A 141,527-nucleotide genomic window follows, 5' to 3' on the forward strand; every position below is an offset into this window, starting at 1 on the left:
GTATGGGACACATCCAGCCACTGAATTGACCTATTTAACATGGGTCCTACAATGGACAACGACTCTTGGGTATTGTTATTTCCACTCCCAGTAACTTGAGGAAGTGGGTTTTGCCCACGAAAGCTCATGATCCCCTTTCTGTATTTTGGTTAATCTCTGAAGTGCCACGGAACTGCTGGTTGCCTGTTAGTACGTGTCTGTTCGGTGTCCCATTCACAGCATGTGTGTGTGTAGCCAGCAGCAGAGTGGAACAAAGGAGAAGAGGCTAAAGTAAGAGATGTCGATTCTAAACCCACCGATTTCCACGGTGTCTGTGGGCCGGGCTAAAAGAGATCCCATTCACTCTTCTCCTATCTATCTATCTATCTGCCTTAGTCTCTCTGGTGCCACAGAAATACTCGTTGTTTTAAAACACAAAATGTGCCTTGGAAAATTCGGAACATTTTTTTCCTCAATTCAAACAACGTTCTTCAGGTTTCCACAATTAATCTGCTGTGGGGTGGTTTTCCCTGAACTAAAACTGGGGAGAAGGGGGACATGGAGATGTTCCCAAATCACACAATTGCTGTAAAAAGGCCCCTTGTTCTCTGCTGGGGGCAAAAAAATGTAAAGCCCCCTGCGAAACTCTACATGGTCGAGTGAGTGCTGTGAACAGTCCCACAGCGTTCCCTTCGTAACTCGCGTCTAGTATGAAATCGACCCCAGCTAGCCGCCCCTAAGTACATTGAATTGGAGTAACACACTCACCGTGCTGGGCTTCCTAGCCTGGGATCTATTTCACCGCCAGGATTCTCAGTCACTGTCTAGCCATGGACCGGCCAACGATGCCCCATTGTGGTCACTTTGCCCCTCCAGCATGTCTTGTGAGCTGCTGCGTCCACTCCCGGCTCCTCCTCAGGCCCAGCGTTGATGGAGTAAAGAGGAGAAATCCCCTCCCTGCTCTGAAACTGCTCCCGGCTGGCTGCAAACATGGCCCCAACTTCCGGGGCTAAATAGCCGATTCCGGTTTCCAGGGTGGGGAGATCTCACCCCCGCAGCAAACCGCCCTGACAGACTGCTCCTGCCACCTCTCAACCCCCGAGGGGAGCAGCCCCGCGTCCTCCGCAATGGCAGCAGCCCTGGAAGGACCCTGGCTCCAAACAGAGAATCCCAAAGGGGAGGGGAGGAGATTGCCGAATGAACTCCGGGTGGGGTTCAAAAGCAACGCCCCAGGGATGCTCCAGAGGGGAATCGTTTGGTCTCTCTCCAGGCTAGAGCTGGACTTGGGCCTGGGGGCTCTGCACGGGAGGGGGAAGGAGCTGTGGGCACAGGTGGGGCTGTCGTCCATAATCCCAGTCACGGGTAGGGTCCAGGCAGAGACTGACACAATCCGGAGGGGAATGCCTGGCTCTGTGGCCAGGAGGGATTCCTTTCCTCAGCCGGGGGATGCTGCTCGAAGAAAATAAGAGCAGCCATAATGGGTCAGACCAATGGTCCATCCAGCCCAGTGTCCTGTCTGCCCACCGTGGCCAATGCCAGGTGCCCCAGAGGGAGGGAACACAACAGGGAATTCTCACGTGATCCCTCCCCTGTCATTCACCTTCAGAGAAACAGAGGCCAGGGACACCATTCCTACCCATCCTGGCTACTAGCCATTGATGGACCCAACCTCCATGACTATCTAGCCCTTTTTTGAGCCCTGTTAGAATCCTGGTCTTCACCACATCCTCTGGCGAGGAGTTCCACAGGTTGACTGTGCGCTACATGAAGAAAAACTTCCTTGTGTTTGTTTTAAACTTCCCTATTAATTTCATTTGGTGACCCCCTAGTTCTTATGTTATGGGAACAAGTAAATAACTTTTCTGTATTCATTTTTTCCACACCAGTCATGATTTTACAGACCTCTCTCATATCGCCCCTTAGCGTCCTCTTTTCTAAGCTGAAATACCCAGTCTTTTTCATCTCTTTGGGACCCAAATACCCACACAAGCTGAAACGTCCCAGTCTTTTTCATCTCTTTCCATATGGGATCTGTTCCAGACCTCCAGTCATTTCTGTTGCTCTTTTCTGAATCTTTTGGTGACCTCTAGTTCTTGTACTGTGGGAATAAGCAAATCACTTTACCGTATTCACGTTTTCCACACCAGAAGAAGAAGGGCTGCTGAGCAGAAATAGGGTCCAACTATCCAGGCAGGGGACAGTATCTTTGGTACAGACTAGCTAAGCTAATGAGGCTGCCTTCAATGGAGGCCGGGAGATATTCCCACCATTTGTCTAGAACACAGAGACCTGGGTGCAGGGCCAGAATGTGGGGAGGTTTCCACATGGACAAAGAGGAGAGAAGAGGGAGCACAGAAGGGAAAAAGAAGGTTTGCTCTGAGCACTGGGTGCTGAGTGGATGTTGTCAGGTGCACCCGTCCTTCTCTTGTGGCGGTACCATATGATTCTCCCCCTCAGACTGGATCCTGGACCACAACACTTCCCCTTCCAACCATGATGTCTCCTGCCCTGGTTTTCACCTGTGGGTCTTTCCGCGAGAGCTGTGACCAGTAGTAAGTTGAGTGATTAGCCACCATGGGCCTCCCCCAAACGGCCATTGGCAGGTGCCGTTGCCCCCTGATGCCAGGCTGAAACCGGCATTTATCACCCCTGTGGGACTCTATGAGTTCCTGGTCCTGCCTTTTAGCCTGAGCCGGCCAAGGAGGAGGCCATCAGAGACTGGCTGGTTCCCCAGACCAAGAAGACTCATAGAATCATAGAGCTGGAATAGACCTAAGGAGGTCCAGAAGAAGACCTCATGAGATCAAAAGAAGGCCCAGGTCTGCATTGGGATGGAGGGTTTTACCCCTTTACTGAGGGAGGCCCTGGTCAGAGCCCCATTGCTGGTCCACCCCGGATTTGAGAAGCCTTTTCTGGTGTTCATGGACACTGCAGACATGGGGCTGTGAAGGGGGGCGCGACACCCCGTCGTGTACTTGAGCCAGAAATTGCTTCCTCAGGAGCAGAACTAGGCAGCCCTAGAGAAGGACGCCTGGCGCTCGTGTGGGCCCTTAGAAAGCTGACCCTAGTGGTCACTGTGAGTATCATGTCCTTCCTGTCTCTGCCCCTCCCTTTCCACATTCTGGAAACCAGTCCCATTCCTGGCACTTCCCATTGGAGCGATTACAGTGCATGTCTTAGTGAGTTATTGCTGAGTAGCAGCAGTTGGAAAAGGAATTTCCTATTTTGTGAAACTTTTCATGATATTGAAATATTTTCCCATCCAGGCTCAGGGAAAATATTCAAGCAAGCAAATTTTATTTATTTATTTTTTTAACAGAGTCAATTGTGGTTGGCCACTAAGATTGACCAAAGGAGACTCAGTCCGACCAGGGTCCAAGACCGCAAATGAGAGGAGATTGACCAGCCAGGACATGTCCAGCTGATCCTAGCAGGCCACCTGAGTTCCCCGCCGCAGAGCTAAGATGCCTTTTGATTTTGATCTTGCTGTGTTCCTACGTTTTCTTTAATGGCAATTAACTGACATTTCAAAGGCACAGACAGTATTGTTTTTCAAATGATCAATGTCAAGTGGGTATCTGTTAAGGAATTTGATCCTGCTAAAAATATCCAATCGTGATCAAAACCGACCCTGTCCCGCACACGCTCCAGGCTTCCATGGATCTGCAATTTCTGAGGGATAAAACAAAATTATGAGAAGATGTCAAGATCTGAAATGTCCTTCAGTGCTGTGATTGCAGCCTCAGCTTCTTTACAAAATGTGGACTAGCGCCGCTGAACTTAAATGGGTTAATCTAGCATTATACGCGTGTAAATAAGAGCAGAATTTACTCCTCACTCCCCTCATTCTCGATACACACCTGCCCCTCTCTCGCAGGGATTTCATAGCACAGTGGCACAACATTTTGCACAGATCACCAGCCAAAGTGAAGTCACTAGTGGTCTTTGTGAAGTCTCTGACTCTCCTTTTTTGGCATGCTAGGGGGTGGTGCCCCTGTGCTATCTTTGGGGGCAAACAAGCCCAGCTCTCCTGCCAGTAACTGGGGGCTACACCAGACCCAGCATCTCAGCCCCTTGAAACCACTGGGGAGTGGAGGGCCATGGGTAACACCAGACCCTGGGGATGCCAGTCCTAGCCTCTTGCCTTCCCCCCACAGCCACAGCCTGGACCTCTCAGTCCTCCCCCATTCTCCTCCCCAGCCTCTTGGGCGTTCCCTCTTCTTTGGCTGCAACCAGCCCTAGCTGCCCCTGGCCTCTGGGCCTCCCTCCAGTTGCTGGAGGAGGGCCAGGGATGAGGTAGAGGGTGGCAGGGTTTGCAGCAGCAGCTCCTCACGGTGCTGGGGGCCTTGACACTCCGTCCTGAACCGGGGCCTGGGCTCACTGCCTGGCATTTGTGAATTGCTTGTTTGTCGGCCCACCCTGAGCGAGGGCTGCTCCCATAGCTCCTGTTAACTATTTGTGCCTTGAGCATGGCCCAGCACCCAGTGACCATTGGCCCAGCCTGATCATCGGCCTGTTAATTGTGACCCAGAAGGGGCGGAGTCTCTTTTAGATCCCTTCTGGGCTACATCTGTACATTGCTTCGGGCATTCAGGTGCTTATATCATTTTGTGTTCTTCTGTTTAAACGAATGAAGGAACAAACAAAGGTAGAAACACTCTGTTGGTCTGACGGTTTTGTGGACGATAAAGCTGTTGCAATATTTCCTAAGGACAAAGCGAGTTTTCTTTTTTGCAGCAAAACTCCTGCAGTCGTTTCATTGCCGGTATTTTCTCTTCTGCGATGCCCTGGTCCCACGCTGGTCAGTAAATTGTCCCCCATTTTTTTTTCACGGCTGGCTAGTCACTCAACTTACTACTGGTCACAGCTCCTATGGAAGGACCCATAGGTGGAAACCAGGGCAGGAGACATCACGATTGCAAGGCGAAGTGGTGTGACCCCGGACCCAGTTTGAGGGGGAGAGGTCCCACCCCAAGAGAGGGACGGGAGCACAAGACAACGTCCACTCAGAGCCCAGAGTGCTCCCTCTTCTCTCTTCTTTGTCCACGTGGCAACTTCCACCCATTCCGCCCCTTCACCTGGGTCTCTGTGTTTGGAAGAGATGGTGGGATATTGGACCAGCCCCCCTCGAAGCCAGCTTCACAAGCTTATGAAATGAAATGAATAGGGAGCAGGTTTAAAACAAACACAAGGAAGTTTGTCTTCACTCAGTGCCCAGTCAACCTGTGGAACTCCTTGCCAGAGGATGTGGTGAAGCCCAGGACTTTAAGAGGGTTCAAAAAAGAACCAGACCTTTGGTCTGACCCAGTCTGGCCGCTCTGATGTTCTTATGTTCTTGGAGCAGCATCCCCAGCTGAGGAAAGGAATCCCTCCTGGCCACAGAGCCAGGCATTCCCCTCCGGATTGTGTCAGTCTCTGCCTGGGGCCCTACCCTTGACTGGGATTATGGACGACAGCCCCACCTGACCCACAGCTCCTTCCCCCTCCCATCCAGAGCCCCCAGGCCCAAGTCCAGCTCTAGCCTGGAGAGAGGCCAAACGATTCCCCTCTGGAGCATCCCTGGGGCGTTGCTTTTGAACCCCACCCAGAGTTCATTCGGCGATCTCCTTCCCTCCCCTTTGGGCTTCAGCCCGGCTCTGTTTGGAGCCAGGGTCCTTCCAAGGCTGCTGCCATAGCGGGGCACATGCGTCTGTTCCCCCGGAGGTTGAGGGGCAACAGGAGCAGCCTGGCAGGTGGTTTGCTACTGGGTGAAATCTCCCCGCCCTGGAGACCAGAGTCGGCTATTTAGCCCCAGGACAAGCTGGGCCCCTGTTTGCAGCGAGCGCCGGCCGGGAGCAGTTTCAGAGCAGGGAGGGGATTTCTCTTCTTTACTCCCTTGCCGCTGGGCCTAAGGAGGAGCCGGGAGCAGCCCTCTGTGGGGCAGGTCCCTGCCTGCCAGGAACTGGAGATATCCAGCAGCTCTAAGATATGCTGGAGGAGCAAGGCAAAAGCAACACACATAGGGCACTGCTGGCCGTTCCATGGCTGGGCAGCGACTGAGAATCCTGGTCCCAGGCTAGGAAGCCCAGCACGGTGAGTGTGTTATTCCAATTCAATGTACTTGGGGCGGCTAGCTGGGGGCCATTTCATACTAGACTCGAGTTACGAAGGGAACGCTGCAGGACTGGTCACATCACTCACTCCACCTTTTAGAGCTTCATGGGGGGGGGGGGATTTTTCTTCCCCCAGCAGAGAACAAGGGGCCTTGAAAGAAGAATTGTGTCAAAAGCAAACTTTTTATTTGGGAACATCCCCATGTCACCCTTCCACCAGTCCAGAGATACCAGCCAGTTTTAGTTCAGTGAGAACCTGCCCAGGGCAGATACATTGGAGAAATCTGAAAAATATTAATTGAACTGAGTAAAAAAATGTTTTGAATTTTTCGAGGCACATAACGTGTTTCAAAACAATGAGTAGTCCTGTGGCACCTTAGAGAGATAGATAGAGGGGGTGTGTGGGGATTAGATAGATAGAGAGATAGATAGGGGGGGGTGGGGATAGATAGGGGGGGGTGTGGGGATAGATGGGGGGGGTGTGGGGGGAGAGAGAGAGAGAGAGAGATAGATATCATCATGATGGAGCTAGCTTTCTAGACAGATGGAATGGACTCAGGACTGGTAATTTCTCACTTTGCTTTTCACATTTGAGCTCCCTTCATCTATTTGCGCCCCCCCGACACAGAGGGGGTTAAGGCCGGGGCACCTCGGGGGGCAAAGATTCCTTGTGCCCCCACATCTGCATTGGGCTTGGAACCCCTGAGCCCAGCTGGGTCCAGCCATGACCCACCAGCCCAGCCTGACCTCGTCCGAGCGGAGCCCGTCCATCCCCGGCGGGTACCGACGCTGCTCTGGGTTTCGCCGCTCGGGTCTCTCACTCAGGACCCTCATCACCTTTGGTAACATTTTAATTCACGGCTGGGTGTGGGCCCTGCATCAGGGCAGGGGAGACGAGACGTGGGGGGTCAGCACTGGGGGTTGACCCACAAGCAGTTGAGCGCGGTTTTCCTTGAGTTCCCTTCTTGTGGCTTTGCCGGAGCCGGGCTCCCTGCCTGGAGGCTCAGGGGTTCGCCGCTACCTGAGCACAGAGACATGGCTGGGGTGGGGGAGCCTCAGTCGCCCCACGTCTGGGCCAAGACAAAACACCGAAGTGGTGCAATCCGGCAACGTCTGGCGGGGCTCAGAGCTCCACTTTGTCCATCGTCTCCGGAATCCAGGGCCTGAAAGGGGAGACTCTCGTGTACACGGCAGCGGGGGTGCCATCCTTGGATCCCCAGGAGACGATGCCCTGGGCTTCTTTGCCGCACACCAGAGACCCCCCAGAGTCACCCTGCGACAGGGGAAAAAAGACAAATTACAGGAGTGAACCCAGCTCCTCCTTTGCACAGCCCCAAGCGCCGAGTGACCCCACCTCTGCCCTCTCTCTGAGGCCCAACAGAAGCCTAACACAAACCACCACTTTCTCAGGGGGGTTTGAAGGCAGGGGGAGGGGGGATTTACCTGGAAAGGGGATCTGCCTTCCTCTGGGTCCCCCACACACATCATGGTGGTGGCGTTATAGTAGCGCCATGGCCCCCCACGCTTCCTCCGACAGTCGGCATCACCACCACGTCGGCCTCCTGCAGCGTCTCCGAGATCTGCTCCTTGGTTGCACTCGTCTGACCCCAGCCGGCCACGCTGCACCTGCTCTTTGGATCCACACGCTGCTGGGCCGGGGGCAGGGCGATCAGGCCGACGTACTTGGTACGACGGCCCTTGTCCTGAAGCTGCACACAGGCAAGGACATAAGGACAAGAGAGAAGATGAGGGTCAGAGATGGAAGAGGCCAATTAGAAAGAACCGACAGAACATGTACAGACATGACCTCACTGGGGGTGGGGGATGGGAGGGGGGTGGTACCTGCAGCAGTGTGAGGTCACTGGGGGTGGGGGATGGGAGGGGGGCGGTGCCATTGGGAGATCGTGGGAAGAACAGACCCCCCCCCCCCCCCGGTCCCCGCCGCCTTGGGTTTAGTGGTCAGGCCCCCATCACCTTCAGTGATGGGCAAAGATCATATTGTGTAGACCCGCATGGTCATTGCCAGACTTCCTGTTTCCAAAGCTGGGGGTCTCACAGGCTGGGGGCCTGTGCTCTCTAGGGGCTCCAGCCTCAGGGTGGGGGATGAGTTGGCTCTGGGATGAGGAGTGGGACAAGGGGACTTTTTCCCTTTAGGGCGGCTCGGAGCTGCTGTCCCTGATCCAACGGGTGAGTTTTGCTCTTCCCTGGCTCTTCTTTGCACAGTGGGGGTGACACTGACCGGTGCTGGCGCTGGGGGAGACTCCCCGTGACACTCTGAACCCCTCTGCTCACCCCTTTACTGGACAGTGATAGGTTTTGTAGAAACTTCTCCTTGTGATTCCTTCTCTCTGCCGTCGGACTGGCCAAATTGCCTTCGGTCAGGGTCCCACCACCGTCCGATGTCTGTCTGCCCACGGCGCTCAGTGCAAGGATAGATCATTTGGGGGAATCCATGCCCCTTTAAAGAATCATACAACCCTAGAACTGGAAGGGGTCTCCAGAGTCATCGAATCCAGTCCGCTGCCCTCCTGGCAGGACGCAGCACCGTCTAGACCATCCCTGACAGATGTCTATCTAATCTACCCTAAAATATCTCCAGAGATGGAGATTCCACACACCCCCTAAGCAATTTATTCCAGTGTTTGACCACCCTGACAGGTGGGGAGTTTTTCCTAATGTCCAACCTAAACCCCCCTGGGCAATTGATTCCAGTGTTTCACCACCCTGACAGTTAGGAACTTTTTCCTAATGTCCAACCTAAACCTCCCTTGCTGCAGTTGAAGCCCATTGCTTCTTGTTCTATCCTCAGAGGCCAAGGAGAACAATTTTTCTCCCTCCTCCTTGTGACACCCTTTTAGATACTTGAAAACTGCTCTCATGGCCCCTCTCAGTCTTCTCCTTTCCAAACTAAACAAGCCCAATTCTTTCTGTCTTCCCTCATCACTCACGTTCTCTAGACCTTCCATCATTCTTGTTGTTCTTCTCTGGATCTTCTCCAATTTCTCCACCTCTCTCTTGAAATGTGGTGCCCAGCACTGGACACAATCCTCCAACTAAGGCCTAATCAGCACAGAGTCAAGCAGAAAAATGACATCTCCTGTTCTGCTCTCCACACTCCTGTTCATGCAGCCCAGAATCATGTTTGCTTTTTTTGCAACAGCATCACACTGTTGACTCCTATTTAGCTTGTGCTCCACGATAACCCCTAGATCCCTTTCTGCAGGACTCCTTCCTAGACAGCCGCTTCCCGTTCTGTGTGTGTGACACGGATTGGTCCTTCCTAAGGGGAGCACTTTGCATTTGTCCTTATTCAACGTCATCCTGTTTCCCTCAGACCATTTCTCCAATTTGTCCAGATCGTTTTGAATGATGACCCTTTCCTCCAGAGCACTCGCAACCCCTCTCAGCTTCAAATCATCTGCAAACTTAACAATCGTCCTCTCTATGCAATCATCTAAATCGTTGATGAAGACATTGAACAGAACCGGTCCGAAAACAGACCCCTGCAGAATCCCACTTGTTATACCTTTCCAGCAGGATTATTAACCATTAATAACTACTCTCTGGGAATGGTCATCCAGCCAATTATGCACCCACCTTATAGAAGCCCCATTTAAGTTCTATTTGCCTAGTTTATTGATAAGAAAATCATATGAGACTGTATCAAGTGCCTTACTAAAGTCTAGGTATACCACGTCTACCGCTTCTCCCTCATCCACAAGACTCGTTATCCTTTACTAACGACTCTCTGAGAACGCTTATCCAACCAGCTATCCAATGACCAGATGCCATTTGTGACATGTGGTCTCGGAGAGTTGGCAAACTTACATGAGCCAAACCGTGGACTCTTCTCAGGGGAGGGAGATATTGGTGGGGCTGGAGCACATGACCTATGAGGAGAGGCTGAGGGATTTGGGCTTGTTTGGTCTGCAGGAGAGAAGAGCGAGGGGGGATTTGGGAGCAGCCTTCAACTCCCTGAAGGGGGGTTCCCAAGAGGCTGGAGAGAGGCTGTTCTCAGTGGGGGCAGATGGCAGAACGAGGAGCAATGGGCTCACGTTGCAGTGGGGGAGGTCTAGGTTGGATCTTAGGACAAACTTTTTCCCTAGTAGGGTGGGGAAGCCCTGGGATGGGGTCCCTAGAGAGGGGCTGGAATCTCCATCCCTAGAGGTGTTTAAGTCCCGGCCTGAACAAGCCCTGGCTGGGATGATTGAGTTGTGGGAGGGGGCTGGACTCGATGACTCCTGAGGCTCTTTCAGACCTGGGATTCTGTGATTCTAGCAGCTCCGATTCTATCCTCAGTCACAGACATCGCCGCTGAACGGGACAGCGACACGTTTTCATCTCTGCCTGGGGAGATCTTTCCCAGCACCTCCTTGCAAACCTTCCAGGCTCAATTTGCCTCCCCACAAGACCCCTCCCTCAATCCCCTGCTCCTGCCTTTGTGCATCCAGTGTTGTGAATGCCGGGGGTAGAGAGAAAGAGGGACATCATTTGGGGAGTTCTGCTCCCCCCTTTTTGTAGTTGCTTCTCTTCTTTGAGAATTATCTCCCATCAGGCTTTCGGAGACAGAAGGTCAGTGTAGACAAGTTTCCCAAGCTTTGTGTTTACCACAATGCACGTTTTCCATCCAGGTCCTACTTCCTACCCCAGAATGGCCAATTTAACCAGGTGAAGGGGCATTTTATTTCATTGACACCTGGCAGAGGCATCAGCTTGTCTTTTGTCTCTGGGGAACTGGTTTGTGGTGGCTCCACACAAGTGAAACATGTCTAATAAACACCCTGCAGTATAATCTTATCACTTTATCTGCCACAGCTATTTAATCGGGATAATAATGGTCAGCAAATTATGAGTTTTCGGGTGATAGTCACAAGGCACACTTGGAATAAAATGTATCGTAATCCTGTATAAGTGGGGAATAAAAGGGTACAATGTCACAGGCCCTGATGTAACACTGAAAGAACCCAATCCCTGAGAATTCCCAATCATCCCAAAGCCCCAGATAACCCAAGTCCAGCTGTACTCACCAGCCCAAGTCCTAGGGGGCAGGAGAAAGGCCGTGGGGAGCAGAAACAAGGTGAGAACCTGCATGTTTGCAGTCAGTGCAGTGCCTCTGCTACAGGGCTGCAGAGTTTATAAACTCATCTTGTGGGGAGGGATTCAAGGTCACGTGCACACTCACCAAAATACAGGCTTAAGTGGGTCTGTTTCTAACCATAGCCGACCACACAGGCTTGGGGGAAGGATAGAGCATGCATCGGCCCACTAGCTTGGTCCCTGCACAGCCAGTTGGATGATGCCCTACTGGACGGAGAAGACCCCAGTGGGGATGTGTCCAGCAGGATCCAGGGCTACTCTGGGTGCTGGTTCACAGCTGGGCACATCTGGGGCTTGTACTCACCTGGCCCTGGCCCTGCTCAGCTCCCTGCAGGTGTGTCTGTGGTGGGGGCTGTGGGGCGTGGCAGCAACAGAACTTGGTGGCGGGTGGGATCCGGGGGTGGAGGCAGGCGTGAGCCACCTGGGACTGGGCAGAGCTGGCATCAGCCCCTATCACAGCAACTTCTGGGGGGGGTGTCTCAGAAGCCCCCCGGAGTGTCGGTGATCACGTGCAGGGGATGTGGCTTTTTCTGTGACATCCGGCCCCTGTGAGCTGGGACTGTGCAGAGGGGAAATGACACAGCCGAGAGACACATAGACCCTGGGAGACTCGGCTTGTAGCTCCCCTCTGTTTCGCCATGCTCCAGCTCTAACCATTAGACACCGCTCCCTTCCCAGAGCTGGGGAGACAGCTCAGGAGTCCTGGCTCCCCGACAACTCACGGTTTCCCTCCCTGTGCCAGGGACAGTCTGTGCCAACTGGTGAGATACTCCCCATCCTTCCCAAGCCCCTCTGGTCTCAGCCGCAACAAACTCACTGCACTCAAGGCCCTGCTGCCCTGGGGTTCAGCCCTGCCGGGTGGGGGGCTCTACTGAAAGCTGGGATCTCCTCCAGCTGTGTGCTCCCTGTAAGACGTGTGTGTGGGGGGCTGGTTCAGGGAGAACGACTCAAACACGATCTAAAGCATCTGTGCCTGGAATTGCTGCCCAGGGAATCTCTCGGCTCGGGGCCGGCCCATTCCCAGAGGGGGGATCTCTCTGTGCTCCCTGGCCAGCTGGGGACGGAAGAGGAGGAGGGTCCCTGACAGGCCCCGACCGCTGGCGTTGGGTAAGAACTGAGAAACTCCTCACTGGAGACCAGGCTTCCCCAAGGTGCCTGAAAGTCGCCCCCTTGTGCTCACATCCCACGCCAGGTCTCTGTGCTGAGCCGGGCAGGAATGGGAGCGTTTGGATTTCTGCCGAGCGGCTGTGTTGGCTCAGAACAGGAGACCCCCTCCAGATTCCCAGTGTGACTGTCAAACGTCACCCGATGCCTCTTCCAGCTCTGCCTCGGCACAAGCTGGTTGTCACAGTCTGGGAGTGGCCGTGATGGAGGCCGCGTCTGGGAAGCACAGATGCACTTCAACACCCGCCCGGAAACACCCCCCTGGGTGGCCAGGAGCAAAGACACCGGGGGGAAGCCGCTGGCCACACCTGCACCATGTGTGGGTGGGGTGTTGCAGTTTGCACACCACGCTCAGCGCGGAATTTGACTAACACCGCTCAGCCCTGCCACAGATGCAAGCAACACCCCCCCGAGCTTTCTGCAGAGGGAGGGGACCCCCGAGGGGGCTCACAGACGAGACAAGTGTGCTAAAGGTCCTGAGAGGCACCACCCTGGAGGCAGAGGGGCAGACCCCCCAGGTGAGAGGGGGCCCCCCAAGAGAGGGTCGCCGCACTGGAGAGGGGGGATCCATCCAGGAGCCAGGCATGGGCACAACAGGTGCAGCTGTGACAGGTGCAGTTGCCTGGGGCAATGATTTTGGGGAACCACCAGTGGCCACTGGACACCCCCCCCCACGACCCTACCTTCCTTGAGGGGAGCCATCTAGCTCCAAAGGTCCATCTAGCCCAGTATCCTGTCTGTCGACAGCGGCCAGCACCAAGTGCCCCAGAGAGGGTGGACCGAAGACAACGATCAAGCGATTTGTCTCCTGTCATCTCGCTCCAGCTGTTGACGAACAGAGGCCAGAAGTATCATTCCTACCCCCTGGCTAGTAGCCTTTTATGGACCTAACCTCCATGAAATTATTTAGCTTCTCTATAAATTATCTAGCTTCTCCTATTTCTGTTCCAGACGTAGCTGCCTCAGGAGTCAGGACAAGTGATGGCACCGGCATCTTTTCCCATGTGAGTCGCCTTTGTGTCCATCCCAGCCTGCCTCAAGGGGTTCTGTTCCCACCCACGCCCCCAGATCCTCACTGTGCCTGAAATCACCCAACCCAGGTGTCCTGGGGCCCCGCCAAGAGCATGAATGATCATCCTGGCCTCCCCGTAAGGTCCGTTCCCTCCTGGCATGGGCAGGTCCGGCAGCTGCTCTGGATGGTGGGTGACTCAGTAAGGAGCCATTTTTAGTAACTTGGCTTTATTACTGGCTGGCTGTGGAGCAGGCAGTGGGACAGGGCAGCTGAGCAAAATGTAGCCGGGCAGGGGAACTGGGCTGCAGAGGATCAAGGCCAAATTTAGATCTGCAGTAGATCCGTGCACCATCCCAGAGTTCCCTCCCACCCGCCTGGCTGTCTCCTGGCTGTGTTTGGAAGGGGCAGTCAATGCTCCAGGGGGCCAGCCCGTGGGGAAGGCCCAGAGAGGACAGGGCAGGGGGTGGTTCCAGCAGGACGTTATGGGAAGGAGCTCCCACAAGCCGGCATTTCCCCGTCTCACACTGGGGAGAGCAACAACCCGCTGGGTCTGCCCCAGGGTTTGGCTCGTAACTGACACTAAACAGCTGTTCCCTAGCCAAAGGGCATCCGGCCCTGAGTCCGGCTCCTAACTCTCCTGCCTTGGTGCTGATGGGTTGGGCACAACCGGAGCAGAAGCGCAGCTGGGAGAGGGAACAGCGCCATGAAGGGGGGAGGAGCCTCAGGATGGCAGGTGGGGGGCTGAGCCCCTCTGTGAAGCTGGCCCCACATCTGGGCCTCTCCCAAGGACGGAAGTGAGGCAGTGCCGGTCTATGCTGTAAGTCCTGGCGGGCCGCAGAGCGGTGTTCCTTCCATTGTCTCCTGGATCCAGCCGATGAAAGTGGAGAGTCTCGTGTACACGCCAGGGAGGTTGTCAGGCCCCCAGGAGACGATGCCCTGGGCCTTACCCCCGCACACCAAGGGGCCACCGGAGTCGCCCTGCAGAACAGAGCAGGCCACGGATGCAGAACGGCCAACACCCGGCCCAGTATCACCCCGGGGGTCTCTGGGTCACCCCTGATCTCTCCTTGCCCTCTGTCCCCACAACCCAGATTTCTCAGCCAGTCTCAGAACAAGAACTGAGCCACTCCCTCGTCACGGGGATTTCCCAAGGGAGCTCCAAGCCAGGAGCAGGTTTACCTGGGTAGCACTATCGCCCTTCCCTGCCTTCCCCGCACACAGCATGGTCTGGTGGTTGTAGCGCCAATCCTTGCACTCAGCATCCTCCAGCACCTTCACCTGCACCTCCCGCAGCGTGTTGGCTGATGATGAGCTGTTGTGGGCAATAGTGAGGCCCCAGCCGGCACCACGGCACTTCTTCCCCGGCTTCACCATCTTCCCGGCCGTGGCCAGGACGATGGGTTTCACACGCTTACTCAGCTTCGCCAGTGTAGACAGCTGAGGGGTAGGAATGACACAGAGCAAGAGCAGGCAAAGAGTCATACCCCATCCCCAGTAAAAGCTCCAAAAACCCCTGGCAAATGGGGTGTGGTATTGGGCTGAAGACAGTACCTGCACCAGCATGAGATCACTGGGGGTGGGGGATGGGATGGGGGCGGTACCTGCAGCAGCGTGAGATCACTGGGGGTGGGGGATGGGATGGGGGCGGTACCTGCAGCAGCGTGAGATCACTGGGGGTGGGGGATGGGATGGGGGCGGTACCTGCAGCAGTGTGAGGTCACTGGGGGTGGGGGATGGGATGGGATGGGGGCGGTACCTGCAGCAGCGTGAGGTCACTGGGGGTGGGGGATGGGATGGGGCGGTACCTGCAGCAGCGTGAGGTCACTGGGGGTGGGGGATGGGATGGGATGGGGGTGGTACCTGCAGCAGCATGATGTCATTGTTTAAAGTCTCCCTATTGTACTGGGGGTGGGGGATGGGATGGGGGCGGTACCTGCAGCAGTGTGAGGTCACTGGGGGTGGGCGATGGGATGGGGGTGGTACCTGCAGCAGTGTGAGGTCACTGGGGCTGGGGGATGGGATAGGGGCGGTACCTGCAGCAGTGTGAGGTCACTGGGGGTGGGGGATGGGATGGGGGCGGTACCTGCAGCAGTGTGAGGTCACTGGGAGTGGAGGATGGGATGGGGGCGGTACCTGCAGCAGTGTGAGGTCACTGGGGGTGGGGGATGGGATGGGGGCGGTACCTGTAGCAGTGTGAGGTCACTGGGGGTGGGGGATGGGATGGGGGCGGTACCTGCAGCAGTGTGAGGTCACTGGGGGTGGGGGATGGGATGGGGGCGGTACCTGCAGCAGTGTGAGGTCACTGGGGCTGGGGGATGGGATGGGGCGGTACCTGCAGCAGCATGATGTCATTGTTTAAAGTCTCCCTGTTGTACTGGGGGTGGGGGATCTGCCGGCAGACTTGGATCCGTTGTCGGTGCTGTTCCCGAAGCTTGACGTTATGGGCTCCCAGGAGCACAGTGATGTTGCTGCGAAAGGCAAGAGCAACCTGTTAACGTTGGTCTGGCTCACTAATTCTTCTCTTGCTGGGACGGGGCAACCTGGGACTCTCTGAATGGGTCTCAAGTTGCTTCCCTTCCCCTTGAGTGTCTGCTCCTCCCCAGCTCCCCAGCCCAGCACCCTGCAGAGCTGCCCTGGGGCTATGACCCCTCTCTGTCCTGTGCTTTAGCCTCATTGATTTGCCAAGTGCTGGGTTTCGTCCGTGGGTCACAGAGGCCCCTAGAGACTTTCCGACGCCCCCTGAGCAGGTCAGACCCTTGGGCTCTGCTCCCCCAGCCTGGCCTCCCTCTGCTCCTTCCCTGCCCCCCTCATGCTGACACCAGAGCTCCCGGATCCCCATCCTCCACTGACCCCACCCACCCCCACATCCCAGCCCAGAGGCACTTACTCTCCCTGGCAACGAGCAGCCGTCAGCACAAAGTTCTGCGCCACCAGGAACCCACCACATCTAATCCTCTCATCTCTGCGTTGTATTTCCAGATACGCCACGTAGGGCCTGGAGTGGGGCCGGGCTTCCTTTCCCCCGATGATCTCACCTGGGGGGAGGCCAGGTCCATACAGAGAGCCCCCTCAACTCGCTGGGCTGGGATCCAACTCCCCATCCACACTGATAGCCTCAAAGGGTCTTCCCTCCCTCTCTGATCCTCCCTCAGAGCATCCGTGTCTCTGGATCTCTGCCCCCTGCCCAGCTCTGCCCCACACCGGGCCCGCATTGGCTGGAAGGGAAATCTGCAACTCTAACCTCACTGAGTGGGCAAATCGGGAGTGGGGCACTATTCACCCTGCTTCGCCTTGTGCTCACCGCACTGTGGGCCAAAGTCACCCCAGGCTGGTCCAGCCACTCCCCAGCAGGGCACGGACGGAGCTTCTCTGCATGTTTCTCCACCCGACCACAGAGATGAGGCCGACTCCACGCCTGACTCACCGAAATACCGGTGCCAGGGGAAGTGGCTTTTATTGAACGAACCCTACGCCAGGGAACTCTCTCTCCCCTCCATCCTGGGTATTTTTTTTCTTCTGCTCCTAGTTCTTTCCTTCCAGTCCTGAGATATTTCTAAGGACAATTTTCAGGCTTTGGTGGCTGAAAAATGTTAGTGTTGGGATTGAAAAATGCCAAGTGAGAATGTCTCTGGGGAAAACAAGGATCTGCTCGGGAGATCTACTAGGAGAAGGCGCCAGGCCGGAGTGTTGGAAAATCTCCTCTATAAGAAATCACACCGATTGGCTTTATGGTGGGACCTAGACCCAGGTCAGGGACCTCTTACTGGGATAGTCACTGGGCCGACCCACAACCCCTTCCCTGAACAGCGTCGAGTTCAGAAACAGAATCATTTTCATCTTTCAATGGGGAACTGTATTCCCCGGGAGTGTATTCCTAAGGGGTTTAGGTGCCAAATCTCCACCAGCAACCCATGGTAACAAAAGCCCCAGAGACAGGTTTAATTTCCCCCCCCCCCCCCGAGATCTTGGGCTGAGCTGGGAAAGGATCCCAAGTTTCTCGGGTCCGAGCCCTTCCCCTTAGCTCCCTGCCCCTCTCCACCATCTGCTTCTTGCAACTCCCCAGCTGCCCTGCCGGTGGCTCATTCCATCTCCAAGTAGGGTGCACATCTTCAAAGTGGGGTCTCAGAGAAGCCCTCTGGGGGCTGATCCACCCACCCCCACAGGCCGAGAGCCCCAGAGGTACTCAGGGGAGGCTACAGGGGTCCCAAGAACCTCTTGGACCCAGGCGGGTCAGGGGAAGACCCTCACTCACCCCACAGCCCCCTACCCTGCATGGGCCCCTCTCCACACACCCCCAGTGCCCTTGCCCCACTCACCAGCCCAGCCCCCAGGGGGCAGGAGGAAGGTCCAGGGGAGCAGCCCTACCACCAAGCGCTGCATCGTCAGAGACATCCTGGGCCGGGCACGGAGCCGCTCCCTCCGGCCCGATGCTTATATGGACCAGGCAGGAGAGGAGGGGGGGCTGAGTCTGCTAACCACAGGCCACATACACTCCAGGAACATCCATTTGAGATGTGCCATGGGTCAAGGTGACCTCCAGGTCACAGCCGCACCCACCTAGCAGGGGGTTTCCTCTGCCCCAGTCCCTAGCCTGGCACCATGGCCAACAGGGCCCCTGCCCTTCTGTCTGCCTGAGGATGTGGCTAACACGGCCACTCACCGCCTGGCCCTGGTGGAGGATGTGAGTAACAGTGCCCCTCCCCAACCACCAGAATCAGAAACAGGGCTGTAAACATCCGCATGGAGCATTATCTGCTGGATGAGCAATCACACCCTGTGCTCTGTGTGCCGGGGGTTCTGATCCCCTTGAGACCAGCCTCGCACCTCGGGTCTGGTGTACCTGACACCCAAAGGATCTCTTCGCCCCTGACACACACAGATGTCCAGTGACAGACACGTCTGCCCCATTCAGTTTATGAGCCCCATCCCCTGTCGAGGTGGTCCCTGGCCAGTGGGGGAGGTGTCATTTCCCAACAGAGCCGGGAGCATCTCTGGTCCAGCCATGTCTGTGTGGATGGTCCCAGCCAATCCCCCTGCTGCCTCTGGGTCAGGCCAGTGACCCCTACTGGAGCAAAGAGCCGGGTCTAAGTGGCAGGTGGTCCAATACTGGAAGGGTGGGGAGATGGTTCTCGAATAAAAGTATGGAGCTCTAGGTCTGTGTACAATGGACTCTCTGATGCCCAGGGATTTGCATTGATCTCAAAACCATCTACAGGTCAATGGAGTAATCAGGAATGGAACAGCCTCCACTGGAATGAATTGAGTAAGAACTGAGATGCAGATGGTTGGGTGTTCATTGACCTCAAAAGGCTACAGAGCTCCTCCAGAGTGTCTCTTGATGGTGACAGATCTACTCCCATTGGTGTACAGAGATATACACCTATCTCACAGAGCTGGAAGGGACCTTGAGAGGTCATCAAGTCCAGTCCCCTGCCCTCATGGCAGGGCCAAGAACCATTCCTGATGGATTTGCCCCCGATACCAAAATGACCCCCTCAAGGTTTGAGCTCACAACCCTTGGTTTAGCAGGTTACTGCTCAAACCACTGAGCTCTCTCTCCTCTGTTAGACCATCACAGTCTAACAGAGGGATCCAGAAATGAAAACCAGAGATGCCAAGACTGGGTGCACAAAGAGATGGCTACCGCGTTTCTACCAGGTAGCATAGGGTCATGGAAAACCGGCCAAGTTTACCGATGTTTCTGTGCAACGTTAACCGTCATAATGGTGTCAGGGATAAGGTGAGGTATGCACGGATTCTCAGAGGGAATTTCCTTAAGTAGCATATGACATTTGAATAAAGGAATTAGCGCACTCTTTTAAAAAAAAAAATGAGGATGCCCCCTCCCCCCGCTACAGACTTGGATACGGTAGAGACTAACAAATATAGATTTTTCTTCATGTATCTATGATCATGAAGTTTTGTGGGTGAAACCCACTTCATTGGTGTGTTGGAGCGGAAACAACAGACTGTATGGTAAATAGTACAGCAAAAGTTGTTTCCTGTCAATTGTAGGACCTGTGTTCATGAAGTGCCGTAACGAGGCTGAATGTGTCCCTTTCATTGCTTTTGATGTGAAAATGCAAATATCAAAGGCAGGGGAAATGAGCTTTGTACTGCGTTAACCAGTTAATGTTTTTGTTCAAGCCCAGGGTAACCGTATCAAATCTGTCGATTTGAGATTCTACAGACTGTCTCTGCAATTGGCTAGTGAAATCCTTTTGTAGAAGAATGGCTACCTTTAAACCTATGATCGAGGGGCCAGAACGGCTAAAATGCTCTCCTACAGGTTCATGTTCTGATTTCTGATTCATGGGAAAGCACCCAGGAGTCCTGGCTCCCATTAGCTGCCCATTAGCTGGCTCGGGAGTGGTTGTGAGATATTTCCTGGAACTCAGAGGAGGGTGCTCCTGTCTGCGGTTGATGGTGTACTTGTCAGGCCTGTCATAGAATTATAGAACCATAGAGCTGGGAGAGACCTCAGCAGGTCATCAAGTCCAGCCCCCTGCCCAAGGCAGGACCAATCCTAATTAAATCAACCCAGCCAGGGCTTTGTTAAGCTGGGACTTAAAAATCTCTAGGGATGGAGGTTCCACCACCTCCCTAGGGAACCCATCCCAAAAGCGGCAGATTTAAGGCAGGGCAAGCGGGGCGGCTGTCCTGGGTCCCATGCTACCAAAGGCCCCACGCATGCGCCATGTCAAAGGGGGGGGGGGAACCGCAAAATTGTGCTGCCCTGGGCCTCTGCATCCCAGTGCTTCACAACCCTCCTAGAAAATAGAGTTTTTCCTTATACCCAATCTAGACACCCCCCTCCACTATAACTTTAGACCATTGCTCCTTGTTCTGCCATCTGTCACTACTGAGAACAGCCTCTCTCCAGCCTCTTTGGAACCTCCCTTCAGGGAGTTGAAGGTGTGACGTAGTGGGAGGGAACTTGCTGGTTTCTATGGGTCTGTGGTAACCCCACTGGCTGCCCAGAAGGACAGGGATGGGTACCACAGCCCAGAAGGACAGGGATGCGTCATTATGCCAAGGGAGCCCTCAACCGGTCCGACCAGCTAACCCCCATGGAGAGGAATTAAGGAAGGTGAATGCTGCCCTGGCTGGGGGGGAAGGCCGGAGGAGATTGAGTTAGTTCTTGTCTGGAAAGCAAGGGAGAAGGAGCTGGGGAGGGGGGCTGGGACTCCCCCCATCTCAAGGGGGGGCACTGAGGCCTCCTAGCCCCAGTTCCTGTAACCAGATTACATCTGTGCTGTGCTATATCCTGGAGAAGCAATAACCTATCTCCATTCTACTGGCTGGTGGAGTCTGTTCGTGCCATTTCGGGGTGCAGGAGACAGGGGACCCCAACGCGTCGTCACAGAAGGCTGCTACCAAATCCCCCCTCACTCTTCTCTTCTGCAGACTACACAAACCCACATCCCTCAGCCTCTGCTCGTAGGTCCTGTGCCCCAGCCCCGGAATCATTTTCGTCTCCCTCTCCAATGCGTCCACATCCTTTCTGTAGTGGGGGGCCCAGAACTGGACACAATCCTCCAGATGTGGCCTCACCAGAGCTGAATAAAGGAGAATAATCACTTCTCTGGATCTGCTGGCCACGCTCCTCCTAATGCACCTAAATAACCATTGACCTAAATGAACAACTGAAAGGTCTAATTTCTGCTGCCCTGCAGTACAAAGGCTGAAGCAGCACAGAGGAAATGTAATTGCTATAGAAGAATTGCTGCTTTTTGAAATTGTATTGTGCTTTTATGAAATTTACGGCCACCTACATTTTTTATGGACTTTATGGACATGTCCAATTGAGGCTAATTTTGTATGGACTGATGGTTGGTAAGCCCACTGAGACGGCTTCTGTTTGGTGGAGCAGTAGAGTTAAGGCAGCTTGTGCAGTGGAAGCTGCAAGAGAGGTGTGTTCCAGCAAAGATTGCATGGAAGCACTCCCTTCTCTGCCTTTTTCAGGGACATGTCAGCCCCGTCCAGGAGCACCACTTACCATGGGGATCACAACCCCAACCTTGGCAGGTTCCCCAAGTAGTACAAGGGCCCTACCATCAATCAAATGTTAGCTCCGCCCCCTACCCCAGCAGTCCCGTCTCCCCTGTCACCAGAAGTCTCGCCCTTGGTGGTAATACATCTGGGGACAAGAGGGACAGGTGACTGGAAATAAGGGGTGTCATGTGACCCCTCTGAGGACTCGCCCTGCCTCCCTCTACCAATCAGGAAGGGTTTCCCCCCCCCCCCAATGTGGGACCACCCCATGAGCCGCTTTGACCAATCGGGGGGCAGTTCCAGGATCGGATGACCCGCCCAGAAGTGGGTCATGTGACCCTGCTAAGAGCTTCCCATGACACCCTCATGGGCAAGAAGTTTAACGAGTCTATAAAACAAATGCCCATGGCCTTAACTTTCACACACATTAGTTTACTACCCTGAGTGATCAGTTCTAGGCACATCTTTTCCTTCAGTAGCTGTCTCACGACTAAGTACGCATCGTAACCTTTGGAATTGTGTGCTATGAATGTGTTGTCAAGGAACTCTTTGCCAATAAATGTCTTAACGAACATAGAGAGACACTCCCTACCCTTAAATTCCCAGGATTTTTCTGGTTTTACGGCCATAGCAAAAGTGTAATTGGGGGTGTGCAACCCCGTCTCCTGCGTGCATTCGAAATCATAAAAAATATACTTTCCGAGGATTCGGGCTAAGGCTGTCCAGAAAACATAAATGACTGTCAATGTTGCCAACAAGAAAGCCCTTATACTGCTTACAGCACCGTCACTTGTCCACATAAGACTGACACACATCACACAAAGTTTTAGACAGGCATTCGACTTGTTTTTTCGATGCGCACTCTGTGTGTCTGACTAAGAACTCTTTGGATCAACAAAATGGTCTACAGCTAGGACACCCACGCTGTCTGAGCACGTTCTGCTCAATCAGAGGCAGCAAGAATACCTGCAAGAGTGGTCGTGACTGTACACTGTGTGGTAAAACTCAATTTTTCGCTCCGAACAACTTTTTCACATCCAGAACCCCATAATCATGCTCATCGTGCAACAGGATAAAATGGTCTTGGGGTACACCAGGCCCCTCATTTTAAAAAAGCCCCAGCCGCCTTTCGCCGTATACAGCACCACCTGTATGTTAACTCCTAAATGCTGTTCCAACTTTGCTACGCCGCTGAGCATAACCTGTTTTGGATCTGACCACCCCAGTTTCCCGGGAAGCTCTCTCACCCCCTCTAACAATTTGGCGTCCGTAGGTTTACGATCGGACATGACGGCCAAGAGCCCGCACGCAAAACACAGACTGGTACCGGTGTAAGCCAGGTCTACTAAACATGGTCTCTTTTATGAATAATTGAAATACCAAGGATAGAGTTTTAAATTCTACGAGCACCGCCACCCGTTTTTTACAACTGTCACAAGGAGGCGCATTGTTCCATTGAGGTGCAACTCTCTATTACTCTGGAACACCTTTGAGGTCTGGTTTAAAAAACCCTCAGCAGTCAGCTCATTCCTAGACCTTCTGACTGAAAACAAAGGGTTAGTTAAATTACGGCTCTCTAAACGTAACTGAACATAATCATCAGGGCCTACCCTACCACTAACGTCATCTAGAACTAACTGTATTCCCCTACGCATGGCTTCAATAACCTGTTCAGCTGAATTTATTTGCTCAAGATTGACAAAACGAAACGCCTCACAATACACTTACCCCACAAATCTAGGTACTTCACGTTGCCAACTTCTCGCTCTCTCCATATACAACTCTGGATTTTCAGGGGCACTTGAGGGTTCCTCTACGGGCCCATCAGGGGCATCTTCTCCCTCAGATGCTATTTCAGAGTCAGAGCGGTCTCAGTGAAATTCATCAGGACTAGCCAGGGACCAGTCTACAGATTCACCACCCCACAGGTCAGATAAGCCATTTTGTGAGCCTCCAGCAGGGGGCATTTCTTTTTGGTATTTTTTCCTCATCACCTCTTTAGCCTTTTTTAAAAAATTTGCAGTGATCTTGGCCTGGCACTTATTGGAGGCCACCAGTTTATCCGCCAAATCATGTCCCCCTCTCTTTCTTTTAGGCCCCCTGAGGATACAGAGTTCACCAGTTTTCTGAATGAAGCATCAAACTCTTCCCCCATACTAGAATATGGGGGAGCTATGATGAGCTTATAGTTTTGGGAGAATGGTTTGTCAGTCCTTGGTTTTTATTCACAACCCCTAGAGCGCATGCTCCGGGTTTGGGAATGTGGGCATTTTCCCTCACAGTTTCCTCAGGACTTGGTGTGGCAGTAGCCGCTGAGGAACTGGGGTTGTGTTTGTGTGGCTGCAATACCTCGGCATTGCAGGAGTTTTCAGTCCTTGGTTTTTTATTCACAACCCCTAGAGCGCGTGCTCCGGGTTTGTGAATGTGTGTGGTTTTGCGCACGTTCAGAACCCCTAGAGCGCCTGCTCCGGGTTTGTGAATGTGGGCGGTTTTGCTCACAGTTCTCAAGGCTTGGTGTGGCAGTGGCCGCTGAGGAACTGGAGTTGTGTTTGTGTGGCTGCAACACCTCGGCATTGCAGGAGTTTTCACTCCTTGGTTTTTTATTCACAACCCCTAGAGCGCGTGCTCCGGGTTTGTGAATGTGTGTGGTTTTGCGCACGTTCAGAACCCCTAGAGCGCATGCTCCGGGTTTGTGAATGTGGGCGTTTTCCCTCACAGTTTCCTCAGGGCATGGTGTGGTGGTGACCGCTGAGGAACTGGAGTTGTGTTTGTGTGGCTGCAACACCTCGGCATTGCAGGAGTTTTCAGTCCTTGGTTTTTTATTCACAACCCCTAGAGCGCGTGCTCCGGGTTTGTGAATGTGTGTGGTTTTGCACACGTTCAGAACCCCTAGAGCGCATGCTCCGGGTTTGTGAATGTGGGCGTTTTCCCTCACAGTTTCCTCAGGGCATGGTGTGGTGGTGACCGCTGAGGAACTGGAGTTGTGTTTGTGTGGCTGCAATGCCTCGGCATTGCAGGAGTTTTCAGTCCTTGGTTTTTTATTCACAACCCCTAGAGCGCGTGCTCCGGGTTTGTGAATGTGGGCATTTTCGCTCACAGTTTCCTCAGGGCATGGTGTGGCTGTGACCGCTGAGGAACTGGAGTTGTGGTTGCATGGTTGTTTCTTACCAGAGTCTTTTGTTTTGTCCTTGGGTTTGACGTATGAGGTTCGGACCGCCCGGATGCTTCATCTGCATTCTTGTGGTGTTTTGCGTTGTTAAGGGTCTCAAAGCAGATTCCTGGTTCTTTGGCGGTTCTGGAGGAGGTGTCCTTGTAGCTCTGACTACAGCATTGTCAGAAAAGTTGTCCATGCCTGTGAGGTGGGGGAAAAACATTTTTTTTGTAAAAACACAACACCACCACACCTACACTTAACATCTCTCTCACCCACACCTGTGTATTTACTTAAAACCTCATAGAGCCACCAAACCGACAAGCAAAATATATTTACTGGGCTTCATCGATCCATCGGTCACTGATGCTGGGGAATTTTCCTTTTCCGCTGTCTCTTTCCTTTTTCTTTTGAGCTCCTTTTCCCTCTGGTCGAATGACCTCTCATGTTTTGACCGTGCTGTGGAGCAAACAACATTATTATAAAACACATGAAACCCTCTTGTAAACTTTAAAATCATTAGGGGTTTTTCTATTTAAAAAGTTATAGCTTTAAAAACAAAATAATCCATTTCAGGCTGTACAACAAACACCAGTTTTGAGTTTATTTCTACCACTTAAAAAAACAAACAACAAAAACCCACACAATTTTTTTAAATACATCTCATTTTGCAGAATAAAAGCCAAAACTGCTTTTAAAACCCCTTGTTAGTTTCAACAAACCAAGTACTGTAAAAAACCCTACACCTATGCCTTGCACAGCCCCTCTCCCTCCCTCCACACACATACACTAAACAGCAGCTTTATAACACACACTAAATCAAGTTGGCAACCATATACTTTTCAAAACCCACATGCATTGAACACATCACATTTTGCACAGAAAAAGCAACCCACCAAACACACCTTACCAGCAGTTTGCCAACATCTATTTTAAAAACACACCTTTGTCTGTCACAAACTCCATCACACACACACCTTCAAAAACTCCCCACAACGGTTTTAAAACCATTTGCAACTATATTTTTTTAAAAGCAGCAGTATGCAACAAACTGTTTTTTAAAAACCACTTATCTGTAGCATAAGCCCCTGAATCACCCACAACTTAATCCCTACTGCCAGCTTTTTTAAAATAAAATCGCCAGGTAAAAACACTCCACCTTTTTGTAACCATCCCAGATACTTTTAGCCTAACCCCACCATTTCCTCCCCCAACTCAGAATTGAACATTTATTTTGAAAACACATTTGGCACAGAAAGAACAACCCACCAACCAGCAGTTTGCCAACATATAGTTTAAAAACACCAATAACTTCCCCACAATTAAGTTTTGAAAAAAAACCCAACTCACAATTTAAACATTACAATTAGTTAAAGAAAAAAAATAACCCGCACGCTTTAAAAATGATTATGGATAGTTACCTTCTACCACAGGGTAAAGGCATGCTGGCACAGGGCTATTCTATTTTCCCCTATGTATATTTGGGACTATGGAATAAAGAACAAGCAAAAAATGTGAGTTAGGATTACCCCCAAATGCTTCAAACCCCATTTTAAAAATACACCTAGGTCTTGCACAGACATCATCTCTCTCTCTTACAAATCACACACACACAAACCCTGCATAAATTTAAAAGCCAACTGCAAAAAAGTTACTTTTCACTATGGGCACATGCTTGTTCTGTCAATCCCCCGCCCCCAATGTGTGCTTGGGCCTTAAGGTTAAAGAATAAGCACAAATATTAGTTAGTATTACCCAGGGTTTTTTTTAAAACAGTATTAAGCACAACTACAGTTAAAAATGGTTTTTACCTTGGCCTGGTGGGGAACTGCAGCTTAAAATTACTGGTTCCATGTTAAACAGATCACACCGCAATAAAGATAGCCACCATTATTTTACTGAGAGAGCATGGCCAAAGAGTGGCATTACATAATATATATATTTTCAAAGTTAAAAACAAGGAACATACCTTCTCCTGTTGCACTCCAGCAGCCATTCAAGAAAGTTTCTGTTGAAAAGGACAGTCTCCAAACTACCTAGGTTTTTGATACCTTCCTAACACATTGTTTCAAACAATTTCAAAGTAGTAACTAGCAGGTGAATTTGATCACTGCAACTATGAAATAATAGATCCTTAAAGACTTTAGGCACCCCTCCCTAGCATGGCCTTTCGTGATCTGAGGGTGAAAGAATTAAGCTGTCTCCACAACTGAGTTGCTTTCGGCTATATTTTTTTTCTTTTAGTTAAAATATATTTTTTGTAGGGCTTTCTTACAGTATTCACAGTAAAAGCACCAATCCTTAATGTAGCTGTACCCATTTCCACGTGGAGACCCTTTGCAGATATCAATACATGTCTTGGGGTTTGTTTTTTTTAAACATGCTTCTTTCATGCTGAAGGCTTGGGGTTTAAATGAAATGCTTTTAAATGTTTGATTGTCTTTAGAGCAAATGCTTGTTCTACAGTATGGGTAAAAGTTGGAAACATTTCAGTTTGGGGTTAGACCCTTAATTTTTTGTAACTTTTAATGGCTAGAAAAAGTAGCCCCTAGCATTTAACCAGCTCTTGGGTCATATTTAAACTGTCCAATAGCATTTCTACCAACTCCTGTGTCCTTTAAACTATCCAATAGCGCTCTACCAACCCCAGGGGTTATATTTAAACTGTCCAATAACATCTGCAAACTCCTGATGTGTTATTTAATTAGATATTCATCAGAGCCCCCCCATCCAACCCATCAAAATTAATTAGTAAACATTAACCTCAACAAGGGTAAGTGGTCACACCTAAACCTAACCACTGACTAGAGCCCCCTGGCTATTCAGTGAGGTGCGGTGAAACCATTGAGTTCATGTCTAATAAATCCTAACTGGGTGGGGTGGGGTGGGGTGGGGGGGGGAGTAATTTTTTCCTTTTATTTAAAAAAACAAAACATTTTGAGGGGTTTTTCCTTCCCCAGAGTTTCTACCATACATCTTTCAGGCTTTTTCAGGAAATGGGCCTCTTTATACAAAATGGATTCTCACAAACTTTATTTTTTTAAATGATTTTATTTAAAAAACATACAGACCATGTGTTCCACTAAAACTTTTACTCATGTAAGGATCACACAAACCTTCTGAGAGAAGATAGTCACAAAAGCCCCTTTTCAAGAGATATTTACAGCTACCACGTTTTATATCTCATGTGTGTCCCCTCACCATTTTCTAACTTCATCCTTTTAGACATCTTACAAATAGTCTTTTTCTTAAGCAGGGTTTTGGCATTTCACAAGGAGTAACGGTAGTTCGGACTAGGAAGCCTAGTCCGAACTACCTAGTCCGGGCCGTGTGTAGCTGCGCGGCACGGAGTCTGCACTAGCGGACATTTAAAAATGGCGGCGCCAGGCTTTATACAAATGAAGCCCGGGAAATTCAAATCCCGGGCTTCATTTGCAACTCCGGTTGCCTACATTACCACCCTAGTTTGAACTCGGGTGGTAGTGTAGACATACCCTTAGGGAAAAGTTTTTTGAGGACTGTGAGGGTTGTGTCATAGATGCGCCACCCAGTGGTACCATGACTGTGTGACTTGGACTCCAGAGGATATAAACTGCAAGCTCCGGGGCCTATGTGCTGAACTGTGTTTGGAAAGCTTATTAAATACTAATAGAAATGTAGCCGTGTTAGTCTGGGGTAGCTGAAGCAAAAAACAGGACTATGCAGCACTTTAAAGACTAACAAGATGGTTTATTAGGGGATGAGCTTTTGTGGGCCAGACCCACTTCCTCAGATCAAATAGTGGAAGAAAATAGTCACAACCATATATACCAAAGGATACAATAAAAAAAATGAACACATATGAAAAGGACAAATCACATTTCAGAACAGGAGGGGAATGCAGGGGAGGGGAAGGAAGGAAGGTAAGTGTCTGTGAATTAATTATATTAGAGGTGGGGAGAATGAGATGTCTGTGAACTAATGGTATTAGAGGTGATAATTGGGGAAGCTATCTTGGTAATGGGTAAGATAGTTTGAGCCTTTGTTCATTCCTTCCCGGAGAGTGTCGAATTTTAACATGAATGACAGTTCAGAGGATTCCCTTGAAACTATTTTCTTCCACTATTTGATCTGAGGAAGTGGGTCTGGCCCACGAAAGCTCATCATCTAATAAAACATCTTGTTAGTCTTTAAAGTGCTCCATAGTCCGTTATTAAATACTGTTATCGCCGTAGGTTATGCTATGCAATGTCTGTGCTTAACTCAAGAACACTTAGCACAAGGGGTGACTTTGGTAAATGCAGTGCAATTCAGTCAAGATCCTCACAGTGTTTTAAAGACCATGACCAAGCCAAAAGACGCCTGCTTAGAGCGTTATATTGAATGTCTGGTGCGTACAAAAAGTCACAGAACCCTGCTTAAGAAAAAGACTATGAAAGATGTATGGTAGAAACTCAGGGGAAGGAAAAACCCCTCAAAATGTTTTGTTTTTTTAAATAAAAGAAAAAATCCCTCCCTCCCCCCAGTTAGGATTGATTAGACAAAAACTCAATGGTTTAACCGCACCTCACTGAATAGCCAGGGGCTCTAGTCAATGGTTCGGATTAGGTGTGACCACTTACCCTTAAGTGAGGGTAATGTTCAGTAATTAAATTTGATGGGTTGTATAGGTGGGCTCTAATGAATATCTAATTAAATAACACCTCAGGAGTTTGCAAATGCTATTGGACAGTTTAAAGGACACAGGAGTTGGTAGAAAGGCTCTTGGACAGTTTAAATATGACCCAGGAGTTGGTTAAATGCTAGGGGCTACTTTTTTTTAGCCATTAAAAATTAAAAAAAATTAAGGGTTTAACCCCAAACTGAAATGTTTCCAACTTTTACCCAAACTTTAAAACAAGCATTTGCTCTAAAGACAATCAAACATTTAAAAGCATTTCATTTAAACCCCAAGCCTTCAGCATGAAAGAAGCATGTTTTTAAAAAAAACAAACCCCAAGACATGTATTGATATCTGCAAAAGGTGTCCACGTGGAAATGGATACAGCTACATTAAGGATTGGTGCTTTTACTGTTAATACTGTAAGAAAGCCCTACAAAAAATATATTTTAACTAAAAGGAAAAAAATGTAGCCAAAAGCAACTCAGTTGTGGAGACAGCTTAATTCTTCCACCCTCAGATCAGAAAAGGCCATGCTAGGGAGGGGTCCCTATGTCTTTAAGGATCTATTATTTCAGAGTTGCAGTGATCAAATTCACCTGCTAGCTACTACGTTGAAGTTGTTTGAAACAATGGGTTAGGAGAGTATCAAAAACCTAGGTAGTTTGGAGACTGTCCTTTTCAACAGAAACTTTCTTGAATGGCTGCTGGAGTGCAACAGGAGAAGGTATGTTTCCTGTTTTTAACTTTGAAAGTATATATTCTATAATGCCACTCTTTGGCCATGCTCTCTTAGTAAAATAATGGTGGCTATCTTAATTGCAGTGTGATCTGTTTAACATGGAACCAGTAATTTTAAGCTGCAGTTCCCCACCAGGCCAAGGTAAAAACCATTTTTAACTGTAGTTGTGCTTAATACTGTTGAAAAAAAAACAACCCTGGGTAATACTAACTAACATTTGTGCTTATTCTTTAACCTTAAGGCCCAAGCACACATTGGGTGGGGGGGGGACAGAACAAGCATGTGCCTGCACCACTTTATCCCATAGTGAAAAGTAACTTTTTTGCAATTGGCTTTTAAAGTTATGCAGGGTTTGTTTGTGTGTGTGTGTGTGTGTGTATGTGAGTGTGTGTGTGATTTGTGATTTGTAAGAGAGAGAGATGATGTCTGTGCAAGACCTAGGTGTGTTTTTAAAATGGGGTTTGAAGCATTTTGGGGGTAATCCTAACTCACATTTTTTGCTTGTTCTTTATTCCATAGTCCCAAATCTACATAGGGGAAAATAGATTAGCCCTGTGCCAGCATGCCTTTACCCTCTGGTAGAAGGTAACTATCCATAATCATTTTTAAAGTGTGCGGGTTATTTTTTTTCTTTTAACTAATTGTAACGTTTAAATTGTGAGTGGTTTTTTTTTCAAAACTTAATTGTGGGGGAGCTTATTGGTGTTTTTAAACTATATGTTGGCAAACTGCTGGTTGGTGGGTTGTTCTTTCTGTGCCAAATGTGTTTTCAAAATAAATGTTCAATTCTGAGTTGGGGGAGGAAGTGGTGGGGTTAGGCTAAAAGTATCTGGGATGGTTACAAAAAGGTGGAGTGTTTTTACCTGGGGTTTTTATTTGAAAAAAAGCTGTCTGTAGGGGTTAAGTTGTGGGTGATTCAGGGGCTTATGATACAGGTAAGTGGTTTTTAAAAAACAGTTTGTTGCATCCTGCTGCTTTTAAAAAATAGAGTTGCAAATGGTTTTAAAACCGTTGTGGGGAGTTTTTGAAGGTGTGTGTGTGATGGAGTTTGACACAGACACAGGTGTGTTTTTAAAATAGATGTTGGTGTTAGGCCCTAGAGAATTGGGCCCAGTGCAGTTATGTTAAGACAGATCAAGGAAAGAGGTTAACAAAAGTTTCTAAGTAGTCCCTGAGCAGAACTAGAGACATAGTTCAAGCAAGGGGGCGCTCCCTACATATTTGCTTGAGTTGCAGAAGTAAAGTAAGTGAAAGGCTGCGCCTGTGATGGGAACAGCTAGTTTGAGAACTGAGAAGGTAACTCCCTGTTTCTGTTCTCACCCTGATCTTAACGAACTGTCTCTGCCCTCTGTTGTTTTAACTCCCTGTCTCTTTGTTGTTTGGTACTTGCCTTCTGGGCTGATAAGAAAGCTGTTGACGTATTATGAATTGCTTAAGGCCATGAAGTATACGCATTAACACTAGAAGCTTCTAACTAATTAAGGGGAGGCTGAGATGCTTGGGCAAATGTTTTATGACACGACAGAACTGTCTATATAATCTTACTTGTTACTGAAATCAGAGCTGGTTCACTTAGGAGACGGGCTGCTCTCTATTGTAGTGCGCACTATTCAATAAAGAGCTTGTGATTGGATCTTGCTGGTGTTGCCTGTCTCTTTGCGGTCAGACAATGAACGGAGGCTGTCCGGGTTAAAGTCCCTGACATTGGCAAACTGCTGGTATAGAGTGTTTGGTGGGTTGCTTTTTCTGTACAAAATGTGATGTGTTAAATGCATGTGGGTTTTGAAAAGTATACGGCTGCCAACTTGGTTTGGTGTGTGTTATAAAGCTGCTGTTTAGTGTGTGTGCGGAGGGGGGGGAAGGGGCTGTGCAAGGCATAGGTGTAGGGTTTTTTTAAGTACTTGGTTTGTTGAAACTAACAAGGGGTTTTAAAAGCAGTTTTGGCTTTTATCCTGCAAAATGAGATGTATTTAAAAAAATTGTGTGGGTTTTTGTTGTTTGTTTTTTTAAGTGGGAGAAATAAACTCAAAACTGGTGTTTGTTGTACAGCCTGAAGTGGATTATTTTGTTTTTGAAGCTCTAACTTTTTAAATAGAAAAACACGCTAATGATTTTAAAGTTTACAAGAGGGTTTCATGTGTTTTATAATAATGTTGTTTGCTCCACAGTAAAGTCAAAACGTGAGAGGTCCTTAGACCAGAGGGAAAACGAGCTCAAAAGAAAAAGGAGAGAGACAGCTGAAAAGGAAAATTCACCGGCATCAGTGACCGATGGATCGATGAAGCCCAGTAAATATATTTTGCTTGTCGGTTTGGTTGTTCTGAGGTTTTAAGTAAATACACAGGTGTGGGTGAGAGAGATGGTAAAGTTTAGATGTGTTGTTGTTGTGTTTTTACAAAAAAAAAATGTTTTTCCCCCACCTCACAGGCATGGACAACTTTTCTGACAATGCTGTAGACAGAGCTACAAGGACACCTCCTCCAGAACCGCCAAAGAACCAGGAATCTGCTTTGAGACCCTTAACAACGCAGAACAGCACAAGAATGCAGATGAAGCATCCGGGCGGTCCGAACCTCACATACGTCAAACCCAAGGACAAAGCAAAAGACTCTGGTAAGAAACAACCATGCAACCACAACTCCAGTTCCTCAGCGGTCACTGCCACACCAAGCCCTGAGGAAACTGTGAGCAAAAACGCCCACATTCACAAACCCGGAGCACGCGCTCTAGGGGTTCTGAACGTGCGCAAAACCACACACATTCACAAACCCGGAGCACGCGCTCTAGGGGTTGTGAATAAAAAACCAAGGACTGAAAACTCCTGTAAGGCCGAGGCATTGCAGCCACACAAACACAACTCCAGTTCTTCAGCGGCCACTGCCACACCAAGCCCTGAGAACTGTGAGCGAAAACGCCCACATTCACAAACCCGGAGCAGGCGCTCTAGGGGTTCTGAACGTGCGCAAAACCACACATATTCACAAACCCGGAGCAGGCGCTCTAGGGGTTCTGAACGTGCGCAAAACCACACACATTCACAAACCCGGAGCATGCGCTCTAGGGGTTGTGAATAAAAAACCAAGGACTGAAAACTCCTATAATGCCGAGGCATTGCAGCCACACAAACACAACTCCAGTTCCTCAGCGGCTCTGCCACACCAAGCCCTGAGGAAACTGTGAGCGAAAATGCCCACATTCACAAACCCGGAGCAGGCGCTCTAGGGGTTCTGAACGTGCGCAAAACCACACACATTCACAAACCCGGAGCACGCGCTCTAGGGGTTGTGAATAAAAAACCAAGGACTGAAAACTCCTGCAATGCCGAGGTGTTGCAGCCACACAAACACAACTCCAGTTCCTCAGCGGCCACTGCCACACCAAGCCCTGAGGAAACTGTGAGCAAAAATGCCCACATTCACAAACCCGGAGCAGGCGCTCTAGGGGTTCTGAACGTGCGCAAAACCACACACATTCACAAACCCGGAGCACGCGCTCTAGGGGTTGTGAATAAAAAACCAAGGACTGAAAACTCCTATAATGCCGAGGCATTGCAGCCACACAAACACAACTCCAGTTCCTCAGCGGCTCTGCCACACCAAGCCCTGAGGAAACTGTGAGCGAAAATGCCCACTTTTCACAAACCCGGAGCAGGCGCTCTAGGGGTTCTGAACGTGCGCAAAACCACACACATTCACAAACCCGGAGCACGCGCCCTAGGGGTTGTGAATAAAAAACCAAGGACTGAAAACTCCTGCAATGCCGAGGTGTTGCAGCCACACAAACACAACTCCAGTTCCTCAGCGGCCACTGCCACACCAAGCCCTGAGGAAACTGTGAGCAAAAATGCCCACATTCACAAACCCGGAGCACGCGCTCTAGGGGTTCTGAACGTGCGCAAAACCACACACATTCACAAACCCGGAGCACGCGCTCTAGGGGTTGTGAATAAAAAACCAAGGACTGACAAACCATTCTCCCAAAACCATAAGCTCATCACAGCTCCCCCATATTCTAGTATGGGGGAAGAGTTTGATGCTTCATTCAGAAAACTGAGGAATTCTGTATCCTCAGGGGGCCTAAAAGAAAGAGGGGGGACAGCATTTGGCGAATAAATGGGTGGCCTCCAATAAGTTCCAGGCCAAGATCACTGCAAATTTTTTAAAAAAGGCTAAAGAGGTGATGAGGAAAAAAATACCAAAAAGAGATGCCCCCTGCTGGAGGCTCACAAAATGGCTTATCTGACCTGCGGGGTGGTGAGTCTGTAGACGGGTCCCTGGCTAGTCCTGATGAATTTCACAGAGACCGCTCTGACTCTGAAATAGCGTCTGAGGCAGAAGATGCCCCTGATGGGCCCATAGAGGAACCCTCAAGTGCCTGTGAAAATCCAGAGTTGTATATGGAGAGAGCGAGAAGTTGGCAACGTGAAGTACCTAGATTTGTGGGGTAAGTGTATTGTGAGGCATTTCATTTTGTCAATCTTGAGCAAATAAATTCAGTTAAACAGGTTATTGAAGCCATGCGTAGGGGAATACAGTTAGTTCTAGATGACGTTAATGGTAGGGTAGGCCCTGATTATGTTCAGTTACGTTTAGAGAGCCATAATTTAACTAACCCTTTGTTTTCAGTCAGAAGAACTAGGGATGAACTGTCTGCTGAGGATTTTTTAAACCAGACCGCAAAGCTGTTCCAGAGAAATAGAGTTGCACCTCAATGGAACATTGCGCCTCCTTGTGACAGTTGTAAAAAACAGGGGTGGGGGTGCTTGTAGAGTTTTAAATTCCAACGTCGTGAAAGGAGGAGTACAGGTAGTTCCGAATAGGAAGCCTAGTCCGAACTACCTAGTCCGTGCCGCGTGTAGCCGCGCAGCATTGAGTCCGCACTAACGGACATTTTAAAATGGCAGCGCCCGGCTTTATGCAAATTAAGCCCAGGAAATTCAAATCTCGGGCTTCATTTGCAAGTCCGGTTGCCTATGTTACCACCCTAGTTCAAACTAGGGTGGTAGTGTAGACATACCCTAAGACAGTGGCTAAGGACGGTATAAACAGCAACGCTTACAATAGAGCACATAACTTTTTTACGCTTAGGATGTGGCACTGGCTCAACTAGGTCAATGCCAAGCCACCCCCTGAATTCTTCATGGCCGTCGTCCCTGGCGTTCTCTTCAATGCTTTGTATCGGTGTTGAGCAAAAACAAGGTGGGCCCGATTCGTCTTCCTTGTCCGATGCAATGCTGTCCTGGGTCTGAGGGTCAGCTAGAAAGGCATCGTCGAGCTGTTGAGAAATTGCCAGAAAGAAATAATGTAAGACGCTCTGGTCATTTTTTTTTAAAGTTTACTAAATCGCGGTTTCCTAACCCCATGATGCCCCAACTTCGATGTTTCATTTACCTGTTTGGCTTCTTTTCCATGCATCTTCTCCAACTTCTGGGAGCCGTGGTCACCTTCCTCCTGCAGGCCATCTAGCTCGTCGGGCTGCCTCGTGAGCGGTTGGGTTTCGGCGTCAGATTCCGGTGTATCCATCAGTGGCTGGGCCAAAGGGCTCCCTTCAACTTCTCCTTCCTCCTCGGAACTGTCGCTGATGTAGCGCTTTCTTCTCGGCACCAAAACAAAGTTGGTGAAAGAAGCCATGTTTCCGCTCAGCGTTTGCATGCTCTCTGAAACATGCGCTATTGGAACAAGATGGCCTCCTTTTGTGTGGCGCTAGAACTTATGGGGAAGTGCTATGCTCTGATTGGCAGAGGGTGTCATGGGAAGCTCTTAGAGGGGTCACACGACCCGCTTCTGGTCTGGTCAATGGGTCCTGGAACTGCCCCCCCGATTGGTCAAAGCAGCTTGCAGGGTGGTCCCACAGGGAAAAAAAACCCTTCCTGATTGGTAGAGGGAGGCGGGGCAAGTCCGTAGAGGGAGGCGGGGCGAGTCCTTAGAGGGTCACATGACACCCCTTACTTCCGGTCACCTGTCCCTCTTGACCCCGGATGTGTTACCCCCAAGGGCGGGACTTCTGGTGACAGGGGGCGGGACTAATGTTTGATTGATGGTAGGGCCCTTGTACTACTTCTCCATTTTAGAACTCACTCCTCAAAATTCAATTCAGGCATAAGAGAGGAAATGAAACTGAGACAATGCCCAGACGAATCATGAACCCAAACTAGCCCATGTTGTGAGCAGTACCAGGAGTAACCACAGTCCCCCCACGTGTGTGTTGGTGAGTGGGAGATGCAAGGGGAGGGCAGTGTGTGTTTGTGAGACTTTCAGAGACACACACAATGTGAGAGAATGGTAGAGATTTGAATTGCCAAGATCCCTCCATCCCCCTCTCTCTGTGTGGAGATGGGATACAGGCGTGGAAGGGGAGGGACACCCTGACATCAGCACCCCCTCTTCTCCTTTCTGGGCAGGTTGTGGGAGGGAGGAGTCTCCCAGGGGGGCCGCTCCAAGGCAGGAGCATCAGGACAGTGGGTGGAAGGGCAACTGAAGTATCGGTGCTTGATAGCTTGGCATCCAAACCAGTCAGGATCCCACTGACGGACCAGGAGGGACTAGTTGCAACTTGGGAGGTGAAAGGTGATGGAGGTGAAAGAGATCCCGAAATGGTCACATCCTTGATCCTAAGGAAAGGCAGGAGCAGCAGAATACGGTCCTGTGACGTAGTGAATACCAGAATACGGCCCTTGCTGGTTGCTATGCTGGGCAGTGGGCTGTGGGCGACCTCTGCTGCCTGTAGCATGGCCCAGCAGGGCAGGGGGTGAGTCATTATACAAAGGGGGCTCCAAACCTGTCTGACCAGCTACCCCCCAGGGAGAGAAAGAAAGGAAGGTGAAATGCTGCCCCTGGCTAGGGGGCAGGGCTGGAAGGTTAGTTTCAGTCTGGGAAGCAGGGGAGAAGGAGCTAGGGAGGGGTCTGGGATTGTAGGGCCCAGCCACCCCCCCATCTCAAGGGGGGGTACTGAGGCCTCCTAGCCCCAGTTGTTATAACCAGATTACCTCTCTGCAGTGCTGTATCCTGGAGAAGCAATAAACTCCTTCTATTCTACTGGCCGGTGGAGTCTGTTCGTGCCATTACGGGGGTGCAGGAGACGGGAAAAACCCAACGCGCCGTCACAGGCCCGAAGATGTCAACACAGCAGGGACGTCCCCATGCAGAGAAATTGGGAGGGCTGACGGAGTGCTGAAGATCGAGCTGCTTCTCATGAAGCCAATACGGAAGTCTCAACTGATGTGGGGGGTGGGGCTTATCGGCCAGGGTTACCCTCTGTCAGGGTCCATCCCATCTTATTTTCTCTGCACATACAGCATATCACACCTCCCATTGGCCAAGGATCAACCTTCCTAACCCATGAGAGCTGCGATTGCCTGTTCCTTCAGAGGCACATAAGTGATCCATCGGGAGGGAATGGAGGTGAACCCTGGTGCATTGCCACAGATTAATTGCCCACCCCTGGCTTAGTTCTTACAGTGTAGGAGGAGTCCTTGAACAGACTCACAGACAGACAGACGCATGAACCTCTACAATATAGAGCTCCATGATTGGGGGAGAGATTTATACAAGACGGGCCATGTGAGGTGTCATTGGAAGCGTGAGGATCGGCCCAATAGAATATGTCCTATTTCTGAGCGTGTGTCATCTTTGTGTCTGAGGAGAGGAGTACGGACAATGAATCTGTATTTCAAATACAGGACATGGATCTAACCCACGACCAGCGGCGGAGTGAGAGAGCGCCGATGGGCCGTCAACCAAGACAATGGACCATGCCAGAGCTCAGCTTTCTTAGGAACCATTCAGACAACCTGTGAGTAATGGCAGCTGTCACTAGGCAAATCACACGAGAGCATGTGACCAGACCATATGACACTGAATTTCCTTTAGATCCCCCACACATCCATTTTAGATCCATTCCTAGCCATAGAGATCTCTTTTGGTTTTCTCTAGATACTCATACCTCCATTGTAGATCTATCCACGTCAATAGAGATCTATTCTAGTTTCCTCTACATCACCACACATCCATTCTAGATCCATCACATTGCATCGGGATCTTTTCTACTTTCTTCTAGTTGCCCAAACATCCGTCCTAGCCCCATCCCTGTCCAGAGAGATCTATTCTAGTTACCTCAGGATTCTCATGCATCGTTCTAGACTCTTCTCCCCAATCTGGCCAGTGCTGGACCCACCTGAACAGGGCTCCACAGCCGTTTGGAATGTGGGCCAGGAGCATCCGAGACTAGCCCCTGTGGGAGATGGGATGCGGAAATGGCTGGACCTGTGATGCTCACTACTATGTGTGTGCAAATCCGCCCCGCTTCCACCCCCAACAGGGAGAGGATTCTGTTAAGTTGGGTCCTGCTTTGGGCATGGGGCTGGACTTGGTGACCTTCTAAGGTCTCTTCCTGCCCTAGAGTTCTATCGCTCTATGGAAGGAAATCACATGCAACCCTTTTCTTGGGGCTCTTTGGCTTGACCTGTTGGCCACTGGGCTGTAGAGTGGACGTTCTGTGTGTGAAAGGCCCAGGCTTGGGGGAGGAGGATGGAGTGGCAGACAGGATTCAGGGAACCAGGGAAGAGCCGTAATCACAATAAGGAATAAGACCATCTAGACCCTGCTCCTCAGAGGGGTTTGGGTGCCTAACTCCCTTTGACATCCCAGCCAAAGGCAGATCGCTGAGACTTGCATCAGGAAAGGGGCACTTTCCCAGGTATATGCCCTGCACCCCAATCCCTGAGCCCCTCCCGCATCCTAACGCCCTCCCCGAGCCTCAACCCCCAACCTGGCCCATCCCTCAGCCACCTCCCAGAACTCAAACCCAGACTCTACACCACACTCCTGCCACCAACCTCCCTGGCACTCCAAATATCTTGGCCACAGCCGCACCCCCGGGCTCCTGCTCCCACTGAAGCCCTTGCCCTCTCCTGCACCCAACTCCTCCCTCAGTCCAGACCCCCACATTTTTGGCACCATCCTGGAGTCCAGAGAAGCCAGGAGCCGGTGCCCCCGTCATGGGGTGATGATGCTGTTTTGCACACAGGGGTCCCCAAAATCTACTAGGCCCAGCTCCAAAGGAGAGTCCCCTCTCCATCTCCAAAACCCTCAGAAGATCCATCTCCTTGCAGCACTGCCGGCCAGACAGGTCTGCAGATCTCCGCGCTCTCGAGATCTGCCCTGGCTTTGCCCACAGTGCGGGGCTGGAGGCTGCTGTCACAGAGTGTCTGGCCTGTAGGTTCAGGCCTTGTCCATCCTGGCCTGCCCCTGAAATCTAGGGGCTAAGGGATCTTGCTGCAGAACAGCCCTGGAGGGTTTCTGACACTGCTGGCTAGGGTGGGGCAGCGTTAGTCACATCCACAGTCAGGACCAGGCTGTGAGCCGCTGTGTTAGCCGCATCCTCAGGCAGATGGATGGGCAGGGACTCTGTTGGCCATGGCGCCAGGCCAGGGACCAGAACAGAGAGGAAACCTCCCTCTAGGTGGGCGTGGCCGAGACCTGAGAATTGCCCCAATGGGCATCTCCCCCCATGGCCGATCTCCAGTGGATGTTCCCAGGCAGGAGAGTATGTGACCCTGTCCCCACCTGGTCCATAAAAGCCTCAGACCGGAGGGAGAGGCTGCATGACATGCCCAGGATAGATCTGACGATGAAGCGCTTGGTGGTGGGGCTGCTCCCCTGGGCCTTCCTCATGCCCCCGGGGGCTGGGCTGGTGAGTGGGGGAAGGGCACTGGGTGTGTGTGGAGAGGGCCCCATGCAGGGTAGGGGGCTGTGGGTTGAGCGAGGGTCTTCCCCTGACCTGCCTGGGGCCGAGGGGCTATTGGGACCCCTGCAGCCTCTCCTGAGTACCTCTGAGGCTCTCCGTCTATACGGATGTGGGGCATCAGCCCACAGGGCTTCTGTGGGACCCCACTGCCAAGCCGTGTGTCCTACTCGGAGACGCCACGAGCTGCTGGTAGGGCGGCTGGGGAGAGATGGAAGGAGCAGATACTGGAGAGGGGCAAGAGCAGGGAGCTAAGAAACTTGGGATCCTTTCCCAACTCAGCCCAGGATCTCTGGGGGGAACTTCAACTTGTCCATGGGGCTCCTATTTCCATGGGTGGCTGATGGAAATCGGGCACCTAAACCCGCTAGGAACACACCCCTGGGGCCTCAGAATCCCCTTTTTAAGAATGAAAATGATTCTGTGTCTGTTTGAACCGGACACTGCTCGGGGAAAGGGTTGTGATCCATGCTGGGACTAGCACAGGAAGAAGTCCCTGACCTGGGTCTAGGTCCCACAATAAAGCCAATCGCTGCCATTCCTTAAAGGGGAGATTTTCCAACACTCCCGCCCACCCGCCTGGCGCCTTCTCCCGAGCAGATGCGAGAAGGTTGGTTGTTTTCCGGAGGGACATTCCTACTTTGCATTTGAGCCAGGGAAACACGTATTCAGCTCCCTCCCAAACGCCCCACGTGGGCTGCTCTCGGCTTTTACAGCAGCGTCGCTGTCGTCCTGCGGGGCCCACATCAAACAATGGGAACGGAGTCGGCAACGCATCCGTGTGCAGCAACAGTCCCTCCCCGTGCAATACAACAGGGAGACGTCAAACAATGACATCATGCTGCTGCAGGTACCGCCCCCATCCCATCCCCCACCCCCAGTGACCTCACACTGCTGCAGGTACTGCCCCCATCCCATCCCCCGCTCCCAGTGACCTCACACTGCTGCAGGTACCACCCCATCCCTCTGCCCTGGGCCTGGCTGGATTCTCCATCCCCCGACGGATGGAGCTCAAGTAGGGTATTTCTCTCACAACTGCTCTCAAGTTGGAGTCGGGGCTAATTCAGGGCTGGGCCAGGGGTCAGATGGGACAAGCACCGAGTCTCTCAAAGCAATGTGGCTCTGTCATCACAGTGGGGAAGAGTGGGGGGACTCAGGGCATCTAGGGGCAGCTCTGGGAATCTCCCCCCTTTTCCCTGGCTCACACACATCTGGCCCCTACCCACACAAGGATCAGCCACATGGCTGGCCAGCTCTGCCCCAGTTACCAGAGGGGAGGTGTACGAGGAGACACCCCGACCAGTTCTGTCAGTATCTGCCCCACAGCCGCTGGATGTGGGGGGTGGGTTTATTTCAGCCCTGCGGCGGTTTCGTCCCCACACTCTCCGCCAGAACCCAGCCCCAGAAGTCTTGGGTCAGTGCTGGAGACGTTTGGGTCTGATAGCAGCAGATACAGGACAGGAAATGAAATTAACAAGCAGTGGGGTGGAGGGGCTGAGGAGAGCACAGCATCTGGGACTGCCTGCCTGAGCTGCTGCGAGGGGTGGGGCAGCAGTGTGGCCTAGTGGCCACTGCACAGGCCTGACGTTTAAGCCACTTGGATTCTGTTCCTGGATCTCCTGGTGGATGAGCTTTGGCAAGGCATTGTGACTCAGTTTCCCCATCTGGACCTAATGGTGCTTAAAATGATTTGAGATCTGCTGAAGGGAACAGTGTGGGGCTCTTGGCTGTTTCAGTGGGACTGAGGTGTCTAAACAGCTCTCAGGATCAGGGCCTGAACTATCTCATTTAGCTCAAATTTTTTCCGGCCATCCTTCCCACTGCCCCATGGTCTCCCCACAAGCCTGGCTCATTGACACCATCAGCATCCAGGCTGCAGGCCAATGATGGACAAGACAGTTGAAAGAAAAAGTTTTTAATTCAGAAAAAAATGACTTTCATTCTCCCTTTCAAGCACCGTTTGTTTTTTCAAACAAGCATCTATTTTGGACATGTTCCACCCAAGTCTTTCTCTTGTCCCCATCTCTTCCAGCGACACTTTCTGGGTTCCTGTCCTTTGCGGGGTTTGCACCCTCGCATCAGAATCACAATAATAAATAATTAAATAGACATGGGGGTTAGGAGAGGAAAACAGGAAAAAATAGCCCTTAAAACAAGCCAACGTTGGGTCCGGCTCAAAACGTGTGAAACAAAGTCTTGGAAATTTCACGTTTTTTTTTTTTTTTTAACGCGGCCATTTGAGTACCCAATGTGGATGTGCTGTGAAATCCGACTGTCCCTGCTTTGTGATGGCAGGTTGGCCTTCTAAGCCACACGGCTGCTTTGCTCCTCTCTGGCTGAGTGAAAGAAAGTTTTTAAGCCAGGTAGGGAGTTTGATGGTGGAAAACCCTTGTAGATGAGATCCCACTTCTTCAGATGACTGGAGTATTAAAAGCCAGATCCAAGAATAAATAAGGGAAGGAGGGGAGGAAAGAATAAGAAAAAAAAATTAGTGAATTAGATTGTTCAAGTTACAACAAGCTGAAAAGTTTTTTTTTTTTTTAAAGGTTTTCCAGTTACAGACTAACACGGCTCCCCCTCTGAAGCCTCAATACATCTGAAGAAGTGGGCTGTGCCCACAAATCCGCATGATCCCATCGACATGTTTTGTTCATGTCTAAGATGCGACGAGAATATTTGTTACTTTTTAAAAGTGTTTCCAGTTACAGACCAATGTGGCTCCCTCTCTGAACCTTTTATAGAAGTGTGGGAATTCTATCAACTCGGGAGAAAAAAAATCACCGATTATTGGTCTTGGGCCATGGGCATTTGCATTGGACAGTCACAGCACAGACAGAGAGACCGGAGGACGGAAGGAAGGGAAATGCAGAGTCAAACAGTCAGGCAAACACAATTGTGGCATCAGAGGTAGCTTTTGGGGCACAAAGTCGCGGCTGGGCTTGGGACAGCTAACGGGGGACGACTCAGTTGCTGTTTGAGTCCCGCTGTGTTCAGGGAATTCTTCCGATATTCCTCACCAATAAACCAGATTGCATCAAAGTAAATACCAAAAATGATTGACAGTTTCTGCTCCCAGCCGGGCCATCGGTAGGACCCAAATATTGACCAGCCGTTTGGGGTGACAATACAACAGAACAAATTTTCTAATATCAAAAGGCGTTTCTAGTCCCAAAAGTGTTTCATGACGACCCATTCGTGACATTTCTCTAACGCTATTATAAATATTCTCACGTAAACTCCCTCAGGGTTCCCCACAGGTATGGAAACCCATCTGGGCAATTGGGCCCTTGAACGGGGACTGTCTCCTTCAAGTCAACTTCTCCAAAGTTGCATTGATCCAAGGGATGAATTTGGAGATCCTTGTGTAGATGCTGGGGGGGTGCCCGTCCGGATCTCCATTGGAGACGATGCCCTGCACCACGCCGTCACACACTAGGGGCCTGCCGGAATCGCCCTGCCAAGAAGAATAACATCGGTGATCAGCAAGGTAGGTTGACGTTGGACATGAGGAAAAACTTCCTACCTGCCCGGGTGGTTAAACACTGGAACAAATTGCCTAGTGGGGTTGTGGAATCTCTACCCCTGAAGATATTTAAGACCAAGTTGAATAGACACTTGTCAGGGATAATCTAATGGTGCTTGGTCCTGGGGAGTTGTGGCTCCTCCTCTCTCCTTCCAGAACAGACGGGCAGTTTGCAGACACACACAACCTTGGATCTGAAAGCAAGCCAAAGGTGCTATCAACTTAGCCTTGAACAAAGACGCAGTGAAGTTTCTGGGCTTGGATTTTTTCCTTGGAAGGCAAATTTAACTCTTGGGGTGCAGCTTTTACAAATGTGCAATGTATCCATTTTATTCTTTTATGCAGTTAACCACTTAAGTTTCAGTAGAAGTTCTTATTTCTCTTTAGTAGGTTTAACAGTCTGTAGCCAAATGTTTAAATTACATTGTGTGTGTGTGTGTGTGTGTGTGTGTGTGCGCGCGCGCGCGCGGGGTTTGCCTAGATGATTAAAAGAGGCTGCAAGAAACAAGGAGTCATTTGAAATCATGTTTTCCTCCTTACACATTACAATATTGCATAATTGCTTTTCTATAGAATTTGGAGGAACACTTCCCGTAAACTGGTAAACTTATTCTAAACTTGGTGTTTTGCTTTGGGTTGGGCAAGTGTGTTACAGGAGCCCGTGTTTTCCAAGGGAAGAGCTAATTCCTTTCAGTTACTTTCCGTGTTTCCTCTCTCTCTGTGTATGCGTCCTAAAGAGGGGAAGAGGGGTGATGTTGTCGAATTCCCTCCCCTAAGCTTGGTTGATACGGGTGTGCCAACTGAGAGATCCTTTTTTTTTTTTCTTTTTCTTCGCCCACTTCTTGTGCTTTGTTTTGGCACAGAGGTGCTGTAGCTGCTTGTAAGTTACATTTCTCGCGGCAGGGCGGATTTTTGAGTCTGCCGGGTTTAGAGTGTCAGACCTTAGTAGCTCGTGAAATAAGGGGAGTCGTCACTCCCTCACATATCCGCTGAGTTGCGAGGTTCAGCTGACCCCCCCCCCCCATTTGCATTCAGATCTCCCTCGTGGGAGAGCCCTGGTGCAGCTGGGATCAGCTCAAGTCTCAGAGCTATGCAGCAGCATTCATACGTCACTCATTACATTCATACTCCTTTTCCACACACACTTTTTTCCTACAGTTTCCACATTTAGGCTATGTCTAGACTGCAGGCTTCTTTCGAAAGAGCGTGTCTAGACTACAATGCGCGGATCGAAAGATCGAGCCGCTATTTCGAAAGAGCATCCTGACTGCTGGACGCTCTTTCGAAATTGAAAGCCACCCGGAACCGCTTCTGCCAGGGCATGGGGGCAGCATTTCCTTCTGGGTGCTGCCTGCCTGCCCTTTGCAGAGACGCGTGGTTAAAGGGACGCCCCTGAACACCCGTTGCTCTGCTCCTGCAGCTGCCTTTGCTGTCCCTCGAGGAAGTAAGCAAGGCATTGCAGTGCTGGTTTGGAGTGCTCAGCTTCCTGGGACACCCCAGCAGCTTTTTTCTTGTGAGGTTTTTCTGCTTGCAGACCCTTTTTTTTTTGGCATGGAGCCAGAGCTGCCCCTGGGCAGGCGATGGCCCCACACCACCATACTGCAGCTGTTGCTGCATCTGCATGACACTGTCATGAGGCTCCTTCCCGAGCTGCTCCCAGACCAGAGGGACGAAGGGCTCCTCCGTCAGGCAGCCGCACTGCCCTTGCCTCCAAACTTTTTCGTGGACAGGCGTGTTTGGAGGTTTGACACCAGCTCTGACTGGTGGGACCGGCTCGTGATGGAGATCTGGGATGACCAAGACTGGTTATGTAACTTCCGGATGAGAGACCACTTTCCAGGAGCTGTGTACCTGGCTCGCCCCTGCTCTGCAACGGCAAGACACCCACCTGCGGCCCGCCATCCCCCTGGAAAAGAGGGTCGCCATTGCCCTCTGGAAGCTGGCAACCCCCGACAGCTACCGCTCCGTGGGACACCAATTTGGAGTGGGCAGGTCTACCGTAGGATCCATCCTGATGGAGGTAAGTCATTGTCTGGGGACAGTCACAGTTTGGGGTGGGGGGAAGGGAGACTGTCAGGAAGGGCCAAGTGGAGTGGGAGTGGGAGGGAGCTCCTCCACTCACCCTGAATTGTGTGTGTGGGGGGGGGGGGGTTCTGAGGAGGGGATTCCCGGGCTGTTTGAGAGGGAAGGTGGGCGGTGGGTTCTCCTCCTAAGACATAAGGCACCCCCTTCTAACACTTTGTTGTCTGTCTCGTTCTGCAGGTGGTGAGGGCCATCAATTCGGAGCTGCTCAACAGGCTCATCTGTCTACCGGATCTGGACAGCGTCATGGCCGGCTTTGCTGCCCTCGGCTTCCCCAATTGCGGAGGAGCGCTCGATGGGACATACATTGCAATCTGTGCACCGCCCCATCGAGCAGCCCAATTCATCAACAGAAAGGGCTACTTTTCTATGGTCCTCCAGGCCCTGGTCGACCATCGTGGCCAGTTTTCGGACATTTGTGTTGGGTGGTCAGGGCGGGCACACGATGCCCGCATCTTCAGGAACTCGTACCTCTACCGGAGGCTTCAGGCAGGAACATTTTTCCCCCATCGCCAGTTTGCGGTTGGGGATGTGCACATGCCGGTGTGCATAGTGGCTGATGCCGCCTATCCCCTGATGCCATGGCTGATGAAGCCCTACACCGGCCAGCTGGATGCGAGCAAGGAGCAGTTTAATGTTCGCCTTAACCGGGCTCGCAACCAGGTGGAATGTGCGTTTGGCCGTTTAAAGGGCAGATTCCGGTGCTTGCTCACACGCCTCGACATGGGGGAGAGCAACATCCCCGAGGTGGTGGCCACGTGTTGCGTCCTCCATAACCTCATGGAGAGGAAAGGAGAGGCCTTCCTACCAGGGTGGGGGAGAGCTGCTGATGCCCAGGAGAGGCTCTTTGCCCAGCCCCGGACAGCTGCCATCCGCCAGGCTCACCGGTCTGCAGTTGGCATCCGGGAGGCCCTCCGGGAGCAATTCTCCAGTGGAGGCCACTGAGACTGAGTGCACTGAGGGGCTTCTGCCTGGGGACTGGGCCCTGGCCCAATAGAAGCTTCCCTCCACAACCCATCTCCTGACCCAGTTTGGACACATCAGTTACACCAGGGTGTGTTTCAAAATAAAATGTTCTGTTTACTTATTTATAATTTTGTACATATTATCAAACAATGTTGCAAACAACAACAAAAAATTCATTTTTGTTGTTGCCAAACTATATACAATAAAGAAACATTTCATTGAACCCTTTGTTTGTGCTTTAACTGGGGTGATGGGGGTGCTTGAAACCTGGAGGGGGGAAGGGGACTGGAAACCTGGAGGGGGGAAGGGGACTGGAAACCTGGAGAGGGGAAGGGGACTGGAAACCTGGAGGGGGGAAGGGGATCAGGTTGAACGGGGCTTGGCAGATTTCCCTTTCCTGCCTGGGCCTCGTGTTTGGGGTGCTCCCTGGCTACGGGATCGGGTGATGCACCTGTCGGTTGGCTGGCTGCTGGGGTGCTCTTGGGACGTGGAAGCCTGGGGGAGAGGAGGGCCAGGGGGAGAGAGGGGCTGGGGAACTGTGGGGGCTGGGGGAGAGGGAGGTCCAAGGGGGGAAAGGGCTGCTGTTGTGGAAGGGGGGTTTGGTGGGGTGGGGTCATGGGGTGCTGGAGGAGCAGGACCAGGCACAGCAGCAGGCAAGCCGCTGACCTCCCTCAGGGTGGCGTACAGCACCGTGAGCTGCAGGACCAGCTCCTCCATGAGCCGGTCACGCCAGCGCTCCTCTGCCTCCGCCCTCTGTCGCAGGATGGCGTTCTGCTCCTGCACGGCCTCGGCGTGCTGTCTGAGGATGTCGGCGTAGACACGCCTGTGTCTGCGGCTCCCATGTCCCCGAGATGGAGATGGAGGTGGGGCTGGGGTGCTGCGGCCCTCTTCCACGGCTGGTCTGGCTGTGGAGGAAAAGAAGAAGACACAATCAGTCCTACAAAGTGGACTCTGTAGCACTTACAATACTAACAGGATGGTTTATTAGGGGATGAGCTTTCCTGGGCCAGACCCACTTCCTCAGATCAGAGTAACACGGCTACATTTCTATCACAATCAGTCCTGTGTGCAACAGCTGTCCAAAAGGGCATGCCCTCTCCCTTGAGACAGGGGAAGCAGACATTCTGAAGGTCACACTGTGAGTGTGTGAGTGTGTGTGAGTGTGTGTGTGCGAGAGAGAGAGAGAGACCTGCGCATCAGCCTGAGCATGACCGGTTTCCCTTGTGCATCACCCACTGTGCACCCACCTACCTCCCCCCGCCCCCCCGGGTGTGACACAAACTCACTGTACTCACCTGCTGCTTCCTCTCCTGCGCCAGATGATGCCTGGGAGGCCTCAGAGGTCTGGGTGACTGGCTCCAGGGTGAGGGTCGCCGTCTCCTCGCTGTCCTCCTCCTCCTCTGGGACCATGTCCCCGTCTCCAGACTGCTGTAGCTCCCGCTCTGGAGCGTCCACCATGGGGTCTGCCAGTCCGGACTGCACGAACCGCCGTGGTGTGCGTGCTTCTGCACTGCCACCCAGGATCTGGTCCAGCTCTGGGTAGTAGGGGCAGTAGTGGGGGGCTGCCCCAGACCGGGAGCTCTCCTCCCTGGCTTTGGCGTAGCCCTGCCGCAGCTCCTTCACTTTGGAGCGCACCTGGTTCTGGGTGTGGGGGTAGTGGCCCTTCTGGGCCAGGGCTTCAGCCATGCGGCCATAAATTTCGGCATTTCGCCGCCGGCTTTTGAGGGCCTGTAAGGCCTCCTCCTCTCCCCACAGCTCCAGCAGGCTCTTGATCTCTGCGCCGGACCAGGATGGTGCCCGGCGCTTGGAGCCCTTGGCTGGGTCCCCAGAAGGCTCGGTGGAAGGGCCAGGACGCTCTTGGGGCTGTGACATGCTGCAGCAAGGTCGCCGTGTGCTCTGGCTCCTTGTCTGCAACAAGTGGCTGTGAGGGTGCTTGTCCCTTTAAGGAATGGCTGCAGCCAGGAACCACAGATGTGCAACCCATGGCCCAGATTGTCCACCAGGGCTTGTTCCTGGAGGCCAATAATTTCGAAAGAAAGGGCTCCCCCCGTCCAGACTCACGTTCTTTCGACGGATCTCCCTCGAAAAAGGCGCTCTTCCTCGTGAAACGAGGTTTACCGCCATCGAAAGAAAAGCCGCGTTCTTTCGAAAGAGAGAGAGAGAGAAAGAGAGAGAGAAAGAAAGAAAGAAATCATTTCATTCACTCAGCGCTGTTGAAAACCAGACCCCAAATCTCTCCGCACCCGATTCTCCCCCAAAGCGCTGTCTGCAGGGGAGCGGGTCCGTCCTTAGCCATTAAATGTTCCACTCTGGTGATGAACCCCCTGGGGACATTGCTCAGAGGACGCAGGCGGGGAAGGAATGTTTCTTTCTGGCTCTAACTCCCAGGCGCAGACCACAGGCTGGAAACTTCTCCCCGGACCCTTTCTTGGCTGAGAGAGAGAAATGTCGCCCCTTCCCCGAAATCAAAAGCCCCCCCGATCCCTCTGGGCACAGGCTCCGTGGTGCTGTCTGGGTCGATCCCACATGGGACACTGCCCGGAGCTGCCAGGCTGTCGCCTCCAGCCCCTAAGGCACAGGAACCAGCTCTAAGTCAGCCCTGTGTTGGGTCCCCTGGTGGCTCCTCCCCAGAGTTGCTGATGCAATTCAGGGGAGGGGGGCTGCTCACTCTCAGATAATTAGGCAGCGTTAATGAAGCACCAGGCTGCTCCAGGCCAGCGAAGGGACCAGAGCTCTCAGCTGCTTTAAGTGAGGATGGGCAGTAACTATCCGTCAAATCCAGCCTGTCCACGGAGGCGCAAGTAGCTCATATGGGGAGTGGGTCCTTGTCTGCAAGCGGCTGCAAGAGACCCAGCCATTCCAGGATACACAACTGATGCACAAAACAGAGATGGGACAGGACAGAAGACCCTGGACTGGTAAATGCCTCTCACGCCGGGACACCTCCCCACGTCTGGCCCGTGAGTTTGGCGATGAGATGTGGGGAGGGGTTCACATGCCGGGTGCTTGGTGTGACTCTGTCTGGAAGGGGAGCTAGGGGTTACAGGGCAGTGACCGGCAATTGCACACTCGGCACGGCGTGGGGTGTCGTGTTCCCCAGCCAGGGCAAAATGGGCTGTTCGTGGAAATCATTAAACGGATCGCACTCTGAACACGCCTTTAGTTTTATTAGCAACTGGGGATGGTTTTGGGTGACAGGGAGCCTATGCAGGAACGACGGGCTCCACCTAAACCAGGGTGGATCCAGACTGCTGGCACTAAACATTAAGAAGGTCATAGAGCAGATTTTAACCAAAGAGATGGGGGAAAGCCAATTGGTGCAGAGGAGCACATGGATCGGACAGAGAAGTCTCTTAGAGGAGAGTCCATTGATGGAGATTCTCTAGGTGTTAGTCGGAAAGAGAGGAGGGGAGATGATAAAGTATGGGCCAGATCAGACAAGAAACAGTCACATATACAAGAATCTAATACACCAGAGAAGGGCAGACAAATAAACAGTCGCAATTTAAAGTGGTCTGCACAAATGCTAGAAGTCTAAGTAATAAGATGGGTGAACTCGAGTACCTGGTATTAAAGGAGGAGTTTGACACAATAGGCATCACAGAAACCAGGTGGAATCAGGACAATCAGTGTGGGACACAATCATACCGGGCTATAAAACACATCGGAAGCACAGACCAGGTCGTGCGGGTGGCGGAGTGGCACTGTATGTGAAAGATAATGTAGAATCCAATGAATTAAAAATCTTAAATGAATCAACATGTTCCAAAGAATCGCTATGGATAGTAATTCCCTGTTCGAACAACAATGAAGCAGTGGAGATCTATTATCGACCACCTGACCAGGACAGTGATAGTGATATTGAAATGCTAAGAGGGAGGCTATCAAAATAAAAAACTCAATAATGGGAGCTTTCAATTATCCCCATATTGACTGGGTACATGTCACCTGAGGACAAGAGGTAGAGATAAACTTTCTCGATGCCTTAAATGACTGCTTCTTGGAGCAGCTGGTACAGAAACCCACAAGAGGCAATTCTCGATTTAGTCCTGAGTGGAGTGCAGGATCTGGTCCAGGAGATAACCGTAACAGGACCGCTTGGGAATAGTGACTATAATATAATAACATTTAACATTCCTGTGGTGGGAAGAACACCTCAGCAGTCCAGCACTCTGGCATTTAATTTCAAAAAGGGGAATTATGTAAAAATGAGGAGGTTAGTTACACAGAAATTAAAAGGTACAGTGACCAGAGTAAAATCCCTGCAAGCTGCATGGAAACTTTTTAAAGACACCATAATAGAGGCCTAACTGAAATGCATACCCCGGATTAAAAACCATAGGAAGATACCTAAAAAAGAGACACCGTGGCTTAAAAACCATGTACAAGATGCAGTGAGAGATACAAAGGCATCTTTGAAGAAGTGGAAGTCCAATCCTAGTGAGGTAAACAGAAAGGAGCATAAACACTGTCAAATTAAGTGTAAAAATCATATATATAGTAGCCCAGTGTCTCTGAGTCTGTAATGCTGAAGTACACGGCCACTCCCCCTGGCCTTGTGCGTCAGTGCCCCGCCTCCCTTCCCCTCCCGCCGTGGCACTCAGATAAGTAAGCTTAACATCAGTACTGGGCAAATTAGTTGAAACAATAGTAAAGAATAAAACTGTCAGACACGTAGAAGAATGTAATTTGTTGGGCAAAAGTCAACATGGTTTCTGTAAAGGGAAATCCTGTCTTACTAATCTATTAGAGTTCTCTGAAGGGCTCAACACACATTGAGACAAGGGAGATCCAGTAGATATAGTATACTTAGATTTCCAGAAAGCCTTTGACAAGGTCCCTCACCAAAGGCTCTTCTGTAAATTAGGTTGTCATGGGATAAGAGGGAAGATCCGATCATGGATTGAGAACTGGTTAAAAGACAGGAAAAAAAGGGGAGGAATAAATGGAAAATTTTAAGAATGGGGAGGGGTAACTAGTGGTGTTCCCCACTCCTTCGACCAGTCCTATTCAACTTATACATAAATGATCTGGAGAAAGGGATGAACAGTGAGGTGGCAAAGTTTGCAGAAGATACTAAACTGTTCAAGATAGTCAAGGCCAAAGCAGACTGTGAAGAACTTCAAAAAGATCTCATCAAACTGAGTGATTGGGCAACACAATGGCAAATGAAATTTAATGTGGATAAGTGTAAACTAATGCACATTGGAAAAAATAACCCCAACTATACATAGAATACGATGTGGGCTAATTTAGCTACAACTCCTCAGGAAAGAGATCTTGGAGTTATCATGACTAGTTTTCTGAAAACCTCCACACAGTGTGCACCAGCAGTCAAAAAAGCAAATAGGATGCTACGAAGTATTAAAAAATGGATAGAAAATGTAATGAAGAATATCTCATTGCCCCTATATAAAATGATGGCATGCCCACATCTTGAATACTGTGTACAGGTGTGGTCTCCTCACCTCCAAAACGGTATTTGGGCATTAGAAAAGGTTTAGAAAAGAACAACTGAAATGATTAGGAGTTTGGAACGGGTCCTATATGATGAGAGGCTAAAGACACTGGAACTTTTCATAATATAACAACTAGAGGACACCAAATGAAATTAATGGGTAGCAGGTTTAAAACTTCACACAGTATACAGTAAACCTGTGGAACTCCGGGTATGTCTACACTACAAAGTTAATTCGAACTAACAGACGTTAATTTGAATTAACTTTGCTAGGTGCTACACATGCAAACCGCTAGTTCGAACTTATTCGAACTAGTGGAGTGCTTAATTTGAACTAGGTAAACCTCATTCCACGAGGACTAAGCCTAGTTCGAATTAACCGGTTCGAATTAAGGGCTGTGTAGCCACTTCATTCGAACTAGTGGGTGGCTAGCCCTCCCCAGCTAGCCCCGGTGGCCACTCTGGCCACCACCAGGGAAACTCTTCTGCCCCCCTCCCGGCCCCGGCCCCCTTAAAGGGGCACGGGCTGGCTACGGTGCCGTGCCAGGTGCAAGCCTGCCAGCACCCAGTCAGCAGACCCTGCACTTGGCATGGCTCGAGCCAGCCACCCGCTGCCACCCAGCCCTCTGCCTCTTCCGGGGACCAGGCTGGCGGCTCCCGGGAGCCTGCCCGGGTCCGAAAGAGGCGGGCACCCACCTGGTCTAGTGCAGACATCATGGACCTCGTCCATGACCTCCGCACTAGGCACAGGAAAGTGGCCGTCTAGGGCAGGAGAGCTGCCAGCCTGGCCACCCAGAAGCAGGTCTGCATGAAAATAAGGGTGGTCCAGTGAGACCCCCGACCCTGAGCTTACAATGGCCGTCCTGGGTCAGACCAAAGGTCCATCTAGCCCAGTAGCCTGTCTGCTGACAGCGGCCAACCCTAGAGACCCTGGAGGGGATGGACCGAAACAATGACCAAGCCATTTGTCTCGTGCCATCCATCTCCAGCCTTCCACAAACAGAGGCCAGGGACACCATTTCTACCCCCTGGATAATAGCACTCCATGGACCCAACCTCCATGACTTTATTTCCTTTGGTGTCCTCTAGTCCTTCTATTATGGGAACTAATGAAGAACTTTTCTTGATGCACCCTCTCCACCCAACTCCTGCTTTTATAGACCTCTATCCTGTCCCCCCTCCGTCTCCTCTTTTCTAAGCTGAGAAGTCCCAGTCTCTTTAGCCTCTCTTCATATGGGACCTGTTCCAAACCCCTGATATTGTAGTTGCCCTCCCCTCTCCCAGCCTCTCTCTTCCCCTCTCCCACCTCCTTTTCCCAGTCTCCCTGAGTTTTGTTCAATAAAGAGAGTTTCTATTTTTGAAAATACGTGTCCTTTATTTTGTACATCAGGAAGGGGCGCTAGGGAAGGGTAAGTGGAAGGAGGTGAGGGAGGAATGGGGTACGAGCCCCCAATGGTGAGGACTGGGGTGGCTCTGCGGGCTCCTCGGGGTGGAAACTCTCCTGCAGCCCCCCGAATGACTCCCTCCCCTGGATGGCAGGCTGCTGCAAGTGCAGCCGGGCTGATGGCCGAGTGCTGTGATGTGCCGAGTGTGGGCACTCAGGGCACTCCAAGCCAGGACTGCTTTGCAAGCAGGGCACCCCTGAGAACTGTCTGTCAGGGGTGGGGGTCAGGTCCCTTTAAGCACAGCCCTTGGCTAGCCTGAGACAGCATCTCCACGCTCTAAGTCCTAACCTGATGCCCTGCCGGCACTGCTTCCGGCCAGCCTTAACCTCGGTTCAGGGTCTATTCAGTGTGGACATGCTAGTTGGAATTAGCAAAACGCTAATTCGAAGTAGTTTTTAAATCTGGATGCGCTAATTCAAATTAGCTTAGTTTGAATTAGCGCTGTACTGTAGACATACCCTCATTGACAGAGGAGACTGTGAAGGCAAGGATTATAACAGAGTTTAAAAATGAACTAGATGAATTCATGGAAGTTAAGCCCATAAAAGGCTACTAGCCAGAGAGTAAGAAATGGTGCCCCTGGCCTCTGTTTGTCAGACGCTGGAGATGGATAGCAAGAGACAAACTGCTTGATCATTGTCTTCAGTGTCTGTGGTCCACCCCCTCTGGGGCACCTCGTACTGGCCATTGTCGGCATACAGGATAGTGGACTGGATGGACTTTTGGTCTGACCCAGTACGGCCATTCTCCTGTTCTTCTGTTATGAAAAAAGCAGCAGAAAACTGTGGACCAAATGTTTCCCCCTCTGCAGTGTCTGTGCCATGTTCCCTTACGTGACAGTCCCCTCCCAGACACATGGGTCCCCAGGAAACCCCCTTTCCTTTGAAGGAATTTAAATGGGACCATATTGGTCCCTCCCTCCCTGCACCAAGAGACGTTTCGATGGAAGCCCGCCTAGGCACATTAAGATTCTCCAGGAAGGGGGCAATGCTGAACCCATTGCCGCCATTCCCGTGGTGTTTAGTTCTGTCCCAAAGGGACACTGGCAGACGCTAAATCTAACACAATGGAGTGGGTGGCCCTCCTCAGCCAGATCCCCTTCTAGCAGGAAGGACGTGTTGAATTCACCAGCCAAATGTCCGTTGTGACTCCACCTGAGAACACAGGGAAGGCCAATGCTGTGAGAGCCTAGATCTGCTTTTCTAACTCAATGCTGTCTGTGCCTCCCTGCTGGCAGGGGCACAGCACAGATGCCGGTCAAGACAACGCCCAGCCCCACACGGCTAGCAGAGCTAAATGCAACATGGAGAAAAGGAGGAGGGGAAACTGAGGCAGAGGGAGGGTCAGTGACAGGCCAAAGGTCACACAGCGGCTCCATGCTTCAGGCAATGCTGGTGCGGTAGATTCCTGCCCATGGTTACAGCCGGAGGTGTGAACCCAGGAGGGTTCCTCTCTGTCACAGCCGTTGAGTTGGGATTTCACTTGACTCCCTGCTCCAAAAGCATTTCATCCAGCCCCGTCCTGAGCCTCCCCCAGATCTTTGCAGGGCAATAGGATGCAGCTCCAGAGACTGTTTAGGAACCAGACCCAGAGACACCGGAAGGTAACTCACCGCCCCTCACGTGGAGTTGGAACAGGTGCTGGGCATGGGGGACACCCACCGCATGAGAGGTTGGTGCGGGAATCCAGGCTGTTCCATGTCTCACTCTGAACCCCACCCCTTCTGTGTCCTCTGCAGCCACCACACACTGAACAGAGGAAGAAAATGTCCAACCAAACCACTGTGACCGAGTTCCTGCTCCTGAGCTTCTCTGATGTCCGAGAGCTGCAGGTTTTTCACTTTGTGGTGTTTCTAGTGATGTACCTGACAGCCCTGGTGGGGAACATTCTCATTATTATAGCCATCGCCTTTGACCATCATCTTCATGCCCCCATGTACTTCTTCCTGGAGTACCTGTCCATCCTGGACCTCTGCTTCATCTCCGTCACCATCCCCAAATCCATGGTCAATTCCTTCATGGACACCAGGTCGATTTCCTATCCCGCCTGTGTCGCCCAAGTCTTCTTCTTTGTAGTCTTCAGTGCAGCTGATCTTGCCTTACTCACCGTTATGGCCTATGACCGATACGTTGCCATCTGCCGACCACTGCACTACGAGGGAGTGATGAACAGGAGAGCCTGTGTCCACATGGCCACTAGTTCTTGGCTTGCTGCTATTATCTTCTCTGCTATACACACTGGGAACACCTTCCGGTTACCCTTCTGCCAGTCCAACGTCCTCAACCAGTTCTTCTGTGAAATCCCCCAGCTCCTCAAGCTGGCCTGCTCCGACTCCTACCACAGTGAAATTGGGGGTTCTGTCTTTGGTTTCTTGTTATGTTTAACCTGCTTTCTCTTCATCATTGTGTCCTATGTTCATATCTTCAGAGCGGTGCTGAGAATCCCCTCGGAGCAGGGCCGGCACAAAGCCTTCTCCACCTGCCTCCCCCACCTCGCTGTGGTCTCTTTGTTACTTTGCACTTGGTTCTTTGCCTACCTGAAACCCCCCTCCAGCTCTCAGGCAGGACTGGATCTGGCGGTGGGTGTCCTCTATGCCGTGGCACCTCCCATGCTGAACCCTGTCATCTACAGCCTGAGGAACAGGGAGCTCAAAGCTGCCCTGAAGAAACTCTTTGTGGGGAGGTTATTCTCCAAGAATTGAGACGTCCTTCATTGGTCCTTGACTGTGATTTTTCCCCCCATGTTTTGTTCCGATCAAGGGATCACCAAATAGCATCAATGAGGCCGCAAGGTGCCATTGGTTCATGAGGTAGGAAGATCCAGACTAATCCCACTGAATGAAATCCTAGTTAGTTAGAGAGGGATCACTCCGGTGCGAGTGAGATCAGAGTTTACGGGTGTTTTCATAAATCCTTCCACACATCTGTGCATTGTTTTATAAATTTACACTTGCAGACCCTGCATCCTACCCAAGCCCAACACACCGAACCTCAAGAGCCAGATTATGTCCCTAGAAAACCTGACAATGTTGCCACGTCTTCTTCTGTTTTAATGTAAAACTGGTGCCTGTGGAATGGGAGGTTTGGGTTGTGTTGGCTGGATGGTTTCTTCTTTTGTTTTCTTTCTGTTTGTCCATTGGCTGGTTGCTTTCCTGATTTGTTCCAGCTGACTTTACTGGGTGTAGGAATTCAGGAGGTTGGAATATGTCTGATCCAAGAGGGGTATCAATTCACAGAATCATAGCATCATAGAGCAGGAAGAGACCTTAGAATGTCATGGATTCCAGCCTCCTGCCCTAGGCAGGACCAATCCCAACTAAATCAACCCAGACAGAGCTTTGTCAAGTTGAGACTTAAAAACCTCTAGAGATCGAGACTGCAATCGATTATCGATTCAAGGTGCCGTCTCCTCCATTCTTGGCTGGGATTTTTGGAGGGCTGAGAAGCTTTGCTTTCCCCAGTGAGGATGAATTAGATAAATGTCTGTGTGTCAGGGAGGGAAGTTCCTAGTTCCCATGCATACGGTTATATGAATGCAGATGGGACGGCCCTGCGCTCTTTCAGATGTGGGAGGGGAGCCAGAGCCACGTGTATGAATGAATAAACACCGTATCACGGTGTCTCCTTTGGTCAATCTCAGTGACCGACCACAAATCATTCTGCTATTCATTGCCATTGATTAGTTTAACCAGAGCTGTTGGACTCATCATAGGTACTGGGGCTACCAAACAGCATCTGATAAACAAAGGTGCCAGCGAGTTGCCTGTATCATCCCTTCTGCTCTCACACTCTAGGAAACTATAAAAATGATGGAAGCAAAATTTGTTTATTTGACCAACTCATTTTCCATCGTGTTTTTTTTTTTTTTGCACATGATCTTGTCAAAAAATAAAAATGGCTTACGTGAATTTTTTCCCTGCCACTTGGCAATAACTCACTAAGACATGCACTGCAATCACTCCAATGGGAAGAGCCAGGAATGGGACTGGTTTCCAGAATGTGGAAAGGGAGGGGCAGAGAGAGGAGGGACGTGATACTTACAGTGACCACTAGAGGCAGCGAGCGTGGGGCACAGCCATACTCCGGACTGACCTCTGGGAGCAGATGCACCAGTAAGAGACTGGCCAGCTGGGGAAGGGGCTCTGCAAGGGAGAGGCTGTCGCCTCTTGCCCCAAAAAGTGCTGGGTGGAATGTCCCCCAATTCTCCGATCATTCAGACTCATCTCTGCCCCCAGCCTCCCCTGCCAGGATTCACAGGAAAAGAGGTGTTTGCCCTCTTCAGCTGCTGCAGCCCGGCCAGGGGAGATGGGTTATGTACACTGGGAAATGCAGCCCAAACACACACAGGTGCAGCTTTCTAAGTGCCCACAAGGGCCAGGAGTCCTTCTCTAAGGTCCTTGAGCAAAGAGATACCTGGTGGACAAGAAAGAAAGAAAGAAAGGAAGGAAGGAAGGAAGGATTCACTCACTCAGTGGCAGTTGAAAATCAGACCCCAAATCTCTCCGCACCCAGCTCTCCCCCAAAGCGCTGTCTGCAGGGGAGCGGGTCCGTCCATAGCCATGAAAAGTGTCACTCTGGTATGAACCCCCTGGGGAAGTTGCTCAGAGGGTGCAGGAGGGGGAGGAATGTTTCTCTCTGGCGCCGACTCCCAGGCACAGACCACAGGCTGGAAACTCCTTCCCAGGCCCTTTCCTGTCTGAGGGGGATCAATGTCGCCCACGAGCTCCAAAGGCCACCGGCACCCTGCGGGCACAGGCTCCGTGGAGCTGTCTGTGTCGACCCTGCTTTGGGCATGCCCCTGACCTGCCAACCTGTCGCCTCCAGCCCCTACATCACACAGACCAGCCCCGAGCCTGCCCCATGGTGGTGCCCCTGGTGGCTGCTCCCCAGAGCTGCTGATGCAACGCGGGAGGGCAGAGGGGGCTAATTCGAACTAACGTGTCTAGAACTAAAAACTAGTTCGAATTAGCGTTTTGCTAATTCGAACTAGCATGTCCACATTAAGTGGACCCTGAACAGGGCTTAAGGATGGCCGGAAGCAGTGCCGGCAGAGCATCAGAGGAGGACTTAGAGCGTGGAGATGCTGTCTCAGGCTAGCTGAGGGCTGTGCTTAAAGTGTCCCGACCCCCACCCCGGACAGACAGTTCTCAGGGGGGCCCTGCTTGCAAAGCAGTCCTGGCTTGGATTGCCCGGAGTACCCACACTGGGCACATCACAGCATTCAGCCATCAGCCCAGCTGCACTTGCCGCAGGCTGCCATCTGGGGAGAGGAGGCAACTGGAGGGCTGCAGGAGAGCTTCCACCCCCCGAAGTCCGCAGAGCCAGCCCAGTCCTCCCCATCGGGGGCTCGTACCCCATTCCTCCCTCACCTCCTTCCACTTACCCTTCCCTAGCCCCTCTTCTTGATGTACAAAATAAAGGACAATTGTGGTCAAAAATGGAATTTGTCTTTATTGAACAAAACTGGGGGAGACTGGGAAAAGGAGGTGGGAGAGGGGAAGAGAGAGGTTGGGAGAGGGGAGGGCAACTACAATGATCAGGGGTTGGGAACAGGTCCCATATAAAGAGAGGCTAAAGAGACTGGGACTTTTCAGCTTAGAAAAGAGGAGACTGAGGGGGGACAGGTTAGAGGTCTCTAAAAGCAGGAGTTGGGTGGAGAGGGTGCATCAAGAAAAGTTCTTCATTAGTTCCCATAAAGAAGGACTAGAGGACACCAAAGGAAAGGAATGGGTAGCAGGCTTCAAACTAGTAATAGAAAGTTCTTCACAAAGCAAAGAGTCAACCTGTGGAACTCCTTGCTGCAGGAGACTGTGAAGGCTAGAACTGGACCAGAGTTTAAAGGGATGTGAGATCAAGTCATGGACATTGGGTCTATGGAGTGGTATTAGCCAGGGGGTAGGAGTGGTGTCCCTGCCCAAAGTTTGTGGAAGGCTGGAGAGGGATGGCACGAGACAAATGGCTTGGTCACTGTCTTCGGTCCATCCCCTCCAGGGTCCCTAGGGTTGGCCGCTGTTGGCAGACAGGCTACTGGGCTAGATGGACCTTTGGTCTGACCCAAGACGGCCATTGTAAGCTCAGGGCTCAGGGTCGGGGGTCTCACTGGACCACCTTGATTTTCATGCACACCTGCTCCTGAGAGGCCAGGCTGGCAGCTTTCCTGCCCTAGACGGCCACTTTCCTGTGCCTAGTGCGGAGATCGTGGACAAGGTCCATGATGTCCGCTCTAGACCAGGTGGGTGCCCACCTCTTGCTGTCCCGGGCATGCTCCCGGGAGCCGCCAGCCTGGTCCCGGGAAGCGGGGGAGGGCTGGGGGGCATCGGGTGGCTGGCTAGAGCCGTGCCAGGTGCAGGGTCTACTGGCTGGGTGCTGGCAGGCTTGCACCTGGCACGGGCACCGTAGCCAGCCTGTGCCCCTTTAAGGGATCTGGGGCCGGGAGGGGGGCAATAGAGTTTCCCTGGTGTTGGCCAGAGTGGCCACCAGGGAACCTGGGAAGGGCTAGCCTCCCACTAGTTCGAATTAAGGGGCTACACACCCCTTAATTCAAACTAGCTAGTTCGAACTAGGCTTCATCCTCGTGGAATGAGGATTACCTAGTTCGAACTAAGCGCTCCGTTAGTTCGAACTAACTTTGTAGTGTAGACATACCCCATATGATGTAGGCATATTGGGTACGTCTAGACTACAGGCTTTTGTTGACAGAGGCTTTGTCAACAGATACTGTCGACAAAGTCTCTGTTGACAAAGAGCGTCTAGACTACAACCAGTTCTGTCAACAAAGCAAGCCGCTTTGTCAACATGACAGTGTAGACACAAAGGAAAGTGTAGATGCAATAACACCTTTTGTCAACAGAACTCTGTTGACAAAAGGTGTTATTCCTCGTAAAATGAGGTTTACTGCTGTCAACAAAACTGGTTGTAGTCTAATCCCATTTTCACAACGTTGGAGGAAATTACTGAGGAACCCAACCAAAATTGTGAGAAGACGTCAAAGCAGACTTGGGGATCAGCCCATGACGGCAATTTCTTCCTCCCCTTTTAGGCCCCAATCTTGAAACATGCCCCTTTCTGCCCTCTGTAGATTTCTGCCTTCCTGGGAATGCCTTTCGAGGGCAGGCTCTCAAACATTTGGCAGATCACGGACTATATCAGCAGAGATATACCTGGTGGACATGTCGTCTCTCCATGGAGATCTCATCAACTTCATCTCCTCCCTGACACAAATGTAGACCATCCACATGGCCCAGCCAAGTTGACCCAACATCAACCGGCAGCCTCCTCTTTAACAGGCAGAGAAAATGGATTGGAATTATTGTTAATGAGACCCAGCCATAGATCCATTTGCATAGAAGGTCAAAAACCAGAGGTGGTGCAAATCAGCAGCAGCTCCAGTGAGAACAGGTTCCCTTTGGGCAGGGGGATGGACTCGATGACTCCTGAGGTCTCTGCCAGCCCTGGGATCTATGATTCTATGACAGGTCCCTGGGGAGTCCTAGGGCCAGATCCCCAGGTAACAGAAATCGAAGCAGCTCCATTTACATCCAAGGAGGAACCTGCAGCTTCCTCATAACTCAATGGGACTGGATCAGTTAACACCAGTTTAGGATGCGGAGTTTGCCTCTGGCTGCTTCTTCGTGGCCATCATCAAAACATGGGCCAGCCTGTGAGGTCCTCTGGGGACCGCATCCCTCGAGCATCTGGTGCAGCCCCCAAAGGAAGGATTTAAGTCTCGACTTGACCAAACATCCCTGCTCTCCCAGAGCAGAGTCTGTGGGGTTCAGGAGGGACCAGGCTGCTCCAGGCCAGCCTAGGCTGTAGGGTCACCGGGCTCTGAGTTGTACCAGGTCAGATCTGATCTACACATACAGAGTTCATTCTGCAATCTCCCTCACTCCCTTTTGGGATTCAGCCCGGCTCTGTCTGCAGCCAGGGTCCCTCCAGGGTGGCTGCCATCACGGGGCACGTGACACTGTTCCCCTCGGGAGTTGAGGGGCAGCGGTTTGCATGGCAGGCAGTTGGCTGCTGGGTGAGATCTCCCCGCCATGGAGACCGGAGTCGGCTATTTAGCCCCAGAACAAGCTGGGGCCCTATTTGCAGCATGCACCAGCTGGGAGCAGTTTCAGAGCGGGGACGGGAGGGGAGATTTCTCCTCTTTACTCTATCGCCTCTCAGAGAAGCCTGCCCGAGGAGGAGCTGGGAGTGGCCATCTGTGGGGCGGGTCCCTGCCCGCCAGGAACTGCAGAGACCCAGCAACTCACAAGACACACTGGCAGGTCCATGGCTGGGTAGCAACTGAGAATCCTGGTGGTGAAATTGATCCCAGGCTGGGGACTGTCTGGCAAAGCCCAGCACGGTGAGTGTGTTACTTCTGCTAACCCTGCTTAGGGGCGGCTAGCTGGGGGCCATTTCATACTAGACTCCAGTTACGAAGGGAACGCTGCAGGGCTGTTCACAGCACTCACTCCACCTTTTAGAGCTTTTCTGGGGGAATTATTTTTCTTTACCTAGCAGAGAACAAGCGGCCTTCTTACTGCAATTGTGTGATATCCAAAGTTATTTATTTGGGAACATCTCCATGTCACCCTTCTACCAGTCCGAAGACACCAGCCAGGTTTAGTTCAGTGAGAACTGGCCTACGGTTAATTGTGGGAACCTGAAAAATTTTCATTAAACTGGGGAAAAAAATGTTTTCAATTTTCCAAGTCATCTCTTGTGTTTCCAGACAACGAGCAGTCCTGTGGCACTTAAAGCTATGTCTACAAAACCCAGTTTTGAAGAACTGTTCCATATCCAGGGAATGTGTTTGCGCTTCCACAAAAAAACGTGCCCCTTTGCAAGGCACTGTATTCCTCGTTCCATAAGTAATAAGGGGGCTTCTGAAAGAGGGGTTTTCCTGACATTTGGCCCAGTCTAGATGGGCCAAATATTGGAAAAGCCTCTTCCAACAAAAGAATCGAAAAAAACTACACAAAATGCAGTGTGTAGACCTAGCCTTAGAGACGAAGTTAGATAGCTAGATAGATTGACAGATTGATTGAATCCTGAGGCCGGGTGTAAAACTCATTTCATCCAAGTCGTTTTTGTCCAAGAAAGTTCATGATTCTGTGTCTATATATTTGTTAGTCTCTTAAGTGGCACAGGATGATGTGTTGTTTCTAAAGCTACAGAGGAACACGACTGCTCCTCGGAAATTTGTGTTCTAAGAACTGAGGACTCCTTGGAAACAATTTGGGCACAATCCCCCAAATTCGAATGTTAGTGAGAAGCCAGGGTGGAAACGTTCATATTGCCCAATAATACTCAAATCTGAACCCCGTTGCGCTATGCATCGGTGTGCATTGCCCTGTCAAAGGGACGCCAGTTGAATGGTAAAGCTGAGCGAGAAGCAGAGTGGTCAGGTAGGAATTAAACATCCTGGTGTGTTGACAGGAGAAGAGTGAATGGAAGCTCCCGGCCACAGCACGTCTCTCTTAGCCCAGCCCGTGGACATGGCGGAGCTCAGTGGGTTTAGAATCGGCATCCAGAAACACTGCCCTGCAATCAGCCCCAGTGCCAACTCTGCCCACACATTTATACAAGCAAATTCATCACTGGAGCCAACCACTTCAGCCACCAAATCAACGGCTCATTGAACTGCACATCCATTAATGTGATCGATGCCATCAAATGCCAGCAATGCCCCACTGTGATATGCAGGGCTCGCCGAACCGCGGTGAGCCCCACTTGCCAGCTGCGCTGTCTGGCGATCTGCGCATGTGCCGATCGCCAGAACCCAACTCTTTCAGGTTACAATCTACTCGCCACGGGCGAGCCCTGGTGATATGTATTGGCCAATCTGGACAGTCCCTACGGGAAAGAATCAATAGCCACAAATCAGATCTCCGGAAAGGGAATGCATAGAAAGCTGTTGGTGAACCCTTTAATCTGCCTGGTCATTCATCAAGAGATCTTCAGGTGGCTGTTTTGTCACAGACCAATACCACAAGCCAAATACACAGGGAAGAGTTGGAACTACAATTCATTCACAAGTTTAATTCTCATACTAATGGTTGGAACTCAGATGCCGGTTGGCTGGGACATGATCAACCCACCAACCAAAGAAGGTGCCAATGGCTCCTTGTCTGTGTAGATTCTGGTGTTAGTACTCTTCCTCTCTAATTGCTAACTCATGGTCCTTATGTGTTTCTTTCAACTATCCATTCTGTAAGTGCTTTTTACTATTAGTTTTGCCCGTTACATACCAGCTCAGTTGTCCCTTTGATATTTATATACCCACTGCCGCTTCTTGTTCCCCTCTCCCATTTTTTTCCTTACCCTCCCCTCCCTTCTCCACTATTCATTTTGTTTCTGGACATCCAACACTCCGGTCATCTGAAGAAATGGGCTGTGCCCACGAAAGCTCATGATACCTTCTACGTGTTTAGTTAGTCTTTTAAGGGCTGCCAGACTATTTTTTTTCATTTCTCCTTTGACACACAGGCCGTGTCCAGACTCAGGGGTTTTTTCGGGAAAAGTAGCCTTTTCCCGAAAAAACTTCCCCTGCGTCCAGACTCAAGCCGCGTTCTTTCGAAATTATTTCGAAAGAACACGGCTTTTCTTTTGATGGCGGTAAACCTCGTTTCAAGAGGAAGAACGCCTTCTTTCGAAAGTTCCTCTTTCGAAAGAAGGCGTTCTTCAATGTAAAGAGGCCGTCTTCGAAAGAGAGCATCCAGACTCGCTGGGTGCTCTCTTTCGAAAAAGCGGATTTCTCTTTCGAAAGAAGCGTGCAGTCTAGACATAGCCACAGAGAGACTGGTTTGGCCAATGCACACGGCCAAGGGGCATTGCTGGTACGAATGGCATAGAACACGCTGGTGGATGTGCCGTTGTCTGAGCCCCTGAGGCGGTGGCTGATGTGGTGAGGTCCTGTGATGGGGTCACTTGTGTCGATGTTTCGACAGAGTTGGCAGTGAGGTTATTATGATCATGAGAGATGGCCAGCAGTCTGGGGACTAAGGGGTTAACTATACCTAACCCAGGTAGAATCGGCCAATAGGAATGTAGGTAGGAATTTCAAGCTGGGACAAAGGAATTTTTGGTTTTTCTCTCCTTTCTCCTGGGCAATTTCTTTCCAGCTACTGAAAGGTCAGACAAAATGTCTCCCTCCAAGAAAAGAATTCACTAGCTGTAAGTAGGGTAAAGTTTAGATAAATCCGTTAGCTTTTATCGTTTTGGGATAGGATCTGATGTCTGTGCATTTAAAAATGGATTTTCCACTCCTTTGTAACTAAGTTCTAGGTCTATGGTGGGATTTCCCCCATGAGTATATTAATTTGTGGCTTTTCCATCTAGTTATTATGCTTGCAACAAGAATATTGGGTGATAATAAACGTTCTTTCTCTTTTCCTTTATTAACCTGGTATTGGGAAATTTTTGTGTCCTGGTTTGTACTTTAGGGGTGAGATTTCCCAAGTGGTATCGCCCTGGTTTCTTTATTATTATTACTTGGGTGGTGGCAGTGGATCTTTTATCCCCAAAATCTAGGTTGTTAGATTTTGGGGGGAAGTTTCTTACCAATGCCTGGAAAGAGAAGGTTTTGGGGTCCTTTTGCGGGCCCCCACTTCTGCATTTATAGAGTCAGAGTGGGGAAGGAGTCCTGACAGGGGGTTATTTCAGGGCTAGGTTCCTGTGCTATTCTGTGCTGTGCTGTCGGGATGCTGGACAGAATTTGTTTCAGGTTGGGGGCTGTCTGTAGGCAAGGACTGGCCTGTCCCCCACGGCCTGTGAGAGGGAGGGGTCATTTTCCGGGATAGGTTGCAGAGGGTTAATGATGTGCAGGAGGGGATAGGGACGACCAAAAATGTTCTGTTCTGTTCCTCGTTGGGCCTGTCCTCAGACCCACGGCCCTGCGCAGGCAGGAAGCGGCTGAAGTAAATGACGCGGCAGAAAGGTCACCGAGTATTACTAGCTCGTGTGACCAGACATCCTGGTGCCCAAGGCATCCTTAGGGCTTAACCCCGTCCTGCCCGTGCTGGCGCCAGGGGAGAGGAGGCGGCTGGGTTATCTCGGTGGCTAGTGGGAGCCTGGGGGTCTGAGCTGCCTTTCAAAGTGAGGGCAGGAAGGAACAAGGGGCATCCAGAAGCGGGGGGAAGGGTATTGGTTAGAGGAGAAGAGATGAGCTCTGCCCCATCAACCTTTCTCCCCCACCTCTCCTCCTGTGGCTAGGGCTGCGCCCATCCCTTTCCCCCCCACAGGACCCAAAAAGCTGCTACCAGCCACATTCTGGTGACACCTGTGGCAGGAATCCAGGGAGGGGGTATGTGACCCTGCCCCCCGACACACACACGCTCTTCCACACGTTGCCCCAGGAAGACACGGTGCCAGGTACCAGGAAAAGTGGGTCTGTCCTGGGAGCCCAGCCAGGCGTGGAGGGCGAAGAGGGGCAGGCAGGAAGAGCTGGATCAGCCACTCATCTGCCCAGGAGAGGGGCGTGTGGGAGTGTGTGGGGTTGAGTTTCAAGCCTAATGCCTTAAAGATAAGAAAGTAAACTGGAAGACGCCAATGACACCATTTCCCCCCGTTTCAACAGGCATCTCATCTGCTTGATGTGTGAATGTTTGTACGACTATTGGACGTTTTGCTCGCTTGAATATGAGCCGTTTGACTGGGTGTCCCATCATCAGCCTTGAGAAATATGGTCACCCTGTGAAGGGCCCAACCATGGCTGGACGTGGGAGAGGAACTTTACATCCTAATTTCATTCATAAACAGGCAGCAGGATGTTCCCGCGGTGTGACTGAGGACGTATCGCACAGGAGCTGTCATGCAAGCTCTGGAGTGAGATTATGCCAGTTTTAAGGAGAAAGCAGAGAGCGGGCAGCGTCGGTATTTTAGTTTCATGCCCGAATCTGGGGCCTCCTGTTGGTGGCAGGAACGGAGCCATCTCGGGTAAAGCGGTTGGGTTGGGATTGTGCTTTGTTCCATCCTCCAGTCTGCATTTTATCCAGCCACGTCCTGAGCCTGATGTTCAGATGGGGCAAGTGGATACGATTCGATAGATTGTCGAGGAGCCAGTAGATTGCCAAGGAGCTGAGTGAATGCAAGTGGGGGGGTGTCGTGTGCCACTGGGACTCTCAGTCTGAGATAGCACGGAGGGGACTCAGTATCCTGCACTAATCCCTGCCGCTGTCTGTGCCCTTCCCTCCGCAGCCATCACACTGTGAACTGAGGAAGAAAATGTCCAACCGAAGCACCGTGACCGAGTTCCTGCTCCTGGGGTTCTCAGACATCCGGGAGCTGCAGGTTTTGCACTTTGTGGTGTTCCTGGTAATTTACCTGGCAGCCCTAATGGGGAACCTTCTCATCATCTCAGCCATCGTCCTCGACCACCGTCTTCACACCCCCATGTACTTCTTCCTTATGAAGCTGTCCATCCTGGACCTCAGCTCCATCTCCGTCACTGTCCCCAAATCCATGGCCAACTCTCTCCTGAACACAAGGGTGATTTCCTATGCTGGATGTGTTGCCCAAGTCTTCCTTTTTTTAGTCTTCACTTCAACTGATTTTGCCTTGCTCACCGTCATGGCCTATGACCGACACGTCGCCATCTGCTACCCGCTGCACTACGAGAGAGTGATGAACAGAAGAGCTTGTGTCCACATGGCCGCCGGTGCCTCGATCGCTGGTATCGCCTACTCTGCCCTGCACACTGGGAGCACCTTCATGTTAGACTTCTGCCAGTCCAACGTCGTCGACCAGTTCTTCTGTGATATCCCTCAGCTCCTAAAGCTGGCCTGCTCCGACTCCTACCGCAGTGAACTTGGGGTCATTTCCTGTGGTGTGTTTTTAGTTGTGAATTGCTTTGTTTTTATGTTTGTGTCTTATGTTCAGATCTTCAGAGCGGTGCTGAGAATCCCCTCGGAGCAGGGCCGGCACAAAGCCTTCTCCACCTGCCTCCCCCACCTCACTGTGGTCTCCTTGTTACTTTTCACCTCTGTGTTTGACTACCTGAAACCCCCCTCTAGTTCAGCACCTAATCTCAACCTCTTGGTGGGCGTTCTCTTCGCCGTGGTGCCTCCCATGCTGAATCCGGTCATCTACAGCCTGAGGAACCAGGAGCTCAAAGCTGCCCTGAAGAAACTGATGGGGTGGACTTTAATCTCCAAGTGAAATGCCCCTCAGTGCTTGTGATTGCAAACTCAGCTTCTTTATGCAATGTGGACTAGCGCCGCAGGACTTAAATGGGTTAATTTAGCATTAGACCAGTGTAAATGTGAACAGAATTTGCTCCTCACACACCTCCGTCTGGATACACACCTGTCCCTCTCTCGCAGGGATTTAATAGCACAGTGGCACAACATGAGTCATCAGGGTGCCCTTGTAGCCAAGAAGCCCAATGGCAGGTTAGGTTGCCTTAGGAGGAGCATTGCCAGCAGATCTAGAGAAGTGATGATTCCCCTTTATTCAGCTTTGGTGAGGCCACCTCTGGAGTATTGCGTCCAGTTCTGGGGCCCGTACTATGGAAAGGATGTGGACACATTGGAGAGGCTCCAATGCAGGGTAATGAAAATCATTCAGGAGCTGGAGCACGTGACTTACAAGGAGAGTCAGAAAGGGATTTGGGTTTGTTGAATCTGCAGAAGAGAAGAGCGAGGGGGGATTTGAGAGCAGCATTTAGCAACCTGAAGGGAGGTTCCAAAGAGGCTGGAGAGAGGCTGTTCTCAGTGCGATCTGATGGCAGAACAAGGAGCAATGGGCTCAAGTTTCAGTGGGGGAGGTCTAGGTTGGATATTAGGAAAATCTATTTCCCTAGGCGGGTGGGGAAGCACTGGGATGGGTTCCCTAGGGAGGGGGTGGAATCTCCATCCCTAGAGGTGTTTCAGTCCCAGTTTGACCAAGCCCTGGCTGGGATGATTGAGTTGGGTTGGTCCTGCTTTGGGCAGGGGGCTGGACTCGGTGACTCCTGAGGTCTCTGCCAGTCCTCGGTTTTATGATTCACTGTCCTGCCATGAACTGGGGCCTGGGATCACAGACTTATATTCGTGAATTGCTTGTTTGCTGGCCCTCCCTGAACGAGGGCCTGATCCTGTAGCCCCTGTTAACTAGTTATGCCTGGATCCCGGACCAGGACCCAGTGACTGTTGATCCAGCCTGATCATCGGACAGAGCCCAGGACTTGTTAACTGAGACTGGGCGAAGCCCTTCCTAGAACTTTACTTAGCAACATCTATAAATTGATTAGGGCTTATATAATTATCTATACTTTTGATTAAAAGAATGAAGGAAGGAAGGAATGAACCAATGAACACTCTTCTTCTTATGGTATTTTAGAAGACAAAGCTCTTGCAATGCTTCCTAAGGACATCCAGCCCTTCATCCAGGTCTCTGTATCATGAAGAGATGGTGAAATAGTGTACCAGCCCCCGTGAAAGCCAGCCTCACAAACTTCACTGGTCTGTATCCAAAAATATACCCCCTGCCTTGATAGATGGACCCTGTTTCTGGTGTGGAAAAAGTGAATACAGAAAAGCTATTTACTGATTCCCACAGTATAAGAACTCAGGATCAACCAATGAAATGAATAGGCAGCAGGTTTAGAACAAACCAAAGGAAGCTTTACTTCACTCAGCATGCAGTTAAACTGTGGAACTCCTTGCCAGAGGAATTGATGAAGGTTAGGACTTCAACAGGGTTCAAAATGCAGCTAAATACTTAGATTTCCAGAAAACCTTTGCAAAGTCCCTCACCAAAGGCTCTTGGGTAAATTAGGTTGCCATGGGATAAGAGGTAAGGTCCTTTCATGGATTGAGAACTGGTTAAAACACAGGAAACAAAGGGTAGGAATAAATGGTAAATTTTCAGAATGGAGAGAGGTAACTAGTGGTGTTCCCCAAGGATCTGTCCTAGGGTCAACCCTATTCAACTTATTCATAAATGATCTAGAGAAAGTGGTGAACAGTGAAGTGGCAAAGTTTGTGGACAATACTTAACTGTTCAAGACAGTCAAGACGAAAGTACAATGTGAAGAACTTCAAAAAGATCTCACCAAACTGAGTGATTGGGCAACACAATGGCAAATGAAATTTAATGTGGATAAATGTAAAGTAATGCACATTGGAAAAAATAACCCCAACTATATGTACAGTATGATGGGGGCTAATCAGGAAAGAGATCTTGGAGTTATTGTGGATAGTTCTCTGAAGACAGCCACGTAGTGTGCAGCGACAGTCAAAAAAGCAAATAGGATGCTAGGAATTATTTTAAAAGGGTTAGAAAATAAATTGAAGAATATCTTACTGCCCCTGTATAAAACTATAGTACACCCACATCTTGAATACTGAATACAGATGTGGTCTCCTCACCTCAAAAAATATATTTTGGCATTAGAAAAGTTTCAGAAAAGAGCAACTAAAATGATTAGGGGTTTGGAACGGGTCCCATATGAAGAGAGGCTAAAGAGACTGGGACTTTTCAGTTTAGAAAAGAGGAGACTGAGGGGGGCTATGATAGAGGTCTATAAAATCATGAGTGGTGATCACTTGTTTTCATAATATAAGAACTAGAGGACACAGAGGGTATGTCCTGACTACATCCCTTTGTCACTAGAGGGATATAAAGTAGACATACTGACAGTGCAAATGAAGCGGGGATTTAAATCTCCCGCACTTCATTTGAATAAAAATGGCCGCTGCGTTTTGCCGAATCAGCAGTTTGTCCACAAAAAGCGGCTGTCAAGACAGGGATTGGGTGACAAAGAAAATCTTTGTCGGCCAATCCTGTAAACCTGGATGGATCGTTCGTCTGGTTCAGTCTGGCTGCTCTTATGTTCTTGGGGCCGCATCCCATGGCTGAGGAGAGGAGGCGCTTCTGTCAGTCTCTGCCTGGGACCCTACACCTGACTGGGAGGATGGATGACAGCCCCACCTGTCCCAGTGTGACCAAGCCCTGGCTGGGATGATTGAGTTGGGGTTGGTCCTGCTTTGGGCCGGGGGCTGGACTCGATGACTCCTGAGGTCTCTGCCTGCCCTAGGATTCCAGGAACGCAGGAGACCCAACGTCTCTGCTCCCCCAGAGCGGAGTCTGTGGGGTTCAGGGAGGCCCAGGCTGCTCCAGGCCAGCCAGGACTGTCGGGCCACCAGGCTCTGAGCTGCAGCAGATCACATCTCTGCTCCCCACACAGAGTTCATTCTGCAATCTCCTTCATCCCCTTTGGGCTTCAGCCCGGCTCTGTCTGCAGCCAGGGTCCTCCCAGGGCCGCTGCCATCGCAGGGCACGTGGGGCTGTTCCCTCAGGGAGTGAGAGGCGGCGGGAGCATCCTGTCAGGGCGGTTTGCTGCTGGGTGAGATCTCCCCGCCCTGGAGACCGGAGTTGGCTATTTACCCCAGAACAAGCTGGGGCCATGTTGGCAGCTTGTAGCATCCAGGAGCAGGTCAGAGCAGGGAGGGGATTTCTCCTCTTTACTCCATCGCTGCCGGGCCCAGCCTGACTGAGGAGGAGCTGGGAGAAGCTGTCTGTGGGGCGGGTCCCTGCCTGCCAGGAACTGCAGAGACCCAGCGCTCACAAGACATGCTGGAAGTGCAAGGCAAGGCGACCACGCTGGGGCATCACTGGCCGGTCCGTGGCTAGGCAGCGACTGAGAATCCTGGTGGTGAAATAGATTCCAAGCAGGGGACTGTCCGGCAAAGCCCAGCACGGTGAGTGTGTGACTTCCGCTAACTCTGTTTAGGGGCGGCTAGCTGGGGGCCATTTCATACTAGACTCGAGTTCCAAAGGGAACACTGCAGGACTGGTCACAGCGCTCACTCCAGCTTTGAGAGCTTCACGGGGCTGGTATTCTTCTTCCCCCAGCTGAGAACAAGGGACCCTGTTACAGCAATTGTGTGAAACCCAAACTTTTTGATTTGGGAACATCTTCATGTCACCCTTCCGCCAGTCCAAATATGCCAGCCAGTTTTAGTTTAGTGAGAACTGGCTCACGGCAGATATTGTAGAATCCTGACAAATTTTCATTGAACTGAGGGCCAAATTTTTTTTATGTTTTAAATTTTCCAAGACATGTCTTGTGTTTCAAAACATCGAGAAGTTCTGTGGCACCTTAGTTTGAACTAGGGTGGTAGTGTAGACATAACCTTAGAGACTAAGATAGATAGATAGATAGATAGATAGAGGGGGTGTGGGGATGGATGGAGGGGGTGTATGGATGGATGGATGGATGGAGGGGGTGTATGGGGATAGATGGATGGATGGATGGAGGGGGTGTATGGGGATAGATGGATGGATGGATGGAGGGGGTGTATGGATGGATGGATGGATGGAGGGGGTGTATGGGGATAGATGGATGGATGGATGGAGGGGGTGTATGGGGATAGATAGATAGATTCCTGAGCTTCCAGGGGTAAAAGCTATTTAATCCGTGGAAGTGGTTTTTGTCCAAGAAAGTTCATGAATTTATATCTATATATTTATTAGTCTCTTAAGTGCCACAGGACCACACATCATTTTTAAAGTTACAGATGAACACAGCTGCCCCTCTGAAGCTTGTGTTTCAAGAATCATGCATTTCCCGGGGAAATGTCTTCAGCTAAAACCCGTGAATTCTTCTGAAATAATTTGCATACGATTCCCCCACACTGGGAGCTAGCTTGAAACCGGGTTGGAAACGTTCATCTTGTCCAATAATTCTGAAATCTGAACCCACTTGATCTATGGGACCCCCATTGGATGGTAAAACTGACTGGAAAAGAGCGACTGGAAGACCCCTGCCGCAGCCCGTGTCTCTTAGCCCATCCTGCAGACACAGAGGAGCTCGGTGGGTTTAGCATTGACATCTCTTGCTTTCACCCCATCTCCTTTGTTCCACCCTGCCGCTGGCTACACACACACTGTGGATGAGGCACCAGGCAGACACGTACCAACAGGAAAGAGTGGTTCCGTGGCAACTCGGAGACTAACCACAATATAGAGATGGGGTCATGATCTTGCGTGGGCAAAACCCGGTTCCTCAGGTGAATGGGAGTGGAAATGAGAGAAGCCAAGAGCTCTATAGAATAGCAGAAGCAGTCCTTGTCCACTGTAGGACCCGTGTCAATGAGGCTAATTAAGTGGGCTGGATGTGTCCCATACATGGCATTTGATGCGGCAGGAGGCTGTGCAATGCATCAACCAGGTAATGTCCAGGCCAGGGTAGTGATCTCAAATCTGTCGATAAATTCCAGTTCTGTAGAGTCTCTCTGTACTTGGCTGGTGACATTCCTTTTTAGAAGAAGGGCGAATTTTAAATCCAGGATTGAGTGCCCAGGCAGGTTAAAATGCTCCCCCACAGGTTTATGTGCGTTACTGTTTCTGATGTCTGACGTGTGTCCATGTCTCCTTTGTGGCAGAGACTGGTCTGGCCAATGCACACGGCCGAGGGGCATTGCCGGCACTTGCTGGCATAGATCACATTGGCGAATGTGCAGTTGTCTGCATCCCTGATGTGGTAGCTGACATGGTGAGGACCATGATGGGGTCACTTGTGTAGATGTGTGGACAGAGTCGGCAATGCGCTTTATTGCAGGGCTGGGCTCCTGGGTGAGTAGAATGGGGGTGTGCTGTGCAGTTGCTGGATTGAATTTTTTTCAGGTTGAGGGCTGCCTGCAGGCGAGGACTGGCCTGTCCCCAAGGCCTGTGGGAGGAGAGGGGGGCTGGTTTACCAGGTCAGGTTGCAGATTGTCAATGATGCGCTGGAGGGGTGTGAGCTGGAGGCTCTGTCGGGGATGACCAGAGATGTTCTGTTCTGTTCCTCGTTGGGCCTGTCCTCAGACCCACGGCCCTGCACAGGCAGGCAGCGGCTGAGGTAAATGACGCAGCAGAGAGGTCACCGAGTGGTGTTACTAGCTCGTGTGACCAGAGGTCCTGGTGCCGAAGGCATCCTTAGGGCTTAACCCCGTCCTGCCCGCACTGTAGCCAAGGAACAGGAGCTGGCTGGGTAATCTCAGTGGCCAGCAGCAACCTGGAGCTGTGACCTGCCTTTTATCACCATCACATCAGGAAGGGACAAGAGGCATCCAGCCATCGGGGAAGGGTGGTGTGTGGAGGAGAAAAGATGAGCTCTGCCCCATCATCCTTTCTCCCCCCTCCACTTCTCTCCTGTGGCTGGGGCTGCACCCATCCCTTTCCTCCCAAAAGCCACTACAGGCCACATTCTGGTGACACACCTGTCAGGAATTTGGGGTGATCTTGCACCCCCCACACACTCTCCCACATGTGGCCCCAAGAAGATGCTGTGTCAGGTACCAGGAAAATGGGTCAATCCTGGGAGCCCAGCGGGGCGTGGAGGGCAGAGAGGGGCAGCAAAGAAGGGTAGGGTCAGTCACTCATCCCCACATGGGAGAGAGGCGTGCAGGTGTGTGGTGGGTTTTGTTTGAACCCCAAAGCCTTAAACATAAGAAAGTCAATTAGAAGAAGCCAACGACACCATTTGTTCTTTTTAACAGGTGTTCCATCAGCTTGACGTTGGAAAGTTTGTACAATTGGTTGCCATTGAACTCACTGGAATCCCAACAATCTGACCAGGCATCCCGTACTCAGCCTACGGAAATATTGTCACCCTATGATGACCCAAAGCGGTTGCATTGGGATTGAGCTTTGCTCCATCATCTGCTCTGCATTTTATCCAGCCCCATCCTGAGCCCGATCCTCAGATGGTGCAAACAGATGCATCTCGGCAGATTGTCGAGGATCCAGGCCAATTAACACCCATCTGGTAACTCACCACACCTGGGGAATGCAAAAGAGGAGAGCTTGTGTGCCTTTGGGACTCTCACTCTGAGATAGCACCAAGAGGACTCTAATCCCCACCCCTGTCTATGTCCTTCCCTCTTCGCCCATCACACAATGTGCTGAAAAAGAAAATGTCCAACCGAAGCACCGTGACCGAGTTCCTTCTCCTGGGATTCTCTGACGTCCGGGAGCTGCAGATTTTGCACTTTGTGGTTTTTCTATTGATTTATCTAGCAACCCTGGTGGGGAACCTTCTCATCATCTCAGCCATAGCCCTCGACCACCATCTTCACACCCCCATGTACTTCTTCCTGGTGAATCTGTCCATCCTAGACCTCGGCTCCATCTCTGTCACCATCCCCAAATCCATGGTCAACTCACTCCTGGACACCAGGTCTATTTCCTACCCAGCCTGTGTTGCCCAAGTCTTTCTCTTTTTTGTCTTCACTTCAACTGATCTTGCTGTACTCACCGTCATGGCCTATGACCGATATGTCGCCATCTGCCAGCCCCTGCATTACGAACGGGTGATGAACAGGAGAGCCTGTGGTCAAATGGCCGCCAGTGCTTGGCTCGCTGGTATTGTCTACTCTGCCCTGCACACTGGGAACACCTTCACGTTACCCTTCTGCCAGTCCAACGTCATCAACCAGTTCTTCTGTGAAATCCCCCAGCTCCTCAAGCTGGCCTGCTCTGACTTGGACCTCAGTGAAATTGCGCTTATTGGCTTTAGTGTGTTTTTAGGTTTACACTGCTTTGTTTTCATCCTTGTGTCTTATGTTCAGATCTTCAGAGCGGTGCTGAGAATCCCCTCGGAGCAGGGGCGGCACAAAGCCTTCTCCACCTGCCTCCCCCACCTCACAGTCGTCTCCTTGTTACTTTTCACCGGTGTGTTTGCCTACCTGAAACCCCCCTCCAGCTCAGCATCTAATCTGGATCTCGTGGTGGGTGTTCTCTACGCCGTGGTGCCTCCCATGCTGAATCCAGTCATCTACAGCATGAGGAACAAGGAGATCAAGGCTGCCTTGAAGAAACTGATGGGGTGGAGGTTAATCTTCAGGAAGTGACACATCCTTCAGTGCTTGTGATTGCAGCCTCAGCTTCTTTATGCAATGTGGTCTAGCGCCGCTGAACTTAGATGGATTAATTTAGAATTAGACCCATGTAAATGGGAGCAGATTGCGCTCCTCATTCACCCCCATCTAGATACACACCTGTTCCTCTTTCACAAGGATTTAATATCACAGTTGCACAACATGAGTCAACAGGGTGCCCTTGTCTTCAAGAAACCCAATGGCATATTAGGGTGAATTAGAAGGAGCATTGCCAGCAGATCCAGGGAAGTGACTATTCCCCTTTATTCAGCACTGGGGAGGCCACATCTGGAGTAGTGTGTCCAGTTCTGGGGCCCCCACTACAGAAAGGATGTGGGCACCCTGGAGAAAGCCCAGAAATGAAAAAAATTCTGGGGCGGGAGGACATGACTTCTGAGGAGAGGCTGGGAGATTTGAGCTTTTTTAGTCCACAGAAGAGCAGAGTGAGGGGGGATTTGATAGCAGCCTTCAACTTCCTTCAGGGGGGTTCCAAAGAGACTGGCGAGAGGCTGATCTCAGTGGTGACAGATGGCAGAACAAGGATCAATGGTCTCAAGTTGCAGTGGGGGAGGTCTAGGTTGGATATTAAGAAAAACCATTTCCCAAGGAGAGTGGGGAAGCACTAGGATGGGATTCCTAGTGAGTGGGTGGAATCTCCATCCCTAGAGGTGTTTAATTTCCGGCTTGACAGAGCCCTGACTGGGACATTTGATTTGGGGTTGGTCCTGCTTTGTGCCGGGGCTGGACTTGATTACTCCTGAGGTCTCCTCCTACCCTAGAATTCTAAGAATCTACGATTTTGCACAATAGATCACCAGCCGCAGCTAAGTCACTAGTTGTCTTCGTGAAATCTCGGCCTCTTCTCTTTTTTGGAATAAAATTGTGGTTGCAGTATGAGAAGTTTTGCTTCTGTATTTGCCTTTTCCTGTTGGTGTATGTCCCTTCGCTGACTTGTTTCTTTGATCCAATGAGATTTCTGTGGTAGGAATTTGGGGGTATCTGTTTATTTTGTCATCTATCCAAGATCTCTCTGAGAGACGGGAGGTTTTCCTTTCCCAGCAATAAAGGATTAAAAAGGGTCTGGTTGAGTTCCATTTTAAATTATTAGTTTAATATGGGTGTGACTTTATTTAATCTATTGGCAGATGTCCATGGAGTTCTTTGGATCCTTCACTGTGGTAATGTTGTTGTTGTTGTTTAATTCAAATGAAAATGTACATCCCTTATTTAAATGAGGGAGTTGGGGGGGGCTGGGAGTCTGGCAGAAAGTGGAAGCTGTGGGGGGCTCAGGGCAGAGTGTGGGGTTCTTAGAGCTGGGAGCGCAGGGTGCGGGAGTCAAGATAAGTGTTGAGGTGCAGGATTCAGGTTGGGGTGGAGGAATCAGGGAAGGCTTTGGGGAGGGCGCAGCAGGGGCAGGGGCTGTGGAAGAAAACAAGCCTTCACTCTGCGTTGTGTTTAAGCAACAAGTAGCCAGAGGCAGTTTTATTACGAGCTGCAGCAAGGGAAAAACTGGTTAGGACGGGGGGGAGCCCCCCTTCCGAGGCAGATCTTCGAATACAAGCAATTATGAAGCAGTTTCTATACTGTCTATTAGATATAATAACAATAACAATTAGTCTCCTTCCCATTACAAACACCAATGGCTAACAGTTATTTAGTTCCACCCAGATGCTCCTTATCCCAAGGTCCCTGCCAGAGTCAGCGTTCTATCCGTATCTCCGTATGGAGGCGAGAGGCAAAGGCAGCGTCTAATTACAGATCTCGCGTTGTCAGGCCACAGACTTAGCCTGACTCTTGCTCTCTTGTTAACAAGACCAAGATGGCTGCACACAAATTCCCTTATTCTCTTTTCCTGCCTCCACAGAGCAGTGGTGCAGGAGTGAGGGCTGGGGGCTCGGAGGTGTGGGGGGGGCTTAAGGCAGGGCTGGAAGGTTCGAGTGAAGGCAGGGGTTAGACGGCTCAGGGGATGGGATAGGGTGCAGAGCTTAGGAGAGGGGATGGGGTGCAGGGCTCAGGGCAGGGCTATCAAGAAGGGTGGGAGGTTTGGGGGGCTTACCAGGGCTGACCGTAGTTGGTGAGGGTTGTGCTGTTCTGGAGACAGCTCCTTCCAGGGGCTACAGCTGCACGGCCTTGGTGCTGTCTCCCCCCTGGGCAGTGCCGTCCCCACCAGCGTTGCCCCACAGGGGGTGCCACCAGCAGGGTAGTGCAGCCCCAACCCCCCCCCAAACACACTCCTGTCCTGAGTCCCCCCCACCTCTCAGCCCACTGCCCTGAGCCTCCCGTTCCCTGCCCCCCTGGGGTCATTCTCCAGTGTATCTGTCCCAGCTATCAACCCCCTCCCTTTCCCTGTTGTGGAACACACTCAGTTTCCAGGCACATCCCATTGTCCTGGCACAACCAAACCACATTTGGGATGCAGCTTCCTCTTCCCCTAACTCAGAGCAAGGTCAGGGAAGGTGGGCCACGGTTCCCAGCCTCTCCTCGGGGGGGGGGTCCCCTCGCGGGAGAGGGGGTTGGGGCATGCTTCCTGGCCTGAGGGTCTCCTGGGGAGAGAGGTTACGGTGGCAAGGCCAGTACGCAGGGTTTCCAGCAGGACCAGTGGGTGGGGTGCTCCCCCCGGCCTCCAGCACAATTTGGAGCAGTGGGGCTCCAGTGGCTGGAAACGTGGAAATCTTGATCCCTTGCTGGTGTGGCCACCCGCTGTGCTCACTCTGCAGTATCGCTGTCCCCCATGCTTGCTGGCCTCAGTGCTTTCCCTGCAGTATCGCTGTTCCTTTGATCAACCCCCCTGCTTTTCCATGTGATAGAACACAATCCTATTCCAGGCACTTCTCATTGTCTTGGCACAACCCCACCCCGACCTTGCTTTCAGCTAGGAAAAGAGGAAGCTGCCTCCCAAATTTGATTTGGTTGTGCGAGGACAGTGGGATGTACCAGGCATCAGATTGTAAAAACTTTAAAAAACCAACAAATAGTCCTGCAGCACCTTAGAGACTATCAAAAAATGTCCAGGAGGCCCCCGAGATGCGACCACTCGAGTTTTGACCCTCCGCACTTATAACTATTTTTGTAAGTATAGAAGGGGCTGGAAAACCCTGTATTTACAATGGCGCATGGCATCTATTGTCAATGCGGGTTCGAGTTATGAAGCCCCCGACTAGCGACGCTTCCTCCAGAACCAATAGCGTTGGAAGTCGGGGGCCGTCTGTAGATGGCATCATGAACTTTCATGGGCACAAACCTCTTCTTCACATAATAGACTTTAGGGTGTCCAAGTTCCAAATATATTAGGGTACATCTACACTAGCTTGTTAGTTAGAGCTAGGTAGGGTAATGAAGGCAAGCGGAGTTGCAAATGAAGCCCGGGATTTAAATATCCTGGGCTTCATTTGCATGTTCCTGGGCGCCGGCATTTTTAAATCCCCCTTAGTCCGAACTCTGTGCCCGCGGCTACACGCGGCACGGAGTAGGTAGTTAGAATTAAAGATCCTAATTCGAACTACCATTATGCCTCATGGAATGAGAAGTAACAGTAGTTCAAATTAGGATCTTTAATTCGAACTACCTACTCCGTGCCGCCTGTAGCCGCGGGCACAGAGTTTGAACTAAGGGGGATTTAAAAATGTCGGCGCCCGGGAACATGCAAATGAAGCCTGGGATATTTAAATCTCGGGCTTCATTTGTAACTCCGCTTGCCTTCATTACCCTACCTAGGTCAAACTAACGAGCTAGTGTAGATATACCCTTGCAGAGAAAGAGAGGGGATGGGGAGGGAAAGAACAGGAGGAAAAATGGAAGAAGACTACTCAGTTAGATTGTCCATGTTAAATGAAGCTGATAGAGAGGGTTCTAATTAGTCTTAAGTACCTGGTGTTTGGCTTTTTATGTCATTAGAATCATGGATTCATAGAGATGGAAGAGACCTCAGGAGGTCGTGAAGTCCAGCCCCCTGCCCATTAGGATGTGGAATGTAGTGGGTAATCCAGTTTAGGTCTTTGTTTAAACCTCTGTTGTAGGAATCAAACTTGGAAATGAAATTAAGTTCTGTAGCTTCTCTTTCAGGATGGTTTGAGATCCATTAGCGGGTGCCCAGGCAAGTTAAAATGGTTCCCAACAGGTTTCTGTGTGTGCCTTGATGGCACATGTCATATTAGTGTCTGTGCCGTTGTATGAGCTTCTGATGTGATGGCTTAAGTGGATAGGTCCTGGGATGATGTGGCTTGTGCACATGTGTGGACAGAGTTGGCACCGGAGTGGATTGCAGGGCTGGGTACTGGGGTGGGTATGATGGAGATGTGCTGTGTGGTTGCTGGAAAGAATTTTAGTTTTAAGAATGCTTGATTTTATTTTAGGTTAAAGAATGCTTGATCTAGATCCTGTAGGTGTTTATCTCTGTCTGTACAATTGGAGCAAACCCAGTTGCATCTTAGGGCCAGGTTTGTATGTTACCTAAGAGTAACCTGTGAACCGGGCAGCTCTGTACAGGACAAAATACTAACCATGCTGCCTGAGTAAACACTAACCATCTCCCCAGACAACCCCACCTTGAAAACACACGGATGGAAGCAACAAACCAACCAACAGCCTACTTGTTCAAAAAAATTACCCACTGAAATATGAAGCAGAAGCAAAAATCAAATGTCTACTGCACAGATACTGCATTTCTTTGCTTCAGCATCCAGGAGATCCACTAAGACTTTGTTACGGATACAGATTTTCTATCCAAGGTTCTCAGATAGCATGGGATTGGGATGCGTTATAGCATCCTGAAGTAGGTAGGTAGGTAGATAGATAGATAGATAGAGGGGGTGTGTGGGGATAGATAGAGGGGGTGTGTGGGGATAGATAGATAGATAGATAGATAGATAGATAGATAGATAGATAGATAGAGGGGGTGTGTGGGGATAGATAGATAGATAGATAGATAGATATGGGGTGTGTGGGGATGGATAGATAGATAGATTTTGTTATTATTTACAGTGGTATACATTTACGGTTGCTCCTTTGACTTGATCAGTGTTTCCATTTTGCCACTGCAAATACACCTTTGTGCATAACAAGATGGCAAACCCTGCTCTCATGCAGACATTACTCTCCTCATTTCATTTATACAAAAAGAAATGGGATGAAATTAAAATCAGAGGTGAAACACAGACATTTTCTGTGCCAGGGATAACCTCCTTCCAATCAATTTCAGCAGGGCAGCTTTGATCTCCTTATTCCTCATGCTGTAGATGACGGGGTTCAGCACAGGAGGCACTACAGAATAGAAAATGTCTACTATGAGGTCCAGGAGGGATGTGGTGCTGGAGGTGGGTTTCAGGTAGGCAAAGGCACCAGTTAAAATAAACAAAGAGACCACAGAGATGTGGGGGAGGCAGGTGGAGAAGGCTTTGTGCCGGCCCTGCTCCGAGGGGATTCTCAGCACCGCTCTGAAGATATGAACATACGACACAACAATAAAAACAAAGCAACTGACGACTAAGCAGGCACTAAAGATAATAACCCCATTTTCACTGCGGTTGGAGTCAGGGCAGGCCAGTTTGAGGAGCTGGGGGATACCACAGAAGAACTGATCCACCACGTGGCCTCCACAGAAGGAGACGGCAAACGTGTTCCCGGTGTGCAGGGCAGAGTAGAGCAAACTAGTGACCCAGGCGCTGGTGGCCATATGGACACAGGCTCTCCAGTTCATGATTCTCTCATAGTGCAGCGGGTGGCAGATGGCCACATACCGGTCATAGGCCATGATTGTCAGTATGCCTAAATCAGATGAACAAAAGAACATGAATAGAAAGACTTGGGCGACACAGGCAGGGTAGGAAATCACTCTGGTGTCCATGAGGGAGTTGGCCATGGATTTGGGGATGGTGACGGAGATGGAGCTGAGGTCTAGGATGGACAGGTTCCCCAGAAAGAAGTACATGGGGGTGTGCAGACGATGGTCGAGGGCTATGACTGTGATGATGAGAAGGTTCCCCACCAAGCCCACCAGATATATCACCAGAAACAGCACAAAGTGCAAAATCTGCAGCTCCTGGACGTCAGAGAAGCCCAGGAGCAGGAACTCGGCCATGTTGGTTTGGTTGGGCATTTCCTTCCTCAGTACGTCCTGTGAGGCCTGCAGAGGGAAGGAGATGGGGAGGGTCAGGGTTCAAATGTCAGAGGAAGCAACCCTGACTCTCGGCTCACTAAAATTTCACGTCTCAATGTTAATCCCGCACAAGAAGGGGTCAGTGCCCTGAGCGCAGCCAATCAGACTCTGTGGGAGTCAAGGTGGGAGACGTAAGACCTGTGACATAGGAGAGAGAGAGACAAGATTACCTCCACCAGCCAGCCTCACCCACCTCCTCTCCTTCACGTCCTGGAACTGACAGAGACCAACCACTGCTGACACGGAGACTTCTCGGGTGCATTATCGCACTGGTGTGAACTGGGGTCACTCCCTTAGATTCAGGGGGATTGAATCACTTTACACGACGTGCGGATCTGGCCCAAGGCATCCCTGGATCAAATGCATAAAAGACAAGAACAAATTACAGCCCAAGCCCATAGAGGCAACAGAGGAGAAACTTGAGCAAGAAACTCAAACACTAGAACCCCAAGCAAGATTCCCACGTTCTCGGGTAATATGGCAGACTCTCTGCGCATCACAAATCCCAGATTGACTCATCTGATTTCTTTTGGCCCAATCCTCTAATTTGTCTAGGTTACTCTGGACCCTATCCCTACCTTCCAGCATATCTACCTCTCCCCCAAGCTTAGTGTCATCGGCCAACTTGCTGAAGGTGCAATCCATCCCCTCATCCAGGTCATTAATAAAGATATTGAACAAAACTGGCCCTGAAACCGAACCCTGGGGCACTCCGCTAGAAACCAACTGCCAACCTGACATCGAGCCATTGATCATTACCCATTGGGCCCGACAATCTAGCCAGCTTTCTATCCATCTTACAGTCCATTTATCCAATCCATACTTCCTTACCTTGCCGGCAAGAATACTGTGGGAGATCGTATCAAAAGTTTCGCTAAAATCAAGGCATATCATGGCCTCCACAATCCCAACACAACAATTCTACCAAGACGGAGCCCCTCATCCTACAAACAGCAGGCTCTGGACTCAAGCGTGAAACTAAAATGCTAAAATACCGACTCCGCCTGCTCTCCGCTTTCTGCAGAACTCTGACATAAACGAACTCAGGAGCTTGCATGACAGCTCCCATGGAACGGTTCCTCTGTCACGCTGCAGGGACGTCCGGCTGCCTGCTTACGAATTAAGTTAGGACACAAGATTCCACTTCCATCTCTGGGCACCGATGGGCTTGTAACAGGGTGACCATATTTCCCTAGGCTGACTATGGGACTCCTGGTCCAGTTGCTCACATTCCAGTGAGCTCAACAGCAACCAATTGTAAAAGCATTCAAAGTAACATCAAGCTGACCGAATGCCTGTTTACTTGGCTGCATACTTGGCGTCCTTTTATTGACTTTCTGACCTATAAGGCTTGTGTTTAAAGTGTTGAAAGGCAGCTCACACCTCCAGGTTGCTGCTGGCCACCAAGATAACCCAACCACCTCCTCTCCTCTGGCTATAGCGCAGGCAGGACGGGGTTAAGCCCTAAGGACGCTTTCAGCACCAGGACCCGGGGAACCTGGCTACATGGTCGTCAACCCACCAAACCAAGGAAGTGGCTCAGCATGGCAGGGAGCCCTGGGAGTGGAGCAAGGCCATGGGAGTGGGGTGGGAGTGGTTAAAGAGGATGCTAAGTCCCTGCGCTATTTAGGACAAGAAACAATGGGCTTAAATTTCAGCAAGGGAGGTTTAGGTTGGACATTGGAAAAAAACTTCCCAACTGTCAAGGAATAAATTGCCTAAGGAGTTGTGGAATCTCCATCTCTGGAGATATTTAAGAGCAGATTAGACAGACACATGTCAGGGATGGTCTAGATGGTCCTGCCGTTAAGGCAGGGAACTGGACTCAATGACCTTTCGAGGTCCCTTCCAGTTCTAGTGTTCTGTGATTCTGTGATGCTATCAGAGGCTCAGACACCTGCCCATCTTTTAATGATCTAGGCCATCAAGTGCCGGCAATGCCTCTCTGCCATGTTTGCCAAACTGGCCAGTTTCTGTGACAAAGGAGAAAGGGCACAAATCAGACTTCAGGAATGGGAACACAAATAAACCTGTTGGGGAACATTATAACTGGCCCGGTCAAACAATTATGGATTTAAAAGTCACCATTCCTGTACAAGGCAATGTCACCAGCCAGTTACAGAGAGGCTCTGTTTATTTACTGGAATACATCTACCGATGTGACACCTTTACCCCAGGCTTGAACAAAGACATTAATTGATGGGCGTGTTACAAAGCTAATATCTCCTGCCTTTAACAATCGCATTTCTACATCAAAAGCCATGTATGGGACACATCCAACCCACTTAATTAGCCTCATTAACAGGGGTCCTACCATGGACAGGAACTCTTGGGTATTGTTATTCCACTCTCATTCACCTGAGGAAGTGGGTTTTGCCCACGAAAGCTCATGACCCCATCTCTGTATTTTGGTTAGTCTCTGAGGTGCCACGGAACCACTCATTGCCACTTGTAATGTGTGTATTCGGTGCCCCATTCACAGCTTGTGTGTGTAGCCAGCGGCAGGGTGGAACAAAGCAGATGGGGCTAAAGTAAGAGATGTCAATTCAAAACCCACCGAGCTCCGCCATGTCCGCGGGCCGGGCTAAGAGAGAGGAGCTGTGGCCGGGGGCTTCCATTCACTCTTCTCCAGTCAACACACCAGGATGTTTAACACCTGCACTGCCCACTTTGCTGCTTGCTCAGTTTTACCATCCAGGGGTGTCCCTTTGAAAGGGCAATACTCCCGGTTGCATAGTGTGATGGGGTTCCGATATCAGAACTATTGGACAGGATGAACGTTCCCTCCCTGGCTTCACCCTAACTTTCCAGTTTGGGGGATCACGTTCACATTATTTCAAAGGAATTCTTGGGTTTTAGTGGAAGACATTTCCCTGGGAAATGCCTGATTCTTGAAACACAAGTTTCCGAGGGGCTGTCGTGTTCCTCTGTAACTTCAGAAACAACGTGTGGTCCTGTGGCACCTAGGAGACTAACAAATATATAGATATAGATATAGATATAGATATAGATATAGAATCTATCTATCTATCTATCTATCTATCTATCTATCTATCTATCTATCTATCTATCTATCCCCATACACCCCCTCTATCTATCTATCAGATAGATAGATAGATCTATCTATCTATCTATCTATCTAATCTACCTTAGTGTCTAAGGTGACACAGGACTACTTGTTTTTTAGAAACACAAGATATGGCTTGGAAAATTCAAAACATTTTTTCCTCGGTTCAATTATTATTCAGGATTCCACAATTTATCTGCCATGGACCAGTTCTCACTGAACTAAAACTGGCTGGTGCCATTGGACCGGTAGAAGGGTGACATGAAGTTGTTCCCAAATAAAAAAGTTTGGGTTTCACAAAATTGCTGTGAAAAGGCCCCTTGTTCTCTGCTGGGAGAAGAAAAATAAAAATGTCTGAGCAGCTCTAAATGTTTGAGTGAACGATGTGAAAAGTCCTGCAGAGTTCCCTTGGTAACTCAAGTCTAGTTTTAAATATGAACACCTAAGCAGGTTTAACTCACCGTGCTGGGCTTTGCCAGATGGTTCCCAGCCTGTGAGGTTCTTCACCACCAGGATTTTCCGTCATTGCTTAGGTACGTACCTGCCAGCGATGCCCCATCTCTGTTCGATTTGCCTTGCCCCTCCAGCGTGTCTGGTGAGTTTCTGTATCTCTCTGCAGTTCCTGGCAGCCAGGCATCTGCTGCACAGACGGCCACTCAGTGCTTCCCACCTCAGGCAGGCTTCTCCGAGAGGCGAGGGAGTAAAGAGGAGAGATCCCCTCCCTGCTCTGAAACTGTTCCCGGCCGGCGCATGCAGCAATCAAGGGGACCAACTTATTCTGGGGCTAAATACCTTTCTTCAGTCTCCAGGGCAGGGAGATCTCACCCCAGCCGCAAACCGCCTGCCAAGCTGCTCCCGCCGCCCCTCAACCCCGGAGGGGAACAGCCCCATGTGCCCGGCCATGGCAGTGGCCCTGGAAGGACCCTGGCGACAGACAGAGCCGGGCTGAAGCCCAAAGGGGAGTGAAGGAGATTGCAAAATAAACTCTGTGTGGGGAGCACAGGTGTGACAAGCTGCAGCTCAGAGCCCAGTGGCCTGACAGCCCCAGCTGGCTTGGAGCAGCCTGGTCCTTCCTGAACCCCACAGATGTTGGGGCTCCTGCATTCCTGGAAGAGATCTCAGGAGTCACCAAGTCCAGCCCCCTGCCCAAAGCAGGACCAACCCCAACTCAGTCATCCCATCCAGGGCTAGGTGCAGCCGGGACTTAAATCCTTCCTTTGCGGGGATGCACCAGCAGCTTTTGGGATACAGCCCCCAGAGGACCCAACAGGTTGGCCTGGGTGTTAGATAATGGTCACTAAGAAGCAGTCGAAGATAAATGCTGTGTCCTAAATGGGTGTCAACTGATCCGGTTCCATTGAGTTCTGGGATTCACCCTTTGATTTCATTGGAGCTGTTTGGATTTCCATTACCTGGGAATCTGGCCCTAAGCCTCCCCAAGGACCTCTGTCAGCTTTCTCCAGATGGGGTAACCTCTCCTCTCTGACGCGACTGCTGATTTACACCACCTATGCTTTTTGCCCTTGGAGGCCAATGGAGCTACGGCTGGTGTAGACTCACTGGGCATCTGGCCTCATTTACAATAATTCAAATCAATTTTCCCTGCCATTTTCTCAGAGCTGAAGAAGAGGTGGCCGGTTGATGTTGGGACATTGGGGCTGTCTCTACACTGGGCCACTTATTCTGGAAAATCAGCCACTTTTCTGGAATAAGCTGCGAGCTGTCTACACTGGCCCTTGAATTTCCGGAAAAGCAACGATGCTCTACTGTACAAAATCAGCCGCTATTCCGGAAAAACTATTCTGCTCCCGCTCGGGCATAAGTCCTTATTCCGGAACACTGTTCCGGAAAAGGGCCAGTGTAGACAGCCCAGTAGTCTTTTCCGGAAAAAAGCCCCTATCGCGGAAATGACGATCGGGGCTCTTTTCTGGAAAAGCGCGTCTACATTGGCCACGGACGCTTTTCCGGAAAAGGGGCTTTTCCGGAAAAGCATCCTGCCAATGTAGACGCTCTTTTTCCGGAAATACTTATAACGAAAACTTTTCTGCTTTAAGCATTTCCGGAAATTCATGCCAGTGTAGACACAGCCTGGGTGAACTTGGATGGGCCATGGAAATGGTCAACATTTGTGTCAGGGAGGAAAGGAAGTTGAGAAGATCTCCTTGGAGAGACAACATGTCCACCATGTCTCTCTCTGCTGATAAAGTCAGTGATCTGACAAAAGTTTGAGAGCCTGCTCTCCAAAGGCATTCCCAGGAGCACAGACATCGACAAAGGGTGGGCAAGGGGCTATTTCAGGATTGAGACCTTAAAGGGGAGGACGAAATTCCCATCCATGGGCTGATCACAAGCCCTTCTTTGACATCATCTCACAATTTGGTTTTGTTCCTCAGAAATTTACGGATTCGTGGAAGCCTGGAGCGTGTGTGGGACAGAGTCAGTTTTGATGACGGTTGGATATTTTTAGCAGGTTCAGTTAATTGACATTAAAGAAAAGATGAAAACACAGGAAGACCAAAATCAAAAGGAATCTTTGCCCTGCAGCAGGAAGAGCAGGTGGACTGCTAGGACCACCGGTCTGATCAATCCCCTCTCCTTTGTGGACTCGGACCCTGGTAGGACTGAATGTCCCTGGGTCACTCTGGGTATGTCTACACTACCACCCTAGTTCGAACTAGGGGGGGTAATGTAGTCATACAGAGTTGCAAATGAAGCCCGGGATTTGAATTTCCCGGGCTTCATTTGCATAAAGCCGGGCGCCGCCATTTTTAAATGTCCGCTAGTGTGGACTCCGTGCCACGCGGCTACACGCGGCATGGACTAGGTAGTTCAGACTAGGCTTCCTACCTAGTGAAACGAGGAGTAACGGTAGTTCGCACTAGGAAGCCTAGTCTGAACTACCTAGTCCGTGCTGCGTGTAGTCGCGCGACACGGAGTCCGCACTAGCGGACATTTAAAAATGGCGGTGCCCAGCTTTATGCAAATGAAGCCCGGGAAATTCAAATCCCGGGCTTCATTTGCAACTCCGGTTGCCTACATTAACCACCCTAGTTCGAACTAGGGTGGTAGCATAGACATACCCTCTCTGTGGCCGACCACAGTTCACTCTTCTATTTTTTGCAATTGTTTAGTTTAACCAGAGCTGTTGGGCTCAACATCGGTACTGGGGGTACCAAATGGCCTGTGATAAACAGAAATGCCGACTACTTGCTTGCATCAACCCTTCTAGTCTCACACTCAGGAAACTATAAAACTTTTTTATTTGACACGTTTTTCATTGTGTTTTGTTTTGTTTGCAAATTATCCTGTCTCAAAAAAAGTTGCTCATTTGAATTATTGCTGTGACCTGGGATGGGAAAATATTTCAATATCTTGAAATGTCTCAGTAGATAGGAAACTCCATTTCTAACCACTGCTACAGGGCAATCAGTCTCCTTTCAATAATTCACTAAAACATTCACTACAATCACTACAATGGGAAGTGCCAGGAATGGGACTGGTTTCCAGAACATGGAAAGGGAGTGGCAGAGAGAGGAGGGACGTGATATTCACAGTCACCACAAGGGGCAGCGAGCACAGGGCACAGCCATACTCCAGACTGACCTCTGGGGGCAGAGACTGGCCATCTGGGGACAGGGCTCTGCAAGGGAGTCTCCCCTTGCCCCCAGAAGTGCTGAGGGGAAACGTCCTCCAACTCCCTGACCATCCAGTCCCCGGCTCCCATCCTCTCTGCTTTCAGCTGCCCATGCCTGTCATGTTATTGGATTGGGAGGAGAGCAGCTGGGTCACTGCTGCACCCGTGGGGGGGGGGTGTTCACCCCGAAAGTGGTACAAAGGGGGCCATGTGAGGGGTCAAACAAAAGCTTACTTTCTTCTGATTCTGTATCTGCTCTTCATATATCTGTATAATTTCTGTGTGTGGAGTTAGGAATCTGTAATCTGTATGGAGACTGGAAGTCTCTCTGAATGTGGTAGAGCATTGGGCAGAGCCCGGCCTATGGACATAATTAGCGAGGCCCTGTGGGACAATGGCACTCAATGGGCCAAGGACACACCTCGGGAATGGTGACTCATCCCTAGGGGCTACCAGCAGGGAACACAGGGATAGGCCATGGGCCAGGTGACCTGCTGTGGCCAAGGAGAGACCAGGAAGGAAGGATAAATTTGCCATGTGGCCATCTGCATTTTGGACTCAGCTCAGCACTTAATCCTAGAGACAGCAATGCAGGGATCGAAGGGCCAGAAAGAACTGTGGACCCATCCTGACCTAGGATGTGCAACAAGGACTTTTAAGCCAGCAGTAGCAATAAACCTTTAGATGGTAGATGCTAAAGGATTGGCTCAGCATGGTTTGTGGGTAAGATCCAGAGATTAAATTGACCAGGGATCTGTGGCTGGTTTCTTGCAACCGGACAGAACTTGTTCAGGGAAGGTGAGATTGGGTGCTGGACCCCTCACCTGTGAATGAGGCCTGGGGCCATCAGGGGCATGGATATTGCTGGGGTGTCGGAGGGGTTTTGCTCATGAGGCTTCAGGCAGGCAGCTGAAGTGCTCTGTGGGACTGGTTTGTGGCCTGTGTGGAGAGGTCACCAGTCTGGGGGCTGTAAGGAGCCCTGGATTTGAGCAATTCGCCCTGAGCAGATGCCCTCAGCTGTGCCCAGACCCGGCTTGGTCTGTCACAATGCCCAAGACTCACCCAGGAAGTCCCCCCAAGAGAAGTGTTTGCCCTCTTCACCTAATACAGCCAGGGCAGGGGAGAGCGGATGTGTACACTGGGAAATGCCAACCAAACAGACACAGCTGCAGCTTTCTAAGGGCCCACACCAGGGCCAAGGGTCCTTCTCTGTGGCTGAATAGTTCTGTTCCTCAGGAAGCAGCTTCTGGCTCAAGTACACGAAGGGGTGTTGCTCCCCCTTTTCTTGCCCCTGCATCAGCACTGCCCCCAGCCCCGTGTCTGAGGTGTCCATGAACACCATAAAAGGCTTTTCAAAGTCTGGGTTTACCAGCACTGGGGCTCTGACAAGGGCCTCTTTCAGAATACACGGAGCCCTCTAGCACTGCGTGGTCCGGCCCACCGTGTCTGGCTTCCCCCTCTCACACAGCTCCATGATCAGGGCAGTGATGGAGCTGATGTGGGGCATAAAACTCAAATAGTACCCTGCAATCCCAATGAAGGCCTGGGCCTGATGCTTGATCTGGGGAACCAGCCAAGGATATGGCGCACGTAAGGTACCTCTGCCATCGTCACTGTGCACATCACCTTACACATCGGGACGTCCCTCCCTGCAATTTGAGCCCATTGCTCCTTCTTCTGGCATCTGCCCCCACTGAGAACAGCCTCTCTCCATCTTCGTTGGAACCCCCCTGAAAGTAGTTGAAGGCTGCTCTCAAATCCCCTCTCACTCTGCTCTTCTGCAGACTGAACAAGCCCAAATCCCTCAGCCTCTCCTCATAGGTCATGTGCTCCAGCCCCTGAATCATTTTGGTTGCCCTCCGCTGGACCCTCTCCAATGAGTCCACGTCCTTTCTGTAGTGGGGGGCTCGGAACTGGACGCAATACTCCAGATGTGGCCTCACCAGTGCCGAAGAAAGGGGAATAATCACTTCTCTGGATCTGCTGGCCATGCTCCTCCTAATGCGCCCTAATATGCCATTAGCCCTCTTGGCTACAAGGGCACCCTGATGACTCATGTTGTGTAACTGTGCTGTTAAATCCCTGAGAAAGAGGGACAGGTGTGTATCTAGATGGGGGTGTGTGAGGAGCACATTCTGCTCCCATTTACACTGGTCTAATGCTAAATTAACCCAGGTAAGATCAGCGGCGCTAGTCCAAGTTCCATCAAGAAGCTGAAGCTGCAATCATAAGCACTGAAGGACATTTCAGTTCTTGGAGGTTAAAATGTATCCCATTAACTTCTTCAGTGAAGCTTTGAGCTCCTTGTTCCTCATGCTGTAGATGACCGGATTCAGCATGGGAGGCACCACGGCGTAGAGAACACCCTCCAAGAGGTCGAGATTAGCTGCTGAGCTGGAGGTGGGTTTCAGGTAGTCAAACAAACCAGTGAAAAGTAACAAGGAGACCACAGCGAGGTGGGGGAGGCAGGTGGAGAAGGCTTTGTGCCGGCCCTGCTCCGAGGGGATTCTCAGCACCGCTCTGAAGATCTGAGCGTACGACACAAGGATAAAAGCAAAGCAGTTTAAACCTAGAAACACACCGAAGGCAATAACCCCAATTTCACTGCGGTAAGAGTCGGAGCAGGCCAGCTCGAGGAGCTGGGGGATATCACAGAAGAATTGGTTGATGACGTTGGACTGGCAGAAGGGTAACATGAAGGTGTTCCCTGTGTGAAGGGCAGAGTAGACAATACCCACAAGCCAGGAACTAGCTGCCATTTGGACACAAGCTCTCCGGTTCATCGCTCGCTCATAATGCAGGGGCTGGCAGATGGCAACGTATCGGTCGTAGGCCATGACGGTGAGTAAGGCAAGATCAGTTGAAGTGAAGACTAAAAAGAGAAAGAGTTGGGTGACACATCCAGCATAGGAAATCACCCTGCTGTCCAGGAGGGAGTTGGCCATGGACTTGGGGATGGTGGCGGAGATGGAGCCGAGGTCCAGGACAGACAGATTCACCAGGAAGAAGTACATGGGGGTGTGAAGACAACGGTCAAGGACGACAGCTGAGATGATGAGAAGGTTCCCCACCAGGGCTGCCAGGTAAAGCACCAGGAACAGCACAAAGTGCAAAACCTGCAGCTCCCGGACTTCAGAGAACCCCTGGAGCAGGAACTCAGTCTTGGTGGTTTGGTTGGACATTTCCTTCTTCATCTGATGGCTGTGGAGAGACAGGGGTGGGGATTAGAGCACGAGACTGAGTCCACTCTGAGAGCGTGAGTGCCAGAGGCAAACGGCACTCCCCACTTGCATTCACTTGGCTCCTCTGCAGTCTCCTGGCTCCTCGACAATATACCAAACTGCATCCGTTTTCCCCATCTGACGATCGGGCTCAGGACACGGCTGGATAAAATGCAGCATGAAGGACGGCACAATCCCAGTGCAACCTCATTGTCCGAGCTGGCTCTGTTCCTGCCACCAACAGCAGGCCCCGGATTCGGGCATGAAACTAAAATACCGATGGTGCCTGCTCGCCGCCTGCTGCAGAAATCGCACAGAGCCAGCTCCCGTACAATGTGTCCTCTGTCACGCCGCAGGGACGCCCGGCTGCCTGCTTACGAATGACGTTAGGACACAAGGTTCCTCTTCCATCTCTGAGCACCGATGGGCCCATCACAGGGTGACCATATGTCCCAAGGCTGACTACAGGACACCTGGTCAAAAGGCTCATATTCAAATGAGCAGACCGGGCAAATGTCATACAAACAATCGGACATGAAGCTGATGGAACACCTGTTAAAAAGGGAAAAAATGGTGTAATAGCATCATAGAACTGAAAGAGACATTAGAAGGTCATCAAGTCCAGCCCCCTGCTCTAGGCAGGACCAATCCCAACTTAATCAACCCGGCCAGGGCTTTGTCAAGTCGAGACTTAAACACCTCAGCTATGTCTAGACTGGCGTGATTTTCCGCAAATGCTTTTAACAGAAAAGTTTTCTGTTAAAAGCATTTGAGGAAAAGAGCGTCTAGATTGGCACGAGCACTTTTCCGCAAAAGCACTTTTTGCAGATAAGCATCTGTGCCAATCTAGATGCGCTTATGCGCAAAAATGCCCCGATCGCCATTTTCGCAATCTGGGCTTTTTTGCACAAATGAAATCTGAGCTGTCTACACTGGCCCTTTTGTGCAAAAGCTTTTGTGCAAAAGGACTTTTGCCCAAACAGGAGCAGCATAGTATTTCCGCAAAAAGCACTGATTTCTTACATGAGATCGTCAGTGTTCTTGCGGAAATTCAAGTGGCCAGTGTAGACAGCTGGCAAGTTTTTCCACAAAAGCAGCTGCTTTTGCGGAAAAACTTGCCAGTCTAGACAAAGCCCTCTAGGGATGGAGACTCCACTACTTCCCTAGGGAACCCATTCCAGTGCTTTACCACCCTCCTAGTGAAATAGTTTTTCCTATTATCCAACCTGGACCTCTCCCACCACAACTTGAGCCCATTGCTCCTTGTTCTGCATCTGTCACTACTGAGAACAGCCTCTCTCCATCCTCTTTGGAACCCCCCTGAAGGAAGTTGAAGGCTGCTCTCAAATCCCCCCTCACTCTTCACTTCTGCAGACTAAACAAGCACAAATCCCTCAGCCTCTCCTCATAGGTCATGTGCTCCAACTCCTGAATCATTTTGGTTGCCTCCGCTGGACCCTCTCCAATGCGTCCACATCCTTTTTGTAGTGGGGGGCCCAGAACTGGACGCAATACTCCAGATGGGGCCTCCCCAGAGCCGAATAAAGGGGAATAATGACATCTCTGGATCTGCTGGCAATGCTCCTCTTAATGCAACCTAATATGTCATTAGCCTTCTTGGCTACAAGGGCACACTGTTGACTCATATCCAGCCTCTCATCCACTGTAACCCCCAAGTTCTTTTCTGCAGAACTACGACTTAGCTGTTTGGTCCCCAGCCTGTAACTATGCTTGGGATTCTTCTGTCCAAAGTGCAGGACTCTGCACTTGTCCTTGTTGAACCTCATCAGATTTCTTGGGGCCCAATCCTCCAATTTGTCTAAGTCCCTCTGGACCCTATCTCTGCTCTCAAGCGTATCTACCTCTCCCCCTAGCTTAGTGTCATCCGCAAACTTGCTGAGGGTGCAATCCATTTTTACACTTAATTTGGCAGAGTTTATGTTCCTTTCTATTTACCTCACTAAGATTGTTTTAAAAGATGCCTTTTTATCCCTCATTGCTTCTTTTACGCAGTGGTTAAGCCGCGATGACTCTTTTTCAGTTTTTCTATGTTTTTTAATTTGGGGTATACATTAAAGTTGGGCCTCTATTATGGTGTCTTTGAAATGTGTCCTAAGGGCACCAGGACGTCTGGTCGCACGAGCTAGTAACACCACTCGGTGACCTCTCTGCTGCGTCATTTACCTCAGCCGCTTAATGCCTGTGCAGGGCCGTGGGTCTGAGGACAGGCCCGACGAGGAACAGAACAGAACATCTCTGGTCATACCCAACAGAGCCCCCAGCTCAAACCCCTCCAGCGCATCATTGACAATCTGCAACCTGACCTGGAAAACAAGCCCCCCTTCTCACAGCCCTAAGGAACAGGCCAGTCCTCGCCTGCAGACACTCCCCACCTGAAACAAATTCTGTCCAGAAACCACACGGCACACCCCTGACACATTCACCCAGGAACCCAGCCCGGCAATCAGCCCCGGTTGCAATCCTGCCACACTTCTACACAAGCTTCTCCAACACAGGAGACAACCACAACAGCCACCGCCTCAAGGACTCAGATAACTGCACATCCACCAATGTGATCTATGCCAGCAAGTGCCAGCAATGCCCCTCGGCCGTGTGCATTGGCCAAACCAGTCTCTGTGAGAAAGGAGAAATGGACACACGTCAGACATCAGAAATGGTAACGTGCATAAACCAGTAGGGGAACATTTTAACCTGCCTGGGCACTCAGTCCGGGATTTAAAACTCGCCCTTCTTCTAGAAAGGAATGTCAGCAGCTAAGTACAGAGAGAGAGAATACAGAACTCTCAACAGATTTTATTGAGAAATTGGACCGGTACTCTGGTCAGGACATTAACTGGTCCGTGCATTACAAAGCCAGTTTCTCCTGCCTTTACCGACCGCATTTCCACATCAAAAGCCAAGTATAGGGCACACCCAGCTTACTTAGACTCATTAAAGCGGGTCCTACAGTGGACAGAGATTGCTTCTGCTGTTCTATAGATCTCTTCACTTCTGTTATTTCCACTCCCATTCACCTGAGGAAGTGGGATTTGCCCATGAAAGCTGATGACCCCCTCTCTGTATTTTGATTAGTCTCTGAGGTGCCACAGAACCACTCGTTGTCTGTTAGTACATGTCTGTTTGGTGCCCCATCCACAGTGTGTGTGTGTAGCTGAGGGGGAAATCTCGCTCCCCTGGGGTACAGAGCCCCCAGAAGGGTTCGAGGCTGGAGGTCAAATCAAATCAGTGAGGCAGGAGAGAAACCTAGAAGAGAAAACTTTATTATGCATGCATGCAGGCTGGCGGCCGTAGCAGTCAGCCCTGAGTTACAGGGTTTTTGATCCTTTATACAGAATGCTTAGACAGTTCAGTTGTGGATTGTTTTTCTTTAACATATCAAAGTCTCAGCAGAAGTACTCTGAGACTTCTGTTCACCCCAGGAGTGCTAGAAGTAAGTTTTACAAAACAAAAGCACATGAGAATGTGGAGTGAGTGGTCTTACAAGGCAAACTGTGACTTCGAAGTAGGAATAAGATCCTCTGGAAAAGGGCTTTTTTTCCGGAGGATCGGGGCCAGTGTAGACGCTCTTTTCCGGCTTTTCTAAAAGCTGGAAAAAAGCGGCGGACATTTTTATTTAAATGCCGCGGGGGATATTTAAATCCCCCGCGCATTTCCCTATTGCGATTTCAAAAATTACTATGCCCCTTCCGGAAAAGGGACCAATGTAGACGTAGCGTATGAGTATCCATGAATTTGAGATAGTCATTTGTAAGGGTCTTTGATTAGAGTTAATTTGATTTCACTCTGATACAGGGAGAGAGGCCTGGAAAACTTTTAACCCTTACAGCAGTTTTCTTTTAGAGAGTTTTGATTTCTGCACAGTCCCCCCTTTGACACAATTGGAGTTATTGGATTTTTCCCACATAGCCAGCGGCAGAGTGGAACAAAGGAGATGGGGTGAAAGCAAGAGATGTCAATGCTAAATCCTTCGAGTTCCGCAGTGTCTGCAGGCCGGGCTAAAAGAGACAGGCTCTGGCCAGGGCCTTCCATTCGCTCTTCATCTATCTATCTGTCTGTCTGTCTGTCCCCACACCCTGTCTGTCTGTCTGTCTATCTGTCTGTCTATCTTCCTTCGTTCGTTCGTTCGTCTCTAAGGTTCCACAGAACCAAACATTGTTTTAAAACCCAAGATGTGCCTTGGAAAATTCAAAACATCTTTTTCCTCGGTTCAAACATTTTTCAGGGTTCCACAATTTATCTGCCGCGGGCTGGTTCTCACTGAACTAAACCTGGCTGGTGCCTTTGGACTGGCGGAAGGGTGACATGGAGATGTTCCCAATTTAAAAAGTTTGGGTTTCACACAATTGCTGTGACAAGTTCCCTTGTTCTCTGCTGGGGGAAGGAAAATCCTCCCCCGCCATGAAGCTCTAAAATAATGAGCGAGTGCTGTGACCAGTCCTGCAGCGTTCCCTTCGTAACTCGTGTCTAGTATGAAATGGCCCCCAGCTAGCCGCCCCTAAGTACATTGAATTGGAGTAACACACTCACCGTGCTGGGCTCCCTAGCCTGGGATCTATTTCACCACCAGGATTCTCAGTCACTGCCTAGCCATGGACCGGCCAGCGATGCCTCTCCAGCATGTTTGTGAGTGCTGGGTCTCTGCAGTTCCTGGCAGGCAGGGACCCGCCCCACAGTCGGCCGCTCCCAGCTCCTCCTCAGGCAGGCTTCTCCGAGAGGTGATGGAGTAAAGAGGAAAAATCCCCCCCTGCTCTGAACTGCTCCCGGCCGGCGCTTGCTGCGAATAGGGGCCCAGCTTGTCCTGGGGCTAAATAGCCGACTCCGGTCTCCAGGGCGGGGAGATCTCACCCCAGCAGCAAACTGCCTGCCAGGCTGCTCCCGCTGCCGCTCAACCCCCAAGGGGAACCACCCCATGTGCCCCACGATGGCAGCAGCCCTGGAAGGACCGTAGTCTAGACAGAGCCGGGCTGAAGCCCAAAGGGGAGGGAAGGAGATTGCAGAATAAACTAGCTATGTGTAGCACTGACATGTCCTGCTGTAGCTCAGAGCCGGGTGGACCTACAGCCCCGGCTGGCCTGGAGCAGCCTCGTCCTCCACAGACGTTTGGTCTCCTGCGTTCCTGGAATCCCAGGGCTGGAAGAGACCTCAGGAGTCACTGAGTCCAGCCCGCTGCCCAAAGCAGGACCAACCCCAACTCAATCATCCCAGACAGGGCTTTGCCAAGCCCAGACTAAAATCCTTCCTCTGGGCGCTGCACCAGCATCTCTTGGGATGCAGCCCCCAGAGGACCCCAGGGCTCTGGCTTCCCCGGGTGTTTGCCGTGGGTCGCACAGAAGCAACCAGAGGGAAACGCAGCGTCCGAAACTGGAGCATATCAATACCAAGCTGGTTTGTGGCTCCCTTCTCACCGGAACAGAGACACATGTCCACCTGCTGGGCCCAGCCTCCAAGGAGGAACACCCTGAGCAGACCGGGAACGACTGCCGGGCTCTGCACGGGATGGGGAAGGAGCTGTGAGCACAGGTGGGGCTGTCGTCCATAATCCCAGTCAAGGATAGGGTCCGAGACACAGACTGACACAATCCGGAGGGGAATGCCTGGCTGTATGGCCAGAAGGGGATCTTTTCCTTACCCAGGGGATGCTGGTCCAAGAACATTAGAGTGGCCAGACTGGGTCAGACCAAAGGTCCACCTATCCAGTGTCCTGTCTGCCCTCAGTGGCCAATGCCAGGTGCCCAGATGGGAAGGAATACAACCAGGAATCCTCATGTGATCCCTCCCCGTCACTCACCTCAAGACAAAAAGATACTACAGATACCCATTCTACCCATCCTGGCTAATAGCCACTGATGGACCTAACCTCCATGAATCTATCTAGCTCTTTTTTGAGCCCTGTTAAAGTCCTGAACTTCACCACATCCTCTGGCAAGGAGTTCCACAGGTTGACTGTGCACCGAGTGAAGATACACTTCCTTTTGTTTGTTCTAAACCTGCTGCCTATTAATTTCATTTGATGACCCCTAGTTCTTATGTTATGGGAACAAGTAAACAACTTTTCCTTATTCGTTTTTTCCACACCTGTCAAGATTTTATAGACCTCTCCCATAGTCCTCCTTAATCTCCTCTCTTCTAAGATGAAAAGTTCAAGGCTTTTAAATCGTTCTTCATATAGGTCCCGTTACAAACCCCTCATCATTTTTGTTGCCCTTTTCTGAACCTTTTGGTGACCCTAGTTCTTATACTGTGGAAATAAGTAAATAAGGGTATGTCTACACTACAGAGTTAGTTCGAACTAACGGACGTTAGTCCGAACTAACTTTCATAGGCGCTACACTAGCGCTCCGTTAGTTCGAACTAAGCGCTCCGCTAGTTGGAATTAAGTTCGAACTAGGTAATCCTCATTTTACTAGGATTAAGCCTAGTTCGAACTAGCTAGTTCGAATTAAGGGGTGTGTAGCCCCTTAATTCGAACTAGTGGGAGGCTAGCCCTCCCCAGCTTGCCCTGGTGGCCACTCTGGCCAACACCAGGGAAACTCGTCTGCCCCCCTCCCGGCCCCGGACCCCTTAAAGGGGCACGGGCTGGCTATGGTGCCCGTGCCAGGTGCAAGCCTGCCAGCACCCAGCCAGCAGACCCTGCACCTGGCACGGATCGAGCCAGCCACCCGATGCCCCCCAGCCCTCCCCCTCTTCCCAGGACCAGGCTGGCGGCTCCCGGGAGCTTGCCCAGGACCGCAAGAGGTGGGCACCTGCCTGGGCTAGTGCGGACATCGTGGACTTCGTCCACGATCTCTACACTAGGCACAGGAAAGTGGCCGTCTAGGGCAGGAGAGCTGCCAGCCTGGCCACCCAGGAGCAGGTGTGCATGAAAATCAAGGGGGTGCACTGAGACCCCCGACCCTGAGCCCTGAGCTTACTATGGCCGTCCTGGGTCAGACCAAAGGTCCATCTAGCCCAGTAGCCTATCTTCCGACAGCGGCCAACCCTAGGGACCCTGGAGGGGATGGACCGAAGACAGTGACCAAGCCATTTGTCTCATGCCATCCCTCTCCAGCCTTCGACAAACCTTGGGCAGGGACACCACTCCTACCCCCTGGCTAATAGCACTCCATGGACCCAACCTCCATGAATTGATCTCACTTCCCTTTAAACTCCGTTCTAGTTGTAGCCTTCACAGCCTCCTGCAGCAAGGAGTTCCACAGGTTGACTCTTTGCTTTGTGAAGAACAACTTTGTTACTAGTTTGAAGCCTGCTACCCATTCCTTTCCTTTGGTGTCCTCTAGTCCTTCTTTATGGGAACTAATGAACAACTTTTCTGTATGCACCCTCTCCACCCAACTCCTGCTTTTAGAGACCTCTATCCTGTCCCCCCTCCGTCTCCTTTTTTCTAAGCTGAGAAGTCCCAGTCTCTTTAGCCTCATTTCATATGAGACCTGTTCCCAACCCCTGATCATTGTAGTTGCCCTCCCCTCTCCCAGCCTTTCTCTTCCCCTCTCCCACCTCCTTTTCCCAGTCTCCCCCAGTTTTGTTCAATAAAGACAGATTCCATTTTTTACCACAATTGTCCTTTATTTTGTACATCAAGAAAAGGGGCTAGGGAAGGGTAAGTGGAAGGAGGTGAGGGAGGAATGGGGTACGAGCCCACGATGGGGAGGACTGGGCTGGCTCTGCGGGCTTCTGGGGGTGGAAGCTCTCCTGCAGCCCCCCAATTACCCCCTCTCCCCAGATGGCAGCCAGCGGCAAGTGCAGCCAGGCTGATGGCCGAGTGGTGTGATGTGCCTAGTGTGGGCACTCCGGGCACTCCAAGCCAGGCCTGCTATGCAAGCGGGGCACCCCTGAGAACTGTCTGTCCGGGGTGGGGGTCGGGTCCCTTTAAGCGCAGCCCTCGGCTAGCCTGAGACAGCATCTCCACGCTCTAAGTCCTCCTCTGATGCCCTGCCGGCACTGCTTCCGGCCATCCTTAAGCCCTGTTCAGGGTCCACTTAATGTGGACATGCTAGTTCGAATTAGCAAAACGCTAATTCGAACTAGTTTTTAGTTCTAGACGCGTTAGTTCGAATTAGCTTAGTTCTAATTAACTAATTTGAACTAAGTTAGTTCAAACTAACTCTGTAGTGTAGACATACCCTATGAGAGTTTTTGCATATGTCTGTCTGAGAGTCCGTCTGTCTGCTTGCAAGTCCATTTGTTCAAGGACTCCTTCTAAGGGCTATTTTCTCTTCTCCTAACTTAATGCAAGGTCGGGGTTTGGTTGTGCCAGGACAATGAGAAGTGCCTGGAATGGGACTGGTTTCCATAACATGGAAAGGGAAAGGGCTGATCGGAGAGACAGCAATACTCCAGGATGACCACTGGGGGCAGTGAGTGAAGGGGACAGCAATACCACAAGGTGACCGCAGGAGAGCGGCAACACCAGCGGCGACACCAGCAAGAGAGTGGCCAGCTGGGAACAGAGCTTTCCATGTTGCCGGACCAGTTAAGTGTCTGCACTGCCCCAAACAGAGTTGGGCACCACGGCACCTTCCTTTCTCAGGACATGGTAGGAATGGGAACCATGGGCTGTACCCCACTCCAGGAGATATCCCGCTCCGCAAGGAGAGGCAGGGAACTGTGGCCCAGCCCTGGACCAGTTGCAGGCCAGGACAATCCCTGAAGCCCTGTGGCTGGGGGTGAGAGCAGGACTTTGCCAGGCACGGTCCCTCTGCCAGACTGGCTGGAAACCAGGGATGGCCTGCAGAGCCCCAACCCCCTGACCAGATGTAGGGTGGGGGTGGGCCAGTTGCAGGCCAGGGATGGTTCATGGAGACCTGACTCCCAACCCCAGAAGGAGCCTCAATCTGGGGAGCACAGCTCCACCCCCTTGGAAAAGCCTCCAGAGCTCCCCTTGCACCATGGCCAAGCCCTGTGAGCTCCCCCAAACACCTAGGTCCATGTCTGAAGTCCCCTCCCTGAGTCCTGCACCATCCACTCCCCTGGTGTGCACCTCGACATCCTATGCCCCCTGTCCTGAGTCACTCCTCAGCCCCAGGGCCTTGTCCCATCCCCACACACATACACACACTCGGCCCTGAGCTCCGCCTCTTCACCAGACCCTGAGTCCTTCCTGCCACCTCTTCCACCTCCTGCCCTGAGCCCTGTTACCTCCCTCCCCTGACTCACGTCTGCACCCCATGCCCTGCCCTGAGGAATGGCTAAAATATAAGAAAAGGGAAAAGCAAATACACCAAGCAGACCTCTCCTACCCCAGCCGCACTTCTCTCGCTGTGTATTAAAGAAAGCTTCTCCGGCGGGGCAGGAGAGTGATGTCAGCATCTCACTCTACGGCCCCCGCCCCACAGCTTCAACAGAGTCCCTAGAGGGGGAAGAAGCCGCCATGGCTCCGAGTTCTCCTCCCCCCCTCTGGCCCTCGGCCCTCCTCACAGCAGCGCACTTGTCTGCAGGCTGGCTCTGGCATTGGGGTTTTCTACTCTCCCCGCACCCACTCAGGAAGTCGGTGCTAGCGCTAATCTTCCTCACCGGGTGACAGAGCATCAAGGCCACCAGCACAGCAAAGTCGTCCCCCCACCCCTCTAGCTCATCCCTGGCTCTCCACCAGCAACTGGAGGGGGGCCAAGAGATGAGGGGGAAGGCCAGGGCTGGCGGAAGCCAGAGGGGAGGGAATAGAGGGCCCGAGAGGCTGGGGAGGAGGATGGCGGGGGGGGCCAAGCCACAGCCGGGGTTGTGAGAGGCATGAAGCTGGGGCTGGCAATGCCCCCAGCCTTCCCAACCCTAGGGGGCTGGCGCAGCCCTTGGCCCTCCCATCCCTGGCAGCTGTGGGGGGCTGAGACCCTGAGTCTGGTGCAGCCCCCGGCTACTGGTGGGAGAGCCAGGCTTACTTACCCCCAAAGACAGGGGGGTTGTTGAGCGCAGCGAGCCGGGGGCACCACTCCTTAGGACCAAAAAGGAAGAGGCAGAGACGTCACAAAGACCACTAGTGACTTAGTTGTGGCTGGTGATCTAGTTAAAATGTTAAATCTTGTGAGAGAGGGACAGGTGTGTATCTGGACCATGGGATCCCAAACTGAGGGGCATGCCCCCCTGGGGGGCCACGAGGCAATCCAGCCCCCCTCCCATCATTCCCCCCCTGCTATTTTTGTTTTTCTGTTTTTTGACCCCGGTCAGTTCTTTGGGATATTTTTGCTCAACAAGTTTTACCGCTATTGGGGGGGCTGGCTTTTGATTCTTAAAAATCAAAAAGGAGGCGTGATGCCAAAAAGTTTGGGAACCACTGATCTAGACTGAAGTGTGTGAGGAGCTTATTCTGCTCCCATTTACACTAGTATAATGCTCAATTAACCCATTTAAGTTCAGCAGCGCTAGTCCGCATTGACTGAAGAAGCTGAGGCTGCAAACACAAGAACTGGAGGATATTTCACTTCATGGAGCTAAATCTACACCCCATCATCTTCTTCATTGCAGCTTTGATCTCCTGGTTCCTCAGGCTGTAGATGACCGGATTCAGCATGGGCGGCAGCACGGCGTAGAGAACACCCACCACGAGATCCAGATTAGAATCCGAGCTGGAGGGGGGCTTCAGGTAGGCGAACACAGCCGTGAAAAGTAACAGAGAGACGACAGCGAGGTGGGGGAGGCAGGTGGAGAAGGCTTTGTGCCGGCCTTGCTCCGAGGGGATTCTCAGCACCGCTCTGAAGATCTGAACATACGACACAAGGATAAAAGCAAAGCAATTCACAGCTAAAAATACACCCAAGGCAATAACCCCAATTTCAATGCGGTAGAAGTCGGAGCAGGCCAGCTTGAGGAGCTGGGGGATATCACAGAAGAACTGGTTGACGACGTTGGACTGGCAGAAGGGTAACTGGAAGGTGTTCCCAGTGTGCAGGGCAGAGTTGACAATACCAGCAATCCAGGCACCGGTGGCCATGTGGACACAGGCTCTCCTGTTCATCACTCGCTCATAGTGCAGCGGGAGGCAGATGGCCACGTACCGGTCGTAAGACATGATGGTCAGTAAAGCAAGATCCGTTGAAGCGAAGACGACAAAGAGAGAGACTTGGGCGACACAGGCTGGGTAGGAAATCACCCTGGTGTTCAGGAGGGAAATGACCATGGATTTGGGGACGGTGGCGGAGATGGAGCCGAGGTCCAGGACTGACAGGTTCCCCAGGAAGAAGTACATGGGGGTGTGCAGACGGCGGTTGAGGACGATAGCTGAGATGATGAGAAGGTTCCCCACCAGGGCTGCCAGGTAAAGCATCAGAAACACCACAAAGTGCAAAACCTGCAGCTCCCGGACATCGGAGAATCCCCGGAGCAGGAACTCGGTCACGGTGCTTCGGTTGGACATTTTCTTCCACAGTTCACAGTCTGGCAGCTCTGGAGGGAAGGGCACAGACAGGGTGGGGATCAGTGATACAGGGAATAGCCCTGGTTTCCTGCAGCAACCTCTCATGTGATGGGTGTCCACCATGCCCAGCGCCCGTCCCAGCTACTCCCTAGGGGTGGTGAGTTACCACAAAGGTGTCAATTTGCCTGGTTCCTGAACAGTCCACGGAGCTGCATCTGTTTGCATCTGAGGATGCGGCTCGGGATGGGGCTGGATATAATGCCGTACGACGGATGGAGCAATGCTCCATCCCAACACAACAGCTCTCTCCGTGATGGACCCCCTCTGGCTACGAACAGCCGACCCCTGGCTCAGCCATGGAACCGAACTGCTGAAAGGCCAGTGGTGACTGGTCTCTGCTTTCTGCAGAATCTGACAGACTCACTCAGGAGCTTGCCTGACGGCTCCTTCTGTAACGCCACAGGGACGTCCGGCTGCCTGCTTAGGAGTGAAGTGAGGAGACAAGATCCCACATCCACTGCCAGGCACTGGGGGGCTGGTAACAGGGCGACCATATTTCCCTCGACTGCTCTGTGTCCAGGGGCAGGGTGAATGGTTAAAGTTTGTGGCTGTGGGCTTCCATTCACTCTTCTCCAGTTAAGACCCCAGGACGTGTAACACGTTGGCTGTGGGCTTACTCATAAGAACATAAGAACGGCCAGGCTGGGTCAGACCAAAGGTCCATCCAGCCCCGTGTCCTGTCTGCCCACAGTGGCCAATGTCAGGTGCCCCAGAGGGAGTGTATTGAACAGGTAATGATCAAGCGATCTCTCTCCTGCCATCCATCTCCATCCTGCCTAATAGCCATTAATGGACTTAACCTCCATGAATTTATCTAGTTCTCTTTTAAACCCTGTTATAGTCCTAGCCTTCACAACCTCCTCAGGCAAGGAGTTCCACAGATTGACTGTGAGTTGTATAAAGAAGAACTTCCTTATATTTGTTTTAAAACTGCTGCCCATTAGTTTCATTTGCAGGCCCCTAGTTCTTATATTATTGGAACGAGTAAATAACTTTTCCTTATTCACTCTCTCCACACCACTCATGGTTTTATAGACCTCTATCCTATCCCCCCTTAGTCTCTTCTTTTCCAAGTTGAAAAGTTCCAGTCTCTTTAATCTGCCCTCTACTCAGCTTTACCTTTCAACACTTGTCCCTTTGAAACAGCCTTAAACACAGTTGCTCTACAGTGTTGGGGTTCAGATTTCAGTCCTATTGGACACGATTAATGTCTCCACCCTGGTTTCACTCTAACTTTCCAATGTGGGGGATGGTGTTCAAATTATTTCCAAGGAATTCTTGGTTTCCAGCAGGACAAAATTTCCCAGGAAACACAAGTTTCACTGCGGGAGCTGTCTGTAACTTCAGAATCTTTGGAATACCACTCACAATAAGATACACAATTTCTTGCGTATCCTCCCCCTGTCAGATTGTGGCTGGGGGCTTCCATTCACTCTTCTCCAGTCAAGGCACCAGGATGTTAATCATCTGAGCTGTGAGATGCCCACTTTGCTGCTTGCTCAGTTTTACCATCCAATGGGAGTCCCTTTGAAAGGGCAATACTCATGGTTGCATAGAGCGAGTGGGTTCAGATTTCAGTATTGGACAATATTAACCTTTCCACCCCGACTTTTCACCAACTTTCCAGTTGGAGATAACATTAAAATTAATGCCAAGGTATTCTCGGGTTTTAGCTGAAATCATTTCCCTGGGAAACGTGATTCTTGAAACATAAGCTTCAGAGGGGCAGCCGTGTTCATCTGTAACTGTAGAAACAATGCGTGGCCCTGTGGTACCTAAGAGACTAATAAATATATAGATATAGAATCATGACCTTTCTTGGACAAAACCCACTTATTCAAATGAAATGAGAATCTATCTATCTATCTATCTATCTATCTATCTATCTATCTATCTATCTATCTATCTATCTATCCCCACACACCCCCTCTATCTATCTATCTATCTATCTATCTATCTATCTATCTATCTATCTATCTATCTATCTATCTATCTATCTTGGTCTCTAAGCTGCCACAGGACTACTCATTGTTTTGAAACACGTTATGTGCCTCGAAAAACTCAAAACATTTTTTTACTCAGTTCAATTAATATTTTTCAGGTTTCTCCAATTTATCTGCCATGGGCCGGTTCTCACTGGCCTAAACCTGGCTGGTATCTCTGGACTGGTGGAAGGGTGACATGGGGATGTTCCCAAATAGAAAGTTTGGTTTTCACACAATTCTTGTTTCAAGTCCCCTTGTTCTCTGCTGGGGGAAGAAAAATCTCCTCCCTCCCCCTCCCCATGAAGCTCTAAAAGGTGGAGTGTGCGCTGTGACCAGTCCTGCAGCGTTCCCTTCGTAACTCGAGTCTAGTAATAAATCACCCCCGGCTAGCCGCCCCTAAGTACATTGAATTGGAGTAACACACTCACCGTGCTGGGCTTCCTAGCCTGGGATCTATTTCACCGCCAGGATTCTCAGTCACTGCCTAGCCATGGACCAGCCAGCGGTGCCCTATCTGTGTCACTTTTGCCTTGCCCCTCCCGCATATCTTAGAGCTGCTGGATATCTCCAGTTCCTGGCAGGCAGGGACCTGCCCCACAGAGGGCTGCTCCCGGCTCCTCCTTAGGCCCAGCGGCAAGGGAGTAAAGAAGAGAAATCCCCTCCCTGCTCTGAAACTGCTCCCGGCCGGCGCTCGCTGCAAACAGGGGCCCAGCTTGTCCTGGGGCTAAATAGCCGAGTCCCGTCTCCAGGGTGGGGAGATCTCACTCAGCAGCAAACCGCCCTGACAGCCTGATCCTGCTGCCCCTCAACCCCCAAGGGGAACCGCCCCACGTGCCCCGTGATGGCAGCGGCCCTGGAAGGACCCTGGTCCAAACAGAGCCGGGCTGAAGCCCAAAGGGGAGGGGAGGAGATTGCCGAATGAACTCTGAGTGGGGTTCAAAAGCAACGCCCCAGGGATGCTCCAGAGGGGAATCGTTTGGCCTCTCTCCAGGCTAGAGCTGGACTTGGGCCTGGGGGCTCTGCACGGGAGGGGGAAGGAGCTGTGAGTCAGGTGGGGCTGTCGTCCATAATCCCAGTCAAGGGTAGGGCCCCAGGCAGAGACTGACACAATCCGGAGGGGAATGCCTGGCTCTGTGCCCAGGAGGGATTCCTTTCCTCAGCCGGGGGATGCTGCTCCAAGAACATAAGAACGTAAGAGCGGCCAGACTGAGTCAGACCAAAGGTCCATCCACCCCAGGGTCCTGTCTGCCCACCGAGGCCAATGCCAGATGCCCCAGAGGGAGGGGACACAACAGGGAATCCTCACATGATCCCTCCCCTGTCACCCACCTCCAGAGAAACAGAGGCCAGGGACACCATTCCTACCCATCCTGGCTAATAGCTGTTGATGGACCTAGCCTCCATGGATCTATCTGGTTCTTTTTTGAACCCTGTTAAAGTCCTGGTCTTCACCACATCCTCTGGCAAGGAGTTCCACAGGTTGACTGGGCACTGAGTGAAGACAAACTTCCTTGTGTTTGTTTTAAACCTGCTCCCTATTCATTTCATTTCATAAGCTTGTGAAGCTGGCTTCGAGGGGGGCTGGTCCAATATCCCACCATCTCTTCCAAACACAGAGACCCAGGTGAAGGGGCGGAATGGGTGGAAGTTGCCACGTGGACAAAGAAGAGAGAAGAGGGAGCACTCTGGGCTCTGAGTGGACGTTGTCTTGTGCTCCCATCCCTCTCTTGGGGTGGGACCTCTCCCCCTCAAACTGGGTCCGGGGTCACACCACTTCGCCTTGCAATCGTGATGTCTCCTGCCCTGGTTTCCACCTATGGGTCCTTCCATAGGAGCTGTGACCAGTAGTAAGTTGAGTGACTAGCCAGCCATGAAAAAAAATGGGGGACAATTTACTGACCAGCGTGGGACCAGGGCATCGCAGAAGAGAAAACACCGGCAATGAAACGACTGCAGGAGTTTTGCTGAAAAAAAGAAAATTGGCTTTGTCCTTAGGAAATATTGCAACAGCTTTATCGTCCACAATACCGTCAGACCAACAGAGTGTTTCTACCTTTGTTTGTTCGTTCATTTGTTCCTTCATTCGTTTATACAGAAGAACACAAAATGATATAAGCACCTGAATGCCCGAATCAATGTATAGATGTAGCCCAGAAGGGATCTAAAAGAGACTCCGCCCCTTCTGGGTCACAATTAACAGGCCGATGATCAGGCTGGGCCAATGGTCACTGGGTGCTGGGCCATGCTCAAGGCACAAATAGTTAACAGGAGCTATGGGAGCAGCCCTCGCTCAGGGTGGGCCGACAAACAAGCAATTCACAAATGCCAGGCAGTGAGCCCAGGCCCCGGTTCAGGGTGGGGCCGTGACCTAGGCTCTGCTTGAGGGCAGGTCAGTGAATCGTATAATCATAGAACCTAGAGCTGGTAGAGACCTCAGGAGTCATCGAGTCCAGCTCCCTGCCCAAGGCAGGACCAACCCAACTCAATCAGCCCAGCCAGGGCTTTGTCAAGCCAGGACTGAAAAACCTCTAGGGATGGAGATTCCACCTGCAGGCCAGGGATGGTTCATGGAGACCTGATCCCCAACCCCCAAAGGAGCCTCAATCTGGGGAGAGCAGCCCCACCCTTGGGAAACGCCTCCTTGACACCATGGTTAAGCCCTGTAAGCAACCCCGAACACCTAGGTCCATGTCTTAGAGTACATCTAGACTACAGGGTTTTGTCAACAGAAGTTTTGTCGACGGATAGGGTGTGTCTAGACTACAGGGATTTGTCGACAAAAGTGGACTTTTGTCAACAAAACTATACATAAAGTCGACAGAACTCGGCAGTTTTGTTGATGGCTGTAAACCTCATTTTATGAGGAATAACGCCTTCTGTCGACAGAGTCCTGTCAAAAGAAGGTGTTATTGCATCTAAACTGTCCTTTGCGTCTACACTGCCATGTCGACAAAGCGGCTTGCTTTGTAGACAGAACTGGATGTAGTCTAGATGTACCCATACTGTAGACAAAGCTTCTGTCGACAAAGAGTGTCTAGACTGCATCCAGTTCTGTCGACAAAGCAAGCCGTGTTGTTGACATGACAGTGTAGACGCAAAGGACAGTGTAGATGCAATAATGCTTTCTATCGACAGAACTCTGTCGACAAAAGGTGTTATTCCTCGTAGAATGAGGTATACAGCTGTCGACAGAACCGCCGAGTTCTGTCAACGTTATGTTGACAAAACTGCCAAGTTCTGTTGACATTATGTCGACAGAACTCAGCGGCAGTGTAGACGCAGGTATAGTTTTGTTAACAAAAGCCCACCTTTCTCAACAAAACCCTGTAGTCTAGACACACCTGGTAGTCCCCTCCCTGAGTCCACCCCCCTGGTGTGCACCTCATCACCCTATTCCTCCTGTCCTGAGTCACTCTTTAGCCCCAGGCAGAGATTCCCCGCCAGGTGATGGAGTGTCAAGGCCCACAGCATAGTGAGGAGCTGCTGCTGCAACCCCTGCCACCCTCTACCTCATCCCTGGCCCTCCTCCAGCAACTGGAGGGGGGCCAAGAGGCCAGGGGGCAGCTAGGGCTGGCTGCAGCCAAAGGGGAGGGAATGGGGGGCCCAAGAGGCTGGTGTTACCCATGGCCCTCCACTCCCCAGTGGTTTCAAGGGGCTGAGATGCTGGGTCTGGTGTAGCCCCCAGTTACTGGCAGGAGAGCTGGGCTTGTTTGCCCCCAAAGATAGCACAGGGGCACCACCCCCTAGCATGCCAAAAAAGGAGAGGCAGAGACTTCACAAAGACCACTAGTGGCTTCACTTTGGCTGGTGATCTGTGCAAAATATTGTGCCACTGTGCTATTAAATCCCTGCGAGAGAGGGACAGGTGTGTATCGAGAATGAGGGGAGTGAGGAGTAAATTCTGCTCTTATTTACACGCGTATAAAGCTAGATTAACCCATTTAAGTTCAGCGGCGCTAGTCCACATTTTGTAAAGAAGCTGAGGCTGCAATCACAGCACTGAAGGACATTTCAGATCTTGGAGATTAACCTCCACCCCATCAGTTTCTTCAGTGCAGCTTTGATCTCCTGGTTCCTCAGGCTGTAGATGACCGGATTCAGCATGGGAGGCACCACGGCGTAGAGAACACCCACCGCCAGATCCAGATTAGATGCTGAACTGGAGATGGGTTTCAGGTAGGCAAACACAGCTGTGAAAAGTAACAAGGAGACCACAGCGAGGTGGGGGAGGCAGGTGGAGAAGGCTTTGTGCCGGCCCTGCTCCGAGGGGATTCTCAGCACCGTTCTGAATATTTGAACATATGACACGATAATAAAAACAAAGCAATTCAAACCTAAAACCACACTAAAGCCAATAATCCCAAGTTCACTGAGATAGGAGTCGGAGCAAGCCAGCTTCAGGAGCTGGGGGATTTCACAGAAGAACTGGTTGATGACATTGGACTGGCAGAAGAGTAACATGAAGGTGTTCCCCGTGTGCAGGGCAGAGTAGACAATACCAGCGATCCATGTACCAGTGGCCATGTGGACACAGGCTCTCCTGTTCATCACTCTCTCATAGTGCAGCGGGTGGCAGATGGCGACGTGTCGGTCATAGGCCATGATGGTCAATAAGGCAATATCTGTTGAAGTGAAGAGGACAAAGAGAAAGACTTGGGCGACACAGGCAGGGTAAGAAATTGACCTGCTGTCTAGGAGGGAGTTGCCCATGGAATTGGGGACGGTGGAGGAGATGGAGCCGAGGTCTAGCATGGCCAGATTGACCAGGAAGAAGTACATGGGGGTGTGCAAACGGCGGTCGAGGACGACAGCTGAGATGATGAGAAGATTCCCCATCAGGGCTGCCAGGTAAAGCACCAGGAACACCACAAAATGCAGAATCTGCAGCTCCCGGACATCAGAGAAGCCCAGGAGCAGGAACTCGGTCACGGTGCTTTGGTTGGACATCCTGTTCCTTAGCTCAGAGTGTGGTAACTGCGGAGGGAAGGGCACAGATAGGGGTGGGGATCAGAGTGATATATGGAATGGCCCTGATTTCCTGCAGGACCCTCTCATGCGGTGGGTGTCCACCATGCCCAGCGCCCGTCCCACCCAGTCACTAGGAGCAGTGAGTGACCACACGGGTGTCTGTTGGCCTGGCTCCTGTACAGTCCACGGAGCTGCACCCGTTTGCACCCTCTGAAGGTCGGGCTCAGGATGGAGCTGGATACAATGCTGTATGAAGGCTGGAGCAAAGCACAACCCAACACAATAGCTCAACCGAGACGGACCCCCCACTGGCTACGAACAGCCGGCCCCTGACTCGGCCATGGAACTGAACTGCTACAAGGCCAGTAGCGGCTGGTCTCGGCTTTCTGCGGAAATCTGACATAGACTCATCAGGATCTTCCATGACGGCTCCCTCTGTAACGCCGCAGGGACGTCCGGCTCCCTGCTTGCGAATGAAGTGAGGAGACAAGATCCCACATCCACCTCCGGGCACCGAGGGGCTGGTAACTGGGTGACCATATTTCCCTAGGCTGCTCTGTGTCTATGGGCAGAGTGAACAGATAAAGTTTTGGCCGTGGGCTTCCATTCACTCTTCTCCAATTAAGTCCCCAGGACGTGTAACACCTGTGCTGTGGGATGACCGGTTTGCTATTTACTCCGTTTTACCGTTCAACGGGTGTCCCTTTGAAACAGTGTTAAACACGGTTTCTGTACAGTGACGGGGTTCAGATTTCAGTCCTATTAGACATGATTAATGTCTTTCCAAAGTGGGGTATGGCGTTCAAATTATTTCAAATGATTTCTTGGTGTCCAGCAGAAGACATTTCCCAGGACAATGTGTTATTCTCGAAACACAAGTTTCAGTGCGTGAGCCGTCTGTATCTTCGGAATCGACAGGTGCTCCTGTGGCATCTTCGGGTGTATCTGCTCAGCACTAAGATACGCAATTTGTGTAACTGACCATCTTATTTCGATTGCATTTCAAAATGGCATATTTCAAAATTTGGTGCCTCTCCACAGCACCACAATTCAAAATCACATCTTATTTCAAGGCATCTCTTAACCCATGTGGAACAAAGGTTGCAGCGATGCTGAAATAGTGTACCCGTAATTTCAAGAAATATTTTGAAATAACGGGCGGCTTGTTAAGACACGGGGTGGCTATTTTGGGATAATTTAGTGGCTTCCAGTATCCCGAAATAGCCGCGCTGTGTAGACATAGCAGGAGAGACCTCACCCTTTATTCGGCTCTGCTGAGACTACATCTGGAGTATTGTGTCCAGTTCTGGGCCCCCCACTATAGGAAGGGTGATGACTCATTGGAGAGGGTCCAGCGGAGGGCTACCAAAATGATTAGGGGGCTGGAGTGCATGACCTGTGAGGAGAGCCTGAGGGATTTGGGTTTGTTTAGTCTGCAGAAGAGAAGGGGGTGGGATTTGAGAGCAGCCTTCCTGAAGGGGGTTCCAAAGAGGATGGAGAGAGGCTGTTCTCAGTGGGGGCAGATGGCAGAACAAGGAGCAATGGGCTCAAGTTACAGTGGGGAGGTCTAGGTTGGATATTAGGAAAAACTCTTTCCCTACAAGGGTGGGGAAGCACTGGGTTGGGTTCCCTAGGGAGGGGCTGGAATCTCCATCCCTAGAGATGTTTAAGTCCCGGCTTAACAAAGCCCTAGCTGGGATGATTGAGTTGGGATTGGTCCTGCGTAGGGCAGGGGACTGGACTTGATGACTCCTGAGGTCTCCTCCAGCTCTGTGATTCTATGATTCTATGAAAATATATATTGCATTATGAGCTTTCATCAGAAGAGGGTTTTAACCACAAAACGTCATGATGCTTCTATATATTTTGGTTCATCTCCAAGGGTACGTCTAGACTACCGCGTTTTGTCGACGGAAGTTTTGTCAACAGATACTGTCGACAAAACTTCCGTCAACAAAGAGCGTCCTGACACATTGAGTTCTGTCGACAAAGCAAGCTGCTTTGTCGACAGAACTCCGTAGTCTGGACGCAACGTTACAGGCAATAACACCTTCTGTCGACAGAGTTCTGTCGACAGAAGGTGTTATGCCTCGTAAAATGAGGTTTACCAGCGTCGACAAAACTGCTGAGTTCTGTCGACGTTATGTCGACAGAACTCAGCGGTAGTGTAGATGCTGGTATAGTTTTGTCGACAAAAGTCCACTTTTGTCGACAAAACTAGGTAGTCTAGACACACCCTAAAGAACCACGGGACCTCTCGTTGTTTTGAAATCATTTTCAATGATTCAGGATTCAACAGTTTACTGCAATGCTCCGGTTCTCAATGCAGGAAAACTGATTGGTGGCATTGGACAGGCAGAAGGGTAACATGAGAGTATTTGGGTTTCACACAATTTCCAGGAAAAATGCAACTTAGTTCTGAGATGGGGGAAGAAAAAAAAAAACTCCGAGCAGCTCTAAACGTGACGTGGTGGAGGGTAGGGTTAGGGTCCAGAGTGCCCTAGACTGATTAGAAGAATCCCAAGCACTGTTAAAGGCTGGGGACCCACTGGCTAAGCAGCAGTTCAGTAGAAAAGGCCCCGGGGATTCCAGTGGATGAGACGCTGGAGACGAGTCAACAGGGCGCCCTTGTAGCCAACAAGGCTAACAGCATACTGGGGTGCTTTAGAGGGAGCATTGCCAGCACATTATTCCCCTTTTTTCAGCTCTGGTGAGGTCTTGAGTATTGTCCTCAGTTATCCCCCCCCCCCCCCACTACAGAAAGGATGCAGACGCATTGGAGAGGGTCCAGCGGAGGGCAACAAAGGTGATTTGGGGGCTGGAGCACTTGACCTACAAGGAGAGGCTGAGGGATTTGGACTTATTTAGTCTGCGGCAGAGCAGAGTGAGGGGGGATTTGAGAGCAGCCTGCAACTCCCTGAAGGCTACAAAGAGGCTGAAGAGAGGCTGTTCACAGTGGTGACAGATGCAGAGCAAGGAGCAATGGGCTCATGCTGCAGTGGGGGAGGTCTAGGTTGGATAGTAGGGAAAACTCTTTCCCTAGAAGGGTGGGGAAGCGCTGGGATGGGTTACATATTGAGGGAGGGGGATCTCCAGTCCCGGGGGTGTTTCAGTCCCAGCTCGACCAAGCCCTGGATGGGATGATTGAGTTGGGGTGGGTCCTGCTTTGGGCCGGGGGCTGGACGTGATGACTCCTGAGGTCTCTGCCAGCCCTGGGATTCCAGGAACACGGGAGACCAAACATCCCTGCTCTTCTAGAGCGGGTTCTGTGGGGTTCAGGGAGGACCAGGCTGCTCCAGGCCATCCGGGGCTGTTGGGCCACCGGGCTCTGAGCAATAGGATTCTGAGCATAGGATTTTATGAAATCATGTGAGAAGTCTTGAAGGGTTCCCAAGGTAACTCCTCACTCGAGGGTTACATTTCCCCGCTACATGAACCCCTCAGCAGGTGTAAGGGAAGTGACACACTCACCGTGCTGGTCCTGGCAGCATTTCACGCCCAGAGGCTTCAGTCCACTGTCTAGCCATGGGTCTGCCAGTAACACCCCATCTCAGGCTTGTCCTGCCGCTCTTCTCCTGCCTCTCCAGCCTCTCTCTGGAGTTGCTGGCTGTCTCTGAAGTTCCTACAGCACAGACGGCTGCTCCTGGCTCCCCCCGGGCAGGCTGGGCCGAGCGGTGAAGGAGCACAGAGGACGGGGGCAGAAATCCCCTCCCTGCACTGAAACTGCTCCCGGCCGGAGCCTGCTGCAAACAGGAGCTCCTCTTGTTCAGGGACTAAATAGCCAACCCTAGTCTCCATGGTGGGGAGATCTCACCCCAGCAGCAAACCGCGAGCGAAGCTGCTCCAGCCGTGCCTCAACCCCCCAGGGGAACAGCCCCATGTGCCATGCGATGGCAGTGGCGCTGACAGAGCCAGGCTGAAACCCAAGGGGGAGTGAAGGAAATTGCAGAATGAACTAGGTATGGGGAGCAGAGATGTGACCTGCTGTAGCTCAGAGCCTGGTGTCCCGACAGTCCCAGCTGGCCTGGAGCAGCCTGGTCCTCCCTGAACCCCGCAGAACCCTCTCTGGGAGAGCAGGGATGTTTGCTCTCCTGGAATCCCAGGGCAGACAGAAACCTCAGGAGTCACCAAGTCCAGCCCCCTGCCCAAAGCAGGACCCATCCCGACTCCATCGTCCCAGCTGCCCCAGGTGTTTGATGTGGGTCACACAGAAGCACCCAGAGACAAACACAGTGCCCTAAACTTTTGTTAACTGATACAAAGGTGGTTTGTGGCTCCCTTCTCAGCAGGACGGAGACACCCATCCGCCTGCTTGGTCCAGCTCCCCAGGAGGCTGGCGGCCAGGCGGAAGCCTGTATCTGAGACATCACGGAGGGATTGTTAAAAGGCCCTTTGACCACTACCCTGTGCTGCTCACCGACGTGGGCCCCAGGGACACAGCGAGGAATGACCCTGAGCAGAGCAGGAGAGACTGCCGGGCTCTGGCCAGGAGAGTGAGGGAGCTGCGGGCACAGGTGGGGGAGTCGTCCATCCATCCCGTCCACAGTAGGGCCCCAGGCAGAGACCCACACATCCCTGAGGTGACGGGTCCCGGGTGACAGCAATTTGCCTGCCAATCTTGATGTCTCCTGCATGTTTTGTACATGCGGTTCTTTCCACAGCAGCTGTGACCTGCAGTAAGTGGAGTGACGGGCCGGTTGTGCAGACTCAACTCTCCATTGGGAGCACCAATGTGACCTGCTGTTGCTCAGAGCCCAGTAGCCCAACAGCCCCGGATGGCCTGGAGCAGCCTGGTCCTCCCTGAACCCCACAGAACCCGCTCTAGAAGAGCAGGGATGTTTGGTCTCCCGTGTTCCTGGAATCCCAGGGCTGGCAGAGACCTCAGGAGTCATCACGTCCAGCCCCCGGCCCAAAGCAGGACCAACCCCAACTCAATCTTCCCAGAGAGGGCTTTGTCATGCCATGACTACAAGTCTTCCTCTGGGGGATACACCAGCTGCTCTTGGGATGCAGCCCCCAGCGGACCCGAAAGGCTGTTTGATGATGGTCACTAAGAAGCCAGAGGCAATGCTGTGTCCTAAACTGGTGTCAGCTGATCCATTGAGTTCTGGGCAAGCGACGGGTTCACCCTTCGATATCAATGGAGCTGTTTGGATTTCCATTATCTGGGCATCTGGCCCTAAGCCTCCCTAAGGACCTCTGTCAGGGTATGTCTACACTACAAAGTTAATTCGAACTAACAGCTGTTCGAATTAACTTTGATAGCGTCTATACATACAAACCGCTAGTTCGAACTTAATTCGAACTAGCGGAGCGCTTAATTCGAACTAGGTAAACCTCATTCCATGAGGACTAACGCCGAGTTCGAATTATGTAGTTCAAATTAAGGGCTGTGTAGCCACTTAATTCGAACTAGTGGGAGGCTAGCCTGCCCCAGTTTGCCCTGGTGGCCACTCTGGGCACCACCAGGGAAACTCTTCTGCCCCCCTCCCTGCCCCGGAGCCCTTAAAGGGGCACAGTCTGGCTACGGTACCCGTTCCAGGTGCAAGCCTGCCAGAACCCAGCCAGCAGACCCTGCACCTGGCAAGGAACGAGCCAGACACCCGATGCCACCCAGCCTTCCGCCTCTTCCCGGGACCAGGCTGGCGGCTCCCAGGAGCCTGCCCGGGGCTGCAAGAGGTGGGCGCCCGCCTGGTCTAGTGCGGACATCATGGACTTCATCCAGGTTTGGGGGGGAGGCCTCCAAGGTCCACGACCTCCGCACTAGGCACAGGAAAGTGGCCATCTAGGGCAGGAGAGCTGCCAGCCTGGCCACCAAAGGCCACATGCGAACCCAGAAGCAGGTTTGCGTGAAAATCAAGATGGTCCAATGAGACCCCCAACCCTGAGCCCTGAGCTTAGAACATAAGAACGGCCGTACTTGGTCAGACCAAAGGTTGATCTTGCCTAGTAGCCTGTCTACTGACAGTGGCCAACCCTAGGGACCCTGGAGGGGATGGACCGAAGACAATGACCAAGCCATTTGTCTCGTGCCATCCATCTCCAGCCTTCCACAAACAGAGGCCAGGGACACCATTCCTACCCCCTGGCTAATAGCACTCCATGGACCCAACCTCCATGACTTGATCTCACTTCCCTTTAAACTCTGTTATAGTTCTAGCCTTCACAGACTCCTGCAGCAAGGGGTTCCACAGGTTGACTATTTGCTTTTTGAAGAACTTTCTATTCTTAGTTTGAAGCCTGCTACCCATTCATTTCCTTTGGTGTCCTCTAATCCTTCTATTATGGGAACTAATGAAGAACTTTTCTATATGCACCTTCTCCACACCACTCGTGCTTTTATAGATCTCTATCATATCCCCCCTCAATCTCCTCTTTTCCAAACTGAAAAGTCCCAGTCACTTTAGCCTCTCCTCATATGGGACCTGTTTCAAACTTCTGATTATTTTTGTTGCCCTTTTCGGAACCCTTTCCAAGGCCAAAATATCTTTTCGGGGATGAGGAGATCACATCTCTACACAGTACTGAAGGTGTGGGCGTACCATAGTTTTATACTTCCCCTCCTCCTTCTTCCCCTGGCTTCCCCCTTCCAGCTCCCTCCTCCCAGATTTCCCCCTCCCCTCTCCCACCTTCTCTCTTCCCCTCTCCCACCTCCTTTTCCCAGTCTCCCCCAGTTTTGTTAAATAAAGAGAGTTTCTATTTTTGAACACACGTGTCCTTTATTTTGTACATCAGGAAGGGGGCTAGGGAGGGTAAGTGGACGGAGTTGAGGGAGGAGTGGGGTATGAGCCCCCAATGGGGAGGAGTGGGGTGGCCCTGTGGGCTCCTCGGGGTGAAAGCTCTCCTTCCCCCCCCCCCCCGATTTACTCCTCCCCAGATGTCAGCCTGTGGCAAGTGCAGCCGAGCTGTTATGTGCCGAGTGTGGGCACTCAGGGATCTCCAAGACAGGACAGCTTTGCTGTCCCTCATCGAGGTAGCTAAGCAAGTGACACCCATTCAAAGGCCTTGTAGAAATCTATTACGTTTATCAGCTAAACTTGGAATCACATTAACAATGGCAGGATCCATTTTCCATTCTCATATTTATTAGTATTAATTATAGAATATTGTTTTAGTTCTCTATTAATCGAGGCCTATGTCAGCTACTGCATTGCCGTGTCCGGTGTCAGTGTCGCACTGACCAAGTTAAAATGACCCCCATCATTCTATTTACCCCTTGTAAGGACTGACCCCAAATCAGCTTTCTTCTCGGGTATGTCTACACTACAATGCTATTTTGAATTAACTTAATTAGTTAACTTAAATAGTTAATTCGAATTTAGCTATTTCAAAATAACGCAACTATTTCGAAATGGCATCCATGCCGAGCGGACCCTGAACCGAGGTTAAGGCTGGCCGGACCCAGTGCCGGCAGGGCATCAGGTTAGGCCTTAGTGTGTGGGGCTGCTGCCTGAGGCTAACTGAGCTCCGTGCTTAAAGGGACCCGACCCCCACCCCGGACAGACAGTTCTCAGGGTTCCCCGCTTGCTTGTTTACCTCGATGAGGGACAGCAAAGCAGTCCTGCCTTGGTGTGCCCTGAGCGCCCACACTCGGGACACCACAGCACTCGGCCACATGGAGCCAGAGCTGCCCCTGGGCACATCGGTGCATTTTGTGGGGTTGTTGCCATCAGCCCGGCTGCACTTGCTGCAGGCTGCCATCCGGGGGGGGGGGGGTCCATCAGGGGGCTGTCAGGATCCAGGAGGCCCTGAGGGAGAGCATCTACCCCAAGGAGGCCTCAGAGCCTCCCCAGTCCTCCCCACCGGGGGCTCGTGCCCCATTCCTCCCTCACGTCCTTCCACTGACCCCTCCCTAGCCCCCCTCCTGATGTCAAATAAGAGACATGTATGTTCAAAAATAGAAACTGGGTTTATTGAACAAAACTGGGGGATGGGAATAAACCTCTGGGGAGACTGGGAAAAGGAGGTGGGAGAGGGGAAGAGAGAGGGTGGGAGAGGGGAGGGGGAGACCTGGGAGGAGGGAGCTGGAAGGGGGAAGCAAGGGGAAGAAGGGGGAGGGGAAGCTCAGGGCTCAGGGTTGGGGGTCATGCCAGACCAACCTGACTTTCATGATTACCTGCTCCTGGGTTCTCATGTGGCCTTTGGTGGCCAGGCTGGCAGCTCTCCTGCCATAGACGGCCACATTCCTCCGTCCATTGCGGAGATCATGGAAGTTGGGAGCATCCCCCCAAACCTGAATAAGGCCCATGATCTCCACCCTGGACCAGGAAGGCGCCTGCCTTCTCCAGCCCCTGTCAGGCTCCTGGGAGCTGGCAGGCTGCTCCTGGGGACCGGTGGAAGGCCGGCTGCCAGTGACTTGCTGGCTCATGTTTTGGGGCCACTGGGTCAGGGGCCCCGGTGGCCACTGCTGGCTCTGGGCTGGCAGGCTTGGAGCTGGCACAGGCACTTTGGCCAGGGTCTACCCCTTTAATGGCTCTGGGGCTGGTGGAGAGGAGAGTAAGTTTTCCTGGTTGTGCCCAGAGTGGCCACCAGGGCTCTCTGGGAAGGGCTGGAGGCCCCCTATTTCAAATTAAGTGTCTACACAGCACTTAATTTGAAATAGCTATTTGGAATTTGGGGTTACTCCTCATAAATTGAAGTTTATCAAATTCAAAATAAAGGGTCCACTATTTCAAATTTATTTTGAAATAGCGGTTTGCTTGTGTAGATGCTATGAAAGGTAATTTGAAATAACTGCTGTTATTTCAAATTAACTTTGTAGTGTAGACATACTCCACCCCCCTTCTGGAGCATCTCTGGGATTCAAGATTTATTGAAAATAAACATTAACTCTGCTCATTACATGTTGAACTCCCCAGCCAGCCCTTTTCAAACTCTTGGGCTACGTCTACACTGGCCCCAAATTCCGGAAAAGGGATGCAAAGGAGGTAAGTTAGCATAGGGAAATCCACAGGGGATTTAAATATCCCCCGCGGATTTAAATAAACATGTCCGCCGCTTTTTTTCCGGCTTGGGGAAAAGCCGGAAAAAAGCGTCTAGACTGGCGCGATCCTCCGGAATAAAGCCCTTTTCCGGAGGATCTCTTATTCTTACTCCTTGTGGAATGAGGAGTAACGGTAGTTCGAACTAGGAAGCCTAGTTCAAACTACCTAGTTCGTGCCCCGTGTAGCCGCGCTGCATGGGGTTCGAACCAGCGGGGTTTTAAAAATGGCGGCGCCCCGCTTATGCAAATGAAGCCCGGGAAATTCAAATCCCCGGCTTCATTTGCAAGTGTGGTATGCCTACATTACCCTCCTAGTTCGAACTAGCGGGGTAGTGTAGACATATCCTCAGAGATCTGGATGAAGGGCTGGAAGTCCTTAGGAAGCATTGCAAGAGCTTTATCTTCTAAAATACGATGAGAAGAACAGAGTGCTCATTGCTTTGTTCGTCTTTTCCTTCATTCATTCTTTTAATCAAAAGTACACAAAATTATGCAAGCGCCTGAATGCCCTGATCAATGTATAGATGTCGCCCAGTAGGGTTCTAGGAAGGGCTCAGCCCAGTCTCAGTTAACAAGTCCTGGGCTCAAGCCGATGATCAGGCTGGATCAACAGTCACTGGGTCCTGGTCCAGGCTCAAGGCATAACTAGTTATCAGGGGCTACAGGATCAGGCCCTCGTTCAGGGTGGGCCAGCAAACAAGCAATTCACGGATACCAGTGAGTGATCCCAGACTCCGGTTCAGGGCGTCACAGTGAATCATAGAACCGAGGGCGGGCAGAGATGTCAGGAGCCATTCAGTCCAGCCCCCCACCCAAAGCAGGACCAACCCAACTCAATCATCCCAGCCAGGGCTTTATCAAACTGGGACTGAAACACCTCTAGGGATGGAGATTCCACCCTCTCCCTAGGGAACCCAGCCCAGGGCTTCCCCACCCTCCTAGGGAAAGAGTTTTTCCAAATATCCAACCTAGACCTCCCCCACTGCAACTTGAGCCCATTGCTCCTTGTTCTGCCATCAGCCCGCACTGAGAACAGCCTCTCTCCAGCCTCTTTGGAACCTCCCTTCAGGTTGTTAAAGGCTGTGTCAAATCCCCCTCACTCTTCTCTTCTGCAGATTAACCAAGCCCAAATCCCTTAGAGGATCTTGTAAGTCATGTGCGCCAGGTCCTGAATCATTTTCATTACCCTGCGTTGGACCATCACTGGACTTTCTCCAGTGCATCCACATCCTTTCCATAGTGGGAGCCCCAGAACTGGATGCAATGCTCCAGATGTGGCCTCCCCAGCACCGAATAAAGAGGACTCATCACTTCTCTAGATCTGCTGGCCATGCTCCTCCTAATGCACCCTAACATGCCATTGGGCTTACTGACCACAAGGGCACCCTGAAGACTCATATTGTGCAACTGTGCTATTAAATCCCTGCGAGAGAGGGACAGGTGTGTATCCAGACTGAGGTGTGTGAGGAGCACATTCTGCTCCCGTTTACACTGGTCTAATGCTAAATTAACCCATTTAAGTTCAGCAGCGCTAGTCCACATTGCATAAAGAAGCTGAGGCTGCAATCAAAAGCACTGAAGGGCATTTCACTTTGTGGAGATTAACCTCCACCCCATCAGCTTCTTCAGGGCAGCTTTGAGCTCCTTGTTCCTCAGGCTGTAGATGACCGGATTTAGCATGGGAGGCACCACGGCGTAGAGAACACCCATTCCAAAATCCAGGCCTGACGGAGAGCTGGACGGGGGTTTCAGGTAGCCAAAGGACCCAGTGCAAAGTAACAAGGAGACCACAGCGAGGTGGGGGAGGCAGGTGGAGAAGGCTTTGTTCCGGCCCTGCTGAGAGGTGATTCTCAGCACCGCTCTGAAGATCTGAACATAAGACACAAACATAAAAACAAAGCAATTCACAACTAAAAATAAACCACAAGCAATGAGCCCAAGTTCACTGCGGTAGGAGTCAGAGCAGGCCAGCTTGAGGAGCTGGGGGATATCACAGAAGAACTGGTCAATGACGTTGGACTGGCAGAAGGGTAACATGAAGGTGCTCCCAGTGTGCAGGGCAGAGTAGGCGATACCAGTGATCCAGGCACCGGCGGCCATGTGGACACAAGCTCTTCTGTTCATCAGTCGCTCATAGTGCAGCGGGTGGCAGATGGCGACGTATCGGTCGTAGGCCATGACGGTGAGCAAGGCAAAATCAGTTGAAGTAAAGACTAAAAAGAGAAAGACTTGGGCAACACATCCAGCATAGGAAATCAGCCTGGTGTTCAGGAGAGAGTTGGACATGGATTTGGGGACGGTGACGGAGATGGAGCTGAGGTCAAGGACGGACAGGTTCATCAGGAAGAAGTACATGGGGGTGTGAAGACGATGGTCAAGGATGATGGCTGAGATGATCAGAAGGTTTCCCACCAGGGCTGCCATGTAAAGCACCAGGAACAGCACAAAGTGCAAAACCTGCAATTCCTGAACATCAGAGACCCCCCGGAGCAGGAACTCGGTCACCATGGTTCGGTTGGACATTTTCTTCCTCAGTTCACAGTGTGGTGGCTGCGGAGGGAAGGGCACAGACAGGGGTGGGAGTTAGAGTAGGAGACTGAGTCCCCTCGGTGCCATCTCAGGGCAGGAGAATCAGCGACACACGGCCCTCCTCACTTGCATTCACTCAGTTTCTCGACAATCTACTGGCTCCTCGACAATCTACCGAATTGCATCCGTTTGCCCAATCTGAAGGTCGGGCTCAGGACATGGCTGGATAAAATTCAGAGTGGAGGATGGAGCAAAGCACAATTCTAACACAATCATGGGTAGAGACTCATGGTGGCTCTGTTCCTGCCACAAAGAGAGGGGCCAAGATTCAGGCAGGAAATGAACATACCGACACTGCCTGCTCTCTGCTTTCTCCATAACACTGACATAACCTCGCTCAGGAGCTTGTATGCTGGCTCCCGTTCAAGAGGTCCTCTGTCACGCTGCAGGGACGTCCAGCTGCCTGCTTACGAATGAAGTTAGGACACAAGATTCCCCTTCCACCTCTGGCCACCGATGGGCCCGTCATAAGGTGGCCATATTTCCCGAGGCTGATGATGGGCCCCACGATCAAATGACTCATATTCAAGTGAGCAACACGTCCGACAGTCGTATAAACATTCACACATCAAGCGGATGGAACTCCTGTTAACAAGGAAAAATATGGTGCCATTGGCATCTTCTAGTTTATGTTCTTATTGTTAAGGCGTTAGGGTTCAAACACAACCCCCGTACTCCCACAGCCCTCTCTCCCGGGGGGATGAGAGACTGACCCAACCCTTCCTGCCTGCCCCTCTCTGCCTTCCACTCCTCGCTGTGCTCCCGGGGCAGACCCACTTTGCCTGGTACCTGGCACAGCAGCTTCCTGGGGCAACAGGTGGGAGAGTGTGTGTGTGTGTGTGTGTGGAGGGGGTGCAGAGTCACATGTCCCCTACCCGGATTCCTGACAGGGGTCTCACCAGAATGGGGCCAGTAGCAGCTTATCGGGTCCTGTGCGGGAGGGAAGGGATGGGCACAACTCCTGGCCACAGGTGAGAAGTGGAGGAATGGGGGCTGGAGAGGAGAAAGGATGTTTGGGCAGAGCTCATCTCTTCTCCTTCCTCCACCCTTCCCCTGTGGCTGGATGCCTCTTGCACAGTGAAGGTGCCAATGGTTTGTTGTCTGTATAGTATCTTCCTCTCTAAGTGTACGGAGCCATGTAGATTTGTTTGTTTGGCAAAGGGAAATGAAGCCGCGATTTAAATAATCGCGGCTTCATTTAAATTTACATGGCTGCCGCGCTGAGCCGACAAACAGCTAATCAGCTGTTTGTTGGCTCAGCGTGCTAGTCTGGATGCTCCCCAGCTGCCGACATGAAAGCCCTTTATCGACTTCCCCAGTAATCCTCATCCTACGAGGCATAACGGGGAGGTCGATAAAGGGCTTTCAGGTTGGCACGGTAGCATCCAGACTAGCGCGCTGACCCGACAAACAGCTGATGAGCTATTTGTCAGCTCAGCATGGCAGCCATGTAAATTTAAATGAAGCCGCGATTATTTAAATTGCGGCTTCATTTCCCTTTGCCGATCAGCCTAATCTACATGCCTCCGTTGATGAGGCATGTAATTTAGACACACCCTAAGTGTATTTCTACACTAGCCCCCTAGTTTGAACTAGGGTGGCTAATGTAGGCATTCGAACTTGCAAACGAAGCCCGGGATTTAAATATCCTGGGCTTCATTTGCATGTTCCCAGGCGGGCGCCATTTTTAAATGCCCGTAGTTCGAACTACCTGCCCATGGCTACATGTGGCACGGACTAGGTAGGTCGAATTAAAGCTACTACTGTTAAACCTCCTTGTATTTAAAAATGGTGCCCGTCCGGGAACATGCAAATGAAGCCCGGGATATTTAAATCCCAGGTTTCATTTGCAAGTTTGAATGCCTACATTAGCCACCCTTGTTCGAATTAGGGTGGCAATGTAGACATACCCTTACAGACAACCCCCCAACCTGAAACAAATTTTTTCTGGTAGCCGTGCTACACAGCTACCTCATAAACATCCAGGAACCCAGCCCTGCAATTAGCCCCGGTGCCAGCTCTGCCCACACATCCATACAAGCGAATTCTTCACTGGTGCCAACCACATAAGCCACCAAATCAGAGGCTCATTGAACTGCACATCAGCTAATGTGATCAATGCCATCAAATGCCAGCAATGCCCCACTGCAATGTATATTGGCCAAACTGGACAGTCCCGACAAGAAAGAATCAAAGGACAGAAATCAGAAATCCAAGAAGGGAATACAGAGAAACGTTTAAAAAAAAGCAACAAACGGTCTGGTAGTACTTTATAGACTAACAAAACATGTAGATGGTATCATGAGCTTTCATGGGCACAGCCCACTTCTTCAGAGGACCAGAGCGTTAGTGAACACTTTAACCTTCTGGACACTGATTAAGAGATCTTCAAGTAGCTAAATTCCCCAAGCCAAATACACAGGGAAGTGTTGGAACTACAATTCATTTGCAGGTTTAATTTGCATTCCAGTGATCTGAATTGAGATAACAGATGACTGGGACATTATCAACCAAACGAACAATGAAGGTGCCAATGGTTCTTTGTCTGTGTCGATTCTGGTGTTAGTACTCTTCCTCTCTAATTGTTAACTAATGGTCCTTATGGGCTTCTTTTAACTATCTAGTGTTTGGATGCTTATAGACTAGTAGTTTTACCTGTTACATACCAGCTCAGTTTTCCCTTCGATATTTATATACCCACTGCCTCTTTTTCGTTCCCCCTCCCATTTTTTCCTTCTCCCATCTCTCCTATTTATTTTGGTTCTGGACATACAACACTCCAGCCATCTGAAGAAGTGGGCTATGCCCACAAACGCTCATGATACCAGCTACACGTTTTGTTAGTCTATAGAGTGCTACCCAACCATTTGTTGGTTTTTAAGTTTATCCTGTACAGACTAACTCGGCTACCCCCTGAAGATTTTGAACATAAAATGGACACACATCAGAGATCACAAATGGTAACGCACATAAACCTGTAGTGGAATATTTTCACCTGCCTGGGCACTCAATTCTGTATTTAAAAGTAGCCATTTCTACAAAGGAATTTCAACAGCCAATTACAGAGAGAGTCTACAGAACTGGAATGTATTGACAGGTTGGACACCACTACCCTGGTCTGGACATTTACCGGTTGGTGCATTACAAAGCCAATTTCTCCTGCCTTTAACAACTGAATTTCCACATCAAAAGCCATTTAGTGGAAACATCCAGACCATTTAATTAATCCACCCTCATTAACACAGGTCCTACAATGGATAGGGACTGCTTCTGCTGCTACATAGATCTCTTGGCTTTTGTCATTTCCACTCCCATTCACCTGAGGAAGTAGGTTTTGCCCACGAAAGCTCATGACCCCATCTCTATACCGTGGTTAGTCTCTAAGGTGCCACGGAACCACTCATTGCTACTCATAATGTGTCTGTTCGGTGCCTTATTCCCCGCTTGTAAGTGTATCCAGCGGCAGAGCAGACCAAAGGAGATGCGGCCAAATGAAGAGATGTCGATTCTAACCCTATCGCCGTGTCTGCGGGCTGGGGTAAGAGAGACGGGCTGTGGCCAGAGCGTTCGTTCACTCTTCTCCAGTCAACACAGCAGGATGTTTAACTCCTACGTGACCACTTTGCTGCTTGCTCAGCTTTACCATACAGCGGGTGTCCCTTTGAAAGGGACAAAGCACAGGGATGCATGGCGTGAGGGGGTTCAGATTTGAGCATTATTGGGCAATAGGAATGTTTTCCCCCGGGCTTCACGCTAATGTTTAAATTTGGGGGATCATGTTCAAATTATTTCCAAGGAGTTCTCAGGTTGCAACTGACGACATTTTCCTGGGAAACACGTTATTCTTAAAAAACAAGTTTCCGAGAGGCAATTGTGTTCCTCTGTAACTTTAGAAACAAAGCGTAGTCCTATGGCACTTCAGAGACTAATAAACATATAGATATAGAATCATGGACTTTCTTGGATGAAAACAGCTTCCTCAGATGAAATGGATTTTACTCCCTTAGGTATCTATCTATCTATCTATCTATCTATCTATCTATCTATCTATCTATCTATCTATCTATCTATCTATCTATCTATCTATCTATCTATCTATCTATCTATGTATGTATGTATGTATGTATGTATGTATGTATCCCCGCCCACCCTATCTATCTATCTATCTATCTATCTATCTATCTATCTATCTATCTATCTATCTATCTATCTATCTATCTATCTATCTATCTATCTATCTATCTATGTCTCTAAAACTAGGTCTACATGCTACATTTTGCATAGCTTTTTTCAATTCTTTTGTTGGAAGAGGCTTTTCCAACATTTGGCCCCCTAGACTGGGCCAAATGTCAGGAAAAAACCCTCTTTCAGAAACCCCCTTATTCCTCATGGAACAAGTAATACAGGGGCTTGCAAAGGGGCATGTTTGCTCTTCTGCAGATAAAGGGGAAGAGCAAATGCATTCCCTGAATGTGGAAAACTTCTTCTGGTGTGCCTCCTGTATCCCAGAAAAACTGTGTAGTGTAGACATAGCCTTCGGAGCCACAGAGTTGCTCGTTGTTTTGAAACACGAGAGATGACTTGGAAAATTCAAAACATTTTTTTCCGCAGTTCAATGAAATTTTTTCAGGATTCCACAATTTTCTGCCATGGGCTAGTTCTCACTGAACTGAAATTGGTGGATGCCTTTGGACTGGCAGTAGGGTGACATGGAGATGTTCCCCCTCACAAGAAAAATATTGGGTTTCACTCAATTGCTGTGACGAGGCCCCTTGTTCTCTGCTGGGGGACGAAAAACACCGGCCCTGGTTAGCGCTAAAAGTCTGAGTGGGCGATATGAACAGTCCTGCAGCATTCCCTTCATAACTCGAGTCTAGAAGTAACACACTCACCGTGCTGGGCTTTGCCGGACACTCCCCAGCCACCAGAATTCTCAGTCGCTGCCTAGCCACGGACCTGCCAGTGATGCCCCATCGCGGTCGCTTTGCCTTGCACCTCCAGCATGTCTTGTGAGCGCTGGGTCTCTGCAGTTCCTGGCAGGAGGGACCCCTCCCACAGACGGAGCACCCAGCTCCCCCCTTGGGCAGGCTTCTCCGAGAGGCGAGAGGCGAAGTTTAAAGTGAAGAAATTCTCTCCTCCTGCTCTGAAACTGCTCCCGGCCAACGCTCGCTGCAAACAGGGGCGCTGCTTGTTCTGGGGCTAAATAGCCGTCTCCGGTCTCCAGGGCAGGGAGATCTCACCTCAGCAGCAAAACAACCCTGACAGGCTGCTCCTACTGCCCTTCAACCCCCGAGGGAGCAGCCCCATGAACCACGCAATGGTAGCTGCCCTGGAGGGACCCTGGCTTAAGACAGAACCAGGCTGAAGCCCAAAGGGGATGAAGGAGATTGCAGAATGAACACTGTGTGGGGAGCAGAGCCCGGTGGCCCGACAGCCCCGGCTGGCCTGGAGCAGCCTCGGCCTCCCTGAACCCCACAGAACCTGCTCTGGGAGAGCAGAGATGTTTGGTCTCCTGCATTCCTGGAATCCCAGGGCGGGCAGAGACCTCAGGAGTCATCGAGTTCAGCCCTGGCCCAAAGCAGGACCAACCTAACTCAGTCATCCCAGCCAGGGCTTGGTCATGCTGGGGATTAAATCCGTCCTCTGGGGGCTATACCGGATGTTCGTGGGATGCGACCCCAGAGGACCTCACAGGTTTCTTTGCATTTTGACAATGGTCAGAAACAAGCAGCCGGAGGCAAACTCCACGTCCTAAGCTGTTGTCAACTGATCCAGTCCCATTGAGTTCTGAGCAAGCGGCGGGTTCATCCTTGGGTGTCAATGGAGCTGTTTGGATTTCTATTACCTGGAGATCTGGCCCTAAGCCTCCCCAAAGACACTCTCATAGAATGATAGAATTGAAGGGCTTGCAAAGACCTCAGGAGCCAGCGAGTCAAACTCCCTGCCCAAACCTGTCCTCACTAGAGATGCTGATAATTTATACCCCCTCTGATTCTTGCCCTTCCATGCCAATGGAGCTACGGCTGGGTCTCATTAATGATCATTCCAGTCCTTTTTCTCTGCCTGGTAACTGGGGCCAAAAAGGAGGCAGCCAGTTGATGTTGGGATGTTGGCTGAACTTTGATGGACCATGAGGATGGGTTATATTTGTGTCGGGGAGGAGAGGAAGTTGAGATCACCAAGGAGAGACGACATGTCCACCATGCATGTCTCTGCTGATATAGTCAGTGATCAGAGAAAAGTTTGAGAGCCCTCCCTCGAAAGGCATTCCAGGGAGGCAGAAATCTAGAGAGGGCAGGGAGGGGCATATTTCAAGACTGGGGCCTGAAAGGGGAGGAAGAAATTGCCGTCACGGGCTGATCCCCAAGTCTGCTCTGACGTCTTCTCGCAATTTTGGTTGGTTTCCTCAGAAATTTCCTCCGAAATTCTGAAAATAGGACTGACCTGTCCTTTTGAGTGCCCTGCTCTTGTCATTATTTACTTGTCCCCCAACTTTTCTGTCAAGTGCAAACATTATTGGGCATGTTTTCCTTTCTTTTTGTTTCTTCCAGGTTATCAATAAAAGGTTAAGCAGAGAAGGGCTAAGAGTCAATTCCTCAGGGACTCCACTAGAGAGAAACCCATTCACTGAAGAGCCCTTTTAGTGACTGGTCTTAGTATCAGCTTTTAAGCCAGTTACCGGGTGCCATGTGCATTTTACATCTTTCTCATCATTATTTTAATCAAATTATCATGTGACACCCAGACAAAGGCCTTGTAGAAATCTATTGCTTTTATCCACCAAGCTTGGAATCCCTTTAAAAATGGCAGGATCCAGTGTCCAGTAAGTCATGTTGATCAGTATTAATGATAGCATCTTGCTTTATTAATCAAGGCCTGTTATCAGCCGCTATCCTTGCCTTGCCTTGTCCGGTGTCAATGTCAGGCTGACAGAGTTAAAATGACCCCTGTTGTTCTATTTACCCCTTTTAAGGATTGACCCAATATTATGGGAGAGGAGATTGACCGCAAACTTGCTGAGGGTGCAATCAATTCCCTCTCCCACAATATTCTTGCCAGCAAGTTAAGGGAATGTGGATTGGATAAATGGATGGTAAGATGGATAGAAAGCTGGCTAGAAGGCTGGGCCCAGCGAGTAGTGATCAATGGCTCAATGACAGGAAGGTGGTCAGTTTCTAGCGGAGTGCCCCAAGGTTCGGTTCTAGGACCGGTTTTGTTCAATATCTTTATTAATGACCTGGATGAGGGGATGGATTGTACCCTCAGCAAGTTTGCAGATGACACTAAGCTGGGGGGAGAGGTAGATACGCCTGAGGGAAGAGATAGGGTCCAGAGTGACTTAGACAAATTGGAGGATTGGGCCCCAAGAAATCTGATGAGGTTCAACAAGGACAAGTGCAGAGTCCTGCACTTGGGACAGAAGAATCCCAAGCATTGTTACAACAAAAAACAGGACTATGTAGCACTTTAAGGACTAACAAGATGGTTTATTAGATGATGAGCTTTCGTGGGCCAGACCCACTTCCTCAGATCAAATAGTGGAAGAAAATAGTCACAACCATATATACCAAAGGATACAATTTTAAAAAATGAACACATATGAAAAGGACAAATCACATTTCAGAACAGAAGGGCGATGGGGGGAGGGGAGGGGAAGGAAGGTGAATGTCTGTGAAATTCACCAGACTAACACGGCTGCATTTCTATCACTAAGCATTGTTACAGGCTGGGGACCAACCAGCTAAGTTGTAGTTCTGCAGAAAAGAACCTGGAGGTTACAGTGAATGAGAAGCTGGATATGAGTCAACTGTATTCCCTTGTAGCCAAGAAGGCTAATGACATATTAGGTTGCATTAAGAGGAGCATTGCCAGCAGATCCAGAGGTGTCATTATTCCCATTTATTCGGCTCTGGTGAGGACACATCTGGAGTATTGTGTCCAGTTCTGGGCCCCCCACTACAAAAAGGATGCGGATGCATTGGAGAGGGTCCAGTGGAGGGCAACCAAAATGATTAGGGGGCTGGAACATATGACTTATGAGGAGAGGATGAGGGACTTGGGTCTGTTTAGCCTGCAGAAGAGAAGAGTGAGGGGGGATTTGAGAGCAGCCTTCAGCTTCCTGAAGGGAGGTTCCAAAGAGGCTGGAGAGAGGCTGTTCTCAGTAGTGACAGATGGCAGAACAAGGAGCAATGGGCTCAAGTTGTGGTGGGAGAGGTCCAGATTGGATATTAGGAAAAACTATTTCCCTAGGCGGGTGGGGAAGCACTGGAATGGGTTCCCTAGGGAAGTAGTGGAATCTCCATCCCTAGAGGTGTTTAAATCTCAGCTTGACAAAGCCCTGGCTGGGTTGATTTAGTTGGGATTGGTCCTGCCTAGAGCAGGGTCCTGGACTTGTTGACCTTCTGAGGTCTCTTCCAGATCTATGATTCTATGATCTCCGGTGTTCAAGATTTATTAAAAATAAACGTTAACTCTGCTCATTAAATGTTGAGCTCCCCAGTCAGCTCTTTTCAAAGTCTTGGATGCAACTTACCTGCTCTACTTATCAATCTTATTCCAGTACTTGTTTTTGAGATACTAGAGAAATGGATGGGAAAACAAATATTGGAATAAGATTGATAAGTAGAGCATGTAAGTTGCATCCACATAATATGCCTACGTCATCTGATCTCTGCCAACCAAGAACAGAACTATTTATTCTATATGTCTACCTTTTCTGCATTATCATTAATAACTGTGGGTACGTCTACACTACAACGTTAATTCGAACTAACTTAGTTCGAATTAGTTAATTCGAACTAAGCTAATTCGAACTAACGCGTCTAGAACTAAAAACTAGTTCGAATTAGCGTTTTGCTAATTCGAACTAGCAAGTCCACATTGAGTGGACTCTGAACAGGGCTTAAGGATGGCCGGAAGCAGTGCCGGCAGGGCATCAGAGGAGGACTTAGAGTGTGGAGATGCTGTCTCAGGCTAGCCGAGGGCTGCGCTTAAAGGGTCCCGACCCCCACCCCGGACAGACAGTTCTAAGGGGTGCCCCGCTTGCAAAGAAGTTCTGGCTTGGAGTGCCCGGACTACCCACACTGGGCACATCACACCACTCGGCCATCAGCCCGGCTGCACTTGCTGCAGGCTGCCATCTGGGGAGAGGGGGCAATCGGGGGGCTGCAGGAGAGCTTCCACCCCCAGAAGCCCGCAGAGCCAGCCCAGTCCTCCCCATCGGGGGCTCGTACCCCATTCCTCCCTCACCTCCTTCCACTTACCCCTCCCTAGCCCCCCTTCCTGATGTACAAAATAAAGAAAACATGTGGTCAAAAATAGAATCCCTCTTTATTGAACAAAACTGGGGGAGAGTGGGAAAAGGAGGTGGGAGAGGGGAGGGCAACTACAATGATGAGGGGTTTGGAACAGGTCTCATATGAAGAGAGGCTAAAGAGACTGGGACTTTTCAGCTTAGAAAAGAGGAGACGGAGGGGGGACAGGATAGAGGTCTCTAAAAGCAGGAGTTGGGTGGAGAGGGTGCATACAGAAAAGTTCTTCACTAGTTCCCATAATAGAAGGACTATTAGGGAACTATTAGGGAACTATTAGGGAACATTCCAAAGGAAAGGAATGGGTAGCAGGCTTCAAACTAGTAACAGAAAGTTGTTCTTCACAAAGCAAAGAGTCAACCTGTGGAACTCCTTGCTGCAGGAGGCTGTGAAGGCTAGAACTGGACCAGAGTTTAAAGAGAAGTTAGATAAATTCATGGAGGTTGGGTCCATGGAGTCCTATTAGCCAGGGGGTAGGAGTGGTGTCCCTGCCATAGTTTGTGGAAGGCTGGAGAGGGATGGCACGAGACAAATGGCTTGGTCACTGTCTTCAGTCCATCCCCTCCAAGGTCCCTAGGGTTGGCCGTTGTCAGCAGACAGGCTACTGGGCTAGATGGACCTTTGGTCTGACCAAGTACAGCCATTGTAAGCTCAGGGCTCAGGGTCGGGGGTCTCAGTGGACCCCCTTGATTTTCGTGCACACCTGTTCCTGGGTGGCCAGGCTGGCAGCTCTCCTGGCCAAGCCGGCCACTTTCCTGTGCCTAGTGCGGAGGTCATGGACGAGATCCACGATGTCTGCACTGGACCAGGCAGGTGCCCGCCTCTTGTGGTCCCGGGCAAGCTCCTGGGAGCTGCCAGCCTGGTCCCGGGAAGAGGGGGTGGGCTGGGGGACATCGGGTGGGTGGCTCTGTGCCGTGCCATGTGCAGGGTCTGCTGGCTGGGTGCTGGCAGGCTTGCACCTGGCACGGGCACCGTAGCCAGCCCGTGCCCCTTTAAGGGGTCCGGGGCTGGGAGGGGGGCAGTAGAGTTTCCCTGGTGTTGGCCAGAGTGGCCACCAGGGAAACCTGGGGAGGGCTAGCCTCCCACTAGTTCGAATTAAGGGGCTACACACCCCTTAATTCGAACTAGTAAGTTCGAACTAGGCTTAATCCTCGTAAAATGAGGTTTTCCTAGTTCGAACTAAGCGCTCCGCTAGTTCGAATTAAGTTCGAACTAGCGGAGCGCTAGTGTAGCGCCTATCAAAGTTAATTCGAACTAACGTCCGTTAGTTCGAATTAGCTTTGTAGTGTAGACATACCGAGACAAACTTACAGATAATGGTAATTATTATGACTCATTTGCTGTTCATAATTTTCTATGCCCATCTATTAATTTCCTTATTGCTTGTGTTTTGAAAATAAAAGTAACAGGTACCTGCCTCGTTGAAATTATTGCATTTTTCAATACAATTCTTTCAGTTGATTTTTATTTCTGGTGTCTTGATGCCAGGAACTGTTAGAACCTGTCCATGTCATGTTTTGGCCAATGATTTGAAATGGGAACTCCCTCAAGTGTGTTTTGTTTCTTTGTCCCTGAACACTTGTCTAATTCATCACATTGTAACAAAATAGGGCTCTAGTCCTTTTAGTTCCCAATAGCATCGTCTTCTAGTTTTCAAACCTTGAGCACTGATTTAGCCTGGCCAATGCTGAGCGCTGCCATGCTGTGGGGAAGAGCGGGACAGAAGAAGTGTGGGACCCAAGAGGCCTATATTGGAAGGAGTCAGGGGATCTGAGGGCTACAGGTGGAGCTAGGAGGGCTGTGTGTGGCCTGCGGGTTGCAGGCTGCTCATCCCTGAGTTAGGAGATCTTGATCAAATAGACAAACTCTCCAACATACAAGGTAGAGGGGAGTATTCACCCGGGGTTGCTTGTGTCCATCAAGCCAGGGGAAATGGGGGTGCGGGTCGAGGAGGCAGGACAGGGCTTGGGGTGTAGGGGGAAGAGGAGTGGGGGGTTTAGGAGTCAGGGTTGGAGGTGAGGAGGGTCTCAGGGCAGGAGCTGGGGAGTTCAGAGTCCGAGCAGAGGGTGGAAGTCTTATGGTGGAGGTGAGGGGCACTGGACTTTTCCCGGCATTTGGGAGGGGTGGGGGAGCTCTGGGATGGGGTGGAGGGCTCATGGCAGAGGGTGGGGAGGGTAGGAGGAGAGGGAGCTGCATCCCAAAGTGGATGGTCCTAGCTCTTACCATTTAGAAGGAGTTCCTGAGCAAATGGACTCACGGATGGACGGACGGATACACAGACAGACAGAGGACCAACCCTCTGAAATGTGAAGTGGGCTACTTCTCAGAGGATTCCTAGGCCTGTCTTACTCCATGCATTGTTTGCCCACGGCTCAGCCCATGTCCCGGGTGCTTGGTCCGTTTGGACAGGCTGCATTTAGAGCAAGCTCCGCTTCACTCCCCTGAGTGGACCGGTTGATGTTTTACACCCGGGGCCCATGAAGGGGCCCTGCTCAGTGGGGTTAAATTGCCAGAGCTCTGTGAACCCCGCCCTTGGGTTACGTGAGGGCAAGAGAGAGTTCATAGTTCTCTCTTGGTTAAGTCCATGGCTCTGGGGCAGCCTGGCCCTACAGACTATCCTGGGCTGGGAAGCTGAGGGCTTCCTGGCTTCCCCTTTCCTAGCCAGTAGGACTGGAAGAGACCTCTGAAGGTCTTTGGAATGGCCAACAACAACCACTGGGAGCTGTAGGCTCTGGGCCTGCAGAGAGTCAGGGAAACAAACCATTGGGTGTCTAGCCCTGAAGAACTTCATGCGGCCGGCTTACTGGAGGTCCCCCACCCCACCTATAGGCTGTTGAGCCTCTTCTTGGTCATGTGAAGGGCACCTGCTTTGGACCATCCCCATTCTGTGGCTCTATCATCCACATAAGACTGTGAGAACCATCCAACCCCTCCCATCCAGCCTGCACCTCCAGAAGGGATGGTGGGCCCTGGACAGGCCACACACGGAGAGCAATTGGAAGCTTCAGTCAATGATCACACCCTACCCCGTTCCATACCTCCATGGGGCTGTCTGAGCACAACCCCTATCCCACACCAACAATGTCCCCTCTGACAGGCCACAGAGGGCAATCGGCCATGTCTCCACACACATCTAAGCAGTCGTCCATTGGCTGGCATGAGTAGCCTGGTCACTCTGCGACCCGCAGAAGGGGGTCAATCTACACCAGTCCCGGACAGGACCCTTCCTTTGTGCTGTCTGGGTCCTGGCACCTCCCAGTGAGCGACCTCAAACACCTGGGGCAGATGGAGCCATGGGCCCCTCGGGTGGCTGCATCCCAAGCATGGTGGGTGAAATGAAGGACCCGCAGCACCCAGGAGGGGCATTAAAGAAGGGTCCAGGGAGTCCAGCTCTAAACTACCATCGGGCATGTGTCACTGCTAGACAGCAGGGCCTGCTCCAACAAATCACTTGGCCAACCCTGGTTTGAGCCTAGGGTCCTTCCATGGACACTGCTGTGGAACGAGACCTGGGGCTAAGCTGTTCCCCTCTGGGCCCAGGGCCACCTGGTGGATCAGAGGAGGTGGATCAGAGTTGGGTGCACAGCCCTGGAGACCGGAGCCAGTTATTTAGCCCCAGAGCAGGGACTGCCAGGCTGCCACTGCAACCAACACTTCAACGAGCCGGGAGCAGCTCCAGGGCCGGGAGGGGTTTCCAGTCCCATTTAGCCCTCGGACTCCCAGCCAAGGCAAGCCGAGGAGAGGAACTGGGAGTGCCCATCTAGAGAGAGACTCAGCAATTCCAGCCAGCCAGTGATGGGCAGGGAAGAAGCCCTGGATAACACAGGGAAGGAGACATGAGAGCAATCGGCAAGAGATGGTTGGGCATGGAGAAAGAGTGTGGCCGGTAATTGCCAGAGCCTGAGGATCAAACTCATCAAATGTTGGGGAAATTATCCACAGAGCTACCGGTAAGTTTGCTGCTGGAAATAAATCAATTGGAGTGCGGATGTGCAGGGTGGGGATTAGATGATCAATCCGAAAGGCAATCGGAACTCTTTACGATTTCTGCTAAGAAGGCACTGAACGGGGAAAATATCATCTTTTTTAAGAAGTCCCCACAAAAGTCTCAGTTTGGGTGGTTTGGCAAGAGAGAATCAAACACTGTCTGCTGGAAACAGAAAATGTTGAACAAAAATCCCCTCTATCCAAAGGAAAAAAAGTTAGCAACAGGTAGACAGCTATTCTCATGTGTGTGCGGAGATAGATAGATAGATAGATAGATAGATAGATAGATAGATAGATAGATAGATAGATAGATAGATAGATAGATAGATAGATAGATAGATAGAGGAGGTGTGGGGATAGATATAGATAGATAGATAGAGGAGGTGTGGGGATAGATATAGATAGATAGATAGAGGAGGTGTGGGGATAGATATAGATAGATAGATAGATAGATGTCCCTGTTACAATACCTCAAGCAGCACATTTCTGAGCAGCCCTAGTAGAAAATCAACTTTTAATTTTAATAACTTTAATATTGTCCCTCCACACTCTCATTTCACACACTGTCTTTCTATAATGTCTGTTTTTTAATTTGTTTTGGAAGATGTAGAATATCAAAATTACTTAACCAGCATAGCAGACAGCCCCTGGAACCTCTCTGCAGGGTAGACAGACCCACAGGAGGTCAATGAGATCCCAAATATGCTGGAACTGGGTGCACAGAAGGACTACATGAAGAGACACTGCCCATCCCCCAAAGAGTTCATGAACAACAAGGCAGGGAAAAGAGAAGAGGGGAAACTGAGGCACAGGAAGGGGAAGTGACTGGTCCAAAGTCCCACAGCAGGTCCCCGTCAGAGCCAAGAACACAACCCAAGCTTCCTGCCAGACACAAACCCTCACAGCCCAGATGTAAAGTCACAGGGGGGAAAGGTACCACCTAGGAGTAACTGAGTTTGAGGTTCCTGCCCTAGTGTTTCCCTTGTTGCTTGACCGAGACGAGGGAAATTCGGTGCTCGATATGAAGGCTTGGGCTGTAATTTGTTCTCATCTTTCACACATTTCAGCCAATAACATCTTGGGCCAGATCCGCACGTGGTGTAAAATGATTCAGTCCCACTGAGGGTACGTCTAGGCTACAGGCTTTTGTTGACAGAGGCTTTCTCGACAGATACTGTCGACAAAGCTTCTGTTGACAAAGAGCGTCTAGACTACATCCAGTTGTGTTGACAAAGCAAGCCGCTTTGTCAATATGAGAGTGTAGACGCAAAGGACAGTGTGGATGCAATGACAGCTCAGCCTGTCACAGAACTCTGTCAACAAAAGGCGTTATTCCTCATAGAATGAGGTTTACCGCCGTCAACAAAACTGCCGAGTTCTATCAACGTTATGTCGACAGAACTCGGCAGTAGTGTAGACCAGAAGTTCTCAATGTGGACCATGGTTCTCAACGTGGGCCATATGGCTCCCCGGGGGCCACGCCTTACTTCTAGGGGGCCACATGGAAAAAACAGAACATTAGGGGGCCACAATAAGTTTCTGAGGGGGGCGCCCAAACTTAACTGCCAGGAGTATGATGAATGAGGCTCAGAAAGGGGCCATGAGCAAAAAAAGGTTGAGAAACACTGGTGTAGATGCAGGTATAGTTTTGTCAACAAAACCCTGTAGACTAGACACCCTGAGTGGAAGGGAGTGACCCCAGTTCACAGAAGTGCGATAACGCACCCGAGAAGTCTCCGGGTCAGTGGTGGTTGGGTCCTGTCAGTTCCAGTGCGTGAAGAAGAGGAGGTGGGGGAGGTTGCCTGGTGGCACAAAAGCTTGTCTCTCTCACCTATGTAACAGGTGTTACTTCCCTGCCTTGTCTCGCTAAGAGTCTGATTGTCTGAGCTCGGGGCGCCGACCCCTTGTTGTCAATAGAAGTGACAGAGTCTGTGTACGTTTGACGTTGGGATTGTGAGATATTAGTGAGCTGGGAATCAGGATGGCACCCTCTGACACTTGAACCCTGACCCTGCCCGTCTCCTTCCCTCTGCAGCCTCCACGTGACGTGGCAAGGAAAGCAATGTCCAACCGAAGCACCATGGACGAGTTCCTGCTCGGGGGGTTCTCCGACGTCCGGGAGCTGCAGATTCTGCACTTTGTGCTGTTCCTGGTACTTTACCAGGCAGCCCTGGTGGGGAATCTTCTCATCACCCTGGTGATAGCCCTCAGTCAGCAGCTTCACACCCCCATGTACTTCTTCCTGGTGAATCTGTCCATCCTAGACCTTGGCTCCATCTCCGTCACAGTCCCCAAGTCCATGGCCAACTCCCTCCTAGACACCAAATCGATTTCTTATGTGGGATGCTTCACCCAAGTCTTTCTATTCATGCTCTTTGGTTCCGCTGAAGTCATCATACTGACAGTCATGGCCTTCGACCGGTACGTGGCCATCTGCCACCCGCTGCACTATGAGCAAGTGATGAACTGGAGAGCCTGCATCCACATGGCTGCCAGCGTCTGGGTCACTAGTTTGCTCTACTCTGCCCTGCACACTGGGAGCACATTGGCCGTCTCGTTGTGTGGTGGCCACGTGGTGAATCAATTCTTCTGTGACATCCCCCAGCTCCTTAAGCTGGCTTGCCCTGATTCTGACCACAGTGAAATTGGGGTTATTGTGTTTGGAGCCTGCTTAATTGTCAGCTGCTTTGTTTTCATCATCGTGTCGTATGTTCAGATCTTCAGGGCGGTGCTGAGAACCCCCTCGGAGCAGGGCCGGCACAAAGCCTTCTCCACCTGCCTCCCCCACCTCGCTGTGGTCTCTTTGTTTTTTTCCACTGGTGTCTTTGCCTACCTGAAACCCACCTTCAGGTCCACATCCCGCCTGGACCTCGCAGTGGATGTTTTCTATTCCGTGGTGCCTCCCGTGCTGAACCCCGTCATCTACAGCATGAGGAACAAGGACATCCAAGCTGCCCTGTGGAAATTGACTGTGCAGGTTATTCATGACAAATAAAATGTCCCTATTATGCCTCTGATTTGAATGTCTTCTTGTGTTTCTTTTCAAAAGAATTAAGTGATTACTTTAGTGTCTCCATCTGAACATCACTTTACATGCAAAGGGGAATTTGCCTCAATGAAATTGGGAGCAAAACTCAATGTAGATAGTGTACATTTAGATCAGTGTAAATAATTCATCCATCTCTCTCTCTCTCTCTCTCTCTCTCTCTCTTTCTCTCTCCATTCAACAAAATCAGCAGTCATCAGGAATTCCTTTGTTGACCTCATAGAGTCTCTAAATCTTACTCTTTGACGGAAAAATATTGAAGTGTCTGTGTAGCTGCCATTTGCTTTTTTGTTTCTGTCTCATTGATTTAGTTATCGTTTTTTGAGGAGTCAGTGGGTGGGTTGGTTTTTTGCTTTGATCCAGGTCTATTAAGGTGGGAATGTCTGGGGAGATGGCCATAGCCGGTATTTTGTCTTTTATGGGGATGCTGATGTGTCTACTCCTCTATGGTGTTTTCTTAGGATACTGAAAGTTTTCTTTCCACAGTCATAAAAGAGTGCAAAAGAGACATGTGACTCATTTCCTGTTCATGATTGTCTATGCCCCTTGCGTCGTTTCCTTATAACAGTGGTCACTAAACAGTAGATCAGAATCCTATCTCCACAGAGCAGAGAGTGGGCACAACAGTGCTTGGGATGGAAGGAGTTTGCTGGCTGTTTTTGGGAGAGATGCAGGGCCAGGACAAGTGTGAGCCTGCCTTAGCCCCAATGCCCCACTACCCGGGAGCCACCAGAGGTAAGCAGTGCCCAGCTGCAGCCCACATCTGAAAACCCTACCCCCGTCATGAACCTCCTCCTGCAACCCAAGCCCGTGCCATACCCCAGAGTACCCTTGCACCCAACCACCTCCCACAGCCAGCACCTAGATGCCCCTCCTGCATCCCAACTGCCTGCCCCAAGCTCAGCTCACAATCTCTCTCACACTTCAAATCCCTTAATCCAGGACCCAAGCCTGCACCCTAAAATGCTGCTCCTGCCTGCTGAAAGCGAGGGAGGATGGGGGAGGGAGGGAGGATGGAGTGAGCAGGGGTGGGACCTTGGAGAAGGGGCACAAAGGAGGGGGGGCAAAGACATTTGGGTGTGAAGCAGATCTTGGATTGCAATTAAATTCAAAAAGTGATCTTGTGCTTAAAAAGATTGGAGACCCCTGCCTTATAATGATCATAATTGTCTATGCCCATATCTTCAATTCCTTTTAATTATTATGACCTATGGATTTCTGTGACTCTCTTACTCATAGATCATTTACAAACAGCTCATCCCAAATACATGATGTTGGATTTGTTTTGATTTGCTGCATTTTTAACATGTTCTGCCTGGCCTCCTGGGGTGGATAAAGAGAAGTTTCACAGCCAGGTTCCATACAAAGCGTAACGTCCCTTGGTTTTCATTGTCATAGCTCAGCTATATGCAACTGTGGCTAGTGTGTGGGCTGCTTTAGTGGTCCTCCTTCAACTCAGTGGATTTCTTTGTCTCAAACAAGGCGGTCTGCCGGGATACGGCACTCTGTCTCACCGCACTTGTGTACCTCAAATTGACAGGGGATACCCACTGAAATGTAGCAGCACTGTGATTGGATGCTGAGGGAGAGTGTGGCTCCCACAGTGTTGTGTGCACCTCTCTGCACATGCTCCTGCTTAATTTGTGTGCCAGGTAAGTCACACCGGTAGGGCAAACCTACCCAGATGGAACACAGTGGAATCCAGCAATGTTGCACATGAACAATAGTCACAAAATGGCTTATGGGGCACACACAGAACCCAGTAGGCTGCCTGTGGTCCTTGTGGGGCAAGTTGCCCACCCTTGCCAGAGCTCTGTTGAGGCTGAGAAGTCACACCCTGTCATAAATAGGAGCTGCTTAGGAGAGTCTGACTTAGCTGGAGAGTGAAGAAAGGGTTAAGCAACTTAGAGAAGCACCTCATGGAAGGGGGTTTGGGCATTCAGCCAATGAAATGCAGATAGGAAGTTCAAAATGAGAGAAAGGGGTTTTTCTTTATCTCTTCTTTGTTTGAGATCAGAGCAATTTTTTCTAGGTATGGAGGAAAACTGGCTTTCCCAAGAATGGATTTCTTGAAATGTGTAAGTAGGGATAAGTTTAGATAGTCTATCAGGTTTTATTGTTTTCCATGTTTGGGATTTTGGAAATCATGTCTGAGCTGGTAAATTGTTTATCTGTTTTATAACTAAGGATTATAGTCCAGGGATTTTTCTTGAGTCTATGTCACTTCATGGCTATTTAACAACTAGTCATTTACCATACTTGCAACAATAGTTTTGTTTTGATAATAAAACCTGTGACATGGTTCCATCATCCCCATGAGGCCCGGGCATAGTGAGAACCATCGCACAGAGAGCCCCCCACAGAGAGCAGGTGGTCGACAGGGAAGTCATTGGCGCTTCAGTTGATGATCACACCTTGCCTCATTCCACACCCCTACAGAGCTGTCCACACCAGCCATGCCCACTCTGACAGGCCAGCCCCTCCGCAGGGGTGAAATGGCCGCATCTCCACAGACATCGAAGCAGCTGGCCATTGGCTGCCAGGAATAGCCCTGGCCACTCTGTGACCAGCAGGACGGGGTCAATCTACACCAGCCCCGGACAGGGCCCTTCCTTTGTGCTGTCTGGTTCTAGGCATCTCCCAGTGAGCAGCCTCACACATCCAGGGATGCCAGAGCTGTGGGTGTCCCGTGGCTGCATCCCCAGAGTGGCTGGTGCAATGCAGGAGACCAAACATCACTGCTCCCGCACTGGGTAAGGAAGGGGAGTTAATGAAGGGCCCGGCCGTCCCATGCCAGCTCTGCTGTGAACTAACATATGGCACATGTCAGTGCTGGACAGCAAGGCTGGATTTGGCAAATCACTTGGCCAAACCTGTTATTAGACACGAGTCCCTCTGGGGAGGCTGCCGTGGTGTGAGAGCCAGGATGGGGCTGTTCCCCTCTGGGGCCAAAGGCACCAGGGCAGGTTGGTTGGCTCTGGAGGTGGGATCAGAGCTGGACGCACAGCCCTGGAGACTGGAAACAGGTACTTAGCCGCAGAGTAGGTACTGCCAGGCTGCGACTGCATCTGATGCATCAACGAGCCAGGATTCACTCTAGTGTCCGAAATGGCTTTCACTCCCGTGTGGTCCCCCACCTCTCAGCCAATCCTGGCAGCCAAGGGGAGCAGGGAGCATCCATCTCTGGAAACTCCAAGCAACAGGACAACACAATAACGGGAACATGCGAGAGATCGAATGAGAGACGGTTGGGCACGGAGACAGAGGGTGACCAGTAATTGCCAGCACCCAAGGATCAAGTGCATCAAATTATCTACAAAGCTACCTCGTAAATTTGCTGTTTGAACAACAAATGTTGGAATGGGGGAAGTGTAGGGCACATGTGAGATGATAAATCTGAAATGCAATTTGAACTTTTTATGACTTTCACAATCAATGCAAAGAAACACATAGACTCTGTTAGATTTTGTGCTTTTATCAATTACAAATTGTGTTGTCTAAGAATGTTTCCAAAAAATCCCCAAATTTAGGTGGTTTGACAACAGAGCATTGAACTTTTTGTGCTGAAAATGGAAAACGTTCCTCCCAAGACAGATTAGATAGATAGATAGATAATGTTGATTTTCTGTGACTCATTTCCTGTTCATGATTGTCCATGCCCATCTCTTCATTTCCTTATAACTATTAATCCTGATTTACGAAAGGATTTGCCTTACCATTCAGGAGGAGTTCTTGATCAAAGTGACGGACAACTAGTCGAAAAGAAGCAGTATATTATTCCGCAAAGATTTCTATGACTATCTTACACTACAGATCATTTACAAACAGCTCACCCGAAAGACCTGTTGTTGGATTGTCATGTGGTTTGATTTATTTTAGATCCGAGGGAAACCAGGACACTCCAGAAAGACTTAACCACTTCCATATTTATTGGAAGCTTAAGCAATTATTACAGTTCTTTAAGTTTTACACGCCTTAAAAACAATTACTATGCAATTTAAACCTTAAATACTACAAATTCTAAAGCAATTAATACAGCACAAAACAATGCAAAAGCAGTTAATAAAAGATCTATATATTACAATCATTATGTCTAGTTCTCTTGCACTTCACCCCTAGTCCACCTACAGTAGGAGGTCGTGGTCCCTTTGCTTCTCACCCATCGGGATGCCATGCATTGGGTCGCCGGCGTGAAGGGTTTATTACTTCTAGTTACAATGAGCAGGACCTGTGGATCAATCCTGC

The 141,527-nt window shown here is 50.8% G+C and overlaps 9 protein-coding genes and 1 pseudogene across 9 annotated transcripts; 4 read left to right on the forward strand and 6 right to left on the reverse strand.

Annotated features, from left to right (window-relative positions):
* Positions 1–6,601: 6,601 nt before the first annotated feature.
* On the reverse strand, positions 6,602–35,393 carry LOC142821299 (granzyme B-like; annotated as a pseudogene).
* A 19,458-nt stretch (positions 35,394–54,851) lies between these two features.
* LOC102447020 (olfactory receptor 14A16-like) lies at positions 54,852–55,787 on the forward strand. Its single transcript, XM_075912153.1, has one exon. It carries the CDS (start codon positions 54,852–54,854, stop codon positions 55,785–55,787), a length of 936 nt encoding a protein of 311 aa, XP_075768268.1.
* Positions 55,788–66,297: 10,510 nt separating this feature from the next.
* On the forward strand, positions 66,298–67,230 carry LOC102445838 (olfactory receptor 14C36-like). Its single transcript, XM_006131452.2, has one exon. The coding sequence runs from the start codon at positions 66,298–66,300 to the stop codon at positions 67,228–67,230; it is 933 nt and encodes a 310-aa protein (XP_006131514.2).
* Positions 67,231–73,907: 6,677 nt separating this feature from the next.
* LOC102445597 (olfactory receptor 14A16-like) lies at positions 73,908–74,888 on the forward strand. Its single transcript, XM_025188865.2, has one exon. It carries the CDS (start codon positions 73,908–73,910, stop codon positions 74,886–74,888), a length of 981 nt encoding a protein of 326 aa, XP_025044650.2.
* Positions 74,889–80,052: 5,164 nt separating this feature from the next.
* On the reverse strand, positions 80,053–82,922 carry LOC102445350 (olfactory receptor 14A16-like). Its single transcript, XM_006131450.2, has 2 exons — positions 82,883–82,922; positions 80,053–81,044 (listed from the first exon to the last, which is right to left on the reverse strand). The coding sequence occupies exon 2, from the start codon at positions 81,007–81,009 to the stop codon at positions 80,053–80,055; it is 957 nt and encodes a 318-aa protein (XP_006131512.2). The 5' UTR covers positions 81,010–81,044; positions 82,883–82,922.
* A 7,094-nt stretch (positions 82,923–90,016) lies between these two features.
* LOC102445099 (olfactory receptor 14C36-like) lies at positions 90,017–90,952 on the reverse strand. Its single transcript, XM_006131449.2, has one exon. It carries the CDS (start codon positions 90,950–90,952, stop codon positions 90,017–90,019), a length of 936 nt encoding a protein of 311 aa, XP_006131511.2.
* A 10,465-nt stretch (positions 90,953–101,417) lies between these two features.
* LOC112546463 (olfactory receptor 14J1-like) lies at positions 101,418–102,353 on the reverse strand. Its single transcript, XM_075912154.1, has one exon. The coding sequence runs from the start codon at positions 102,351–102,353 to the stop codon at positions 101,418–101,420; it is 936 nt and encodes a 311-aa protein (XP_075768269.1).
* A 6,056-nt stretch (positions 102,354–108,409) lies between these two features.
* On the reverse strand, positions 108,410–109,345 carry LOC102444402 (olfactory receptor 14C36-like). Its single transcript, XM_006131446.2, has one exon. It carries the CDS (start codon positions 109,343–109,345, stop codon positions 108,410–108,412), a length of 936 nt encoding a protein of 311 aa, XP_006131508.2.
* Positions 109,346–119,936: 10,591 nt separating this feature from the next.
* On the reverse strand, positions 119,937–120,872 carry LOC102444158 (olfactory receptor 14A16-like). The gene has a single exon (XM_006131445.3). It carries the CDS (start codon positions 120,870–120,872, stop codon positions 119,937–119,939), a length of 936 nt encoding a protein of 311 aa, XP_006131507.3.
* A 15,426-nt stretch (positions 120,873–136,298) lies between these two features.
* Positions 136,299–137,231, forward strand: LOC102449185 (olfactory receptor 14A16-like). Its single transcript, XM_014570545.3, has one exon. The coding sequence runs from the start codon at positions 136,299–136,301 to the stop codon at positions 137,229–137,231; it is 933 nt and encodes a 310-aa protein (XP_014426031.2).
* The last annotated feature ends 4,296 nt before the right edge of the window (positions 137,232–141,527 follow it).

The sequence above is a fragment of the Pelodiscus sinensis genome, chromosome 30 (genome assembly GCF_049634645.1).
Source record: "Pelodiscus sinensis isolate JC-2024 chromosome 30, ASM4963464v1, whole genome shotgun sequence".
In the NCBI taxonomy this organism is placed as follows: domain Eukaryota; kingdom Metazoa; phylum Chordata; order Testudines; family Trionychidae; genus Pelodiscus; species Pelodiscus sinensis.

Excerpts from the sequence above, each read along its gene's own strand:
- LOC102445838 (XM_006131452.2), top strand. The coding sequence starts at position 66,298 with ATGTCCAACCGAAGCACCGTGACCGAGTTCCTGCTCCTGGGGTTCTCA.
- LOC102445597 (XM_025188865.2), top strand. The coding sequence starts at position 73,908 with ATGTCCTTCCCTCTTCGCCCATCACACAATGTGCTGAAAAAGAAAATG.
- LOC102445350 (XM_006131450.2), bottom strand. The coding sequence starts at position 81,009 with ATGCCCAACCAAACCAACATGGCCGAGTTCCTGCTCCTGGGCTTCTCT.
- LOC102444402 (XM_006131446.2), bottom strand. The coding sequence starts at position 109,345 with ATGTCCAACCAAAGCACCGTGACCGAGTTCCTGCTCCTGGGCTTCTCT.
- LOC102445099 (XM_006131449.2), bottom strand. The coding sequence starts at position 90,952 with ATGTCCAACCAAACCACCAAGACTGAGTTCCTGCTCCAGGGGTTCTCT.
- LOC102444158 (XM_006131445.3), bottom strand. The coding sequence starts at position 120,872 with ATGTCCAACCGAACCATGGTGACCGAGTTCCTGCTCCGGGGGGTCTCT.
- LOC112546463 (XM_075912154.1), bottom strand. The coding sequence starts at position 102,353 with ATGTCCAACCGAAGCACCGTGACCGAGTTCCTGCTCCGGGGATTCTCC.
- LOC102449185 (XM_014570545.3), top strand. The coding sequence starts at position 136,299 with ATGTCCAACCGAAGCACCATGGACGAGTTCCTGCTCGGGGGGTTCTCC.
- LOC102447020 (XM_075912153.1), top strand. The coding sequence starts at position 54,852 with ATGTCCAACCAAACCACTGTGACCGAGTTCCTGCTCCTGAGCTTCTCT.